Raw genomic sequence first — 144,179 nt, forward strand, 5'->3', positions numbered from 1 at the left:
GAAGAATTTTTCATTGCTTGTGTTTCACAGGAGTATTATCAAGCAAAATTAAACAAGGCTTATGGGAGATATTGGTATTGACCAAAAGCTTAGTCAAAGAGAGAGGTTCTACAGAGCAAGAGGCAAGTGAGAGATAAAGGTGTAAAGCTGCCTAGGGTCTGGGCAGTGGAAGGGATGTCAGCTAGAGCTGGAGTGATTAAAATGGGATCTCCAAATCGCAAGAATTGGAGGAGTACAGAAATCTCAGTGGGATTTTATGGGGAATCATGGGCAGGTTGGGTCTATACCCCCTGAAGTGTAGAAGAATGAGAGGGATTTCATTGAAATGTATAAGACTTTAAGGGACTTGACAACATAGATGCTGTGAGGATGTTTTTCCTCATGATGGAATCTAGAACCTGGTGGGTATAGTTTCAGAATTAGGGGACTGTCTGTTTTAGGTAGATGAGGAGGAAGTTCTTAGAAGGTTATGAATCTCTGGAATTCTCCACTGCAGACAGCTATGGAGGGTGAGTCATTGAATATATTCACCGCTGAGATAGATGGATTTTTGGACTAACAGGGGAGTCAAGGGCTATGGGGAGCTGAGACCAAGATCAGATCAGATCAGCCATAATCTTACTGAATGGCAGAGCAGTCTTGAAGAACCAGGTGGCCAGCTCCTGTTCCTACTTCTGAAGGATGTAGGGGTGGAGAAGGTTTCCATATGAATTTAGAATATGCATTATTTAATCATTTTCAGACCTTGGTGGTTCTTCTGAGGACGCCAAACCTATGTAGTGTAAGAACATAAGAAAAAGAAGCAGGAGTAAGCCATTCAGCCTTTTATGTCTCCTCTGCCATTCAATAGGATCATCGGAATCAGAATCAGGTTTATTATCACTGACATATGTCATGAAATTTGTGTTTTTGTGGCAGCAGTGCAGTGCAAAACACAAAAATTGCTATGAATTACAAAATAAGTAAATAGTGAAAAAAAAGGAATAATGAGGTAGTGTTCATGGACCGTTCAGAAATCTGATGATGGGAGGGGAAGAAGCTGTTTCTTTGTCACTGAGTGTGGGTCTTCAGGCTCCTGTACCTCCTCCCCGATGGTAGTAATGAGAAGAGGGCCTGTCCCAGGTGGTGAGGGTCCTTAGTGATGGATGCCACCTTCTTGAGGCACCGCCTCTTGAAGATGTCCTGGATGGTGGGGAGGGTTGTGCCTGTGATGGAGCTGGCTGATCTTTTACCCTGGTGTCACTTTTCCACACTAATTTCATATTCCTTGATTCCCTTTAAGATAAGATAAGATTTCTTTATTAGTTGCATGTACATCGAAACACACAGTGAAATGCATCTTTTGCGTAGAGTGTTCTGGGGGCAGCCCGCAAGTGTTGCCACGCTTCCGGCGCCAACATAGCATGCCCACAACTTCTTAACCCGTATGTTTTTGGAATGTGGGAGGAAACCGGAGCACCCGGAGGAAACTCATGCAGACACATGGGCAGAATGTACAAACTCCTTACAGACAGCGGTCGGAATTTAACCTGGATCACTGGCGCTGTAATAGCGTTACGCTAACCTCTACACTACTGTGCCTGCCCACATCTAAAAAATGGTCAACCTTGAATATATTCAGTGACTGAGCCTCCACAGCCCTCTTAAGCAGAGAATATAAACGATAATGGGGTAATGGCACATGGTACAAGTTGGGATATGGGGAGTTTAGGAAGACCTGTAAAATCATAGTGGGCAGAATAAGGGAGTCCAGCTAGGTGGGACTAGAATAGTCATGTCGGCAGGTAACATAGGCACTTTGGAGGGATTCAGCAGCTCGTGAGCTGATTCAGGTTGTAAGGCAGTCAGGCAATATTCCAGACCACAGCTTTTCATGAATAAGACCAAGTTCCTTCTTTAGCAGCTTAAGAGAAGTAATAAATTCAGCCCTTTCAGCTTCACCTGTAAATTGGGAACAAACGAGTTGTTGCCCAGTTCTAACAGAGGACTAAAATAACCCTGAACTATAATAACATCAAATTAAAACAGGATATGCCAGAAATACTCAACAGATCAGGCAGCATCTGTGATAAGAGAAACATGGTTAATATTCCTGATGAAAGTTCAACAGCCTAGAATTTCCCCTTCCATAAATGCTGACTGACCTACAGAGTATTTGCAGAATTATCTGCTTTACATCTGCAGTGCTTTGCTTTTAGATTATGATAAAACGTAGATCACTCTAATGATCATTTATTTATCCAGTGCCACAGGAATAAATGCTGTTAACTGCATTAGCTAATAGAAAGAGAAGAACAACTGCCTGTGGAACATGAGGAATATCATTCCGTGTTCCGGATTATGACCCCTGTCCAGTGACCTCAAAGTATATATGAAAAAGGAGCTGTGACTGCGTAGATTAACCCCGGTTTCTCCTGTTTCCTCCTGCATCCACAAGAGGTGCTGGTAGGTTAGTTGGCAATTGTAAATTACCCCTTTGTGTAGTTAAAGCCAAACCAATCAAACAGGAGTTGATAGGCATGTGTGAGAGAGAATAAGTTGTAGGGGTGCAGGGAACTGAGGAGATGGGGAATGGGACTGACAGAATTGGCATGGAACCAATGGTTCAGGTGGTGTTCTTCTGTGTTGTAGTAAGTGAAAGCAGGTTCACAAGAATGGTTCGGGGAATGAGGGATTTCAGCTCCGGGTTTAGACTGGAGAAGCTGGGGTTATTCTCCTTGAAGCAAAGAAACTTGAGGGGAGAATTCATGGAGGTGGACAAGATGATGCATGGTTTAGAGAGGGGGAACAGAGGGGAACTGTTGTAATTAACCGATGATTCAAAGACCAAGAGACACAAATTGACATTTTGGGCAAAGAGACATGAAATGTGAGGGAAAACCTTTTTAATCAGAGTGGTAATGATCCGGAACTCACCGCAAGTGGGATGTAGTGAAGAGGGAGCCCGCATCCAAGATGTCCTCCTCCTTCAGTAACCAGGGTTTCTCTTCCACCACCATCGATGCTGCCCTCACCCGCATCTCCTCCACTTCCCGCACGTCTGCCCTCACACCATCCCCACCCCTGACATAACAGGGACAGGGTTCCCCTTGTCCTCACCTCCCACCCCACGAGCCTCCGCATCCAACACATCCTTCTCCGCAATTTTCGCCACCTCCAACGGGATCCCACCACTAGGTACATCTTCCTCTTCCCCCCATAGGGATTTCTCTCTCTGTGACTCCCTTGTCAACTTGTCCCTCCCCACTGATGACCCTCCCAGCACTTATCCCTGCAACCGCACCAAGTGCTACACCTGTCCCTACACCTCCTCCCTCACCACCAGTCAGGGCCCCAGACAGTCCTTCCAGGTGAGGCAGCGCTTCACCCGCGAGTCCAAGGGTGTCATTTATTGCATCCGGTGCTCCCAGTGCAGCCTCCTCCGCATCAGTGAGACCCGACGCAGACTGGGTGACCGCTTCGTCGAGCACCTTTGCTCTGTCCGCCGCCACAGCCAGGATCTCCCAGTGGCCACCCACTTCAATTCCACATCCCGCTCCCATACCGACATGTCTATCCGTGGCCTCCTTTTCTGTCACGTTGAGGCCAGGCACAGGTTGGAGGAACAACACCTCACATTTTGTCTTGGGAGTCTCCAACCTGACGGCCTCCACATCGATTTCTCTAACTTTCGGTAACCCCTCCCCTCTTTTATCTTCTCCTTTGTCTTCCCTCATTCCTGACTCCCTCCTCCCTTCTCTTTCCCTTCCCCTGCCCTCACTACCTCCCCATCCCTTCCCCTCACCTCCCCTCATGACCTGCCCATCTATTCCCCACCTCCACCTCTATTTCCACGGTCCACTGCCCTCTCCGACCGGATTCCTTCTTCTTCAGCCCTTTGTCTCTTCTGCCCATCACCTCTCAGCTTCTTACTTCCTACCTTCACTGGAGTACAGAAGAATGAGAGGGGACCTCATAGAAACATTTAGAACGTTGAAGGGACTGGACAGAGTAGATGTGGTTAAGCTGTTTCCCTTGGTGGGTGAGTCCAGGACTAGAGGGCACAATCTTAGAATTAGAGGGTACTGGTTTAAAACGAAATGAGGAGAAATTTCTTTAGCCAGAGGGTAGTGAAATTATGGAATTCTTTGCCACGTTCAGCTGTGGAGGCCCGATCATTGGGGGCATTTAAGGAAGAGATTGATAGGTATCTAATTAGTCAAGGTATCAAGGGATATGGGGATAAGCCGGAAATTGGGGCTAGATAGGAATAGTTTTAGTTTAGCTCATGGAGCAGACTCGATGGGCCGAATGGCCTACTTCTGCTCCTTTGTCTTGTGATCTTGTGATCTTCCCTTCCCCCTCTTCTCTCACTCACCTCCCTCTTCCCCTTCTTATTCCCTCTTGCTCCTCCTCCCTTCCTCCCCTCTTACCTGGACTCACAGGTCACTTGGACTCACCCATCACCTGCCTGCGTGTGCTCCTTCCCCTCTCTTACCTTCTTATTCTGGCTTCTACCCTCTTCCTTCCCAGTCCTGATGAAGGGTCTCGGCCCGAAACGACGACTGTTTATTTCCCTCCATGGATGCTGCCTGACCTGCTGAGTTCCTCCAGCATTCCATGTGTGTTGCAGTGAAGAGGGGTCTGGAAATAGAGTCAGTTGGGGCTTTGAAAAGGGAATTGGAGAGGCACTTGAGAAAGAATAACTTGCAGGGCTATGGGGAAAAGAGCAAGGGGATGGGACTGATAGGATTGCTGCACAAGGAGCTGGCGTAGACTTGATGGGCTGAAAGGCCTACTCCCTTGCCATAAGCCTCCTGTGAAAGTTAAACCCCCGCCCAGATCTTTGCTTTAAGACTGTTTAAACATTTTTAGTCTCTACTATCCAGAATTTAAACCCCCTTCTCCAATTTCTGCTTCCAATCTTTTCTGTACTTAGGTTTAGTTTTAGGCTAATGCTCTCCAAAATCTGGTGCCATCGTTGCCATAACAACACAAATTAGGTGTCTTCATTTCATCTGATGCAGACAGACAAATGCGTTTTGAGAAAAATTTCAAGACCAACTCTCAGGAAGATGAAGGCAGAGATATTTCCTGGGAACAGCCTTGTCAGGAAATGCCCAGAAAAATGCTCTCTCTGTTGAGCACACAGCTGATAATCATCAGAAGTCAACGGATGTCCCTAAAGTCTAATTGGTGTAATAACCAGAAATGAGAATCCAGTTAAAACTTTGAAATTTGGATAACATCAGGGTACAAGTGTGTTTAACATTTTGACCTCTTCAGTCATGGCCAGTCCAGACTTTTAAATTGGTCACATCGGAATCAGGTTTATTATCACTGACACATGTCGTGAAATTTGTTGTTTTGTGGCAGCAGTACAGTGCAAGACATAAAAATTACCATAAGTTACAAAAATAAATAAATGGTGCAAAAGAGGAATAACGAGGTAGTGTTCATGGGTTCATGGACCGTTCAGAAATCTGATGGCGGAGGGGAAGAAGCTGTTCCTGAATCTTTGAGTGTGGGTCTTCAGGCTCCTGTACCTCCTCCCTGATGGTAGTAACAAGAATAGGGCTTGTGAGGGTCCTTAGTGATGGATGCCGCCTTCTTGAGGCACCGCCTCTTGAAGATGTCCTCGATGGTGCGGAGGGTTGTGCCTGTGATGGAGCTGGCTGAGTCTACAACCCTCTGCAGCCTTTCTTGATCCTGTGCATTGGAACCTCCACACCAGGCAGTGATGCAACCAGTCAGAATGCTCTCCACACCGAGGTACAGTGAAAAACTTTGTTTTGCATGCCATCCATACAGATCAGTTCATCACGTCAGTGCATTGAGATAGTACAGGGGAGAAGCAATAACAGAATGCAGAATAAAGTGTTACAGTTACAGAGAAAGTGCAGTGCAGGCAGATAATAGGGTGCATGGCCATACTGAGGTAGATTGTGAAGTCAAGGGTCCATCTTATCGTACTAGAGGACCATTCAATAGTCCTATAACAGTGGCCCTTGAACCTGGTGGTACGTGCTTTCAGGCTTTTGTACCTGCTGCCCGATGGAGGGGGAAGAAGAGAGAATGTCTGGGGTGGGAGGGGTCTTTGTTTATGTTGGCTGCTTTACCGAGGCAGCAGGAAGTGTAGACAGAGTCCATGGAGGGGAGGCTGGTTTCCATGATGGCTGAGCTGTATCCACAACTCTCTGTAGTTTCTTGTGGTCACGGGTAGAGCAGTTGCCATACCGAGCCGTGATGCTTCCGGATCGGATTCTTTCTATGGTGCATCGATAAAAATTGGTGAGGGTCAAATGGGACATGCCGAACTTCTTTAGCCTCTTGAGGAAGTAGAGGCTTTTGAACAATATGACAGAGAATTACACACAGAAAGAGGGCAATTTGGCCAAAATGGCCCATCATTCCATTTCATTAAGCCACATCAGCATATTCTCCTATATTGTTCTCAATCATATACTGATCTAGTGTCCTCTTCGATTCGTTGTAGAAAGTTACACATTTGAACCACTGGTGCTAAAATTCTGTCCAAGGCCCGTGTTGAATTTGTTAGTGACTGTCTTATGTTTATGGGCCCTAATTCTAGACTCTCCACAAACGGAATCATCTTCTCTCTGTCCAGTAGATCAAAGCCCACTCCGTAATCCAACAAAAAGTGAAACACCGCGAATGCTGGGAATCTGTCCTAAAAACAGAATGCTGGAAATGGCAGGTCAGGTTGTATCTGTGCAGAGAGGCACAGAGTTATTGGGCTGGAATGAGGCAGCTGTATCTGGTGGTTCCAAAGGGGATCTGCAGCTCTCTGAATTCTGTAGTTCAGCCAGTCTTGGACTTGTGCACACGTGTGGTCAGACGCAGAAGTTGGAGAAGAGCTGAGGGTTGGTTGCCAGCACAGGAGACATCCCACTCTGCTGTTGGATGCAACATTCAGCCTAGAAGTGGAATGTTGATGATCAAAGGCAAATCATTGGATGTTCTTCACATCCAGCCTCTCACCATTCTCTCAATCATGACCAGAGTTATAGGGAGAGGCTGGACAGGTTAGGACTTTATTCCTTGGAGTGTAGGAGACTGAGGGGTGACTATATAGAGGTGTATAGATTATGAGGGGCATAGACAGGGTGAATGCACATAGTCTTCTTCCCAGGGAAACGGAATCAAAAACTAGAGGGCATTGGTTTAAGGTGAGGGGAGAAATTTAAAAGGGACCTGAGGGGCAACTTCTTCACCCAGAGGGTGGTCCATATATGGAACGAGCTGCCAGAGGAAGTGGTTGAGGCAGGTACAATAACAACATTTAAAAAACACTTGGACAGGTACATGGATAGGAAAGGTTTAGAGGGATGTGGGCCAAAGGTGGGCAAATAGGAGTCAAAGCATGTTAGATGGGCATCTTTGTCAGCATGGACGAGTTGGACCAAAGGGCCTGTTTCTATGCTATGTGCTTCCAGCATTCTATGATGACACTCGTTTTGAATGAAGTCACCAACCCTAAGGAAAAGAAGTAATTAACTTAATTATTTGCTAGCATCTTAAGGAGTTGTTAATTAGAATCATAGAATCATGCTGTACAGCGCAGAAACAGGCCCTTCAGTCCATTATATCTGTACTATCAAGTGCCTGTCCATACTCATCCCATTTACCAGCACTTGGCCCCATGGAGTTTCAAGTGCTACATAAATTGTTTAAATATTTAAATGCTTTTATCAGAGGCATTTGAAAACAGTTCAGTAGACTTTGTGGATGGCAAGTTGTCAAAAGCCCATGGTTGGGGCTTCAGGATCTGATACCCCAGGCCTGTTTACAGCACAAACAACATTCCGCATCAATGGATGTGCTTCCGGTGTGGGACATCAGCTCTGGCTCCTTTAAATAAAGATCGGTTAGTCTGAGCAGGCGAGTGCCACCCATAGTTTGTCCAGTCACAAACTGGTCCATTGTTGAAGCAAGTTCGTTCTCTCTCCCCTGATGCTGTAGGATCGCCTTTCATAACCTGAAGGAGCTCCACTGGTCTCATTCACCTTTCCCCTTTCTAGAGAAAAGTGTTCCTCTGCCTTTGATATTTATAAACCACCTCATTCTGGTATTATCTTTGTAAATTCTTTTTGCACCTTCTACCTGTCTCTATAATCTTTCTGTAGCATCAAGAGGAGCACCGTGTACAGCACTCCAAGCGTGAACATATGGCCATGTATCAATAAAGTGAACTCAGCTATTTTTGATTAGCTTCAGCTACAAATAGGAGCTGGAGACATCCGTATGCACACTGTCTGCATGTATCAGCCAATGAAATATTTTTGAAGTGTGGTAACTATTGTAATCCAGGAATTACAGTGGCCAACTTGCACACAGCAAGATCCCAAAGCAGATGGTATACGATACTGCTGTGTGTTTTCCAGAATACTTTGGTTTTATTTCTGAACACAGAAAATGGTAGGGTCCTGGATAGTGCGTAACAGGTAAACAGGGTGGTGAAGAAGGCACTTGGCACACTTGCCTTGGTCAGTCAGGGCATTGAGTACAGGAGTTGGGACATCACATTACAACTGTACAAGTCGTTGGTGAGACCACACTTGGAGTACTGTGTGCAGTTCTGGTCGCCCAGCTATTGGATGTCATAAAGTTGGAAAGGGGTCAGGAAAGCTTCATAAGGATGTTACAGGGCCTGGAGGGTTTCAGTTATAAGGAGAGGCTGGACAGGCCAGGACTTTTGTCCCTGGAACGTAGGAGGTTGAGGGGTGATCTTGTAAAAGGTGGGTGGTCACGGTCTTTTTCCCAGGATAGGGGAGTCTAAAACTAGGGGGCAAAGGTTTAAAATGAGAGGGGAAAGATTTAAGAGGGACGTGAGTGGCAACATTTTCAGGCAGAGGGTGACTGCTATATGGAACTAGAAGCTGCAGAGGCGGATACAATTACAACGTTTAAAAGACATTTGGACAGGTACATGGATAGAAGAGGTCTAGAGGGATATGGGCCAAACAGAGACACATGGGACTAACTCAGAAAGACATCTTGGTCAGCATGGACAAGTTGGGCCTGTTTCCATGCTGTATGACTCTATTTAACTCCCACACCTTTCAGCTTCTGGGCACTTTGAGTCTTTCCCCCTTTGACATTGCAGCACCAAGGAGATTGGCATCCAGCTGGATGGAAATGTACTGGGTGCACTCAGGGAATGCAAATCTCCTTCTCAAAGGTTTTAGTTTGAAGGGGTCTCACCTTTGTTAAGCTCTCCTAGCAGGCCTCCCACACTTTTCTCCAAAACCAATCTCATGCAAAGCTCTGCTCCTCGAATCCTACCCTGCAGTGAGTCTCCCTCAGCCTTTAACCCTGAGCTGGTTGGCCCGAAACGCTTTGATGTAAAATCCTCATCCTTGAATTCAAATTCCTGCATGGTCTCCTCTGCCCTATCCCATAATCTTATAATCCAGGATCTCTGTACTCCTCTGATTCTGGTCTCTCGCATGTCACTGATTTTAGTTGCTCCATTATTAAAAGTCAAACCTTCAGCCCCAAGCTCTAGAATTCTACATAACCCTGCCTCTCTAGCTTTTGGTCCTTAAGGACAAAACCCTTGTAAACAAAGTTTTTGGCCACCTGCCCTAATGGCTCAATGTTAATCTTTGTTTTTATCACTATTAGAGAGTGCATTGGGACATTGTACTACATCAAAGCAGGTTGTTATGACTGAATGACATTCCTGCATGTGCACACACACAAACACACATACACACCCGCACACACATGCAAATAAGCACACACACACACACACACACATGTGCGCACACACACGCACGCACACACACACACACACACACACACACATATATAAATCAGACACAGTCAAGTATTTATTTTATTGTAGTCCAGTGATAATGACAGTACAGAATTCCCTTAGGGTCTGCAGAGATGGGTGGTTTTGACCTGTTTAAAATACAGTACAGTAATGGGAATGAATTCCTACACACATGCTTACACAAGTCACAGTACAATGAGGCAAGGACTGCATGTGACCGACTGCGTTCGCACGGAGAAAGGAAACAAAATAAATGTCTAGAAAAATCAAGTATTCCCAAATTCATGAGTTTTTGTTCTTTTCCTGGCCAGACTTCTCCATGTTGTCACTCCTTGTGCACCAACCAGCAATGAGTTAATTTGTGAGTTAGTGTCAAGGTCCCCGATTCAACCCCATGTGGTTAATTTAATTAATATAACAATTAACCAGATGGACTATATATTACACAGTGCGGGGATACTCAGTGGGAAACAAAAAGGAAGGAGGAGGAAGGATTTTGATGGCTGGATTCAGCTGTGTCTTAAGAGTTAATATTTTTTGCACAATGAATGCCACCTTGGAAAAGACTGTGCCATTAATGCCATTGTGAGCACGACCAGCTTCAACACAGCGAGACACTAAGTTGATAATCCTACATGCCTTCTCCTCTGCTGCTATAAATATGCAAGATTACATCGTATACTAAGAACGTACACTACACTGCTAGCTGGACACAGGTACGAGAACATCGCACAGTCACTTTCAGAAGGATGGACGAGCCCCAGTGTAGATCCCAACACGGAATGTTATCCTGAGATTAATCTTCATCTGTACCAGTTCCTGACCGTTCCTAAAAATGCAGTTAGACAAACAAAATAAATAAGTGCCAAGATAATCCTGGTAACTTTGTTGTTTCCAGCCCTCATTCCTTGGTGAAACCCTGCCACATTTTTAAACAGTGGCAATGTATTGATAAGTGATTTTGGTTGCTGCTCCAATGTCTGTGGATACTTTGCCTGATTGCCCACTTTTTACAAGTGGGCCCTGATGAGCATCAGCGGGCTACTCAACCATAGCTTATACTGTGCCAAGTCTGGCTCAGTTGGTAGCACTCTTGCCTCCGAGTCAGAGAAGTCCCACTCTAGAGACTGGAGCACAAGAATACAGGTTCATCAGTGCAGTACTGAGCGAGTGTTGCCATGGTACTAGTACCATTCTTTTGGATGAAATGTTAAATTGAGACCTAAACAATTAAAAATCCATTGGCTCTACCTCAAAGAAGAGCAGAAAGGCCATCTCTATGTCCTTGCCAAAATTTATCTCCCAGCCAACGTCAATGCGGCAGATTATCTGATCATTATTTTTCACCTACAAGCAGTTTTGTATTTCCAAAGTCTGTTATTACACATTGCAGCACACTTTCTATACAATCTTAAGAACTCATGTTAACCATAGCTGGTGAATTAAATGACAGGTAGATACATTACTCAAAGCCACAACCTTGAATACGTGAGGTCAACATGGAGGAGGTTAATGGCCACCCAATACTGGAGTTCCCCGTATCACTCTCTTAAACTCAACTTTGTATAATGGAAACTCTGCAATAACGGGCTCAGGTACTGGGTCCCACCTCATCCACTTCCTCCTCCGTGTCATCATCGCTTACAATAGGTTTGGACTTGGAGGCACGGCTAGAGCGTTTCCGCCCTTTCACGCGATCCTGGCTCTTCTCCTTCCGGCCCAGCTTAATCTTCACTTTCACTGATCGAGCTGCGAGAGGAGGAGAGAGGAAGAAATGGGATCTCAAAGGATTGTTCTTGACACAGCCATGATAAGCATGCAGCGAACGAAGCCAGAGCCTTTTCCCTAACCCTGTAACCTGGCGGAATCAAGGATATGTTCCCTTAGGCCTGTGTGTTCCCTTCACCTGAATATGCTCATTCCTTAATCTATAACTCAATGTCATAATGTGTTCTATCAATCCAACTCTATTCCCTTGACCCCAGTGTGTTCTCTTGATCTTGGATATTCTCATTCTCGAAGCTGTTCATCAGCCAGAATACCCTCCCTCAGCCTGTGAGTGTTCTCTCGACCTATTATTCCCCCGACATTGGATCAGTTCATTTCCTAATTGCTCTGTAAAGCAACAGCACTTGGGCGCAGAGATCATTGTCAGGATTTTCTTTTATCTTTCAGTCCTGTGAGCCTATCTCCAGCAGATAGAGCAGCTGGACACCAATCCCCATGGTCCAATTCATCAGCTCTGGCAGGCACGGTAGTGTAGCGGTTAGCGTAACGATGTTACAGCACCATCGACCCGGGTTCAATGCCGGCTGCTGTCTGTAAGGAGTTTGTACGTTCTCCCCGTATCTGTGTGGGTTTCCTCCGGGTGCTCTGGTTTCCTCCCATGTTCCAATCACGTATGGGTTAGGAAGTTGTGGGCGTGCTATGTTGGAGCCAGAAGCGTGGCGACACTTGCGGGCTGCCCCCAGAACACTCTACGCAAAAGATGCATTTCACTGTGTGTTTCCATGTACATGTGACTAACAAAGATATCTTATCTTATATTACTGCTGTCTAAGCCATGTCATTTCACCTCAAGCCACTCTCAGTTACCCTTCAGTTGAAGGGCTTTGTGTGGATGTGGAGGAGATAGTGTGCAAGGAACTGGGGACAGAAGATCTAACCAAAATCTCCCAAGACAAAGTGGTAACCAAACTCTTAACAGGTCTTACATTCTGACTCAGACCCCTCTTCCTCTTCCTCCTCTCCTTCCTCGCTATCGTCCTCGCTCTCCTCTTCCTTTTCAATTTTCTGCCGTACGCTGGTAAAAACGGATTGAAGCACAATGGAATCTTCATAGATCTAAGAGGGACAAAAAGGGGACATTATCAGCAGTGGATAACTGACAGGAGTCAATCAATCAGTAACATAGAAGGATAGAAACACTGAATGATAATTGGTAATTGGTTTATTATCGTCACGTACCGAGGTACAGTGAAAAACTTTGCATGCCATCCGTACAGATCATTTCATCACATCAGTACATCGAGGTACGACAAGGGAAAACAATAACAGAATGCAGAATAAAGTGTTACAGTTACAGAGAAAGTACAGTGCAGGTAGACAATAAGGTGCAAGGTCATAACGAGGTAGATTGTGAGGTGAATAGGAGGAGGCCGTTTGTTCCATCATATCCATGTTGGCGCTCTACCAGAGCAAATCTCTAGTTCCACCACCCAGCCTTTTCTCTGTAACTTTGCTTTTTTTTCTCCCCCTTGAAGGCCACACTGGAGCCTGCCTCCACCACGAAACGCATTACAGGTTCCAACCACACACTGCGTCAGAAAGTTCTTCCTCGTGTCTCTCTTCACTCTCTTCCCCTTTATGTTGTACCTTGTGACCTCCAGTCCTCAACCTCCAACAACGGAAATAACCTCCCATTAACCACTCAGTCCCCTGATCATTTTACATACATCTATCAGATCTCCCCCCTGTCCTTCCTTCCTCTGAAGAAAACAGTCCCAGCTTCTCTGATCTCTCCTTTTCTCTGTAGGATCTCATCCCAGGATCCATTCTCATTAAATCTTTGCCGGACATTCTCCAGTGCCTTCACAACCTTCCCATAATGAGGGGACCAGAATTGAACTCAATACTCCATGTGACGCTGCACTAGTGTCCCATAAAGATTCAGCTTGACTCTCCTGCTTTTATGACTCCGTTGATAAAGTCCAAAACTATGAATGCCTAATTGACCACTTTCTCAATCTGAAGGGCAAGTAGGGATTCTGGAGTTTTCTGAAAGTGAAAATAAAACTATAACGCTGGAAAAAAAACAGGAAATGCTGGTCCGTCAGTATCTGTGGAGAGAGAAACGGTTCAGATCAATGACTGGAGTTCTGGGGTTTTGCTGGGATTATTTTGGGCAATGGGAGGTTTTTAAATAAGCTTTGGCCTAGAGGTTTAATGAGGAAGTCAGGGTAACTTGTACAGGATCTGTGGATGTGATGAACAGCTTCAGATCATTCATGAGGATGTTACCGGGACTGGAGGCCTTGAGTTATAAAGGAGAGGCTGGAATGGCTAGGACCCTTTTCCCTGGAACGTAGGAGGCTGAGGGGTGACCTGAGGGGCACAGATAAGGTGAATGGTCACAATCTTTTTCTCAGGGTAGAGGAGTCTAAAAGTAGAGAGCACAGGTTTAAGGTGACAGGGGAGAGATTTAAAAGGGACGTGAGGGGCAACTTATTCACACAGAGGGTGGCGGGTATGTGGAACGAGCTGCCAGAGGAAGCAGTAGAAATAGGTACAATTACACTTAAAAAGACATTTAAACAGGTACATGGATAGGAAAAGTTTAGAGGGAAATGGGCCAAATGCAGGCAAATGGGACTAGCTCAGGTAGCCAACTTGGTCAGCATGGATGAGTTGGGCCGAAGGGCCTGTTTCTGTGCTGCTTAAGCTTTCATATGGTTTGAGTAGTTTTGTTTGTCTTCACTGTCTGGTATAATTTCTGTTTTATATGTTGTCTGTACCTGTGATGCTGCTGCAAGTTTTTCACTGTACCTGTACCTCACCGTACTGTGCACATGACAATAAACTCGACTTGACTTGAGTAGATGATCTTTACTAATATCTCCCTGGGGAAACAAGCTCGGATGTAGAATGGGACAAAATAGACACAAATCACTGCATAAACTTTGATAAACTAAGGCAAATGGAGTAAAGAAACAAAAAAAGTAAACCCCTACAAGTGACTGGTTAGGGTTCAACTGCAGTACTGTTTTTAATTCAGGCAACCACACTTTTGGAAGGATTTCAAGGCTGTGGAGATACTAGTGTAGTCCTAGAAAGGTCAGGTACGGAATTAAAGCCTGACTTAATCTGAGCCCAAGGACTGACAATTAGTTTTGTTACCCAATCCAAACAAACCTGCAAATGCAGAATGCTCTCGTTCAACCCAGCAGTCGTGGTGCTGGAGTTATATCTGGGTACCTTGCTACTTGAAGCCTCAACCCATGTTAAGCATGGTACAATACATCACCAATACATCACAGGCACATCCCTCCCCACCATCGGTATCTACAGGCGGCGCTGCCTCAAGAAGGCAACATCCATCATCAAAGATCCCCACCATCCGGGCCGTGCCATCTTCTCGCAGCTCCCATCGGGCAGGAGGTACAGAAGCCTGAAGTCCCACACCACCAGGTTCAGGAACAGCTACTTCCCTTCAACCATTCGGTTCTGGAACCAACCGGCACAACCCTAATCACTAGAGTTTAGCAACACTGTGACCATTTTGCACATGTCTTGTTCTAATTGTGTTCTTCCCTGTAAAAATTGTACTTGGTTTATGTTTAATTTATATTTTTCTTGTGAATGCTGCTTATCTGATGCTATGTGCCTGTGATGCTGCTGCAAGTAAGTTTCCCATTGCATCTGTGCACACATGGACTTGTGCGGATGACAATAGACTCAACTTTGACTTTGATGAGTGTGCTGAAGCACCAGTGGCTGCCAGCACAGATCGAGCCAACCCAGCCTGAAGACCAGAACTTATTTCCAAAGCCAACCTGAACTGAACATGACGCATATAGTCCAACCCCTCAGGCCCACGTCAAGAAGCCGGACTTGGAGTCGAGAGGGTTAAGAGGAGATGAAATAGAAGCGTTTAAAATTATGAGGAGTTTCGATAGGATGGGCAGGGGGGAACTGTTGCCAGTAGCAGGATGTTCATTCACCAGAGGAGAGACTTTGAAGGGAATTGGCAGTGAAGCCACTGGAGATGAGAAGCCCACCTTCATGCAGTAAGATGTTCTGATCTGAAATGCAATCCCTGTCAGGATGATGCAAATAACTTCAATAGTAATTGTAAAGGGAGAATTTGATAAATATGTAAAAAGGAAATATTTGTAGTGCGATCGGTGAAGAGCGGAGAGGGAGTGGAATTAATTTGCCAAGCTCATTGAAAGCAGGTACAAGCAGAATGGGCCAAACGTCCTTTCTGTTGCTTCTCTGTTACCCACCAGTGAACCCTCCAGGTTGTAGGTCTGTGCATTCTGACACAGCAGCATCACGTCTCTTTCCAGGTCATTGAGGCTGCGATACTTGTGGTTACGGATCCGCTCCTACTGAGAGAAAGGCAGCAGTCAGCTCATTCTCAGCGAATTCCACACATCTCAACCACCCTTCTAGGAATGTGCAGTGACCCCGCGTTATCCTGCACCTCATGCTGTAAGCTCAAAATGGTTTATAACTCACTCGTGTACTGGGTAAGGTTCACTGGTTCTCTGCTGGGTGAAACACACAGAGCTACTTTGCACAAGTGATCCAACTACCGCCAAAGGAAGGAAGAGCAGCCTGAACCAGTGCTGAGTGCACATCCCATCACCCAAGCATCAAATAAGACTCAAAGTAGCCGGAGAGGCTGGACCATGAGCAGTCCCAGGACGTCAAATGCCTGGTACACTATACGGGGAAAGGCAGATCCCATGCTACAATTGGGTTACACGTTAATGAAACATACCAATATACCCAGTGCATTAAACATTAATGAAATAAACCACTAAACTTTGGCATGTACCATAGACGTGTCATATATCGTAAAGTTTGCCATATTCTGTTGGTCTGTGCCATATATCAAGGGGATAGGGGGGATCAAGGAGAGAGGATCTTATAGAAACATATAAAATTATGAAAGGGCTAGATAAGATAGAGGCAGGAAAGTTGTTTCCACTGGTAGGTGAGACTAGAACTAGGGGACATAGCCTCAAGATCCAGGAGAGTAGATTTAGGCCGGAGATGAGGAGAAACTGCTTTTCCCAAAGAGTAGTGAATCTGTGGAATTCTCTGTCCAGGGAAGCAGTAGAGGCTACCTCATTAAATATATTTAAGACACAGTTAGACAGATTTTCGCATAGTAGGGGAATTAAGGGTTATGGGGGAAAGGCAGGTAGGTGGAGCTGAGTCCACGGCCAGATCAGCCATGATATTAAGTGGCAGAGCAGGCTCGACGGGCCAGATGGCTGACTCCTGCTCCTATTTCTTGTGTTCTTATCAATAGATTGGGACATGCACTATTTGCCTGCCCCGTATACCAATGGACTGGAGCATGTATTGGATTGCGTGCAATGGGGGTATACTGATAGCATCGGACTAGCACATATTTTCTTTAACTAGACAGAGGCTAATCCTGTCTCACTTCACATGGAGCATTGCCACAGGCCCCCAGTGCCTTATAGAGAGTGGGACAGTTTTGGAGACGCTCGTATATGTGGTGTATTCAGAGGCTCAGGTGACTGGCCAAATCCCAGGGCTTTGCGCACATTCAGAAAGACCGACATGAGGCGGCCTGGAGTGTACCTTGATTTTTCGGAAGTCAACAGGTTTGCGGATGAGTTCGTAATACTCAGGAAGCTCCTTGCGAGATGGAAGTTGAATAAAAACTTCACTGAGCTGTCGGCCAGTACTACTTTAAAAAAGAAAAAGAAGTGTCAATTATTAGCTGCTCACTGCACAGAAGGAGATAAAAAGATCTGGTGTCTGCTGGCACTACATAATTATAGCAGCTTTTAAGAGTGCAGTCCCACCCACAATACAACACATGCCGGCAGTCTTCAGCAGCAAGATGCAGAGTTATTTTGCTGTCTACTCTAATTACAAGTTGCAGTGAACCTGAATTCAGCTTTAACAAGATACAGCAGAGCAGAGAATCATTGAATGATACACAACAAAAAGAGGCCTATTGGCCCTTCACGGCTGTGCAAGCTCTTTTCCCTTGCCATGCAGTTTTCTCCACTTTGAGTATTTACCCATTTGGCTTTTGAAACTTGCTTAACATCTACATCTACTATTCACCTAATCTTTGCAATGCAGATCCAATAAAAGCAAATGGGCTTAAAAAAAAATCCCTTCACCTTACTGCCAGCTCTCATTGATCTTAACTCGACTGATGGAAGGAATTGGTTTGTGCTGCCTGGATCAGGGTTGGTGCCTGACCTGCACGTCGTACACACCCCACCCTGGGCAACACTGCTGCAGTTGCTGAGCCCAGTGCCAGCAAGTCTAAGGAGACAAGCAAGGGGAGAAGCTCTCAATTGGTAAATTGATTTATTATTGTCACATATACTGAGGTACAGTGAAAACTTTGTTTTGTACACCAACCATACAGATTATTTTATCACATCTGTACATTGAGGTACAAGGGAGAAGCAATAACAGAATGCAGAATAAAGTGTTACATTGCAGTGCAGGCAGACAATGAAGTCCAAGGTAGTGTAGTGGTTAGCGTAACGCTATTACAGCGCCAGGGACCCGGGTTCAATCCCAGCCACTGTCTGTAAGGAGTTTGTACGTTCTCCCCGTGTCTGCATGGGTTTCCTCCGGGTGCTCCGGTTTCCTCCCACATTCCAAAGACGTACAGGTTAGGAAGTTGTGGGCATGCTATGTTGGCTCTGGAAGCGTGGCGACACTTGCGGGCTGCCCCCAGAACACTCTACGCAAAAGATGCATTTCACTGTGTGTTTCGATGTACATGTGACTAATAAAGAAATCTTAAATCTTAAGGGCCATGATGAGGTAGATAAGAGTCCATTTTATTGTACAAGGGGACCATTCAATAGTCTTATAACAGCGGGATAGAAGCTGTGCTTGAGCCTGGTGGTACGTGCTTTCAGGCTTTTGAATCTTCTGCCCAATGGGAGGGGGGAGAAGAGAGAGTGTCCGGGGTCAGTGGGTGGTAGGGATACAGAGGCAGTTGCCTCTCTTCCTGATCCCTGTCCTGTGATCCCTGCTGAGAACGACAGTAGCATCAACTGTGCTTCCCGGCACAGTTGCGCAGGTAGTAGTGCTGCTGCCTCACAGCTCCAACAACCCCGGGTTCATTCCTGACCTCTGGTGCTGCCTGTGTGGAGTTTGCACGTTCTCCCTGTGAACGTGTGGGTTCCCCCCTGGGGTGCTCCGGTTTCCTCCCACATCCCAAAAGACGTGCGGGTTGGTAGGTTAATTGGCCGCTGTAAATTGCCACTAGCGTGTAGGTGAGTGTCAAAATCTGGGGGGAGTTGATGGGAATGTGAGGAGAGTATAATGGTAAAAAAATAGTACCTGATGGTAAGCATGGATTCAGTGGGCTGAAGGGCCTGTTTCCATCCTCTTATGACTCTTTTGATCAAATGTTCTCCTGGATAAAGGCTTAGACTTTGCACTAATGTTATGTTTAATTTGTCCTGTAAGTTACGTATAATTCATGTTAATTTAAGTTTATGTTAACTTATGTTTGTCATGTCTGTAACGTACTGAGCTGCTGCTGCAAAAGCTAATTTTCATGGCATTTATACCCTGTGTTGTATGCCTATGGCAATGAACTTGAACTTGAGAAATTCCGGTGTAACTGAAAGGACATGCGAGGTGATCCCCACAGCAGTTGGAGTGACACCCTCTCAACGGCGTAGATAGATTGCCTTCAATGGGCCAATCAGCTACTGGCTCCCTCACCCACCCCTTGCCCCCCGTGACCCTTCCAAAACCACCTCAGTGACCCTCTGATGGAAAGCCACGGTGATCCTCTCACTAACCACTCACGTGACTAACCGTGTGACTAACTCCCCGGAGGTTCTCTACATGACCACCCAACCATCTGTCCCCAACTTTCAGTGACCTGGCACCACCAAACCCCCGTCCCCTGAGGCCAATGCGCTTGCCCACCCACCCACAGGTGACCCTGTGTCCTCCATCCCTGATGCTGCCAGTTTCCCCGTCACTAACCCGTCCTTGTACTTGATAACAGCCTCCACAGTCTTCTTCATTTTTTTGGTGAGGTTTGGCGGGTTTGGTGACAGCTTCTCAGCCGGCGGCCGTCCTCGCTTCTTCTTCTTCTTCTCGTCGTCGTCCTTGTTCCCGGCTGCTGCGTGTGCTGGTGGTCGCCATGACTACCGGAGGGTCCACGTCCCGCTTCCGTTTGCGAGCCTTTTCTGGCGCACCTCCTCTTCGATCTCCTCCAGGTTGCCCTCTTCTATGGCCTGTTGGGAGAGAAAAAGATTACGAATGAAACCCATCCTTTGTGGTACCTTATTCAGCCGATGGACTAATGGGAGACGAGGGAGAGAGAGAGAGAGAGAGAGAGAGTGTGTGTGTGTGTGTGTGTGTGTGTGTGTGTGTGTGTGTGTGTGTGTGTGTGGGTGTGTGTGTGTGTGCGCGCGCGCACCTGCACAATCTGTGTGTGTGTGATTTGTATCTTCTATGTGTGTGTGTGTGTGTGTGCGCGCGCACCTGCACATCTGTGTGTGTGTGATTTGTATCTTCTGTGTGTGTGTGTGTGTGTGTGTGTGTGTGAGAGTGTGTGTGTACTTTTCTATATCTATGTTGCTCTGCAGCTGTTGCATCGATCTGCTGCTGTGGAGTTCTCCCACAGATACAGTCACTACCTCACTGTCTGACTCGCCTGGCTCTTGCTGTAACTGTACTCACCCTGGCTCTTGCTGTAACCGTACTCAGCCCATGCTGGCTCTGGCTTGGGTGGGGTGCATGTCTGGCTTGTGATCTACATGTGTACGTTGGCCTGATGAACAGGCTGCATTCCCACGCACCCACACTCCTACCTTGAGCCACTGTTTCTCGGTTAAAGAGTCGCTGTAGTCCACCTCCTTGCGCTGCCGCGATCCTCGACCGAACATCTTCTCCTCCTCCTCTTCACACGTCAGCCTCTCCACCTCAGCATCGTCCTTCAGGATCCAGTTCGGGAGCTCATCCTCCTCCATCAGCCGTGGCTTTCGCTTCGGGTTCCTGGCTTCTTCCCGGCGGCGGTCCAGGTCCATCCGCTGAGAGAGGGAGGGAGAGTGGGGGGGCAGAGAGAGAGAGAGGGAGGAGAGAGGAGAGAGAGAGAGAGAAGGGAGGGAGAGAGAGAGGGAGGCGGAGAGAGAGGGGGAGATGGAGAGGGAGAGAGGGGCAGAGAGAGGAGAGAGGAAGGGGAGAGAGATGGAGACAGAGTGGGGGAGAGAGAGGGGGAAAGAGGAGGGAGAAAGAGGGGAGGGAGAGAGAGGGAGAAAGGGAGAGAGAGAGAGGGAGAGAGAGAGGGAGGGAGGGAGAGGGAGAGAGGGAGGGAAAGAGGGAGAGGGAGAGAGAGGGAGGGAGAGAGGGAGGGGGAGGAGGGAGGGAGAGGGGAGGGAGAGAGAGAGAGTGATAAACAGAGATAGAGATAGAGAGAGACAGGAAAGAGAGAGAAGGATAACAAAGATAGAGAGAGGAGTGGCAGAGAAACAGACACAAAACACAGAGAGGCAGAGAGAGAGCATAAGAAAGAGTAAGGGGGGAAGGGAAAGACATAAAACAAAAGAGGAAGGGAGAGGTAGCCAAAGAAAGTGATTGAGAAAGGCAGAAGCAGAAAGGAAGCATTGACTGAATCACTCACTCACACCTGCTTTTGTTTCTGGGTCGATAGCCTCACATCCCAGCTGTCAGTCCCATCCCAGCAGTGTACAGCCCACTCTCACCCCAATCCATCCCACTGCCGGACTGCCCTACCCTTCCATGACCCCCCTTCTGAATCCAAGCGCAAGAGATGCCCATGTGGAAGAGCAGAAACTGTACTCCATGGAGAAAAGGACGTGCATTTATATAGCACCCAAGAAGGCCCAGAGCACTTTGCTGCTAATGAAATACTGTCATAATGTTGGTAAAATGGCAGACAATTTGCGCACGGCAAGCTCCCGCAAGTGGTAATAACCAGGTCATCTGTCTCAGTGACGCAGACTGCAGGGTACGTAATAGCCAGAACAAAGTGAAGATGTGACCGGCTTTTAATCCAAATGGTGCCCTGGGATTCCAGCATCCAGTGTAATCTGGGCTCAGGTGGCAGCACTCTTGCTCCTGCAACACTGGGTGAAGCACGGTAGAACAGTTTACATCAGAAGTAGATGGATTCTTGATAGGCAGGGTGGGGGTCAGGGAGTGGGGAAGTGAAAGCCAGCCCCACCCTCCCACCACCGAGGACATCTTCAGAGGAGGTGCCTCAAGAAGGCGGCATCCATCACCAAGGACCCTCACCATCCAGGACATGCCCTCTTCTCGTTACTACCATCAGGGAGGAGGTACAGGACCCTGAAGACCCACACTCAACGATTCAGGAACAGCTTCTTCCCCTCCGCCGTCACATTTCTGAACGGTCCATGAACCCACGAACATGACCTTGTTATTCCTTTTTTTTTGCACTATTTATTTATTTTTGTAATTATAGATTTTGATGCCTTTGCACTGTACCGCTGCCGTAAAACAACACATTTCAGGATCTTATGTCGGTGACATAAACCTGATTCTGATTCTGAGGTAGAGAGTGCAGTGAGCCCAGTTTGCAATAATATTGGCCCTGATCTTATTGAGCAGGAAGTGGCTTACACAGAGAGTGAGACAGCAGTGAGTGAACCATTCACACCAATCCGACGTTAATCCCACTTTTTTATTCTTTTGCACATTCTCATAAACTTCATTCATTGCAACGTAGGAGCATGAGGGGTGATCTTATAGAGGTGTGTAAAGTCATGAGAGGCATCGACAGGGTGAACGCACTGTGGTCTTTTTCGCAGGGTTGGGGAATCAAGAACTAGAGGATATAGGTTTAAAGTGAGAGGGTAGAGATTTAATAGGAGCCTGAGGGGTAACTTTTTTACCCAGAGGGTGGTCAGTATATGGAATGAGCTGCCAGAGGAAGTGGTTGAGGCAGGTAAATTAACAACATTTAAAAGGCATTTGGACAGGTCCATGGATAGGAAAGGTTTAGAGGGATATGGACCAGATGCGGGCAAATGGGACTAGCTTAGATGGGCATCTTGGTCAGCATGGACCAGTTGGGCCGAAGGGCCTGTTTCCATGCTGGATGACTCAATGACAATGACTCTCTAACTCCCTCCGAACTCTAGCACTCACCTACACACTAGGGGCAATTTACAGCAGCTGGTTAACCCACCAACCTGCACGTCTTTGGGATGTGGGAGGAAACCCACACAGTCACAGGGAGGCCCATGCAAACTCCACACAGACAGCAATTCTCACGTTACAAAAGGAACCAAACTTGATAAGTACTTCATTTTGTTGTAAAATGATTTGGGGAACGTGAAAGCCACAAAGCAGTACAAATCCTTCCTTTCTAATCTGAAAGGTGGCACCATCTACCCAGTCCCTCCAGCACTATGGTAATCCATCAGTGCTCGTAGAGTCAGTCTGGGTTACCTGTTGGAATCTCGCAACTTGGGACTTTCTGACAGGACTAGGTAGTTATCCACAATGCCAGGAATGACACGCGCTGATGGAGACAGAAACCACTACATCAGTAAACTATGTCGGCCTGAAAGTTCTGGGTTCAATCCTCTGCTCTTTTGCAGTCAGGTCACTGCTAGAACCCTGCATTAGAGAAGGTTGGGGGAGACAAATTAACCAGGGATCTCGATCACTACTCCCGACTCAGGAGGAAATGTAGGGACAAAGAGGACCCCGATAAGGTACTGAGGGCTTAAGGGCCAATGGGAATTGGCAAAGCTTTCAGTAGAAAAGTGTGGAAAAGCACAGCAGCAGTGTTAGATTAGGAGCCCCTGCCCCTCCCTGATGTGTACCCAGCACTTCTCACCATAAAGAGATCGAACTCCTCTTCGTGCCTGGCTATCATCTGGTTCACTGTCTCGTCGTCAGGAACCTCATCTTCCTCCTACAAGAAAGCGAGTTCAAGGTTAGAAGCTGGATGACAGTAGGAGGGGCGAGGACAGAGACACAATGCAGCTGACTCTCCCTGCCACTTCAACGCTCTGAACTGCACCCCTTTACCTGCAGTGAGGGGAGAGGGGACTTGGTATTTTTGTACCGTGCCAGAGGGTGCTTAGGTTGAGAGCTCAATGCCCTGCACCCCAGTGTGAGTCACCGGTCTCAGACTGGCCACCGAGAGGAGATTTGGGGAGCCGGGGACGAACCCTTCCCAGCCTTGGTAGGCGAGGAGTGGCACTGTCCATCTACAAGGGTGCAGAGAAAAGCCTCTTGGGTGGAGCGCACTTTGGACACAGGAAAGGAAAATGGGCAGCAACATTTAAAACAAGCTCCTTGGCACAGTTACTAACTACATTCACTGTGTGTTTCCCATGTCACAGTAAGTTGGTAACACCAGGAGTAGCCAAGTTATCAGACCAGCTAACAAGGCACAGGGTGGTTTGCTGGCCCCTCAGACCTAGTTTCTGGGCAGCAGTGTCTCATCACGCATTCAAAGACAATCCAGACAACACAAATATCCGATGAATAAATCAAAAACGTGTGATTCTGTGGCCCAGCCTTTCAACCAGTTGGCCAAAGAGGTGCCTGTATTCACCCACCCATATCCTCAGAGAAACCCTAATCTGGACCACACAGGAGACTATGGATTAAAACAAAGTCAAAGCAAACTGTAACCCCCCCACAAGAATGATCATTCAGACATGGAAGAGGGCAGCAGGGCACCATGCAGAACAGATGTTTAGTAAATTGCAGCCGTGACATTGACACGGAGCTAATATCACAAGGCACCCATTGCACACAAGGCTGGTTTCAAGCTCTCATTTCCGGTCTGACTTTGCATTAAATTACAGTCGGTGTTGCAGAGAACACAGTGATCACTGGGTTGACACTGTTGACCATTTTTGGGAATGTGCTTAATATTACAAGGAGATCCTTATGTGGGGCACTGGGTAATAGTTAACCAGGGAGCCTTAACACAAAGATATTACTGAGGTGTATCTGAGAGAGGACAACAACTGCAAAACTTAAGGCGAGGGTAGCAAGGGACAGGGTAACATAAAAAGTTCTCTTCAAGGCACAGGCTGAGGGTAGAGCGCATATCAAAGAGAGTGTTACAGCTGAGATACTGAGTGCAGGTTGAGGAAGACTTACTGGGAGTCGAGGAGTATCTAATGGGGGGCAAAGGGGGTGTCGGAGTTTCGGGTTGAGACCCTGCATCAGGACTGAGTGCGAAGAGGGAGGATAGCCCGCACGAAGAGGAGAAGGGGGAGCGGTGACGGGGGCCAGTGGTGATTGGTGGACCAAGGAGGGGTGAAGGGTGACGGTCAGATGAGGCAGGTGGGGGGAGGATGGAGTTGGGAAACAGAGGCAGGTGGATGATAGATGGAGGGAGACCAAGAAAAGGCAGATGGAGCCAGGTAGAGAAATGTCGACAGTTCCTTCCCCTCCCGCAGATGTTGCTCGACCTGCTGAATTCCTCCACCATCTGCAGCCTCTTGTGTCTCCGTTAATATCGGGAGTCTTATACTGAGGGTGAGGTTTCGATAGAGGAAGCTACATTGGAAGTTTCATAATAAAGGTGAGGTGTTCTGTATGTCTTCATGTTCCTGTGATCATTTAAGTAGTGAAACATTAGACGTACAGTCACAGAAATGAAAGGAATCTCATTATCAAGGAATCAATCAACAAAATCATTAGCACTCTTCATGGACTCTGCAGTTTCTCCATGGCTGAGGGACAGATGGGGACGGGATAGAGCAAGAAAACCCAGGGCCCTCCTGCTCATGGGGGCTGAGATTGGAATGGGGGGAGCTCTACCCCCAGGTGAATCACTGGCTGAGATAATGAGCCCCAGTCCTGAAAGTTCTCAGACCTGCTCCGGCACTCAGCGTAGTGAAGGTGCTACAGATGAGGAACCGTATTTATTCACCTCCTCGAGTCATTCAGCTGCCTGTATCTGATCTGCGTTGCCACCTACTCTTAAACACCTCCTATTCCTGAAAGTGGACCGTTGAGCAATTGTCCGGACTTTTCCCGCAACTGTTCCCAGAGCTGGCTACAGGGATCATTGCTGCCTAGTGGAGAAGACGCTGGACCTCTCCCCATCCTTGAGTCCAAATTCCGACACCTTCCACTCAATACAGCAAACCCCTAGTAATCCAGCATCCAACTGGTCGAAAATCCTGAGGGTCCGGCACTTGGTTCACTAATTAGACCGGAATGTGAGTGAGTGTCCAGCTTGGCCAGATCCCATTGTCCAGAGTTCAGACTTTGGACTGGGTGCATGGCTGGTTCAGGGTTTGGAGTTTGGATCAGGAATGTGGGTGGGTTTGCAGCACGGATGCCTTGTATCTTTCCCAATCCCTTTAAACTCACTGGGTTCACTGGAAATTTTATTATACTACTGCTAACATGTAAAAAAAATGAAATAAAAGTATTAACTGGAGTAACATCCAGTAGTCCGAAAGTCTGCTAGTCTGGCACCAAAGTCCCAAGGGTGCCGGATTATCAGAGTTTTACTGCTACACCGAACTACCATTTAACACTGTCAGTTCAGTAGCAGTCGGTTTGAAAGGAAGCAATAGTAATGTGTGAAATAGATTCTCCAGCACAGAAAGAGGTCGCTCACACCATCATACCCGAACGATTCCCCTGGTCTTTGGTCCAGTCTTGTGAAAACCCAATTCCCTTTTGAAAGTCACTTCTAAATCTGCTTCCACCTCACTCTTAAGCAGTGCATTCCAGATCACAAGTTCCTGCTTAAAAACACTCTCCTCATCTCACCCTCTTTCAAGTCCTCTGGAGTGTGACTAAGGGAAGGTTGGCAAGCGTGGGACGTGCCGATTCCTAACAGTTCCCCCAACTTGGATCCAAAAATAAGTGTAAAGTAGGCAATAAATATGTCCCGTCTGTGACAGGAGGCTCCTGGGTCTTTCAACCAGCACTTGTGAAAAATCTTTTGGCAAAAGTTCACATCGACAGAGAGTGCTAACATTATTCCTGCTCTTTAGTAATGTGATTCAGGCCCCAAGGGGATTAGTGACATTTTGCCAAAGATGCAGAAACGCGGAGTCCTCTGCCACACTCCGACAATGAGAAGATGTGCATACACAGGTCGGACTACAAACTAGTCTACTTACAGCATGTCCTTCCGATCCTTTCACCTCCGCTGCCACAACCTCAGACTACGTTTATTGGGGGGGGAAAGAAAACAACAAATATCCCATTACTTCATTTTTTTAGTCACCAATGATTACATGGAAAACTTAAAACAAAACCGTATTTATTAGAAGTCATCCCAGCTATAGCCAAGGCCAGTGGGATTTTGTGGCAATCTGTGGTGAATTTATGGTCGAATCTGAGGTGACTTCTGGTCAGGTTTGCTTTGTGGCGGGGGGGGGGGGGGGGGGGTAGGGGCGGGGTGGTGGGGAATGAGTGGGGGAGGGGGGTTGGTGACAGTTTTGGGATCATGTAGCTGTGTTTTATTTTTGGAACGAGATCAAAATTTAAAGTGCTGGGAATACTCAGCAGGTTAGTCAGCATCTGTGGAGAGAGAAACAGAGTTAACTGTTCCAAGGCGATGGCTTTTCAACAGAACCGGAAGAAGGGGCGATTTTGATTTTAAGCAAAATCAGAGAGGAACGAATAAAAGGGAAGGGGTGTGACAGAGTGGAAGTCAGGAGAGATTAAACTACAGAAGAAATGAACGTGCAAGGCAGGGAAGGAAATGGTAAAGAAGTATAAGATGGGACCAGAGGAGGTGTAAATGACAACAGCTGAACAATTACCGACAGCCGAAAAGAATTGGGGCAGTGGTTATGAACCCAATAATGAGTCCCGAAGGCTGTGACGTGCCTGTTGAACGAACTGCAGTTGCTCAAGATCAGTTTGCGTTTCATTAGGACAGCGGAGGAGATCCAGGGACCAGAGGTCATAACCTGTTATATCTCCAAATTTTCCCAGATCATTAGCCTTCTCTCTCCACAGATGCTGCCTAAACCACTGAATACTTCCAGCACTTTTGTCTACTTCAGATGTCCAGCATCCACACACTGTTTGTTTGGCCTCTGTAACAGAGTTTCATGTCTGAGAGTTTGATACCTACTGTAGAGACAGATTAATTATGAGGGAGGGGGAACTTGGTTGTTATTGATAGTGAAGGGTTATTTGAGAATGAAAATGGGTCATTATTTAGTTTATGAAATTAAAAAAGAAAATGCTTCAAACAAGCAGGACTGAAGTGAAGGACAAGTTAACTTTGACCAGGCTTTTGGTCACCTGTCCTTGAATATCCTTCTTGGCTTGCTGTCAGTTTTTTTTTAGTCTGATTACACTTGCATTTATATAGTGCCTGGGTCTGGGACACCCCTAAATACTTTTCTGATATTTACTTATTGTTGCAGTGTAGGAAACAAAGGAATCTGCACACTGCAAGTTCCCACCAACAGTAAGTGAGAATGACATGATGATGAACGATAAATTGTTGAGTAAAGTTGAATGCAGGATACTGTGCACAACTTCACTGTGCTTTGAAATAGCCTCATGTAGTTAATATCCATCTAAGAGGGGTGTTGGGGTTTACCCTAGTGCTGCACTAGAGGTTCTATTCCCTGGAGGGGATCTAACTCAGACGATGAGTTGTAGCCACCAAGCCATAATTCATGTCTTGGGACATTTTTACTCTGTTGAAAGGCACCATATAAAAGCAAGTTGTTTAACAATTGAGGTGCAGTCTTCATTTTGTTTAAACCCTGTACTCTTTACAGACCAGCTTTATTTCCAGTGTTATCTGTACTGTTTAAGTTTGGGTAGGGGACGGGGAGTCCATTGTCAATACATCAACACTACTACAGGCAACATGGAGAGCTCTAACTGGGAGAAGAAGGTGAAGATTCAATCTCATCCATTTTATCTTCTTGTTTTCCCATCTAGGTCTTTCTTCCTTGCTACATTTTGGGAGTTGAGCTTCCTGTCCTGCAAAAGAAGCAGCCACTTTTTTCCACTGACCACGGCTATGGAGCCGAGATGAAGCTACAAAGGGAGCTCAGAGGACGTCCAACAGCTCTGCACCTGAGGCTCAGAACAACCTACGGCACTGCTTCTCAAGCCACCCCCCGTTTCTGATCAACTGCCTGGTTACTCTGACAGCCCAGTCACCCAGCCAGGACTGAACACAGGAGATCAAAGGTGTGGTTCAACTGGCTAGTTTAAAATGATCAGAGGTTATATGGAAACTACTTCTTCTGGTGGTTTGCTGAGGGTGTTATCTGGAAGGGAACATATAATTAGAGTCACCTTATTCTGGACAGAAAGGGTTCTACCTTCCCTCCCCATGCACTCCACAATTCAATCACCTCACCACCCACCCCCCACCCCCAGAAAAAAACACTGAGGTTGTAGCCCATTGAAAATTCTAGATTATATTGTTAAGGGTTGCAGAACTGAGGTGGATAGATGGAGGTAAGATTTAGATCAGCAATGACCTGAATGGTGAAACAAGCTCAAGGGCTGAACTGCATCTCCTTCTGTTCATTACTGACGTGTTTCTCCTCTCCTCTGGACACTGCTAGTTACTTTGCCCAGTCCCTCATGACCAGCCTGCACTGTTGCACAGAGGAGCCCGATCCTCGCTGAGATCCACTCACTCTGTCTCACACTCACTGACTCACACACAATCAAACAGGAACAACATTTATGGAGCACCTTTGATGCAGCAAACTGCCTGACAGTGCTTCTCAGCAGTGTTATCAGACGCAATTTGACACCAAGCCACAAAAGTAGACAGGTGATCTATAGATTGGTCAAAGTGGTTAAGGAGACTGAGTGGTTTATGTCAGGAGATCCAAAGCAGTGGGTCCATGCAGCTGAAGGCGTGGCTAACGATAGTGGAGTGATTAAAATAAGGAATGTGCAAGAGGCCAGAACTGGGGAAGAACAGATATCTCAAGGATGTTGTGCGGCTGGAGGAAGAAACAGAGACAGGGAGGGATAAATCCAATGGAGCGATCTGAAAATGAGAATGATACCGTACATACATATGCATGCAGACACACATATGCATGTGCACACACACACAGCCACACACACACAGCCACACACACACAGCCACACACACACACACACACACACACACACACACAGGCATGCGTACACACAGTAAATTTTGCAGGAACGGGAAGCCAGGCAAATTTGGCTCAAATCAGAATTAACTCCTTGAGGACCTGAAGTGTAATTTCTAGCAATCCGTATATTTACTCTGCCAATTGAGGAATCACCAGTAACAAGCCCAACCATTACACTCAGAGTGACAAAACTTAGTTCCCTTTTACGATGGTGCTAAGTTTAAGCTGAGGTACAAGGAGACTTACCTTACAGCCAAGTTGTAACTGGCCTGTGTGACAGACTAGACTATGACATCTATGAATACTCAAGGTCAGCGTTTACTGTACAGAATTATGATCCTAATTCCCATGAGCAGACAATAAATAGTATGATTTTGAAATGTGTAGATGAGCAAAGGGATGTTACGATCCATGTATACAAAAGGCAGACCAAGTTGATAAGGTGGTTAAAAAGCGTATAGGTTCCCTGAGTTTATAAACAGAATATAAAAGCAGAGACCATTGCAGAACCCTATAAATCTCCGGAAAAGCCTCAGCTGGTTACTGAGGGGATTTCTCAGCATTGAAGATCAGGAAAGATGCGAAATCCTTGGACAGGCATCAAGAAGAGATTTACCATGACTTTACCAGCGATGAGGGACTTCAGTTAGGAGAGGTTGGAAAAGATTTCTGTCTCCTTGAAGCAAAAGAGGAATCCTGATAGAGGTTTCCAAGGCGAGTACATGGAGGATGCACACTTCATATGGAATATTTACATATCAGCACAATATTAAGAAATATTTCTTCTTAATATTCACACTTTTTATGATGAAGATCGACTCCCTCTGACTTACATCAATAACCAGGGGTCTTAGATTTAACCCTGTCGGCTAGTGATCTAGAGGGCAATGAGGAGGAATGGTTTCACCCAGAAAGCTGCAACACTCAACAGGAAAAGGTGAAAGCAGATTCACTGAACAAACATAAGAATTAAAGGTGGGCAGGTATGAAGGTGAGGAATATGGGGGAAAAAGGGCTTTTGGACTAAGTGCTACTGCTGTTTCCAATGAGATTACTTGGTGATAGTCTCTTTCTGTGCTGTAAGTTTCTGTGTTGCTTATGCTGTCTAGAATATTTTGTCACTAGAGTACTTCTTCATTAAGTCAATAGCTACTTGAATGATTAGTTCAGACAATGCATTTCAACTGGATGAACCATACAAGATACTGGATTTACAGAGAGTTACAGAGCTGCCAATGCTAAGATTCCTGATGTACACAAATCAGGTGACACTACGATGTCCCAAATCTGTCAAGCAACTCTGAATCTTTCAAAGTTCCTCCTCAGACAACACGCGAGCCTTCTTTTACCTGTGGCTGCTACTTCCTGAGTCACCCACAACCCACCTCACCCATCCCCGGCTCCTCATCTGCAGCACCTACTCTTGCACTGTGCTGGTGTGCCCCAGAGCGTCCTGAGTGCCTGGGAGCAGATTGCGAGGCTCCACATTGATCATTCGCACACTGTATGGAACATTCGCACCACTACATGGAATATTTGCACAATACATGGAAAATCTGAATGGTATATGGAAAATTCACATGTTACATGGAATACTTACACAATACATGGAGTATGCACACATTGTATGGAATATCTGCATATTTGCACGATATTAAGGGATATTTCTTCTTTATATTCACACATTTTATGGAATATTTACACGCATGGAATATTTCTCCGATGTATGCAATATTCGCATGATGCACTGAACATCCATATCCACATGCTTGGAATATTTGCATCTCAGATGGTATATCTGCACATTGTGTGCAATATTTTCACTGTTTATAATATATCCAGATCCTGTGTCAGTACTGAACAATATGCATGTAATATCATGAATTATGAAATAATTGCAGTTTGTATGAAAGGTTTGCACACCATGACAACAACACGCATTTAAATAATACATTTAACGAGGCAAAACATCCCAAACAACTTCATGGAGTGTTATCAAACAAAAACTGTTGCTAAGTCACATAAGGAGATGTTGGATCAGAAGACCATGAATGTTTAAAGGAGGATTTTAAAGAGATGTGGAGAGGTTTAGGGGGTTAATTGCTGGGCCCAGGCAGCTGAAGACACGACTGCCAATGGTAGAGCGGTTAAATTCAGCAAAAGGAGACCAGAATTAGAAGAGTGCAGAGATCTCCAGCGAGCTGCAGAGGGAGGTTGAGCATATGCAGTGGTTTGAAAACAAAGGCTAAAGGTTGAGGTTTTGCTTAATAGAGAGCCAGTAAAAGTCAGCAAGCTCAGGGGTGGTGGATGAACTGGATTTATTAAGAGTTAGGACACGGGCTGCAAGTTTGCAGACAGTAGAAAGAGGAAAGTTAGCCAGGAATATGCTGGCGCGTTTGCATTTTGTATGGAATATTTGCAATTTAAATGGAACATCTACATGAAATATGGTGTATTTGCACTTTGTATGGCGTGCTCACTTTGTATGGAATTATTTTCACATTGCATGGAAAAGTTGCATATTGTACAGAATATTTGCACGTTGCATTTTAAAGACAGATGATCACACAGCTACTCAGATTAGGCTCAGTTTTCTTAAACACTCACTTCATCCTGCTCCTCATGTTCCAGTATGGCCTGGAGAAAGGCTCGCCTCTCGTGGCTTGACGACTTCTGATCAAACATCCCAGCCTGGATGACCTTCTGGTCGACATTGAGCTTGTACTTGGCTGCTGCAAGGATCTTCTCCTCCACGCTGTTCACGGTGCAGAGCCGCAGCACGCGCACTTCATTCTGCTGCCCGATTCGGTGAGCGCGATCCTGGGCTTGTAGATCCTGAAACAAATTCAAGTTATGACCAGGGCAGAGTGACAGGAATTCTCTCCCCTTTCCGCCTCTGGGGAGTGGGAGGCAGCTGGCTCTCTTACCTGTGTCCGACTGGGATGGCTGCCAGTCGAGCTTTGGTCCAGTCTGGTGTATGTTTAGGTTAGGATGGTTTATTCTTTAGCAAAGGTCTACTCTTTCCGCTTTTCTGCAACCAATCCCCCCCCAGAATCATTTTTAGGGATTCATTAGAATTACCTAACGTGGCAATAGTTGGGTTAGAACATAGAATGCTACAGCAAAGTACAGGCCCTTCGGCCCACAATGTTGTGCCGACATCTTATCCTGCTCTAAGATCTAACCCTTCTTTCCCACATCGCACCCCCATTTCTCTATCATTCACATGGGTTGGGTGTCAAAAAAAATTATAATTCTTTGGGCTTGGGTTGGCCGTCATTGGGCTGGGTGTTGACTTTATATCTCTGTCCCCCACCTCTATCGTTGTTACTCCATAACTGACCAGCAGGAGGTGCAACACTGCACCCCAAGTGACTAGTCTGCAGGGATTGCCACTCTGTGCGCATCGTGGCTTGCGAGATTGTGAATAACAAACTCTGCGGGACATCCCAGCACTAGTGCACCAGCTCCATGTACTGTGCAGTCCCTGAAGACACCAACTCATGCTGGACTACATCCTTTCCCTGACACTGCCCCTCTCGTTTTCTCCAGTACTTTGCAGTACCCTACCAAAGAGGGCTTTCTTCATATAGGAAGAGCGGATTATTGGCCATTGATCAGAAGCAACCCTGCCTAACATTTTGCCAAAGAAAGCCACGGTTCCACCTTCATGGCAATCATACAACCACAGTGCAAACAAGGGTGGACATTTGCCCATTCCATCTGTACACGCTCTCTGTTACAGCTTCCCTGTTGGGTTCTACTACACTCCTCTGTCCCCATGGCTTTGAAATTTTTATTATCTAGGCAACCATGTCGTATCTGCCTCCACCAGCCTCTCAGGCAGTTTATTCTGGGTCAAAACAATCTACTGCATCAAGAAACATTCCCATCTCCCTCCAATTATCTTTTTACAACTCTCTTAAATCTGTGTGTCTCAGTGATCAACCCTCTTGTCAGATGAAACTTTATCCCTATTTATTGACCAGCCCTAGTAAATCACCCGGTAACATTCCCTGATTTAAGTTGAACAATCCCAGTTTTGCCGGCACTTCCACATGACTGAAGGACCCTCATCCTTTCTCCGTGCTTCATCCCAGCTCTCAGCACTGCCGTGGAGAACTGAAAGCTGACGGGTCCCAGTAGTTACGGCAAGTTTCCTGAGGAGGTTGCTCAAGAACCAACAGCCCAGGGAGAAGTGACTGCACCCAGAAAGCATCAGCCCAGCAATTCACTGCGGAGAAAGTTTATCATCAGTTAATGGACAACTAGTGCCGAGCAGATTGGGTCGGTTCATTCCTTCAACCTGTTTACACGAAGGGCCATAAAGCCATAAACAGATAGTGCAGTGAGGAAGGACAAAGGAGAACATCCTCTTGGTCTTAATTATATGGGGTGGGGTGGTCTGAAAGTTTACAAACTCCTGGTAATTTATAATTCTGGCCTGCCGCACCATGCTGCTGCCACGACAGAGGCGATTGGATTGTACGTCCCTGCCACAAACAACGTTGCAGGCTGCAGGACTACGTGCAGAGGGAAGCACTGAAGCTCGGTGCAGCCAATGCAAAGGACCACAAGTCCGGGCTCCTTCCACTGCTAGACATTGAGGAGCTGAATCTGGTGGGGGAAGCCCCTCAAACAACGAAAAGGTTTATCACCCAGGGGGCCAATGGCGCTATGTAAACAAAAGTGTCAACACCGCTGAATGTACCGACCAAATAACACTAAGAATGTAAAGAATTTTGCAGTTTTATTCTTTGCCTCCAGAACACTCTATGCAAAAAGGATGCATTTCACTGTGTGTTTCAATGTACATGTGACTATAAAGATATCTTATCTTATCTCTTTATTATAAATAAAAATTAATGTTTGAAATAAGAAACAACAAGCAGGCACTTGCATTGGTTATTATCTAGAACCAGGAACACACCGAGTTCAAAGCCTATCTCCCATACCTGTCATACACTGTGTACAGCAATAATGTGGTGCAACCCTAGGCTTCAGCCTCCTTTGAGTGGCTGCCTCCTGCCATTACAGGGACCACTCCTCAACCATTCACATTAGGGAACCCTAACTTCTGTCCCATGGGTTTATAACCTCACCAGCTGCCAATGAAGGAAGAATGTTCGCGTTACAGGTCCACCTCATTGTTCCATCACCAAATCCAGAAAGGGAATGGATTAGTTAATTCCTGGCAGCTGTAATTATAGAAATTGACAGCTGTGAAAGTGTTGCTGTGAAGTGTTCAGAGAACAATCACTTCCAACTGCAGACCTGTCACCTGTGGAGTTTTGGTTTCACCATCACACTTGAATACAAAGTGCAGCAGGTAGGGTTTGCTTTTTTTTTCCTGATGCCCTTGGAAAGGATCTGATTAGATTAACGGTGGCTGGGAGACCACGAGAAGATGGTTATTCCTCTTTTGTACTATTTATTTTCGTAACTTACAGTAATTTTTATGTCTTGCACTGTACTGCTGCCACAAAACAATAAATTTCATGACAGATGTCAGTGATAATAAACCTGACTCTGATGTCTACCCAGCCTTGTGTCCACCCTTTACAAGACCCCATCACATCAACTTAACACACCAGAGACTGCTCGTCACCCTGTCACAGAGCTTTCTCATTCACCTTTTCATCCTCCCCAGCTTGTCCTATCCCTGCCTTAGCAATAGGTTTGAAACTCTTTGTTGCAAACAGCTCCTGATCAAAGGTCATTGACTAGAACATCAAACGCTGCTCCTCTCCACAGAAGCCTACCAGGTTTTCAGTTTCTACTTAAGACAGATAACAGATGGGTTAATTCAAAGGGTACCATAGCATGGTGGTTAAATCACTGGCCAACATCCAGAGACCCATGCCACTGACTTGGACATGAGTTCGATTCCCATTATAGCTGCTGCAGGATTTAAATTCAAGTTTTTAAATAAATCTGGAACAAAAAACTGATGGGAAAATGCCAGATTGCCATTAAAAACCCATCTGGACTTACATCAGTAAGCCAGGGGAAGCAAATATGTTGTCCTTCCAGTCTATGTGATCCTAGATGCAATATAGAGTACAGGAAAGAGAGACTAGTGGCATAGTGTCAAGATAACAACCTCTCCCTCAATATCAGCAAAACAAAAGAGCTGGTCATTGACTTCAGGAAGGGTGGGGGGGGGGGGGGGGGGGGGGTGGGAAGTACATGCCCCTGTGGAGAGCTTCAAGTTCCTAGGTGTAAAATATTACCCACAACATTATCCAGCCATGTAGATGCCATGGCCAAGAAAGCACACCAATACCTCTGTTTTCTCAGAAGACTATAAGAAAATTCGGCATGTCCCTGATGACTCTCACCAATAGATGCACCATAGAAAATATCGTACCCAGATGCATCACAGCTTGGTATGGCAACTGCTCTGCCCGAGACCTCAAGAAATTGTGGAAAGATGTGAACACAGCCCAGTCCATCAAGCAAATCAGCCTCCCCCCCACTGACTCCGTCTACACTTCCCACTGCCTCGGGAAAGTAGACAACATAATCAAGGACCCCTCCCCCACCCCGGACATTCTCTCCTCCCCTCTCCCATCGGGCAGAAGATACAAAAGCTTGAGATACACGTACCACCAGGCTCAAGGACAGCTTCTATCCTGCTGTTATAAGACACTTGAATGGACCTCTTCTAAAGATGAACTCTTGATCTCCCAATCCCTTGCACTTTATTTGTCTACCTACACTGCACTTTCTCCATAACTGTAACACTACATTCTGTGTTGTTTTTTTTCCTTTGTTCTACCTCGATGTACTTATGCATGGAATGATCTGTCTGGACAGCATGCAAACAAAAGCTTTGCACTGTATCTCGGTACATGTGACAATAATAACCAATTACCAATTATCTATCTTAGCTGCACTGGACTGGTCAGCAATGCCACAACCCATGAACATACATTGCATTCAATTCTGGTCGCCCCATTATAGGAAGGACGTAGAAGCTATGGAGAAGGTGCAGAAAAGATTTGACAGGATGTTGTTTGGATTAGCGGGCAGGTGCTGTAAGGAGAGGTTGGACAAACTAGGGTTGTTTTCTCTGGAGCAGCAGAGGCTGAGGGGAGCCCTGATAGAAGTTTATAAAATTATGAAAGTCCTAGATAGAGTAGACAGTATCTTTTTCCCAGGGTTGAAATGTCTAGTACTGGAAGACATGCATTTAAGGTGAGAGGGGGTAAATTCAAATGAGAGGTACGGGGCAAGTTTTTTTACACAGAGAGTGGTGGGGGCCTGGAATGCGCTGCCAGGGGAGGTGGTGGAAGCAGATATGATAGGGGGGTTTAAGAGGTTCTTAGATGGGTACATGAATGTGCAGAGAATGGAGGAATATGGGCCACGTGCAGGCAGAAGGGACTAGGTGTGATTAGCTTAATTACTTCAGCACAAACATCGTGGGCAAAGGGCCTATTCCTCTGGTGTACTGCTCTCAACCTGAATGGGGAACAGGCTCATGGTGTTGAAGGGTCTCCTCTTGCTGTGGACCAGCCTCTCGGGTTCTGATGGCCAATTCTCCCCACAGCGGGAGGAGGACATGCGTTGGATTCCTGCAGAGCTCACCTGGTGTGGGTTCCAGTCGCTGTCGAAGATGACAACAGTGTCCGCGGCCTGGAGATTCAAACCCAGGCCTCCGGCCCGGGTGCTGAGCAGGAAGATGAAGTAATGGGAGTTGGGTTCGTTGAATGTCTTCAGGAGCATTCCACGGTCCTCGGATTTGGTGGTCCCTGGAAGAGGCGGAGAACAGTTTGTTAGACAGCACATGGGAGGAGTGAATCTTAGCCTTCCATCATCTTGGATAGGTCGCTACAGTGCAAACTCCTGGCTGAGCAATCTGCCTTTTGAACTTCAGGGGCCATGGGAAAACCCTGTGGTAACAAAGGGCTTCCACCTAAGCCAGTGATACTTATGTTGTCAGGTAACTTAGGTTACCAAAATACAAGCTGCTGGAGGAACCCAGCGGGTCAGGCAGCATCTGTGGAGGCAGAGGGATAGCTGACGTTTCACGTTGAGACCTTCCATCAGGACCATCAAGACCTTGATGAAGGATCTCGGCCCAAAACGTAGACCATTCTGACCATGTTTTTTGCTCCAGATTCCGGCATCTGCAGTCTCGCGTCTCCAGGTTAAGTTACCAACCGAGATTCAGGATACATAAGTTCAACTCCCACCTTGGCAGGTATGAGATTTTGAACCCTGTCTGAATATAAAAAGTTTGTGTGAGCTTAAAACTGACTGTTGTAAAAACCCCAACTGTTTACCCTTGCAGAAGGATTCCTGCCGTTTGCACCCAGCCTGGACCTACATATGCAGGGCTCTTAATTAACTTTGAATTTCAGGATGAAGCCACTCTCTCAGAAGGAGAAGGGATGGGCAGTTTAGCTGAGCCATGTTGACAAAGCTGAGATCTCGACGTGGTGATGTCCAGAACAAGGCAGAGGGCACCACCCAGTGGTAGGTTGGTTCTATGACAGGTGCAAAGGAGACATTGATACAGCACTGAAGACCATTCTACTCATTATGGCTGGGTTCTAAGGGGCCACCCACTGCCACCACCCATTTCAGCCCAAGGCTCCTTTGGCTGCCAAGGAGAACCACCCAACTCAAGTGGCCTGGACTTACAGGGGGTGTTGAATCTCTGGAATTCTCCGCAACCCTTGGGTTGTGGAGACCAGATCACTGGAGGCATCTAAAGAGGAGGTAGGTCAGGGAATTGAGAGCTATGGAGAACCGGGAAGGGAAGAGGTGGTGGGGCATATCAGCCATGATCACGATGAATGGCAGGGCAGGCTTGAGGGGCCGAATGGTCTACTCCTGCTCCTGTTTGAGTCCTTGCATGGCTGGGAGATTCCTCATGTAGGACGACCAACTCTATCGTAGTCCTGATGCTTGTTACATGACCTCGTTTTGCCAATTGTCCCAACAAGTCAGCAGCTTTCTCATCCAACCACCCCCCCCCCCCCCCCCCCCCCCATAAACCTCCAATATTTTTATCAATGAAAAGAAGACTCTGTTTTTAGGAATGTTTCTGCAACATTTGCCGTGGTGTTACTCATAAAACATCCAGGGAATAAACTGTGAGATTAGAGAAATCGTAGGGGGATCCTGGAGCTTTGGGGACTGATGATAGGCACAGGAACTGAACCCTGGACATCAGATGCAGAGTCCCCACACAATAAGCTGCAGAATTTTCAATGTGGATTTATTGCCATTTGAGGGTTAAATCTGTTTCCACCTTGGCCATGCTGTACGCCTTTATTGGTGTGGGTGGGTGGAAGAGGTGGGGTAGACGTTTAGGGAGGTATCTTTCACCTGTCCGCCTTCCCAATCCCTCGGTACTGGGGCTTCACACTTCAAAGTGGGGAGCAATTTTCTCCAGAAACCTGCCACTGCCACTCCCTTCCAGACTGGACACACATGTGCAAATGGAACGAAAATCCTTGTTGGGAACGCAAGACTGCGTTGCCACAGAGTGAGGGGTCTCTGTTGGTACAGTTTCCACCCCTAATGGGGCAATTATCCCCAGATCCCAGTGCCTCTGTAAAGCTGCTGACCCAGCTCAGCATCATCCTTGCATTATGCAATTAACCTCACCACCTCCACCCGCCCCCCCCCCAAGATTTGGGATGGGGTCAGAGTGAATGGAATCCCACCCCGCCCTGCTCCTGGAAGTGTAGCCAGGTGTTTCAGCTTCGAACTTTTTCTACAGACACAAGAGACTGCAGATGCCGGAATCTGGAGCAACAAACAATCTACTGGAAGAACTCAGCAGGTTTTGACCCGAAACATCGACAATTCCTTTCCTCCCACAGATGCTGCTTGACCTGCCGAGTTCCTCCAGCAGATTGCTTGCTGCTCTGAACTTCTAATTGAATTTTTGCACTAATGTCTTGTTTTGCAAGGTCTTTTTCTTCACTGCCTAATTTATGTATAATTTATATTCTGTGTGTTGTCTGTACCTAGGTTCCTGTGATGCTGCTACAAGCAACTTTTTCATTGTACCTGCTCCTCACCTGTGCCCATGACAGTAAACTTGACTCAACTTTACCACAGAGAAGCCTGGAGCTCCCTCTGCTGTCCACCTGAGAAAACAGCAGAGAGGGGGATAAATTCTGGCTCCAGCCCTTAACATTCACTTTAGACCAGTTAACCATCGCGGTCACAAAAATCAAGTCGAGTTTATTGTCATTTGCACAAGTCCATGTGTGCACAGATGCAATGGGAAAACCTACTTGCAGCAGCATCACAGGCACATAGCATTAGAGACACAACATTCACAAGAAAAACATAAATTAAGCATAAATTGTACAAAGTTATACAAGAATGAATACAATTATAACAAAGAAAACAAAGTTCTCTGTAGTGCAAAGTGGTCAATATGTTGTTATACTAGGGGAGCAATTATGGTTGTGCAGGTTGGTTCAAGAACAGAATGGTTGTAGGCAATGATCCTGGGAATGAAGGGCTTAACATACGAGGAGTGTTTGATGTCTCTGGGCCTGTACTCGACGGAGTTCAGAAGGATGAGGGGGGATCTCATCGAAACCTACCGAATACTGAAAGGCCTGGATAGTGTGGACGTGGAGAAGATGTTTCCATTAGCAGGAGAGTCTAAGATCCGAGGCACAGCCTCAGAATAAAGGGACGTCCCTTTAGAAACAGAGATGAGGAGGAATTTCTTTAGCCAGAGGGTGGTGAATCTGTGGAATTCACTGCCACAGAGGGCTGTGGAGACCAAGTCATTGGGTGTAGTTAAGGCAGAGATTGATGGGTTCTTGATTGGTAAGGGGGTTAAGGGTTACGGGGAGAAGGTGGGAGAATGGGGTTGAAAAAAGATTGAATGGCAGAGCAGTCTTAATGGGCCGAATGGCCTAATTTTACTCCAATATCTTATGGTCTTAGGGAGGTAGCTGTTCCTGAACCTGGTAGTGTGGGACTTCAGGCTTCTGTACCTCCTGCCCAATGGCAGCTGCAAGAAGATGGGATGTTTTTTCAGGGACTTCGCGACGGGGGGAGGAAATGAATGATAAAGGGGGCTGACTATGTCTGACATTCAGGCGGGTTAATTTCAAACAAACCAAGTCATCCATGGGACAACTTACCCCACTGGAGAGGAATTATTCAGGTGATTAATTGGCACTGTAACTGGCCCTATCAGTAGCGATCCTCTTGAATGAACTGTCACCATTGGAGGGTTGAGGAGTTGGTGTGAAATTACTTCTTCATGGTCGGAGGCAGAAGGGGAGTTTAGTTGGGATGGGAAGTGTTAAAGGGCCGCCCCAACCACTCACCATCCAACCGCAGGTACTTGAAGCTGCGGTATGCAAAGTAGTCTTCCATGATGGTCATCAGCGAGGTCATCTGACAGAAGAGCAGCACCCTGTGGTTTGGTTGCCCGGAGCTTGGGGAGAAATCCTGTCCAGCAGTTCGAACTTCCCTGAGGCTCGGTATAGATCAGCTCTGTCAGAGAACAACAAGATCCCCACTCAACACCATGCTGGCAGGCACAGCCACCACCACACACAGCGGCTTTCCAACCAAAACATTACTTCAATAACCATCATTATCTGCTCCTCCAGTAAACACAGAACATACTGGAAACACTCTGCAGGTTAGGCAGCATCTGTGGAAAGAGAAGTCTAAGATCCTTTGACAAACATTCTGATGAAGAGTCTTGGACCTGAAATTTTAACTCTGTTTCTCTCTCCACAGATGCTGTCTGACCTGCTGAGTGTTTCCAGCATTTTCTAGCTTTATTTTCAATTTCCAGCACCTACAAGTTTGTTTTGATAATTGTCTTATGACAGCGGGATAGAAGCTGTCCTTGAGCCTGGTGGTAGGTGCTTTCAGGCTTCTGTATCTTCTGCCCAATGGGAGGGGGGAGAAGAGAGAATGTCCGGAGTGGGTGGGGGTCTTATTATGTTGGCTGCTTTACCAAGACAGTGAGAAGTGTAGACAGAGTCCATGGAGGGGAGGCTGATGTCCGTGATGTGCTGAGCTGTGTCCACAACTCCCTGCAGTTTTAGGCAGAGCAGTTGCCATACCAAACTGTGGCATCTGGATAGGATGCTTTCTATGGTGCATATCTAAAAACTGGTGAGGGTCAAAGGAGACATTCTGAATTTCTTTAGCCTCCTGAGGAAGTAGAGGCACTGGTGTGCTCTTGACCTCACAATCTACCCTGTTATGGCCTTGCACCTTATTGTCTGCCTGCACTGCACTTTCTCTGTAACTGTAACATTTTATTCTGCATTCTGTTATTGTTTTCCCTTGTACTACCTCAATGCACTGATGTGATGAAATGATCTGTATGGATGGCATGCAAAACAAAGTTTATCACCTTAACTTGGTACACGTGACTATAATAACCAATTTACCAATTTACTAATTTTTTGTCTAGCAACAACTTGGAACATCCTCCATCCATCCAATCCTCCAGGGTATCTCTACTCTCCCAGTTCCCAGCTCTAAATCATCTCAGAATTTAATCAGTCCATCGCTGGCAGCTGTGACTTTAGCAGCTCTGGAATTCCTTCCACAACCCTTTCCAACTCTGCCCCCAGCCTCTTTTAAACTGCTCCTTAAAACCTGACCGAAACTTGATCACCTTTCCTGATGGTGCTTTCATATTTTTAACTTTCACATTTTCTGATGACATTCAGCCCAGTGAGTTCATGCTAGCCCACAAAGCAAGCCCACTTATTGCCCTGTAACCTATTCTCTCTCACTTGCCCATCAACACTTGGGGTAATTTACACTAACTGATTAACCTACATTAGAAGGTAATTTGCAATAGTTAATTAACCTACACTAGGGTAATTTACAGAGGCTAAGTAACCTACCGCCCAGGACAGCTTTGGGAAGAAACCAGAGCACCCGAGGGAAACCTGTGTAGTTGATGGGAGAGCGTGCAAATTCCACACACAGGACCCAAGGTCAGGATCGAACCTGTGCACTGGAGTTGCGAGTCAGCTGCAGCACTGAGCCGTCGTTTTATGTGCCTCAGTGACACGTTTCGTTCGGTAACACTTCTGTGATGACCTTGAGATGAGTGATGACATTAAGTGCACAACATAAGGGCAGGCTGTTGTTGAGTGCAGCCCTCTGTAGACATCCTGTGGTTCTCACTGTCATATCAAACCTACTTCTTTGGTAGTGCTAGTGTCTCTGGGTGTCTGCTTGGCTCAGAACCTTGGTCATTAATTCTGTGGCATGAGCCTTCACCGTCCAATAAGGTGGAGACACAAGAGAACGCAAATGCCGGAATCTGGAGCAACAAACAATCTGCTGGAAGAACTCAGCTGGTCGAGCAGCATCTGTGAGGAGGAAAGGAACTGTCGACGTTTCAGGTCGAGACCCTGCCTCAGAGGGTTTGATATAATTGCGAGCACCACAGGGTGTCTACAGTCAGAAGGTTACACCCAACAACAACCTGATCTTATGCACTTAATTTCATCAATCATCTCAAGGTACATCACAGGAGTGTTACCAATGTCCTAAAGCAGGGTCTCGACTTGAAATGTTGACTATTCCTTCACCCCCATAGATCCTGCTTGACCCACTGAGTTCCTCCAGCAGTTTGGTTTTTGCATCATCCAAGTAGATTTTGGACTTCCTTCACCTAAATCCTGCTGGCAGCCAGCATCACAATGTCCAGGCTCCCTAGCTCTAGGCCATTGCTTTCCATGACTATCAGAAAGTGAAACTTCTCTGTTGTTTGAAATACTGCTCAACCAGAGATCACCTGGCTCTCTGTAACAGAATCCCAGAACGGCTTGGCTTATGGGTAAGATTTTCTGCATCTCTCTAAAAGCCAGGGGAATTTCCGACTTCTGGTCAGAGTCATTCCGATAAATTCTTAGGGAAATAGATCAGCGGAGGATGAAGTTTTTATCTTCACAGGTTGGGGTGCTTGAATCCGTCTTTAACTAGGTCCTGCTGCCAGGTTACTAAACTCATGCACACTCAATTAGTGACTCAGTTGAAAACATTTTTCATGCTTCACACACACAATTGACATGCGAAATTTTAAGTCTGGTCTGGGGAGACTGGTTCCCACTTGACTGGTGAGTCACCTAATTCACTGATCATTCACCTCACTCAGGTCAGGTGGTCAAGTGTGTGGAGACGGGTCTGACTTACCCTTGTACATGCCTCCTGTAAATCCCAAGTGTTCCGAGAAAGATTCCTGATCAAAAAAAGACAAAGTGTCAAAAAATGAAATGGAAAGGACACAAGTAATCACTGGAATATCCTGAATTCCCGGAAAGATCCCAGTGGCCACTTAACCATGCAAGCAACATCACCTTTAGCCAATCACACACAGGGATTTCCATCACCTAGAGAAACTATGTCCTGAGGAAGGGTGCTGACCTGAAACATTGACTGCCTGCTTTTCTCCATGGATGCTGCCTGGCCTGCTGAGTTCCTCCAGCGTCATCGTGGTTTTCATCTGATTTCCATCAACTGATGTATGATTTTGATTTAAATAGCCAATCACATTAGAAGATTCCTCGACTCCAAATCAAGAGGATCATACATCACAGGGCATTCTGACAACTAAATCTAAGCTGACCCTTTTGTAAAGTGAGACACAAGAGACTGCTGGAAATCCGGAGCAACACACAAGATGCTGGAGGAACTCAGCGGGTCAGGCAGCATCTGTGGAGGGAAATGGACAGTCGACGTTTCAGATTGAGACCCTTCATCAGCCAGTCCAGATGAAAGGTCTCAACCCGAAACATCATCTTCCATTTCCTCCACAGATGCTGGCCTGACCCGCTGAGTTCCTCCAGCGTCTTGTGTGTTGCTCCTTTTGTAAAGTGAACTAGTTAGTCGCACAAACCCACTCTAACCTCATTCCCCTTCAAGTGTTTATCCAATTACCTTATAGAGGCAGTTTGGGAATCTGTTCCCACTGTGCTAGCAGGCACAGTGATTCGTGGGATTTATTTCTGGTGTGGGAATCCTTAGCATCCTCGTCTGGTTCCCTTTGAATTAGAACTGGCTGAGGAAAAACATTGGATTCCAACTAATGGCAAAGCACTGGTCAAAAGCTGTAAAGATGGGTCGTATTATTGCTACATAATATTCATAGTTTGACCTGCTCCTCCCCAATCATGAATGGGAAAGCGAGGTGGGGCTGTTCAGCTACCTCTTGCTCAAAGAGCAGAGTTGGAGAATGATTTTAATACAGAACACTCACATTCACAGGTTGGGTGTTTGAATCTGTCTTTAACTAGGTCCTGCTAACAGGTTACTAAACTCATGCACACTCAATTAGAGAATGGCTTGTTGGAAACCTCCGTAATCTAAGATCCCCGCAGGCACACTACTGCAATAGGTAAAGAGGTGCATGCCCTTAACAAAATAGACCAATTGCGCAAAATATCATCGCGTGGATCAGCACAGGAACAGGCCATTCGGTCCACCATTTCCATGCTAACCATCAAGTACCCATCTACACCATTCCTATTTACCAGCCCTTGGTCTATTGCTTTCAAACAGATTGTCTGTGGTCATTCTTGGCTTTAAACAAAACACAACACTGACAAAAATGAATACTGAGGAAACTGTCCTGCACTTCCCAGCTGAGAGAAGCCCCAATTTGGAATCAAACCCTCCACTAGCCCCTGCCCCCAAAGAGTTACTGCTACTGAACCACCAGAATCTCTGTGTGAGCAGCTTATTGACCTCAACTGCAGTCGTGCCAGTTACTGTATTACAACAACCTAGCGCACTTGTGCTGAGAGGGAGAAACCAGGGTAGTGTTGGGGGAAGGGGGTTGAATTCAGCCCGTTTCTAGTTACATCTCCTGCAGGTGTACATGGAGACTTTGGACAAGGCTGGCACTGTCCACGAAGCCTTCTGCAGTCCCCTAACCTGCTGATGTACAAATGAAGAAGAGACACTTGGTTTAGGTTTATTAATGTCTGCAGAACCACTCCCCCAGAAGACAAGAACAGGGAAAATTGGGACTCAATACAACCCTGACCTTGCCTCAACAGGTAGGGGGCAGATACACAATTATGGAATTAATGGCTCTGTGGCCAAGTTTGTGGATGATACAAAGATAGGTGGAGGGACAGGTAGTGTTGAGGAGGCAGGGAGTCTGCAGAAGGACTTGGACAGGTTGGGAGAATGGGCAAAGAAGATGTCTCTGGGCCTGTACTCACTAGAGTTTAGAAGGATGAAGGGGGATTTCATTGAAACCTACCGAATTCCTTAAGCTCAGGAATCACGGCTTCTCCCTTCTACCTGTGTACCTCCCCCACCTTCCCCCATCTCTGCTCTGTATCTCTCTGTGTGATGGTTCACCCGACTTCGGGAGAAACACACATTTAAACAGAACCTGTAAAGTGAGAGTAACCAGGTGGGGTGGAGGAGCTTTATAAGGCGTTGGTCAGGACTGCATTTGGAACATTGTAGGTAATTTTTTTGGGCTTCGGATCAAAGGAAAGATGTGCTGGCCCTGGAGTGGGGTCCAGAGGAGGTTCACAAGAATGATCCCGGGAATGAAAGGCTGAACATATGAGGAGCGTTTGATGACTCTGGGCCTGTACTTGATGTTCAGAAGGATGAGGGGGGATCTCATTGAAACCTACCAATACTGAAAGGCCTGGATATGGTGGACATAGACAGGACGTATCCATCAGCAGGAGAGTCGAGGATCCGAGGGCACAGCCTCAGAATAAAGGGACGTCCCTTTAGAACTGAGATGAGGAGGAATTTCTTCAGCCAGAGGGTGGTGAATCTGTGGAATTCGTTGCCACAGAGGGCGGTGGAGGCCAAGTCACTGGTGTATTTAAGGCAGGGATTGATAGGTTCTTGATTGGTTAAGGGGGGATAGGGAGAAGGCAAGAGAATAGGGTTGAGAAAAAAAATCAGCCATGATTGAAAGGCGGAGTAGGTTCGATGGGCCGAATGGCCCAATTCTGCTCCTATATCTTATGGTTTTATGGCTTAAGGAGAAGGTGCACTCCACTTTGGTGCACCCACACCCCCACCTCCCCCACACCCACCCACAATCATCCAGTGACACTGGACCTGGTCTGAGCTACCTACCTCGATGTGCTGGAACATGTAGGGGTGGTTGCAAATCTTCCTCAGCTGCATGATGGTGTTCATGAGAGTTTTCGTGCCACCTTTGCCCTGCAGAGAAGTTGGCAGAGAGTTAAACGGCGGAACCTGACCTCGGCAGAAACGGCTTGTGACGCAGAGCTAAGTCAAAGGAAAGGTGTTCCTCTTGGAGGTCGTGTCATCTGCCCAATTAAAGGCCAGAACTTTTGTCTCCCCAAAGTTAAAGTTTGCAAACAAGAGCATTGAACCTTCACCTTGACTCCACTCTATGTGGGACAGCCTCGTACAATTTCGTAAACAGACCAACATGCCATTCAGCCCATCTAGTTTACCCTCAGCAAGAGCAGTCTCCTAATCCCATGGCCAATCTTCTTGCATTTTCTTATTCCCTTTACCCTCAGCCGCTTAGCTCAGTTACCCATGTTCATTTACCTACATTGGTTCCCATTTGCCTCCTGCTCCAATTTTAAAATCTCATTTTTCTTTTCAGATCCCCCCCACAGCCTCTTCCCACCCCACCTTTCCAACCTCCTGCAGTCTTGCAAACCTCTGAGAATGCTGTAATTCTAGCCTCTTGTGCAGCCATGATTATCTTCACATTACCAACTGGCGGCTGTGTCTTCTGCTGCCCAGACCCCAAGCTCCTGAATCCCCTCCCTAAATCTCTCTGGCACTCTCCTACCTTCTTCTCCTTTAAGTCATCATAAAGCCCACTCACTTTAATCGAGCATTCATTCAACTGCCCTGTCTCTTACTAATGCTGTCAAATTATACTTGCCAACATTCCACGTGGAGTTTGTTCCCATGTTGTTACTGTTGGTCAATGATGTTGGCTTTGTTGTCATGTCATTCATTTCACAGTTCAGTGTTTAAAAGAGCTACTCTCCCCTCTCTCCCCGAAATCTCTAATTCTTATATCCCATTCTAGACTGCTTCAACCCTGCTTCCTTGCACCCTGCCCTAGTGTAACAGAATTTCACATCTCTCTATCGTTACGGGCCAAGATTGCAAAGCCACGAAGAGCTGGTGCAAACCTACACCAGATGGAAGTGACTCAACGAGAATTAGCTAGACATTTACCAAACAGATGGGCAGGCCCACACTGGGAGGTAAACTAAATGTACCACACTGAAGAGTAATCACAACTAACAACCACTGCCCCCATGAAGGAGACAGTATCAGCAGACAACAGGATGGTTCCCAAACCTTCTTGTCCTTCTCCGAGCCATCGGTCAGCAGCACTCCCTTGGCCTGCATGTGACGGTACAGCACCCTCTGCAGAGCTGACATGTCGCATTTAATGACGTACTCCACCTGTGGGGGAACAAAGCAGCACTTCAACCGGGGTAGCAGCACGATGCACGGAAGGCCCTCTTCTCAGATCCAGCTCCTCATACTCACCCCACCTCCCACCCCTCCAATGGTAATTGTCATGCAGGCTCTGAAAGTGAGTGCACCCACACAGCACAAGTGTATGCACACACAGTGCAGGTGCAACGCTCCGTATACAGGTCCTTATACGATGAGATGGACTCTGATCTCACAACCTACCTTGTTGTGACCTTGCACCTTATTGCACTGCACTTTCTCTGTAGCTGTGACACTTTACTCTGTATTGTTATTGTTTTTACCTGTACTACCTCAATGCACTCTGTACTAACTCAATGTAACTGCACTGAGTAATGAATTGACCTGTACGATCGATATGTAAGACAAGTTTTTCACTGTACCTCGGTACAAGTGACAATAAGAAACCAACACCAATAATGTGGGTATAAAGACATGTAAAGCTAGTACATAAAGTCATATGGCACAGAAACAGGCAGTTGGCCAATCTGGGACATGTCCTCTTTTCGTTACTACCATCAGGGAGGTGGTACAGGATCCTCAACGATTCAGGAACAGCTTCTTCCCCTCCGCCATCAGATTTCTGACAGTCCATGAACCCATGAATACTACCTCGTTATTCCTTTAATTTTGCACTATTTATTTTTGTAATTTATAGTAATTTTATGTCTTTGCACTGTACTGCCGCCACAAAACAATAAATTTCACGTCATCTAAGTCAGTGACAATAAATCTGATTCTGATCATGTCCATCAAACATGTCCACCTGTACTAATCCCACTGCTTTAGGGTTGGGGTGCAAGCATTCAGGTGAGACACTAACTCGTGGGCTCATCTACTCTCTCAGATAAGTGGAAAATGATCCAGTGACATTGCTTTGAAGAGCAGGGGATCCTTCCTGGCCTCCTGGCCAATATTTCTCTCACAACTAACACCAGGGAAAGCGATTATCTGACCTTGCTGCCGGTACGATTCAGATTCAGATTAATTATTGTCATGTACACCAGGGTGCAATGAAATTCCTTGCTTGTGTGAAGCTCACAGAGTAAACAGTGTACGTGGTAATGATAAATTCAACAATAAATACAGCGACGTGCAAAACAACAGAATGGTGCAGGAGTATAGTAGTGCAACCTGAAGTAGTGCAAAGAGAAATGCTGAAGTGACAATAACAGGATTACTGAGAGAGATGGAATTAAAAGTCCGATAACATGGCAGCACCACCGGGAAGGGGGTGTGAACGAGGTGGTTGGTTCAGGAGTCTGACAGCAGTGGGGAAGAAGCTGTTCTTGAGCCTGGTTGTCTGGGCTTTCAAGCTCTGGTACCTGTATCCTCATTCATTGCTGGGATATCAACACACCCCACACGTTATGGGTAGTAACACACACAATGCCAGTACACCCTGTGAGTGCCAGAGTCAACCCAAGAGTGGGTCAGTGTCCTGACTCATCGGAGACCAACCCACAATAAGATGTTGGGGTCAGGTGAGATCAGATGTTGGTCTTCCGGCATGTTACGAATACAACAGCTCAGGAGGTGACCCAGAGAAAAAAAGGCAAACCGTTGTTGCCTGCCTCTACAATCAGCCCATTCTGAGATCACTCTGCTCCCTCAGCTGCAATGTGGGACCTCATTCCCTGGAAGGGGGAGAGCTAACAAGCCATGATACTACTGCTGCTGCCTCACAGTTCTAGCAACCTGATCTCAAGTGCTGCCGGTGTGGAGTTTGCACGTTCTCCCTGTGACCATTTGGCTTCCACTGGGTGCTCCAGTTTCCACCCACATCCCAAAGACATGCTGGTAGGTTAAATGGCTACTGGAATTGCCTGCAGAATAGGTAAGTGGCAATAGACTCAAAGGGGAGTTAGTGAGCATGTGGAAGTTGTAGGGCAACAGGGAAATAAAGAGGGGTAATCAGAATGATGGGATTGCTCTGTTGGGTGCTGGCGTGGAATCGATGGGCTGAACGGTCTCCTTCTATGTCATAAGAAGTAAATAAGGCCCTCATGGAATTAATGACATTGGCAGCAGTGATGTGACAATTGATTCAAAGTTTGATCGCACTTTATAACTTGGTTGGACAGCTGTTGATAATACAGTGAGAATCCAGCTACAGTTCTGTGTATTTACAAGTAACTTTGGGCAGTTATTCAGCTCTAGATGGTGTTTGCAACTGTTGAAGACTCTGATAGGGATTTAAAAAAAATGTAATAGGTGTAACCAAGTAAGTCCAAAAGGCAAGAAGAGTTATACACTGACTGTAAAAGGTATGTCACATTGTGAAAATGGCTGTAGATGGATTGTATGAGGCTGATGGTGGCACACGACATTGAAGGTATTGCAGTGTGGTGGAGATTCACCACAATGAGTTGGTGTGAATAAACCCTTCAACATCTGTCTATCCTCCACTGGAACGGAAGGTGGTTAAGAGGAACTGTGAGGTGAACTCTATCACATCCACGTGAGGTTGCAGTGGCTCCCATAGAAAATGTTACATAGAGGTAAGGGGCGGAGAGGATTAATTAGGGAATATCACTGTTGGGTGGTGGTTACACGTTCTACAATGTACTATTCTAGATCTATCAATGGAATAAGTTGGTGTCCCAGGTAATCTGTTTGGAGTGTATTGGGTATTAGTTGTGTGGTAATCTTCCTCAGGTCAGACCGGCCATACTATCAATGTTGTGACTCCACTGACTGTGCCTGTGGTGGTGGTACATGCTTAAGTTACTGGGCCAGTATTCCAGGGACCAAAACTAACAATTCAGAGATCTGAGTTTAAATCCTACCATGACTGCTGGGGAATTTCAATTCAGTCAACGATCTAGAAATTTAGAAGAAAACCAGTGACGACTGCTGTCGAAACCCATCTTTAGGACAGAAAATCAGTCATCCTTCCTCAGCCAGGCCTATACGTGACTCCAGACCAAGCATTGTGGTGACTTTTTTTCTACTCTCTCTTCACTGTCTTGAATAATTTATGTATAATTTAAGTATAATATATTCCATATGTTATCTGTACCTATGTGTCTGTGGCACTTGTAGGCTCTTGAACCAACCTGCACAACCTTAATCATTACCTCAGTACAGAAACATTATGACCACTTTGCACTACAATGGACTTTTTTTTGTTCTAATTGTGTTTTCTTGTAAAAACTGTGTACAATTTGTTTAATTTATGTTTTTCTTGTGAATGTTGTGTATCTGATGCTATGTGCCTGTGATGCTGCTGCAAGTAAGTTTTTCATTTTACCTGTACCTCACCGTACTTGTGCACATGACAGTAAACTTGACTTGACTCTTAAACGCCCTCTGAAATGGACCAACAAGCAGTCAGTTCAAGGGCAATAAAGGATGGGCAATAAATGTGGGCGTTGTCAATGATGCCCACATCTTGAAAGGTGAATAAGTAAACGAAACATTGACAGTCATTTGAAACCCCAAGAAAACTGAGTTCATTTGCCCCTCCCTTCCCCCAAGACCCAATGTATATTCCCATCGGTCTTTAAACCACTTGTCCTTCACTTCACACTGCGGAAGAGCTCGTTACCTTCTCAGGAAGCTGTGCTTCCACTTCCTTTTTCAATCGCCTCAGCAGAAAGGGGCGCAGAACCTTGTGTAAGCGTCGGATGATCAGAATGGTTTCCTCCTCATTTAAATCCACCTGTGTGACACCAACAGATGTTAGACACAATGGATGTTGGACACAACAGATGTTAAACACGATGGAGGCAGCTCAACCAGCATTTGAAAAGGGATGCACATCTCTTTTTTTTTGTGCCAGATTCCAGCATCTGCAGTCTCTTTGGTCTTCTAAGGATTTGAAAGAGTTGGTTGACTACTCTTGCCCCACAACAAAGCAACTCATTCTCTCTCCAGTGTCTAACTCCCTTCTCAAAGCACCAATTGCTTCTGTTTCCACCACCCCTACATGCAGTGAGTTCCAGATAATCAATACTATCTGAATAGAAAAGTCTTCCTCACATTTTCCCTTGTATCTATTGTCCAGAATTGGCCCTTGAACCATCCACTCATGGGAGCAGTTTCCTCTTTTCCCCCCCTCTCCAAACCAGCCACGAACTTGTCCACCTCTGTCAAACCTCCTCTCAACCTTCTTTGCTCCAAGGAGAACAACCCCAGCTTCTTCATCCTAATTCTGGAGCTGAGATCCTTCTTCCCTGGAATTGTGTCAGTAAATCTCTTCTGGCCCTCGCCTCCTTCTTAAAGTGAGATGAACAGAAACGGATGCAAGTTTGACCAGATCCAGATCTGTGATCGCCTTGGGTGTGATGCTAACCCTGGCCTCATACCGCCTCCAACCACCCCAACCCCCTCACTGACATACCTTCTCCCCCGTCATGGCGAAGGGGGCATTGAACCACTGTTCAAACGTGTTGCAGCTTTTGAAAATGGTGGGCAGCAGGAAGTTGAGGAGCGCCCACAGCTCGGGGAGCTTGTTCTGCAGCGGGGTGCCAGTCAGTAGGAGGCGACGTGGAGCCACATAATGTGTGTTCAGCACCTGTGTCAGCTTACAGTGATGGTTCTTCATCCGGTGACCCTCGTCCACGATCATGTACTTCCAACGGATCTGAGGGAGGAGAAGAACCTTCCTGAAACACAGTAAAACTCCGATAATCCAGTGGTTTAGGTCTTAATTGGTGCTGGGAAGGCAAATATTCTAAACGGTTGGATGTTACTCCTTTTACTTGCCCAATACACTTCCAATTCATTATTTTTCTACTTGTTGCGCAATAGTATAATAAATTTTCTGGTGAACTTGGTGAGTTTAAAGGGAGCGTGGGAAATGGGGCCTCAGGGAGTTTAAAGGGAGCGTGGGAAACGGGGCCTCAGGGAATTTAAAAGGAGCTCAGGAAACAAGGCCCTGGTGAACCAGATGAGGAAACTCTGGAATTTCAGAATAACTCCATCGCAGGTTATTGTAGTTTTACTGTAGTCAGCAAAACGGCTTTGGTGAAATGGGGGGGATGACCAAGGAGAAAGCAGAGCAAACGACTCTAAAGAGGAACAGATCTTCAATGTACTGGCATAATTTCAATGTTTACAAGCTTGAAAATGTAGTAAGCAGCAAGGAGGATGTGAACAGGGCTCTCAAGGACAGAGACAGGCTGGTGAAATGAGCTGTCAGATTTGGCACACGATGTCTGTACTGAACACGATGCTAAATTAAACTAAATCTCTTCTGCCTGCACATGATCCAAGTCCTTCTATTCCCCGCATATTCATGTGTCCATCTAAAAGCCTCTTAAACACCACTATTGTATCTGCTTCCACCAACGTCCCTGGCAGCACGTTCCAGGCACCCACCACCCTCTGTGTGCAAAAAAACTTGCGCCACACATCTCATTCAAACTTTTCCTCCCTCACCTTAAATGCACGTCCTCTAGTATCTGACATTTCTACTTGGAAAAAAGAGTCTGACTGTTTATCTCTGCCTCTCATAATTTCATAAACCTCTATCAGGTCTCCCCTCAGCCTCTGGTGCTCCAGAGAAAACAGCCTAAGTTTTCCAACTTCTCCTGATAGCTCATACCCTCCAATCCAGACAGAATTCCAGTGAACCTTTTCTCTACCCTTTCCGAAGCCTCCACATCCTTCCTGCAATGGGATGACCAGAATTGTACACAATACTCCAAGTGCGGCCTCACCGAGGTTTTATACAGCTGTAACATGACTTCCTTGCTCTTATACTCAATGCTCCAACCAATGAAGGCAAGCATGCCATATACCTTCTTTACCACCCTATTTACTTGTGTGGCCACTTTCAGGGAGCTATGGACTTGGACTTCAAGATCCCTTGGTACATCATTGCTGTTAAGGATCCTGCCATTAATTGTATACTTTCCCTTTACATTTGATCCCCCAAGTGCAACACCATAATTGCCTGGATTTTTCGCTCCATCTGCCATTTCTCCGCCCATATCTGTAACTGATCTATATTCTACTATTCTATTGGTAATGGGTGGGGAGGGGCAGTGGGGTTGGGGAGTGGGTGGGGAGGGGGCAGTGGGTTGGGGAGTGGGTGGGGGAGGGGCAGTGGGTTGGGGACTGGGTGGGGAGGGGCAGTGTGACTCTGGAGGACACAGCTCACACACTAACAGGCAAATTGGCGGGAGGACGGGTGTGGAGATGCTCACTGAGTCCAGATCTCTGGCAGGAGGTGGAGGTGAATAAGTGAAGTCTTCAAGAAAAGAGAGGAAACTTTTACCTTGGCCAGAACGTGCTTGTCCTTGATTATGTACTCATAGGTGGTGAGTAAGACGTTGAACTTCCCACTTCTGAGCAGGGGAACAAAGGCCCTTCGAGCAGCGGGTGAACCCTGGGCGGAGGAAGAACAGGGAAAAACATCATCTCCTCTGCCCCCAATAATAACCAGCCTAGCTCAGAACACCCGCACACCGAGAGTCAGAGCTGAAGGTGGGATTACCTTGTAAGAGATCCGTGACACAGATGGTGCCCACTTATCGAACTCATAGGCCCAGTTTGAGAGCGTTCTGTAAACATAACCAGGGTCATGATTGGAGGTTTGCATCACTGTACAGAAAACATCGCCTCCTAATTGTGCAGCGTAATGGTTGTTATTACAGGGCAGGAACACATCCAGGGGTAAGGTTGGACCGTGCTGATAAATGCTGAAAGGTTTATATTAGGTCTAGCCAAGGCCAGAGATTAAATTGCAATCACTTCCTTCATTTCTGACTCATAAACCATGAGTTTGTTCCACATTTACTATGTAAAGAAATGAAATATTTTTCTCTGCAGCTCCCTGGGGTCCTGCTGTGCTCCTTCCCTTCTGCCTCAGAGTTCGTTCACATCTGCTCCATTAATGTGGTGCTTTTCACTCTCTCGGTTCATTCTAGCATGCTGTGCAGACAATGAGGTACTCTTCCAGCAGTAGTCCCCACGTAATGCAGGAAACACAACAGCCAAATTGTCTGCACAGCAAGACTGAACAAACACCAATGGGACAAAAGATAACTGTGACAGAGGTAGAGGGGTAGATGTTGACTGAGCCGCTGGGAAGAGTTGCCCTCTTCTTCTGACAGTACAATGTGATCTTTCTTAGTCCCTTGGCAGGGCACTCGATTTAAACACCTAAACCATACACTGTACGTACACAGTACAGGCACTGGGATCGTCGGCTAGGATTATGCGCTCAAGTTTCCAGACCTGAACCCACAACCTCTGACTCAGAGGTGAGGGAGCTTTGGAGTGGCCCATTTATAGCATTCCATCCCCAGTCTAAGCCTAACCTCCACTCTGTGCTTCTGCACAGCACTTATAACACAGCACCAACTCCTGTCTTTATATTGCCTACAGGTAAACCTACCCTACCCTGGCTGGTGATATGATGAAAGAAGGAAGGTTTCGACAGGGTGAAAGCAAAGGGTCTTTTTCCCAGGGAGGGGGTGCTAAAAACAAGAGGGCATAGATTTAAGATCAGAGGTGAGAGATTTAAAAGGGACATCAGGGGCAGCTTCTTCACACAAAGGGAGGTGCATATTTAGAATGAGCTGCCAGAAATAGTGGTTGAGGCGGGCGCATCAGCAACATTTAAAAGCCATCTATAAGTACATGGATAGGAGAGGTTTAGAGGGCAATGGGCCAAACTCGGGCAGATGGGACTAGCTCGCTGGCCAGCATGGTCAGCACAGACGAGTTGGGCCAAAGGGTCTGTTTCTGTGCTGTAAGACTATAACCCTATGATAACAGCAGGTGAACTTTATAAAGAGACCATTGTTTACAGCACTTACAAGGTGTACTGGAATAGTTGAACAAGGTGATAAACAGTCTCAAAGTTGGGCAGTCAGTTGCAATTTCCTGAAATTGACTGGATTAATAGGTTAACAGCAATGAATCAAAATGCACAGTATTTCATTCATACATCACCAGAAATATCTCAATGAGTTTCACAGACAACCATTCACTAAGAAGTAACTGTGGTTGTGTAGCAAGTGCAAGGGTCTTTACGTGCGCAGCAAGATCCCACTAACAGAAAATGCGACAAATGACCAGCTGTTGGAGCAAAGGTTGGGGGAGGAATGGAGACACAAGAGACTGAAGATGCTGGAATCTGGAGCAACACGCAAGTTCCTTCAGCATCTCTTGTGTTGAGGGAGGAATGTTGACAAAGGAAGGACTTTGGTTTAATACTTAAGCCAAGAACATCAGAGGAATTGGATTCTGTGGTCTTAGTTAAACATGTTCTAATATGTCAAATGGTTAACTTGTACCCACACACTCTCCAATTCTGGTACAGTGTTTAATACTCTTTATATGTGCTGGCTGTAGAGATAATATAACCTAACATGCTCATCAAGGAAATGAAGTGGTTTGGTGAAATCCCACAAAATTGTACTCTGTATCGGACAGCCCACTAATGAAGTGGTCCGGCTTTAATCTGTGGAAAACCCAAGAATCCTTTGGATAAACCACATCAGAAGGATGTGAAACATTTCTTTAAAAGGGAGCTGGATGGAAGCTGGGGGTTGTTGGGATTCTCCAGAATTCTGGTCAGCGTTCCTCCCTCAATCTCCAGGACACAGAGAGGGGAGCAGAGGTCTTCTTACGAGAGAGGTACTATGATGAGGAATGGTCCGTTGATGCGCTTGTGCTCCATGAGGTATGTGATGAGGGCGATGGTCTGGATGGTCTTTCCCAGACCCATTTCATCAGCGAGGATCCCATTCAGGTTGTTGTTGTATAGTGAGACGAGCCACTCCAGACCTTTGACCTGCGTAGCATTTAAGGAATTACATAGAATGCCAACGGTTTAGTATTGTCACATGTACCAAGGTACAGTGAGAAACTGCACCATCCATTCAGATCATTTCACAACATAAGTACATCAAGGCAGTACAGGGGAAAACAATAGCAGAATGCAGAATATAGTGTACAACATAGTAACAGGCCATTCAGCCCGACTGGTCTGTAATGGTGCTTAACCCTACCTCAGCAATGGAACACTACGGACCACCACGGACTTGTCTCTGATTGTCTTTTTTTTACACTAAGGTCTTGTTTTTGCACAGTATTTCTTTTTCTCTCTCTTCATTGTCTTGTATAATTTATGTATAATTTATATTGTGTGTTGTCTGTACCTACCTCCCTGTGATGCTGCTGCAAGCAAGTTTTTCATTGTACCTGTACCTCACCGTACTTGTGCACATGACAGTAAACCGGACTTGACTTGACTTAACCTTCCCACCATACCTCACCAGAACATACCAGCAATTCCTCTGTTATTCATTTGTTGGAAGGTGGACATCACTGGCAAGGCCAGCATTTATCGTCCGTTCCTAATCCCCTTTAAGACGTGTGTATTGAGCTGCCTTCATGAACCTCTGCTCTCCTGGTAGTGATGGGGAGCCAGTCGTAGGATTTAGACCCAGTCAGGATGGCGAGCGGCTTGGTGGGGAACCTAGAGGTTGTGGTGTTCCCATTCAGCTGCGGCCCTTGTCCTTCACTTTATTTCTTTCCCCCTTGTCTATTTATCCAGCATCATCTTGATAACTCCCATGCTTTTGCCCGAACTACTCCTTGTGGTATTGTTTTCCTTATTCCAATCATCTTCTGGACAAGACAGATTATCCAGACATCCGTGAGCTCACTGGTGAACGTCATACATTTATTAGCCCAGTTTTAGTCTCTACAACTAGGAGACATTTTCTCTGTCATTTAAAGGCCTCTAATTTAGAACAGAACCCCACCTACTCGCTCCCTCCTGCTTGTAACCTTTCATCCTCACAGAGTACAAGGCAGAGTATTGTGTGCAGTTCTGGTCACCTAACTATAGGAAGGATATCAGTAAGATTGAAAGAGTGCAGAGAAGATTTACTAGAATGTTGCTGGGTCTTCAGGAGTTGAGTTACAGGGAAAGATTGAACAGGTTAGGACTTTATTCCTTGGAGTGTAGAAGAATGAGAGGAGATTTGATAGAGGTTTACAAAATTATGAGGGGTATAGACAGAGTAAATGCGAGTAGGCTCTTTCCACCTAGATTAGGAGAGATAAGTACGAGAGGACATGGCTTTAGGGTGAAAGGGGAAAGGTTAAGGGGGAACTTCTTCACTCAGAGAGTGGTGTGAGTGTGGAACGAGCTGCCATCTGACGTGGTAAATGTGGGCTCACTCTTAAGTTTTAAGAATAAATTGGATAGATACATGGAGGGGGGAGGTCTGCAGGGATATGGACCGAGTGCAGGTCAATGGGACTAGCGGAATAAAGTTTTGGCACAGACTAGAAGGGCTGAATCGCCTGTTTTCTGTGCTGTAGTGTTCTATAGTTCTATAACTGAACGAGGAGATTTATTACTTGCGTGTCACGTTCTGAATGTGCAGCCTGAGAGTGTGATGGAAGCAGAGTCATCGTGGACTTTTAGAGGGAATTGGATAAATACATGAATGGGAAAAACTTGCAGGGCCATGAGGGAAATTCAGGGGGCAGAAACTAAGTTGATAGTTGTTTCAGGAAGCTAGAATGGGCATAGTGGGCCAAATGGCCTTCTGTGTTGTGATTCGAGGACCTTGTTTCAGAGTGTGTTTGTTGCTTCACCGGCTTTGCTTTCCACGGACACTTTACAATGGCAAGTTGGGTTGATGAGTTGACCGATAAGTCACTGAACAGTACGGACCACCTCTTGCACTACCATGGACTTGTCTCTGATTGTGACTAATTTTTTGCACTAATGTATTGTTTTATAGTCTTTCCTTTCTCTCCACTGTCTTGAATAATTTATGTGTAATTTATATTCTGTGTGTTGTCTGTACCCAGGTGCCTGTGATGCTGCTGCTAGCAAGGTTTTCGTCATACCTGTACCTCACCGTACTTGTGCACATGACAATAAACTCGACATTCTGAAGGGGAAATGCTCCTGACCTTAATTCCTCCTGGGACACCCATTCCTTGGCCAATTGCCCAGTGCCTGTCTGCAGCAGGGGATTCACTAGTGGGCGATTAAAGGTGACCCACCCACAGGGTGCAACGCACGGGAGAAACCAGCCATCTGCCGGCAAGTTAACTGAAGAGCTGTGCTGTCTGAAAGGAAATAGAAGAGTAGAAATACACCCCACCCTCTCCTTTACCTGATATTGTTTCAGTAAACCGTTCACAAGCAGCGTGGACTGAATATCCACCCTCTCGGTCACTGCGTGAGCCACTGCGTAATAGGACTGTAGACCACGTATACTAGACAGTGGTGCACTGTACTCATCATCCACGTCCTGCTTGGCATTCCTACAAGATGCAATTAGTCCCTGTCACAACACTGCATCTGATAAAGGAAAAACTCTCCACTCTCATCATCCATTCTGTTCCAGAGCAGATCCCACACATTCTGCTCCACAGAGCAGTTCCTTCCCTTTGAGCTGAAGAAAGGTTCTCTCTCATTATGCTCCCATAATTCTGTTCCTTTCCCTCAATTTAGCTCCAGAACACATACACCCTGTCCTGCTCTAGAATGAACCCCGTCCCATTGCACTCTAGAACACTTCTGCTCTAGAACAGAACGCTCATATTCTGCGCCAGTGATTCTTGCCCTTTCAGCTCCAGAACAGTCCCCACACATTGTGTTCCAGACCCCTGCCCCCATTCTGTTCTAGAATGGCATCCCTTCCGTTCTGATCTGGAACAGTTCCTTCCTGTTCTGCTCCAAAAAGATTGCCCACCCATTCAACTCCAGAACAGCTCCCATACAGCATGCTCCTGAGCCACAAGCCATAGTTCTGTTCTGGAGTAATTCCCAGCCATATTGTCCCAAACCAGTTGGTTCCTCACTCTGCCCGAGCCAGTTCCCACCCACTCTGCCTCAGACTAAGCCTGTGCCACACCCCACAGTGCTGCCCTTACTCTATGATCTGCCTGGCGTCCAGCTCAGACACCTCTTCACTGTCTGGATCCTGAATTTTCTTCTTCTCCTCCGGTGCAGAAGGTAGTGCTGATGTGGCTGCCTGCTCCTCCTCTTCCTCCTCCTGAAAACAAAGCAGAACCATCAATAGATCAGCACATTTACCTCACACAGGTACCTGTCTACCAGAAGCAACCACGTTCACATTTCCCATTTGAGCAGAGTTTTCAAGTAAGTGATTTATTCATTTTCAGGATAAGGCTACACCAGCAATTATTGTCCGTCCCTACTTACCCTTGGCAAACAGTGGTGAGTGATCTGCCATCTAGAATGACTGCAGTCCAGGGATGAGCCCACTCCCACACCGGTATTAGGGAGGGACCCCAAGACTGTGACCAGATGCTGAAGGAATGGCCGATATACGTCCAAGGCGCCAGGTCATGGAGTAGGTGCGGCAATGTGGCGTGTGGGAGTGGGGGCTGGCTTGGCAAAGAGTGAAGAAAGGACTGGTTTGGGAAGAAAGGGTGGGAAACTGTTCTAGAACAGAATCATGGAAGCATAATGTGTGGGAACTGTTCCAAAGCTGAATGGGCGCCGATCATCCTGGAACACAGCGGGAGGGAACTGCTTTAGAGCAGAATCGGTGAGAGGAGTGTCTCCAACCTGGTGGCATGAACACTGAATTCTCAGATTTCCAGTAACTGCTCTCCCTCTGTCCCTTTGCTCCTATTTTTCCTTTTTCTCTCTTCTCCTGATCCAACTGGCCCCTATTACCTCATCTCTTTCCCCTCCCTCTCCCTACCACCCACACACTCCTCCCACCAGTTCCCCTCCCCACCTGCCTCCCTTTAGTCCACGCTCCACCTTCCTCTCCTATCAGATTCTATCACACTCAGCCCTTTGTCACTTCCACCTATCACCTTCCAGCTTCTGACATTTCCCATTCTCCCCCCCTCCCTCGTTTGCCTATCACCCCCTCACTCACCTGGATCCACCCGCCAGCTCTTGCCCCAGCCCTTCCCTCCACCTCTTTATACTGGCGATCTCCGCTCTTTCTTTCCAGTCCAGATGAAAGGTCTCGACATGATACGTCAACTGTCCATTTCCCTCCACAGATGCTGCCTGACCTGCTGAGTTCCTCCAGTGCTTTGTGTGTTGTCCCAGAGCAGAAATGTGTGGGGACTATTCTCGGACAGGCACGGTGGTGTAGCGGTTAGCGTAACACTGCTACAGCGCCAGTGACCCGGGTTCAATTCCGGCCGCTGTCTGTAAGGAGGTTGTACGTTCTCCCCGTGTCTGCGTGGGTTTCCTCCGGGTGCTCCGATTTCCTCCCACATTCCAAAGACGTACAGGTTAGGAAGTTGTGGGCGTGCTGTGTTGGCTCTGGAAGCGTGGCGACACTTGCGGGCTGCACCCAGTACACTCTACGCAAAAGGTGCATTTCACTGTGTGTTTCGATGTACATGTGACTAATAAAGATATCTCATCTTATCTTAGGATGCAATGGGAGGGGCCGTTCTGGAATCGAATGGGAGGGAGCTGTTCTAGAACGGGAATATGAGTGCTTGGAGGTGGAATCTTGGATCCAGCTGTCCAGCTCACATGCAGCTTTGCACAATGGCTCACGTGAGCTTAATCACACAACACGATCCCACACTCTGCCCTCTGCTGGTTAAGCTCCCAGCCCTTACTACCGTTAGACCACTAAGCTGGGAAAGGGGAAACCAGTTTCCTACAAGCAGGTGCGACCGCTGCTGGAAAATGCTGCTTTGGGGATGGTGGACAGGTCTGACTGATCCACTGCTGCTCTCGCAGACTGGGCAGCCCATCGACACTCACTGCATCAGATCACAGGTGAAGAATCAAGGGCCGAGAGAGCACCTTGTGGCCATCCAGTCAAGGACGTGTTCCTTTCCTGAAGGATGGGACACTACAAAACAAACCCATTTTCTGAATGTATTCCTTCAGCACTACAGTGGGTTAATTAGAGTCACAGAATCACAAAACAAACAGGCCATTCAAGCCCATGAGGATCGTGCTATCCAATTAGTCCCACTCTTTCCACACAGCATTCCAAATTCCCTGGAGTACATATCCACTTCCTTTTGGAATACAGAATTTGTTGCCAGGCCCTTCGCATCCAGAAAGGCAATTTCAGATCATAACAATTTGACACAACTCGTGCCTGTATCGCCCCATTTTTGATGTCTGAGGAGAGGGGATGATGAGGCACCACAGGTTTAGACAATATGGGGACCATCTAGGGGTTTTGAGGGGAAAGTAAATGCAAGCTCCACACCCAGTCTACAGCAGGCGATGTTTGGTGAGTAACAGGAGCCGGCAGTAGAGCAACTGCCCATAAGTGGTACAGTGCACACACGGACGCCCCCTTGGATAAGTGACACAGGCCGCCAGACTGAGCCAATGAGTGGCTTTCAGGCAAGATTAAAACCCATAGCAGACTCCTCCTGTGCGAAATCGGGGTGACGCTCAGTCAGTGCTTAATGAAGTTCCAGACTCCACAGAACAAGGCAGACACCATGTCAGGCAGAAGAGCCCTTTACTTCATTTGCCTGCCTATTGTTTTTGTGCTCTTTGCAAAGAGCTGTGATTTGACCTCTCCGCAGCGGTGGGAGAAGAAGATTAAGTTCAGAAAGAACGTTGCAGATACGATAGTGGTGTTCAAGAGGCTTTTATATAGACCAATGAATATACAGGGAGTGGAGGGATATGGAGGATGTGCAGGCAGAAGGGATTGGTTTAATTTGGTGTTGCATTCAGCACAGACATGATGGGCCAAAGGGCCTGTTCCCATGCTGTGATGCCTTCAGCAAGTGAGCAGCAGCAGTCTACAGGGGGGTAGCAGACAGCCCACCGTTCTGGAAGAGGAGAAAGTACAGAGACGGGGACTGGGGAGGGACAGCCAGCCTTGGCACAATGAGCAACTCCCTGGGAGAACCATAGAACCATACAGCACAAAACAGGCCCTTCGGCCCAGGTGCAGCTTTTAAACAGACCAGCACACTCATTGAGCTGAGGGAGCAACGAGCTGGGAACCGAAGCCTTGGATTGAGACCCGAAACGTCAACTGTCCATTTCCCCCCCACAGATGCTGCCTGACCCACTGAGTTCCTCCAGCAGTTTGTTTGCTGCTCCAGATTCCAGCATCTGCAGTCTCCTGTGTCTCCGTGGGACCTGTAGGCTTCCTACCCTGAGCACAGCCAGTACAGCTGTGAGATGCCTCAGTTTGCCCTGGCAGCCAAGCCTCAGCTGAGCACCCACACTTGGTCCCCCACCACACCACATCACACCAGTTCGGTATAAGCTGGGGTCACAGACTACACTGTCAAGAAACATCTGTGACCATATTCTTATATGTCTCACAGGCACATCCCTCCCCACCATCGGTAATGTTTACATGTGGACCTGCCATCATCAAAGATCCCCACCATCCGGGTCATGCCACCTTCTCACAGATACCGTCCGGCAGGAGGTACAGAAGCCTGAAGTCCCACACCACCAGATTTAAGAACAGCTACTTCCATTCAACCATTCCATTCTTGAACCAACCTTAGTCACTAGAGTTTGGCAACACTATGACCACTTTGATCATTTTGCACTAAAATGGACTATTCTGTTTTGTTCTAATTGTGTTCTTTTTTGTAAAAACTGTTTAATTTATGTCTTTCTCCTGATGCTATGTGTCTGTGATGCTGCTGGAGGTAAGTTTTTCATTGCACCTGTGCACACATGTACTTGTGCATGTAACAATAAACTCAACTTTGACTTGCTCCCCCACCGCACAACATCACACCATTTCGGTATAAGCTGGGGTGAGAGATGACACTGCCAAGAAACATCTGTGACCATATTCTTAGATCCTTAACTCATTTCCTTTCCCAGTTTACTCACGTCCTTGAGGATGTGGACGTCATGGGAAATACTAGCAGTTATTCCCCAATCCCGATAGACCCTGAACTGAGGAAGTGGTTGACAGTCAACCACGTTAGTGGAGACACATGAGACTGCAGATGCTGGAACCTGGAGCAATGCTGGACACAAGACTGTCCACATTGGTGGGTCTGGAGTCACATATAAACCAGGTTGTGTAAGGACGGCAGACTTCCTCTGCTGAAGGACATTAGTGAACTCAGTAGGTGTTGTATTGATTTCATGGTCAGCATAACTGCGACTGGCTCCTTACTTATTAAATTCCAGGTTTATTTAACTACTTGAATTTAAATTCCCTATAGTCAGATTCAAACTCATGCTTCTGAATTGATGCTCCATGCCACTTACTAGTTAACCACTAAATTGAATCCACATATTTTAAACAAATTAGTAGCAGGGCTCAGATTAGCTTAGACACAGGAGAACAGATGATCAAGCCCCCAACTCCACATTTTATTGCACCATGTCAGCAACTTACAAATTCGCCGCTGTTAAGGAATAAACAGGTGAGTTCTTAAATAAGACACCAAATTAAGTCTATTGACAGTAGGTTTCAGCAGAAGTCTCCGGAAGTCTCACATATGGATAGGGATCACATTGAATAAAACATTTAGCCTTCCCACCTCTGCTGGTCAGCCTGTGCACGGACCACCTGGTGCGTTCATCTGGGAAGCAGCAATTGCAGAAAGAGAAACAGGGTTAACGTTTCAGTCAAAGACCCATTCTCAGAAGGATCTCTGATTTGAGGTGTTGACTCTGCTTTACTCTCTCCACAGATGCTGCCTGACTTGCTGAGTGTTCCCAGCATTTGCTGCTTTTTTTTCCAGAATTCCAGCATTTGCAGTTTTTTTGATTTTCACAATCCTGGAGATCTGAATTTCAGCCACTGCTCCTTGCCACATTACATTCATGGAGCAGATGCTGGCGTGAAACTGTCACCCATGAACATTCTTCCCTGGGTGTATGCTGGTTGAGATCAGGTCAGGTTTATAATCTGATGATTAAAATAGCATTCACTGATAATAGGCTTCACGAGCATAAATATTACACGTGGAGAGGATCTCACACAAAATAGAGATAGCTCTGTTCCTGACTCAAAGAAAAGCCATCCAGATGAGGCACCAGAGGCAGCACTTTCCTGAGCAAACAGAGGAGTACTAAAGGGTTTGGATGGGCTTACAATCCCTACTCTCCAGGGCAGAATCAGCCCACTCGTTCACAAGCAACGTGAAGACTCCCGGAACCCTTACACTTGTTCTAATGTGCTTACCAGCAGTCCCGAACGAGACCTGTCCTCCGACATGATTAGCGGCCTCCAGTCTGTCGTATCCTGACGTGATTTTAAAGACAGTTCATGAAATAAAAAAATAAAAGCACTGCATCCAAAAATCAACAGTTTGCAGTTGCTGGGCTCCAGCCAGCAACCCTCACCAACGGCACTGTCCATCTCCTCTTCTGCAGCATGTTAAAGGCACAGGACGTAAAGCTACCCTGGTGACTTTAAAATGTCGCTGAGATAGAACACTATAGATACGGTGTGAGATTATGACCACTGCTTTATTACTGTGCAGCTTAAAAAACATCAAGTGTTTTCTTTAAATAAACAAAGTCAAAAAACTGGAGGAAAAATCTGGCTTTGTGACTGGAGCAACTCCCGTTATAACGCTCCCTGTGGTCTATGTGCACAGGTCCACGAGGTGCGCGTTATAACGAGGGCTCCTGCTCACCAGGATCTAGACGGTTTGCATCTCTTTCTACTTTGCACTCACCTCTTCCTCTTCCTCGGAGCCAGTGTCTTCACTGTCGGAGCGTGGGGCCACCTCATACCTGCTCGGAAGAAACGAGGGCAGTAACGGAGAAGTGAGATGGGAGAGTCATAAGGACATAGGAAATAGGAGCAGGAGGAGGCCATCAGGCCCGTCGAGCCTGCTCCGCCTTTCAATAAGATCATGGCTGATTTGGCCATGGACTCAGATCCACCTACCTGCCTTTTTCCCATAACCCTTAATTCCTCTACTGTGCAAAAATCTATCTAACTGTGTCTTAAATATATTTAATGAGCTAGCCTCCACAGCTTCCTGGGCAGACAATTCCACAGATTCACTACTCTCTGAAAAAGCAGTTTCTACTCATCTCCATCCTACATCTATTCCCCCGAATCTTGAGGCTATGTCCCCTAGTTCTAGTCTCACCTACCGGTGGAAACAACCTTCCTGGTAAAATAATCTATCCTTATCATAATTTTATGTGTTTCTATAAGATCCCCTCTCATTCTTCTGAATTACAGTGAGTATAGTCCCAGGTGACTCGATCTCTCCTCATAGGCTAACACCTTCGTCTCTGGAATCAACCTGGTGAACCTCCTCTGTTACTTATTTCAGAGAAGCGATTATGAGATAATATACTGGGATGAATTGAGGTTTGGTTAATGGACAGAAAACAAAGAAAACTCTTATGGAACTTGAGGGTAGAAGGTGGACTTGATGTTTCTCCTGGCTGGGTGACTAGAACCAGTCTCAATCCACTCAAATCAGAAATGAGAAGAAACGTCTTCATCCAGGAAGACTGTGGAGTCTCCGTGTACCTTCAAGCCAGAGATTGGGACACAAGAGATTCTGCAGATGCTGGAAATCTGGAGCAACACACACAAAATGCTGGAGGAACTCAACAGGTCAGGCAGGGGAGTAGGTCATTCAGCCCATCAAGTCTACGCCAGCTCCTTGTGCAGCAATCCTATCAGTCCCATCCCCTTGCTCTTTTCCCCATAGCCCTGCAAGTTATTCTCCCTCAAGTGCCTCTCCAATTCCCTTTTCAAAGCCCCAACTGACTCTATTTCCAGACCCCTCTTCACTACAGCACACATGGAATGCTGGAGGAACTCAGCAGGTCAGGCAGCATCTATGGAGGGAAATAAACAGTCAACATTTCGGGTCGAGACCCTTCATCAGGACTGGAAGAGGGCAGAAGCCAGAATAAAAAGGTAGGGAAGGGGGAGGAGCACATGCAGGCAGGTGATAGGTGAGTCCAGGTGAGAGGGGGAAGGTAGGTGGGTGGGGGAGGGGGGATGTAAGGGAGTGATGTGAGAAGCTGAGGGGTGATAGGTTGAAGAAGCAAAGGGCTGAAGAAGGAGGAATCTGGTGGGAGAGGGCGGTAGACCGTGGAATAGAGGGAAGGAGGTGGGGAATAGGAGGGAGGTAGTGGGCAGGTCATGGTGGCGGGGGAGGGGATAGAGAAGGAGTGAGGGGGCCACGGGAATGAAGATAAACAAAAGGGGGTAAGGGGGGGGGGGAAGAGGGGAGGGGTTAATGGAAGTTAGAGAAATCAGTGCTGATGCCATCAGGTTGGAGACTACTGAGGCGGAACGTGAGGTGTTGTTCCTCCAACCTGCATCTGGCCTCAACGTGGCAGTACAGGAGGCTGCGGATAGAACCCTCTTTCCGTTTTCCCTCATTCCCGTGGACCCCTCGCCCTCTCTTTCCTCTCCCCCGCCATCACGACCTGCCCACTACCTCCCTCCTATTCCCCACCTCCTTCCTTCTATTCCATGGTCTACTGTCCTCTATTCCTTCTCCTTCAGCCCTTTGCCTCTTCTACCTATCACCCCTCAGCTTCTCACATCACTCCCTTTCACCACCCTCCCCCACCCACCTACCTTCCCCCTCTCACCTGGATTCACCTATCACCTGCCTGCGTGTGCTCCTCCCCCTACCCTTTTCATTCTGGCTTCTGCCCTCTTCCTTTCCAGTCCTGATGAAGGGTCTCAGCCTGAAACGTCGACTGTTCATTTCCCTCCATAGATGCTGCCTGACCTGCCGAGTTCCTCCAGCATTTTGCATGTACAAGCCAGAGACTGATGCATTTTCAGAGATTAAAGGAATCAAGGGATAGAGGTTAGTGCAGGCACCGACGTAGGTCAGACATGATCTTGTTGAATCGGCAAAGGAGCACCAAAGGCCCAATAGCCAACTCTTGTGTCCAATTTTTATGTTCTCACTTGCTGTGCATAAATTACTGTTGTGCTCACTGATATTACTCGCTCTGTAATATTACTCACTGATATTACACAGCGAGTTTATTTTTTAAGTAGTTCATTGGCCAGGAAGCACTTTGGGATATCCTGAGGTCATGGTAGGTGCTATAGAAATGCAAGCATTTTTGTATTGCCAGATTTTGGCACAGTGGTGTAGTATGAAAGGCCAGGGGTCAGATGACAGTGACAACACTACTGACCCCCATGGTCGGATGATAGCATTGCCCATCGGGTCGGAAGCTACACCACTGTCAATCAAGGGTTCGGCTCTGCCCCACCCATTAAGAGCACACCTAAGGATTGGCTTGGTAACACACTTTTGTTCTTGACCCTGAATCATTGGCTTGCTTGAATTACCTGAACGGGCTCCACCCAGTTTCAGCCCTATAAAAGATGGTACATGTGGGTAGCTCTTTCTCTTTTCTGACCACAGGTGAAAGGGTGCACTTCCACAGGGGTCTAGGAGCGTCTTACGTAGATTCCCAGTAGCGTAGAGCCATTGTTTGCCCAGATTCGGGGGTTCAGACAACGTACTTGTTCGTTCCCTAATCATTTGTACTAGTTTGTTGCGTGTGTGTGCGCACTTCACTCCTGTTGTGACTTCCCCCATGTCTCGCGATCACCCGAGTGCGAGTGTGCATTTGTTCCTTCACGTTCTGTTCCCGTGTCGGTCTTTGTAAATAAAATCCTCCTTTTTAAAGTACAAAGACTGTGTGTCCAGATACCTCTATCGTTAAGATCCAAAAGAACCTTTCTCATAACGAGTGGCTAGCAGTGTGTGTCCCTGAATACCGACTGGGGCAAGTGCAGCCTGCCACGGGCAAGGTCACTCAGTCACTGAGCAGCAATGCTCTCAAGGCCTTCTCAGCCCAGAGGACTAGAGGCAGGGAGATGGGACCGTTAGTCCAAGAAGTTGGGGGTGGGGGCGGGGGGAATAAAGAGAGGCTGGGAAAGCTGAGCTATTCCCCAAACCCTGGGGAAGTCACTGTGCTCTACTTGGGTCTGTATGTCTGTATTCCTTGGAGTTTAGAAGAATGAGGGGTGACCTTATTCAAACATATAAGATTCTAAGATGGCTTGACTGGGTCAATGTTGAGGTATTTTCACTCGAGGGAGAGTCACGAACAAGGGGATGTAACTACAATATAAGGGGTCGGTCTTTTAATTTCAGAGGGTGGTGAATCTCTGGAATTCCTTGCCTCGAGGGCAGATCATTAGATATATTTAAGGTGGAGATAGATAAATATTTGAAAGATCGAGGAACTGAGGGCTATGGAGAACTGGCAGGGAAGAGGAGTTGAAGCCAGTGTAGATCAGCCATGATCATACTGAATGGCAGGGCAGGCTTGAGGGGCCGAGTGGCCTACTCCTGCTCCCCATTGTGTTCTTGTGTACTCACCCAGGGTTCATCTCCAACCAGGCGTCCAGCTGTCCTGCCTTCGGCGCCTCAGCTCCAGACAGGATTCGGCCACTCTCCACGTGGATCACCTTCACCGGCAAGTCACTCATCTGGCTCGTCTCATCCAAGAGCTGAGGGCGAGGAACATTTCCCAATAAGTAAAGCTCACCATCTCACTGCACTCCACCCACACCATCGACCGACCCGCCCACTTCATCCCTTCGTCCCCTTCTCTCCCTTTCCCAAGGGATGTACTTGGCATAGAGGGAGCACGGCGAACGTTCACCAACATAGCTCCAGGGATGGTGGGTTCGTCATAAGATTGAGTAGACTACCTCTGTATGTCTGGAGTCAAGACCAATGACATCTCATTAAAACTTAAAATTCTTAAAGGGCTTGATGGGCTGGAGACAGGGAGATGGTTCTCCTGGCTGCTGTTTGAGAATAAGCAGTAGGCCATTTGGGACTGAGATGAGGAGAAACTTTTCAAGTTGGTGAACCTTTGGGACTCTCTACACTGGACGGCTGTCGGGGGGAGGCTTGGTCTTTGTCTGCTCAACACAAAGATCAATAGATTTCTGGGCATGAAGGGAATCGGGATATGGGGACAGTGCAGGAAAGTGTCGCAGAGGTAGACCAGCCATGACCTTGATGAACGACGGAGCTGGTTCCAAGGGCTGAATGGCCTAACTCCTTGCTCTTATTTCTTACGCTCCTATTGTTTCATAGGTGGAAGAGAGTGTTCGGTCCTGTGAGCCAGCCCTGCCGTTATTAGATCACAGCCTTCATCTTACGAATGTGCCGTTCAGTCTAGAACTATTTGAGTAATGGGTATTTTGGCGGAAGTCTTGCCCACGACATAGGACATCTTGCCTGATGCTTTATACAAAGCAGTAATGGATGCAGGATGCAGTGATCCAGGTCACGGATTAACAAGCTAAAAAGGCAATATTGATCACTGTCAAAGGACAACTCCGTCACTCCATCCCTTCTTAATCCTTGTTTCCAAGTATTAAGCAAGTCATTGCCATCTGCTCAGCAATTCTTCACATCTCTCCTCGAGAAGCATCGCTTTTTTACATTTATCCATTCACAAGATATGGGCATCACTGGGAAAGGCCAGAAATTATTACCCATCCCAAATTGTCATCGAGGAGGAGGGGGGTGAGCCACCCTCTTGAACCAACTGCACTCCCTCCGGTGACGGTGCTCCCTCAGTGCTGTTGGGGAGGGAAGTTCCAGAATTTAGACCCAGTGACGATGAAGGAGTGGCAGTACATGTCCAACTGTGGATGGTGTACGACAGAGGGGAATTTGAAAATAGTGAAGCTGTTAGTTTATATTTTCACCCCAGCTCTCAAACTAATCAAGTTAAATTTTACAGTCGCCATTGTGAGGCTTGAACTTCTGATCTCTGGGTTGCTGTCATCAGTAACTACCAATCCACATTTCCCCAGTCACTCACCTCACCATCAGGACCAACAGCAGAACCTAAGCCATCCACGTTTTCCTGCTTCTGTTTAACAAAAAAGGGTAAAGGTTAGAAAGAGAAGCAGTGAGAACACAAGCCATGAGAAATCACTTCAGGGGAACACAGTGTGTGCCTTGTGGCTCTGGTCTACAGGGGGCCTAGCTCATCTCAGTGGCGAGGAGACCACTTGAATCTCCTGACTCTGACTGAAAAGGATATGGAGTTGGGGGGAGAGGTGGCGGGGGAGAGGTTGGAAGAAACTGAAAGGGCAAAACACACAAAAGGAACTTACATTGGCAGAGATCCCACCACTGAAGGAACATAGACTCATCTCGCCAACAAAACAATTCTGGGGTCAAATATTCAAGCTCTTTCAATTTATTTAGAACTTTGAGACAAACTTGGCCTGGAGCTGGTCCTCAGTGAAGTAACTTTAGGTGTAGATTTTGCTCTACACACACATGCCTGATTAATTAACTTGTGGTGGACAGGATCACCCTCAGTAACAAAGTTGGGAACATGGGCAGATGTGATCAGCTCCTCTCAGATGTGAGTTGGTGGAAGAACTCTTACCCGTGAGTCAAAAGGCTATGAGTTCACATCCTAATTTGGTTGGGGATATGGAACAAGCTGCCAGAAAAAATGGTAGAGTGGATACAATTACAATGTTTAAAAGACATTTGGGCAGGTGCGTGGATAGGATAGAGGGATATGGGCCAAATGCAGGCAAATAGGACTAGCTTCGCTAGGCATCTTGGTCAGCATGGATGAGTTGGGCTGAACTCTATGACTACTCCACAGATTTGACCAAAAGCATCTAGCCAGTAATAAAGGAATGCTAAACAGGAATGAGATGTTAAACAGGACATTGGTCTGCACTCTCAGGTAGATGTGGGAGATGGTGCTAACTCAAAGAACAAGGGAATGAACCCCTGTGCCTTTTAACCAAGGAACTGGTTGTGGACTTCAGGAAGGGGAAGTTGGGAGAACACACACCACACCTTCTTCCCCTTCTGCCATCAGATTTCTGAACGATCCATGAACCCACGAACACTACCTCGTTATTCCTTTTCTCTTGCAAAAGTTTATTTATTTTTGCAATTTATAGATCTCTGTGCCTTTGCACTGAACTGTCGCAAAACAACAAATCTGATTCTGAACCAAAGCCTAAAACCTAATCATTTGGTCAATAACAGATCATTGTTTGTGGGATCTTAAAACCGTTTGTTGTATTTCATACATTGGACTGGTGACTATGATTTGAAAATAATTGGCTGTGAAGTGCTTTGGGACAACCGGTAGTTGTAAAGGAAGCAAAACATCCAAAGTCTTTCTTTGAGGTGAGGAGCTGCAGATGCTGCGTCCCCCCCTCCTGCTCACACTGGGGCACCTGTCGCACTGACCTTCTTCTTCTTTTTCTTCTTTTTCTCTTTCGCTGCCTGTGCTGCTTTGTGCTGTCGGACCAGCTCTGTCAGGTTGGCCACGTACTCGTCCGTCTGTTGCAGCAGGTAAGCCAAGCGCCGGTCCTTCTTCTGGTCGATCAGTTTCCGATAGCCTTCCTCATCTTCTGCCTGTGGAGGGGTGAGAGAGAGAGAGGGAAGGAGTGGAAAGAGTGTTGAGTGTGAGAGAGGGGGGGAGGGAGGGAGAAGGGGGGGGAGAGAGAGGGGGAGAAAGGGGGAGAGAGAAGGTGTGGAGAGAGAGTGTGTAAAGGGGAGAGAGAAGGGAGAGAGAGAGTGGAGAGTGAGAGAGAGAGACAGACAGAGACAGAAAATTGGAGAGACAAAGAGAAGAAAGAGAGGGGAAAAGATAGTGAGGCAGAAAGACATAGGCAAGGAAAGAAAGGAGAGAGACAGAGACAGAGAGATACAAGGGAGCTTTGAATAACCCAGTATCAACACTTTAATAGACAGCTGGCCCTAACATGGGCAACATTCCTGCCCCAATCAATCGCTCATGCCTCCTTTCCCCATTTATTCCCTCCTGCCCCTGTACAAAGCCGATTTGTGTGCAGGATTGGATGCAGCTCTGGTGGTTGACCATCACACAAAATTAGCAGCCATGTGGGACCTCAGAAGGCCAACGGAGGCATTTCCCTCAACCACAGCCAGTATCAAGCAGAGGAAGTGGTTGGGGGGTTGGTAGGATGGGAGGTGCTTGCTGCCACTCACCATTAGCCTCCTCATCCTCTCCTTCTCGATCCGCTCATTCTCCTTCTTCTGCTCGCGCTCGGTGTTGGCGTGATAGGTGGCCACGGCTTTGGTCAGTTTCTGCATCTTCCCCGTGACTGACCGGTGGTACTCCTTAAAGTCCTTTGCATGCTGCAGGATGCTGTTGAGGTACTCCTGGGTGCAAGAACGGGCAATGGGGGTCAGTGTGTCATTTTGTCACTTGGGAATGGATTACAAAAATAAGTGCAGGAGAGTGAGAAAGGATGAACAATATCGATCACTTACTGACACCTCCCATTGGATTGAATCTACCTTGCTCTAAAATGACCTTGTTATCAACTAATCTCATGTCACAGTTTGTTGGGGGTGTTCCCCATGGCATGCACTCCATAATATTACAATTCAGAACAAGTCTGAACAACTGCCTTTTGATGTTACAGAAAAGCCCACAGTTGCAGCATTAATTTAGCAACATTTTCAAGTTGTTCTGGGACCCCTCCAGATTCTGTCCCATTCCCTCAGTTCCCAGTGCCTTGTGACCTCTGTTTCTGTAACCCGTCAGCTCTAACAAAGCTCTAACAATCTTCTGAGATCTCTATGTCCCTGACCTCTTAAACATCCCTGAAGTTATTCCACTGCTGCCTGTTATGTCTTCAACTTGTGTCCTCTTATGACCTTGCACCTTATTGTCTCCCTGCACTCCTCTTTCTCTGTAACTGTAACACTTTATTCTGCATTCTGTTTTGTTTTACCTTGTACTGCCTCAAAACACTGCATAATGAATTGATCTGTACGAACGGTTTGCAAGGCAAGTTTTTCACTGTACCTCAGTACATGTGACAATAATAAACCAACCTATCAATTTACTAAACACTGTTCTCCTGAAACCTGTGCATCTCTCTCACCACCTTTAAGACTCTCCTTAAACTCCAAAGGCAAAATGATGAAATGTCATTAGTGTGAAATGTGAACTCTGCTTCCGTCCCCACAGATGCTGCCTGACCTGCTGAGGAAACTAGCATTTTCTGTCTTTTAAATCCTCTCTTTGGCTGAGCTTCTTCACCTGTTCTTGCAAGACTGCTGTAGAATGTCTTATAACACTCCTACAGAGACTCATTGGAAGTTTACAGTGTACTCCCACATTACGGTAGTTAGGGTAATGAAATTTACAAATCACTGCCAAAATAACTGAGACGTGGACTCTTATGGAAATTATGTGAGGAAAAAATAGTAAAATGCGAAGGAAACAACAAACGTCAATTTTTGTCAAAGGTTTGCTTTACAGAAAATCACAATATGGACTATTTTCTAGGAATGCAACTCCTCCGTAACGTGGGGTGTACTGTACTACGTTGAAGGCGGTCTATAAATACTGCAGAGACACAAGTGACTGCAGGTGCTGGGATCTGCAGCAATACACAAAAAGCTGGAGGAACTCAGCGGGTCAGACAGCATCTCTGGGGGGAATGGACAGCTGACATTTTGGGTCAAGACCCTTCAGCTGGACTGTGCTTTGATGTGTTAAGTTCCAGGGTCACATTCACCTGGTGTTTCTGCCTGCGCTTCCGTTCTTGCTCAATCTTCTGCTGCTTCTCCAGTTTCTCGGTGATCCGAGCCTCGCGGAGCGACTGCCGCTTGCTGCGCTTGTAGGCTTTGGCGTTCAGTGCCGTCTCCAGGGCCGTGTCCCTCCTCATGCACACCACCACTTCCTGACGGAGCTGAGAACAGAGAGGTGGCTCATCACAAGCACTCCGAGTGAAAGTGTCAGCCAGCGTTATACCTCATCTTAAATGACAGCTGGAAATTTGTTTAATTTACATTTTTAGATAAGACAAGGGCAGGCACGGTAGTGTAGCGGTTAGCGTAACGCTAGTACAGCACCAGTGACCCGGGTTCAATTCCGGCCGCTGTCTGTAAGGAGTTTGTACATCCTCCCCGTGTCTGCATGGGTTTCCTCCGGGTGCTCCGGTTTCCTCCCACATTCCAAAGACGTACGGGTTAGGAAGTTGTGGGCATGCTATGTTGGCACTGGAAACGAGGCGACACTTGCGGGCTGCTCCCAGAACACTCAACGCAAAAAGATGCATTTCACTGTGTGTTTCGATGTACATGTGACTAATAAAGATATCTTATCTCGAGTAACATCTTAAATGACAGCGGGAAATTTATGTATAATTTATGTCTAATTTACGTTTTTCTTGTGAATGCTGCTTATATGATGCTATACACCTATGATGATGCTGCAAGTTTTTCATTGCACCTGTGCACACATGGACTTGCGCATATGACAATAAACTCGACTTTGACTTTGAAAGAGATATTCCTTCCTAATGTTTGCCATGGTAACGTAAGGATGGAGGCAACAACCCAAATGGATGAGGGTAATGACCATGCCTACTGCCCCACTGGCTGCTGGGTAAAAACACTGCCCCAATGGCTGACGGTTATAGAGTCATAGAGAGATACAGCACAGAAACAGGCCCTACGGCCCTACGAATCCATGCCGGCCATCAACCGCCCATTTACACCTACTACATTAATCCCATTTTTTATTAGAACATAGAAAATAGAACAGTACAGCACAGGAACAGGCCCTTTGACCCATGATGTTGTGCCAATGACACCTAATCCCTTCTGCCTGCACATGATCCATATCCTATCTAAGAACCTCTTAAATATTATATCTGCCTCCACTACCACTCCAGCAACACATTCCAGGCACCCACTACTCTCTGTGTAAAAAAACCTATCTCCCCACATTCTCGTCAACTCCCCCCAAACTACCGCTGACCTACACACCAGGGACAATCTGCGACCGACAATTAACCTACCAACCTGCACGTCTGTGGGATATGGGAGGAAACCGGAGCACCTGGGGGGGAAACCTACCCAGTCACAGAGAGAACGTGCGAACTCCACGCAGACATCACCGGAGGTCAGGATTGAACCCGGGTCACTGGGGCTGTGAGGCAGCAGCTCTACTGGCTGCGCCACTGATGGATAAAGGCTCAGGGCACTGGACTGCAGTATAAAAGACAGTTGGACAGGTACATGGGTAGGAAAGGTTATGGGCCAAATGCAGGCAAATGGGACTAATTTCGATGGGGCATCTTTGGTCGGCATGGACCAGTTGGGCCGAAGGGCCTGTTTCCATGCTGTTGGCAGTGCCCCCAATCAATCAATTATAATGGAAACAGAAAGTGTTGGAAATACTCCAACTCAGGTGGCACATGTGGAGATTAATTGCTAATGTTTAGATCAATGACTGCTTCTCTTAGTAAGATGCTGCCTGACCTGCTGAGTATTCCTAGTATTTCCTGCTTCAGTTTCAGATATCCGGGGCAGCACAGGGGTGCAACAGATCCAGGTTCCATCTGGACCTCCTAAACTGCACGCACTCCCTGTGACTCGAGAGATTCTGCAGATGCTGGAATCTGGAGCAACACACACACAAGATGCTGGAGGAACTCAGCAGGTTAGGCAGCATCTACAGAGGGAAATAAACAGTCGACGTTTCGAGTCGAGACCCTTCATCAGGATGCGGTGACTGTGCGGGTTTCTCCAGGTGCTCCATTTTCTGTGGGGAGCTCTTAGGAACGCAGCGAGAATAACATACTGAAAATTAGCACTAGCTTGGGATTGCTCTCTGGGTCGGTATAAACTCGATGGGCTGGCTCCTATCTGGATGCAATTTTGGTTTTAATTCCATCAACGGGCAAGGCCAGCATTCATTGCCTGTCCTTAATTTTGTGGGATTATTTACTGCACTGGAACCAATCAAGATCATTATAAACATTCATAGAAGAAACAGACCCTAAGTAAGAGAATTCCTTCAGGAATTGATGGCATATTTGTTCCAGCCCTTAGAATGAGAACCAGTTTTCAGTGAGGAGCTAATCAATGAGCTGATCGTGCCTGGGTGTGGGGTTTGTTCCTGACTCCTGTCACACTCTCCGAGCTCCCCACTGACAACTCTCCTCCCAATGGCCCTGACCCCCATCTCACGACCCCCATGACAAAAGGGGATGCGGGTACGGACAAAGGAGCCAAAGGTGATGAAGAATTATTTACATATTGAGTTGAATGTTCTGGCTGGAAGGGAAACAGATTCAGCAGGGCAGTACAGTGCTGTGGCTAGCAGAGCTGCAGCCTCAGCTCCGGGGGCCTGGGTTCGATCCTGACCTCAGGTGCCATCTGTGTGGAGTTTGTGACCTTATGGGTTTTGCTTGGTGCTCTGGTTTCCTCCCACATCCTAAAGACTTGAGGGTAGGTTAACTGGCTGCAGTAAATAGCCCCAAGGGCGTAGACGAGAGGTGGAATATGAAGGGGTCTATGTGAATGTAGGGAGAATAGGTTAGCGCAATTAGGAATCGTCATGGATACAGTGGGCGAAGGGCCTGCTTCTGTGCTGTTTGACCTTGCCTCCACAGGGGCTTTCAAAGGGAATTGGTTAAATACTGAAAGGGGGATAGTGCAGGCAAAGTGCAGGGGAGTGGGAATATTCAGCCAGCGTGTCAATGAGATAGTTTACAAGCACAATGGACAAAATGGCCTCTAGCTCAAGGTTCCATGATTGGTACATAGAGGATGGGGCTGATGATGTTTCATTTTCTGTGTCTGGCACACACGGGATGCTCTACAGGCTCTCTCCCTCTCAATATATTTATCTTCTGGCACCGTGACGTCCAAACCTAGGAGTGTATTAGGATTTTAAATCTTTTTGTTATCCTAAATCCTGATAAAACAGCTTCACTGGAGTCAACCAATTGAGAGAAAGGCTCACGAAAGGTGAGCTCAACTCTGGGCTGATGGGAGGAAAAGAAAGTATGAAATGAAGTTAAAAGAAGGCTTGTGGGGCTTGTAATTTAATTGATAATTTTTAAAGATACATGGTTAGTTAGAAAGGAAAATTTCTGCTGGTCAGGGAGTTTAAGATGAAAGGGACATCGTCTAAAAATTACAGCAAGTGAAGTCTGGAAGCACTTCTGCAAATGGCAATGAACCTACAAGAGACTGCAGATGCTGGAATCTGGTGCAACACAAAATCTACTGGAGGAACTCAGCAGGTCAAGCAGCATGTGTGGGGGGGAAAGGAATTTAGTCAACCAACTGAGAGTCCTGATACAGGGTTTTTGACCCCAACAGATGCTGCTCAATCTACTGAGTTCCTCCAGCAGATTGTGTGTTGCTAGCAATTAAACTTGGTGTATTCATTTTAATTCTGAGACTGATAGACTTTTGTCAACCAAGATTATAAGGCAAAGACTGGTATAGAGAATTAAGATATACTTATGGTTTCACTGAATGATGGAATAGGTTTAAGGGGCTTCCACGAGTTTCTTTGTTCTCATGGAGTGTGTTTGCTGATCTGCAGAGCAAAAAGGGGAACATTGTTCTGCTGAGGGGGAGAGAGGGGGGAGAACACAGCAGCAGGGATGGAGAGTGAGAACGTGTCTTGTACAGGAAAAGGCGGCAATGAACAGAAACTCTGTGTGTGTGCGTGCAGCGGAGAGCCTGTTGTCATGGCAGTACTGCTGAGCATGTCTGAGAGTGGCAGGGCAGGGTTCAACCCACAGTGGGGAGCTGATAGCATGACCTCTAAACGGAGCTTGCTCACGGGATTCTGCTTTCAGATTGCATGCAGTTGCATTTATTAATTTTGTCACTTGCAGTCAGCGGGGTCACAGTTACGGGGCAGAGCCAGATGTGAGAGCAGAACTTCTCTGGTCCAATACAAACCTGCCTCTGAAAGTTAAGGAGCCGCAGGGCCTTGAGTTCAATGGTTGCTTTGGTGCGGAGGTCTCCCGCCAGTGAGCCGGGAAGGTTTTCCAGTTCCTGGATCCGATGGGAAATTCGTGCTTGTAACCTGCCGACATAATTGAATGTTAGCAGCGCGAGCCATAACCAGAAGATAACTATAGGAGCAGAATTAGGCCATTCGGCCCATCGAGTCTGCTCTGCCACTCAATCATGGCTGATTTTTTTTTTCAAGCCTGTTCTCCCGCCTTCTCTAGCTGAAAGCCCTGGGAGACAGAAGTTCAGTCAGGACTTGTCATGGGCATAATGTAGAATTCAGAACACATAATTGTAGTTTCTGAAGCGTGTCTTAATGGTAGGGCAACACAGACGGCAGCCTACAGCATAGAAGAGGAGTTGAGGCCAGCGTAGATCAACCACAATCACATTAAATGGTGGGGGCAGGCTTGAAGCTCCTATTTTCTTGTCTCTTTTTTCACTTGCTTCATTAAAGAGCAGAGAATGTCACACCGAAGCATCACTGGATCCCGACACGCTGCAGTGTTGTAATGCTGCCAGCAGAAGGAGCACTCGGGACAAGGAGGAGCCCCTGGTACTCAACAACAACAACATGTACAGAACACATTTTAACATCTCATCACTTCACAGGAACCTTATTAATTAAATGTGACCTGTCACAACACCCTAAAACATTGGCGCCACATTTAATCTGACAATCCTCCAATATCCTGGTCTATGAGGATCTGGGAGACCTTCAACTGATTGCTCAGAAAGTGGGCTTTGTTAAAGTGAAGGTTGGGAAGGGAATTCCAGAGGTTGGTTCCTGGAGATGAAAGCACAGGAGCAGCAAATAAAATGGGAGATGCACAATAGACTAGAGCTGCCCTCCCTTCCATTGACTACACTTCCCGCTGCCTCGGGAAAGCAGCCAACATAATCAAGGACTCCTCCCACCCCGGTCATTTATACATAGAACAGCACAGCACAGGAACAGGCCCTTCAGCCCACGATGTTGTGCTAAACTAATTAAGCTAATGACACCTAATCCCTTCTGCCTGCACATGGTCCATCTCCCTCCATTCCCTGCACATTCATCTGCCTACCTAAGAGCCTCTTAAACGCCTCTATCATACCTGCCTTCACCACCACCCCTGGCAGCCCATTCCAGGCACCCACCACTCTCTGCATAAAAAACTTGCCCCGCACATCTCCTTTGAACTTACCCCCTCTCACCTTAAATACATGCCCTCTGGTATTAGACATTTTGACCCTGGAAGAAAGATACCGACTCTATCGATGCATCTCGTAATTTTATAAACTTCTATCAGGTCTCCCCTCAGCCTCCGACACTCCAGAGAAAACAACCCTTGTATGTCTAACCTCTCCTTAGAGTACATGCCCTCTAATCTAGGCAGCATCCTGGTAAACCTCTTCTCCCCTCTCCCATCAGGCAGAACAAACAGAAGCTGGAGAACACATACCACCAGGCTCAAGGACAGCTTCTTTCCCACTGTTATAAAACTCCTGAATGGACCTCTTAAATGATAAAGGTAAACTCTTGATCTCTCATTCTACCTCATCATCGCCCTTGCACTTTGTTAGTCTGCCTGCACTGCACGTTCTCTGTAACTGTAACACTATACTCTGCATTCTGTTATTGCCTTCCCTTTTGTACTACCTCAATGTACATATGTACAGAATGATCTGGATGGCATGCAAACAAATGCTTTTCACTGTATCTCGGTACATGTGACAATAATAAACCAATTACCAATTATCTACCTTAGCTGTACTGGATTGGTCAGCAATGCCATAACCCATGAACAATCAGTACTAACCAGTTACTAACCTCGGGGAGCTCCAGGGCTGGAGGAAGTTACACAGGGAGAAGCAAGCAATGGATAAAGAAGAGAGGAATTTAAGACAAACCCTCATCAAACGGCAGGTGGTCTGAGTGCACTGTGCCAGTGCAGCCCATGAACATGCTCCTTACCGGTACTCGCGTTCCTGCAGCAGTTCGATTGGGTCCAGCCCTCGTGGTTTCTGAATGGGGGTGATCCGGTTCTGCTTCTGATGGTGCTGCACCATAGGAGGCGGCTGAGCTGGTTGCCCCGGCGACTGCGTCTGAGGGGGCATCACCGGGGAGGCAGTGGGGGGCACGGCCGGTGGTGCGGGGGAAGGTCGGCCAGTGGGCTGGGGGGGAGCAAGCTTCTGAGGGGCTGTGGCTGGAGCAGTGGCATTGACCATGGGAGCTGGAATAGACAGATCACAAGATCACCGTGAGGACTGCAAGAACTCTGAGGAGGTGCCGTCTAACTCCACTGATCATACCAGCTGATGGCCATTTCCCACCCAATACCGCTCCACTCTCCTTCTACTGAGGGTTGGATCAGGTCATCCCCAGCCTGACTTACGTACAGCCTGTACATGCGAACGAGCGCTTGGGAGACCGGCGGGATGGATTTGCCGGCTGCTGAGGGGGCACAGGTATCTTCTGCTGGGTGGGAACTCGGTTCGTGACCGCATTTCCGACTTGCGAATTGTCCGGGTTACGAACAGTTCACAGGAACGGAACCCTACAGTAACCTGGGCAATGACCTGTAGTGAGATCAGTCAGAACATAACGAAAGACCTTTCCTTTATATCCCACTTTCAACCTTCCGGGATGTCCCAAAGTATTTCACGGTCAATGAGGAAATTACAAAATGTAGCCATCGTTGCAATTTGGGAAGTATGACACCAAATTTGAGCACAGCAAGCTCTCACAAGAAGCCATGTGATAACGGCCAAATAACTTGTTTTCAGTGATGCTGGTTGAGGAAGAATTAACTTGTTGTTCTTCCCTCGTTCTCCTTTGCTGTCCACAGTGGTGCAGCTGATAGAGTCGCTGTCTCCCAGTGCCAGAGACCCAGGTTCAATTCTGACCTCTGACGCTCACTGTGTGGAGTTTGCATTCTCCCTGCGACTGCATGGGTTTCCTCTGGGTGCTCTGGTTTCCTCCCACACCCCAAATGCGCGCTGCTTGGTACGTTGAATGGCCTCTGTAAAGTTGCATCTAGGGTGGTAGAATCTGGGGAGAGCTGATTATAATGTAGGCAGGAAGAAAATGGGATTAGTGTAGGATGAGTGTAAATGGATGGTTGGTAGTGCAAATTCAATGGGCCTAAGGGCCTGTTCCCCTACTGTATCTTCCAAGACTCGATCTCATTCAAAGAAATTACATTCGATTGAGCAGCACTCCCTCAAGTATTGCACAGGACAGGAATAGCCAAGATTTTCTACTCCAGTCCTGGGAGTGGGATTGGACCCCAGAGGCAAGAGCACCAGCCATTGAGGCTGCCAGCTTCATGAAGATTATTAATGAAGCAGTGGAAATTTTCAGTTGATAGGTGAGCCAAGCTATTAGTGAATATTTTCCCTGTCTGCATGCTAGTTCCAGTGGCTACAATCTGTACTACAGATTCCATGGTTGTATTCCAAGAAGAACATGGTGTACTTCCTGTCTCCTTCACAGTACACCTCTCTTAATAAATCTCTCTCAAATGGGAGGGGAGCGGTGGTAAAAAGTGAACACATTTCTTCTTCCATCCAAAGGGACATAACCTCATCATTCTGAGATACCGTCAGGAGTAAAGCTCAGCTGTCATCAGATGTGTATTACCCGTGCTTTAGGGAAGGAAGCAATCAACCCCACAGATCATATCAGCAGCAGGATCGTTGGGAAATACTTCATAGCTCAAACGTCACGTGACTCCTTAGTGTTTTGTGGTGAGCTATGAAAACCACATCACACCATTTCCATCACAAGAAGGTAGAAACTACTTCTGACTTCTGCTTAAAGGCATTTTGGAAACTGTATCAGAATGGTGTTTATTCTCATTGGGTCTCACAAATTACAGAGGACATGTCCCTTGGTCTTTAACTAATTCAGATTCTCTGTCCAGCCCTCAACAATTGCAAGCTTTTTGTCACTTTTAAACCAACACTACCTTGATTAATGCTTATATTTGAGGACGAGCAGGTCATTCAGCCCCTTAAATCTATTCTACTATCTACAGATCACAGTTGGTCTTCAATTTGACTCCATTTTCCTGCTTTGCTTCCATGTCCCTCGACATCTTAAGGTAACAAGAACCTAAGTTCTGAAAGCTCCAGTTGCCTCACACCCTGGCCCCCGGCTCTTTGAGGGACAGATTTTCATATTTCTGCTACTCTTTGTGTGTAAAAGTTGCTCCCTGACTCCCCTTTCGAATGGCCCGCCATTAATTTTACTGCTCCCCTTTCCTTTCACAGGACCCATCCCTCTTGCCTGGGAACTGTGGCTTAATGTATTATTCCAGGGGGGCATTTAAGAGTCCATCACAAGTTACACACAGGCCAGAACAGAAAAGGTTAGATTTCCCTTGCTAAAGGACATCAATAAACCAAGCGGGTTTTTAATGTCAATTTGTAACTTTATGGTGGCCATTTAGAGTCAAAGAGTCTTACAGCAGGGAAACAGGCCCTTCGGCCCAGCTCATCCATGTTGACCAAGATGCCCACCCAAGCCAGTCCCATTTGCCTGGGTTTAGCTTTCTATATTTCTAACTGTTTTTAAACTCCAAATTTATTTACGTCATTGAATTTAATTTTTCCAGCTACTGAGATAGTGTTTGAACTCATGTCTCTGGTCCCAGGCATTACAGCTGATTCCTTCACTATGGGAAACAGTTTGTCGTTAGCTGTACAATCACATCCTTCTAAAGTCATTGGATTAGACCACCATTCAACCTTCAATGCCACGAATAAATAAGCCAGCTCAACCCTTCCAAAGTGCTCCTGTAACTTTTCCACTCTTGTTGCTCCACTTTAAAGCTTCTTCCCCTCACTATGTTGAAATCAAACTCACCGCACTTTCTCCACCTCACTCCTCAGGAAGAGGACAGCACTATGGCACATCTAGTAGATCCACTGCCTCACAGCACCAGAGACTCGGGTTCAATCCTAACCTCAGGTGTTGTCTGTGTGGAGTTTGCATGTTGTCCCTGTGACCACGGGGGTTTCCTCTGGGTGCTCTGGTTTCTTCCCAATTCTCAAAAATGTGGATTGGTTGGATAACTGGCCACTGTAAATTGTCCCTGGTGCATGGGTGAGTGGTAGAATCTGGGGGGAAGTCTTTGAGAGTGTAGGGAGAATAAAAAATGTAAGATTAGTGCAAATGGGTGATTGATGGTCAGCACAGACTCGATGGACTGAATGGCCTATTTCTGTGCTTTATGACTCTCTATCTAAAATCTAGATCTCCTCAGAGCCTTTGGTCCCATGATCCACCAGAATATAAGCCTGGGGATCTCACGCTCACTGCCCTATCACTGTTACCCTCTGGAAGGTCCTGTCCTGTGATCCTTGACCTTCCAGCTGGTTTTCCTGATTATCCCAAGGGCCTTACCTTCTGGCCAGGGTTTGGACGGGCCACCAGGAGGCTGGCATTGCATTCCCTGATTGACTCCAGCAGATCCAGGAGGCATCATGTTGGATGCTCCCATGCCTGTAACAAAGGAGCGAGGAGGAAAAAGACAAGAACATAAGAACATAAGAAACAGGTGCAGGAGACGGCCATCTGGCCCGTCAAGCCTGCTCTGCCATTCAATAAGATCATGGCTGATCTGGCCATGAACTCAGCTCCATCTACCTGTCTTTATCCCATAACCCTTAATTCCCCTACTATACAAAAATCTAACTTTGTCTTAAATATATTTAATGAGGCAGCCTCTACTGCTTCCCTGGACAGACAATTCCACAGATTCACTACTCTCTGGGAAAAGCAGTTCCTCCTCACCTCCTCCTAAATCTACTCCCCTGAATCTTGAGGCTATGTCCCCTAGTTCTAGTCTCACCTACCAGTGGAAACAACTTTTCTGCCTCTGTCTTATCTATCCCTTTCATAACTTTAAACGTTTCTGTAAGATCCCCTCTCATTCTTCCGAATTCCAGCGAGTATAGTCCCAGGCAACTCAATGAAGCAGAAGAAAGCCAAAATCAAAATGGGCGCAATGATATGGGTGAAATAAAGATAAAAAAATCAAGTTCTAGTGGGGGACTGAGATTTGGCAAGTGCTGAAATTAGGCTATTGCTCCTGCCAAGATATTCAAATAGTTCTCCCTTTTCCCATGGGTGCACAGCTAGTTCCAGGCTGCCAATGAATCAAACTCCTATTGGCTCTAACAAATTTGTGGTCCCCCTAATCTCCAGTGTCTTCATCCCTGCACAGACATGCACTTGGGAGTTCCTCACGACTCCAGAGGAACAGAGGTCTGATGGGGAAGTAAGGGTGTAGCGAAACCAGAGTGGGTTCCTCAATCCACTGCTCCTGCAGTGCTCTCTACACCAATTCACTAGTGGCCTACTATACTAGTGCCCCAGTGCAAGGTGTCCATACCCATTGCCATACACTGGTACCCATTGCTGCAATCCCCAGTGTCCCAGCACTGAGTACCCTAACCAATGGCTATGTGTTACCAAAGGTGCAAGCCTGTCAAGAAGCAAGAACAAGGTGGGAAGCGATAATCTAGCAATTTATACTCAAGGTTCCCAGCTCTGGGCAATTATATTTGAGCAATCTCAGTCTTAATGTTTATTCTACCCCACCCTCAGCAATTGAACACCCTTCGAGCTTCATTGAAAATATACCCTGAGGAACTCCACCAGAAGATTCCTCTTGATGTCTGGATGATAAATGGGGCTCTCTCTTTCATTTAAACAGGTTCATATGGTACAGAAGGCCATTCACCCCATTGCATTGGGGTCAGCACTTTGAACGAGATCTCCATTAGTCCCACTATCTGGCTTGTTCCAGCCCAGCAAACTTTTCTCTTCCAATATTTATCCAGTCCCTAAGCTATGATTGGATTTACTTCCACTGTTCTTTTAGACACTGCATACCAGATCTCAACAACTAACCACGTTAAATATATTCTCCTCAACTCCCTCTGGTTCTTTAGCCAATTATCCTAAATCTGTATCCTCCAGCTACTGACCCTCCTGCCAGTTTAAACAGTTTTTCCTTCCTTATTACATCAAAACCCTTCATTATTTTGTACTGCTACACATCTGTCTATGGGTCTAGTTAGATTTGCAGCAATCCTAATGATAAAGGATTTTGAGACATATGTTATGTATGTGTGGCATGCAGTGCCAAATATTGTAGATCATTAAATACTTGAGCTCAGATGAGGTCCTGGTGAGTTGGTGAGACAGGAGCACATTTGTCATCCTGTGCAATTGCAGGCAGGAGGCTGCCTGCTTTTCACTGGAACTTGGCCAGCATACCAATGCCAGCAGTCAATGTAAGTCAAGAGCGCGACCCGTCAAGAGATAAAAGAGTCAGGTACCGAGTGGCCTGTTGTAGTTCCCTGGTGTTGGGACAGAAGCTGCTCCAGTGGCAGGGGTAGAGGGTGGAGGTAGTGATGACATCTGCTGCTGCATGCCTGGCAGGGGTCTCTTCCCCTGGACAGCCAGCTGTAGATGGTCCGGGATGGGCTGGCCTCTTGCCAACATCTTGTACGCCATGATCTGCGCTCGCAGCTGATGCAGCTGTCCCTGGTTGAAAGGCGAGGGTCCTCGGCTTTGCTGTCCGACATTCTGGGGCTCTCCACCATCCATAGGAAGGCCACCTGGTCCAGGAGGCATGGGTGGTCCTGAAGGTGGGCCATTAGCAGGCACAGGGCTTGGGGCGTGCTCAGGACCTCCCAGTGGAGAAGGGTAACCTGAAATTGAAGACTTGTGGCAGGTTATATTTACACCTTCTGCTCCTTAAACAGCAACTACTTACATTTACATCACTACTATATTCATGACCAAGGCACTTCACAGAAATATTGCCAAGCAAGACTTCAAGCAACATGAGGCGCTATCAGGAGACTGGCAATCAATAGCTTAGTCAAATAGGTAGCTTTTAAAGGAGACCTGAAGATGCTTAGTGACTGATTTCTAGAGAAGTTATAGAGGGTTGTAGACTCAGCTAGCTCCATCGTGGGAACGACCCTCCCCACCATCGAGGACATCTTCAAGAGGCAGTGCCTCAAGAAGGTGGCATCCATCACCAAGACCTCTCACCATCTGGGACATGCCCTCTTCTCGTTACTACGATCAGGGAGGAGGTACAGGAGCCTGAAGACCCACACTCAACGTTTCAGGAACAGCTTTTTCCCCTCCACCATCAGATTTCTGAATGGTCTGTGAACCCATGAACACTACCTTGTTATTCCTTTTGTTTTGCACTATTTATTTATTTTGTAATTTATAGTAATTTTATGTCTTTGCACTGTACTGCAGCTGCAAGACAAGAAGTTTCACTTTGTATAAGTCAGTGATAATAAACCTAATTCTGATTCTGATTCTGAATTCTGATCCTGAGATTAAGATCCAGGCAGATAAAGCTATGTGGTAGTGCCAGGGGCAACTGGGAACATGGAAGAGGACAGGGGGATCATTGGGCAGGGGGAGGTTACAGAGACGGAGTGGAGCATGTGGGAAGATGGAAGTAATCAGGACACATATTCGCGGGGCGAGAATGTTAAAAGTTGTCAGATTGCCTGATTCTAAGTCAGACAGGTCAGCGAACACACGCGTTGGAGACCCAAGAGACTGCAGATGCTGGAATCTGGAACAACAAACAATCTGCTGGAGGAACTCAGCAGGTTGAGCAGCATCTGTGGGGGGGAAAGGAACTGTCTACAGGAAAGTCCCGATGCAGGGTTTCGACCTGAAATGTCGACAATTCCTTTACCCCCCACCCCCACCCCCCACAGATGCTGCTTGACCTGTTGAGTTCCTCCAGCAGATTGTGTGTTGAATGCAGCAAAATGGTGGGTACGTGGAACTTGGCACGTTAATAAAAGGGCATTGGAGTTTTCAGTACGGGAAACAAACGCCATTGAATCGGGTGGAGTCCAATTCCAGCAGCAGTCACTGCAAGACCCCAGGGGTAGGTTAAATGGACAGTGTGAAGTGGAAGCTCAAAAGATAAAGAACAAAATAGTTTTATCCAGGGAAATGATGTGTTGCTTTAAATATTAAGCAAACGAGAAGAGTAGTACTGCACAGAAGCAGATGCTGTACCTTGAGAATGCTGGTCCATTGGGCTGGGTGGTGGTCCCATGCCACTGTGTCCACTTGACCTCATGCCGATGCTTTTCATCTGACTGTAGCGTGGGTCATCAGGCATCACCTTCTCGTGCATTGATTCCATAGCCTGCAAAGAAACAAGACGTTGGAGGCAGCGTCCCCTTCAACTAGCAGGGAGCTGCAGTTACACAGCCCCTACCAGCGACTGTGCAATCCATTAATGTCACAGCCTTCTGGTGCTCTGTGGAGCTGGGCTCCCGAGGAAACAGATGCAACGGGACTGGGGAGTTGTGTGTGGGGGTGGTGAAGGCAAGCTTCAGCTGCTGTTAACCCAGCAATCCCAAACCCAGGCTGCAGTGGGAACCTCGAAGGTCTCTGCTGTGTAAGCAGCCGGTACAAATGGCAAAGTGCACGCACGTGAGAGGTAACGCAAAGGGAGGCTTGGAGAGAAGGCGAGAAGGAGCAACTGATATGCTTCCTACTGAAGCAGCCTTCCACCAGCCTGCAGACGCTGATTAGCACAATGAATTCTGCTTACCGCACGTGTTGCAGCTGAAATGTCAAAGTCACCCTTTCAGCCAACAGTGACACCGAGTTACGGAGTGATAAGCAGAGGAACACAGCCAGAACTTAACTGTTTAACATCAATAAACAACAAGAAATGCTTGAAGTATCCCTGAAGCAGATATTAGGAGTCAGGCCAAACAAATAAACTGGCATAACAGGAGAGGGAATAAAGAGAGAGCTATGGTATATCAAAGTGCATTAGGAGATCAGTAGCAGATATGGGTGGTACACAGAGCAAAATGGTACAACAGGGCTTTAAGCATAATCAAGGTTATGGTATTTCAAAGTGGCAAGGAGGGGTGTAGTATATTGGGGTGTTATACCAAACAGTATGGTTAATCAGGGTGTTACACAAAAAAATGATAGCTAAGGTGCTTTACTAAGAGGTATCATAGATTAGGATATTATACAGAGACAATATTTATGGGCAAGAATGCAGCAGAAGTTTATGGTATCCAGGGAGATTATGCAAAGTGACATGGCACAAGAATGTGAGTATATACAGGTCGAAAGTAGCTTGTCAGAGGTTATAAAGCATAGGAATTCACAAACAGGATATAGGGATAAAAATGTAGATTCATTTTAACATGCACAAAGAGGCAACACGTTCAGATTATTATACTGTAATGTCCTGTACCAGAGATTACTAATGGCAGATAAAACTTTATGCAGAAGACTTCAACAGAAGACTTTATGCAAAATATTGATTACAATTTCAAAAAATATAAAATGAAACACAATTAATTCATAGAATCTTGCAGGTATGAAGGAAGCATTTGTCCCACTGTGCATGTCCCAGTGTTTTGAAAGAACTATCCAATTAGTCATGTTCTTCTGTCCTTATTTCCATATCCCTGAACTGTTTTCCTTTTCAAGAACTCATTCAACTTCCTTTGCAAAGTTCCCCTCAGTTCTGCTTCTGCTGAACTTTCCGTCAGTACATTCCTAATCAGAACAGTCGGGAGCTTAAAACATTTAAAAAAGTCATCTTCTTGCTGTTTTTTTTAGCTATTAGGGCCCCACCACTTCTGGAACCTGAGTAGCAGCCAAAACACCCCTGCAGTGGTCACGGCGTCAACTGTAATCTTGAAAACTTCTTCCCCTCACCACAGATGTTTGGAAAGCCACTTTAAATCCACGTTAGAAAAGTTTGGGCACCTGTGTTCACATAGAGGGAGCCTATCTCGTTACCAAGGAAAATATTTTCTGAAGAAACCGTAGAAACAGTTTAGAAACCTTGGGCATGGTTGGAAAAGTGGAAGAGCATCAGAATTACTTACAGGCTGGTGGTTAGATGTAGGCAGCAATAGTTCTAAAGATGCTTTTTGCAGAGAAGGAGGATGAGAGGTGAGTTGATAGAGGTGCACAAGATGATAAAAGGCATAGATCAAGTGGACAGTCAGAGACTTTTTCCCAGGGCAACAATGGCTAACATGAGGGGGCATAATTTTAAGGTGATTGGATGAAGGTATAAGAGGGACATCAAAGGTAAGTTTTTTTTACACAGAGAGTGGTGGGTGTGTGGAATGCACTGCCTGCAGAGATGTGGGGGCAGCTACATTAGGGACATTTAAGAGACTCTTAGATAGACACATGAATGATAGAGAAAATTTGAGGGAAGGGTAGGATAGATCTTAGAGCAGGATAAAATGTCAGCCCGACATTGTGGGCCGAAGGGCCTGTACTGTGCTGTAGTGTTCTATGTTCTATGCTGTGGGCTGTGGTAGGCGGACTGAGGGAGATGCAGTAATGCAGACTTTGGCATGATGAGGTAGGACGGAAGGAGAAGACTCCAAGGGAAGTGAAGAAGATGCATCCTTTTGAGGAAGAATCTAGATATAAGGGGTTGCCCACAGTGTTAATTTTTACTCTCACAGTGTCGTGAGTCTTTGGAACCCTTCTCAGATGGCTGTGGAAGGTCTTTGAATGTGTTCAAGGCAGAGAGAGATGGATGATCAATAAGCAAGAGAGTGAAAGGTCACCAGGGGTAGCCTGGAGTGAGCTTACAATCAGATTAGCCATGGTCTTATTAAAGGACAGAGCAGATTTGAGGGGCCGAGTGGCCTACTCCTGTTCCTCACACGTATGAATGGAGAGCTGACAGAGGTTCAGGATGGACAACCAAAGCAAGCGATGATTGTGTCCATTAAAGAGAGGATTTGAGGAATCAGATAAAAACAAAACATTCAACAGGCTGTGGGGCATGAACGGTGTGTGACGAACTGGATTTCAAAGAGCTGGGGCAGGTACAATGGGCTGAATAGCCTCCTATGCTGTAAGATTCCATGGACATCTGAACAGGAACACTGGCGTTGGTGCCCGACCAACATCAGCGGAAACCAGGAGACACAAGAGACGGCAGATGCTGGAATCTGGAGTAACACACAGAATGCTGGAGGCACTCAGCAGGTCAGGCAGCATCTCTCGAGGGGAATGGGGAGTCAACGATGGATGGGCTGGTGAAGATGAAGGGTCCATATGAAGGGTCTCGATCCGAAACGTCAACTCTCCATTTCCCTCCACAGATGCTGCACGACCTGCCGAACTCCTCCAGCGTTCCGTGTGTTTCAGCAAAAACCACCCGTCAGACTTCATGAGTGTCCTTTTACAATTCTAAAGTGCTTTCAGGTTATTTCTCATACACTCGTCACACTTGCGTCACAAGATTAAAGATTTTCGCACAAACTTCTGCCTGGTTACCTTATGAAGTTGATGGATGCTCTCTGCTGGGTAACCTCCAGGTCCCTGAGGATTCATGGAATGACCTGCAGATGGGGGGCCTGGACTAGGTCCCATCATGCTGTGTGCCGAGCCGGGTGAAGGGCCAGGACTGGGGCCCAGCATTGATCCAGGCGAGGGTCCAGGTCCTGGGGAGGGGCCTGGCCGAGGTGTGCCTCCCATTGGAGGATCAGGAGTTGACATCTTTCAGCAGCGCTCTTTGACAAATCGCCGCCTGCCTTTGAAAAGAAAGATAGGGTTTACCCACAGCATCCCCATCAGCTGTGCTGTGACACGGGTATCGGAGTGTCATAGAGTCATAGAACACTTAAACAGGCCCTTCAGCCCAACCGGTCCATGCCAACCAAGATGCCCATCCAAGGTGGTCCCATTAGCTTGTGTGTTGCCTATAACCTTCTATACCTTTCCTATCCATGGACCTGTCCAAGTGCCTTTTAAGAGTTGTTATTGTACCTGCCTCAACCACTTCCTCTGGCAGCTCGTTCCATATACGTAGCTCCCTCCGTTTAAAAAAGTTGCCCTTCAAGTTCCTATTAAATCTTTCCCCTCTCACCTTAAAACTATACCCTCTAGTTCTTGATTCCCCAGCCCTTGATTGCATTCACCCTATCTATGCCCCTCATGGTTTTATACACCTCTATAAGATCACCACTCGTTTTCCTACGCTCCAAGGAAAAAATGTCCTAGCCTGTCCAACTCTCCCTATAACTCAGTCCCTCAAGTCCTGGCAACATCTTTGTTTAATATCCTCCTTCTTTCCAGTTTAATAACATCTTTCCTATAGCAGGGTGAGCAAAACTGAACACAATACTCTGAGTGCAGCCTCATCAGCATTTTGTACAACCTCAACATAACGTCCCAACTCTTATACTCAGTGTCCTGACTGACAAAGGCCAGCGTGCCAAAAGCCTTTTTCAGTGCTTGAAGACTGTGAATTCTAACAGCGGAATTCTTACTCAGAGTAACAAAACCAAGAGATTGGCAGTGATGTGTAAAATCAGGAGGGATCTAGACAGAGTAAATAAAGAAAAATTGTTTTCAGTGGCTCAAAGTTCAATAAAAAGAGCTCATAGGTTTAAGATAAGTGAAAATGAAATGAGAAAAACCTTTTTTATGCAAAGAGTTACGGTTTGGAATTCACTGGCTCGTGGAGTGATGCATACACAATAGATAGCTGCCTTGCAAGGGAAATTGGATAAGGCATAGTCTAACCATCTTGCCAATGACATTCAACAGCATTACTAACACCAGATCCCCACCATTTACATCTACGATCACCAAAGACCAGAAACCGAAGTGGATCAGCCATGTAAATATGTGGCCACAAGATCACATCAGAGCCTGGGTGCTCTGTGGTATGTGACTCACCAATTGACACCCAAAGCCTTATTATCACCTGCACAACCCCATCAAATCCTCCTTCTTGACTTTTTTTGCCATTAACCTATGCCAAGGGAAAATTTACAATGGCCAATTAGCCTTTAGGATGTCTTTGGGACGTGGGAGGGAACACCAGGAGGACTTGCAAACTCTGCACGGACAGCACCCGAAGTCAGAATTGGACCTGAGTCCCTGGAGCTGTGAGAAGCCACCATGTTGCCCACACCTTTCTGATCACCCACAAGGCAAGTGTGATGGAATACTCTCACTTGCCTGAACGTGTACACCTCCAGCAATGCAAGTAGCTCACCACCATCTAGGCCATACTAAACACTCACTTCTTCCTCGACCCACACCATGCCTGCAGGTAAAGCATCTGCAGTACCACCATGAACTCTTCAAGGCTTGTTCAACGGCCCCTTCCCAAAAGTGCGATCTCTGATGCCTAGAAGGACAAAGCCAGTGGGAACGTCACCACCTGAAGTTCCCTTCAAGTTAAACACCATCCTGACTTGAAAATACATTAATGTTCCTTTGTTGTCACTACGTCTAAACCCTGGAACTCTTCTACCCAACAACTCAGTGGGAGCAGTTCACTACATGGACTGCTGTGGTTCAGGAAGTAAATTCTCAAGGGCCTCTTCAGGAGGCCAATTAAAGATACTTACTAAATGCTGGCCTTGCCCCTGACACCACATTCTGTGGATGGATAAAGACAACAACATGAAGGAGAAAAAGAATTCAGGAAAATGGGAAAGGGTGGGTTTGTGGAAGGGGACTAATTAGATTGTTCTTCAATCCAGCTGAGCCTTAGTGAGCTAAGTATGCTGTACCAGAAGTGATGATCCTGGAATGAAAGGGCTTACCTATGATGAGCGTTTGTCGGCTCTTGGACTGTACTCACTGGAGTACAGAAGAATGAGAGGGGACCTCATAGAAACATTTAGAATGTTGAAAGGACTGGACAGAGTAGATGTGGTTAAGTTGTTCCCCCTGGTGGGTGAGTCCAGGACTAGAAGGCACAATCTTAAAATTAGAGGGTACCGGTTTAAAACAGAAATGAGGAGAAATTTTTTTAGCCAGAGGGTAGTGAAATTATGGAATTCTTTGCCACATACAGCTGTGGAGGCCCGATCATTGGGGGCGTTTGAGGAGCAGATTGATTGGTATCTAATTAGTCAAGGTATCAAGCGATATGGGGATAAGGCCGGAAATTGGGGCTAGATAGGAATAGTATTAGTTTAGCTCATGGAGCAGACTCGATGGGCCAAATGGCCTACTTCTGCTCCTTTGTCTTGTGATCGTGTGATCCATCTTGGCTCCCTCCCGAGATCCTCACCATGACCACCCAGTATCAAGTCAAGGAATTGTCGACGATTTGGATTGAAACCCTGCATCAGGACCCATGCTAATCCGATTCCTTTCCTCCCACAGATGCTGTTCAACCCACTGAGTTCTTCCAGCAGACTGTTTGTTGCTCCAGATTCCAGCATCTGTAGTCTCTTGTGTCTCCTATTCACTCCCTATTTCATCAAGAATTGACTGAGAGCACTGGATACAGCAAAGACTATGGCCGGACAACATCCCGGCCATGCTACTGAAGAATTGCACTCCAGAAATATTCATGACTCTAGCCAAGTTATTCCGCACAATTACTACACTGGCATCTACCCAACAATATGGAAAACTGCCCAGGTATGCTTCATTCACAAATTCAATCTGCTCAAACAGAATTCTCTCAATCATCAGCAAAGGATGGATATTGCCAGTGCCTATCAAGCCACATTTCCTCATCGATGCCCAAATTATGCAAGTGTTGCCAGGACTATTCAGCTCCGGAACCCATCACAGTCCTTGTCCAGAACAAAGACCCGAGCAGAATTCCCAAGGTGAGGTGGGAGTGACTGCCCTTTACATCCAGACGGGAGTTGACCGAGTGTTGCTTCAAGAAGCCTTGGCTAAACTGAAGTCAAAATCATCCCATCCCTAGGACACCTGCGCAGGTGTTCCCCCAATGCAGTGTCCAGGGCAAACTATCTTCAACTGCTTCATCAAAGACCTTCCTTATGTCATGAGGTCAGAAGTGGAGATGCTTGCTGAAAATCACACAATGTGCAATTCCATTTGCAAATCAACATAAAAACTAGAAGCAAGAATGGGCACCTGATTCCTCCTGCCTGCTTTGCTACACATAAGATCACAACTGACCTTTTAGCTCCACACTACATTTCTGCCCTAACTTCATTTCGATGGCAAGAAATATCCAAAAATCCATTAGAGTCATAGAGATATGCAGCACGGAAACAGGCCCTTCAGCCCAACTCATCCATGCTGACCAAAGCGCAGATCTGAGCTAGTCCCATTTGCTTGTGTTTGGCCCATATCCCTCTAAACATTTCCTATCTATGTACCTGTCCAAGTGCCTTTTAAACTTTGTAATTGAATTCTGACTTGAGTATATTCCATGAGTGAACCTCCACGTCCTCTTGGGCAGAGAATTCCAAAGGTTCACTATCCTCAGGGAGAAGAAATTTCTTCTCTTCTTAGTCCTAAATGGCCTATTCCTCATCTTGCATGTGTGGCCTCTAGTTTTAGACAACTCAGCCAAGAGAAACATCAACCCTGCGTCCACATCTCTAGTCCCATAAGAATTTCAATGAGATCACCTCTCATTCTTCTAAACTCTAGATAGTATAGGCCCAATCTACTTAACCTCTCCTCACGGGACAAATCTCAGGAACAGGTCTGGTGAATCTTTGCTTATTCTCTCTGTTGCAAGCATATCCTTCCTTAAGCGGCACGACCAGACCTGTACATCATGTTCCAGTGCAGTCTCCCCAGGGCCCTTTGTAATTACAGTAAGACATCTTTACACATACTCAAATCCTCTTGTAATAAAGGCCAACACACTGTTTCCCTTCCTAAATACTTGTTTTACCTTCATATTCACTTTCAGTGATTTATGCTCAAGGACACCCAGGTCTCTCTGAACACCACCACCTTTCAATTATTATTTTTAAAAAATAATCCACTTTTTGACACCATGTTTTCCCACATTACATTTCATCTACCACATCCTCCCCCATTTCACCTAGCCTTGCTATATCTCCCTGAAGCCACTCCGCATCCTCACAACTCAACTTTGTATCATCAGCAACCTTAGATGTATTACCCTCAATCCCCTCATCCAAATCCAAATGTGAACAGTTGGGACCTCAGCACTGATCATTGTGGTACCCCAATGGTCATACCTTCCCAAGCCAAAGATTACTCACTCTTTCCTACTCTCTGCTTTCTACCCAGTAACCAATCCTAGTACATTACCTTCATCTCATTTGCTCCGATTTTGTTTAAAAACTTCTTGTGTGGCATCTTATCAGAGGTTTCGGAAAGTTCAAATACACCAAATCAACTGGTTTGCAAGTTACAACCTCAAAATACTCCAACAGATTTGTCAAACGTGACTTCCTGATCATAAATCCATGTTGATTCTGCCCAAACTTATTATTATTTTCTAAAAGTCCCATTATCACTTCCTTTATGATGGATTCTAGCAGTTGCCCTACTCCTGATATCAGGCTAACTACTTTGTTGTTTCATTTCTCACTCCCAACTTTCTGAAATACCGGAGTTACATTCGCTACCTTCCACCCTGCAGGAACTGTTCCAAGTCCCGTGGACTTTTGGAAGATGGTGACCAGTGCACCCACTGTCTTTGTGGCACTTTGAGTATTGGCTTTCAATCCCATGAATATATTATTTTGCTAATGCTATTTTTTTCAGCTCCTCATTCTCCTTAGACCAATTTTCCAAAATTTCCTAGAGGTTTCTGTGTCTTCTTCCTTGAAAACAGGCACAAAATATTTGTTTAATTCCCTTGCAATTTCCTTATTCTTCAACATACTCATGACTGCGTGGCCAGATTCTGCTCTAACTCCATCTACAATCTTAAATAACGAGTCGGAGTACAGGAAGCAGATAGAAAGCCTAGTGGCATGGTGTCATGACAACAACCTTGAGGGAAATATCAGCAAAATGAAAGAGCTGGTCATTGACTTCAGGAAGGGGGGAGGTGCACATGCTCCTGTTTACATCAATGGTACTGAGGTCGAGAGGGCTGAGAGCTTCAAGTTCCTAGGAGTGAACATCACCAATAGCCTGTCCTGGTCCAACCACGTAGATGCCATGGCCAAGAAAATGCAGCAGCGCCTCTACTTCCTCAGGTGGCTAAAGAAATTTGGCACGTCCCCATTGACCCTCACCAAATTTTATAGATGCACCAAAGAAAGCATCCTATTCGGATGCATCACGGCTTGGTGTGGAAACCAGCCTCCTCTCCATAGACTCCATCCATACTTCTTGCTGCCTCGGTAAAGCAGCCAACATAATCAAAGGCCACACCCACTCTGGACATTCTCTCTTGAAGACACAAAACCCTGAAAACATGTAACACCAGGCTCAAGGACAGCTTCTATCCCGCTTTTACAGACTATTGAACAGTCTATCCACACTATATTGTTCCTGTATTGACAGACCTGTATGATAAGATGGACTCTTGACCTCACAATCTACCTCATCATGGCCTTGTACCTTATTGTTTGCCATGCACTGCACTTTCTCTGTAAGTGTAACACTTTATTCTGCATTGTTATTGCTTTTCCCTTGTACTACCTCGATGTACTGATGTAATGAAATGATCTGTATGGATGGCGTGCAAAACAACGTTTTTCACTGTATCTCGGTACATGTGACAATAATAAACCAATTTATAATTCCTCCTGTCTATCTGAAAAGAACCCACATTAACTTTTGCAAATCTTTTCACTTTTATACACCTACAGAATTTCTTGTTTGTTTTTCACTGGATTATACTTGCTACTTATGTTTTCCTTATCAAATTCTTAGTGCTTCTTTGCTGAATTTTGAACTTATTCCAATCCTTAGCTTTAGTATAACATTGGAGTCAGTCCAAAGGAGATTCACCAGACTAATTCCAGGAATGAGAGGGCTGTCCTATCAAAAGAGTTTGTGCCTGGCTCCTTGGAACTTAGAAGGATGAGGAGTGATCTTATTCAAAGATTCTAAGGGTGCTTGACAGAGTAGGTGTTGAGATGTTTTCACTTCTGGAAGAGTCATGAACAGGAGGACGTGGTTACAAAATAAAGGGCTGTTCATATAAAACTGAGGTGCATAAAAATGTCTTGTCTCTGAGGGTAGTGAATCTCTTGAATTCTCTGCCCCTAAGGGTATCATTAGATAGATTTAAGGTGGAGATAGATAACTATTTGAAAGATCGAGGAATTGAAGGTTGTAGGGAACTGGCACAGAAGAGGAGTTGAGGCCAGCATAGATCAGCCAGGATCATATTGAAAGGCAGGGCAGGCTCGAGGTGCCTGGTGGCCAACTCCTGCTCCTGTTTTCTTGTGTTCAATTGTAGAACTTTTCCTTTGGTCTAATACCGTCTTTAAATTCTCTTATTAGTAATGGCTGGACTGCTTTTCTTGTTGCATTTTTGTGCCTTAAAGGGGATTTATTGGCATACCTGTTAATGCAGTTTCCCAGTCTATCACAACCACTGATGCCTCATATCTTCATAGTTTGCTTTGATTAGATATAAGACCCTGGTTTCAGATTGAATTAAATCCCTTTCAATCCTGACATAAAATACTATCATATTATGATCCCAAAGGCCCCTTAACTACCAGAATATTAACTAACCCTATCTTTATGCACAATACTGATATAAAATAGCTAGTTCCCTTGTTGACTCTTTAACATACTGATCTAGAAATCCATCTCTTATACACTCCACGAATTCGTCCTCCACACTATTACAGCAAATTTGATTTGCTCAGTGTTTACATAGATTAAAGTTCTCCATGGTTATTGCATTACTTTTGTTACATATACCTATAATTTGATGATTTATATAGTCCCCAGCATCACCACCACTGTTGGGGGACTTTGAGACAACTCCCACCAATGTTTTCTGCCCCATTCTGTTTCTAAACTCCATCCAAATTGACTCTGCTTCTTGAATTTCCAATTTTATGTCTACTGCCTTTACCCTGTCCTTTGTTATCAAAACTAGACCTTCTCCTTTTTCATTTGGCCCATGTTAAACATCTTGTAATGTTTAATTACTAACCTTGGTCACATTGCAACCACATCTCAATAATGGCAATTAGATTGTACATATCTATTTCCATTTGTGCCATGTATCTTGTTATGAATGCTGCAAGCATTTAGATATTCAATATTTTTTTACCATTTTCAGAGCAGAGTCTAATTGGAGGAATACTTGTGATGTTTAGTTGCTCTGTCCCATCCTAACAGACTCTGGTTATCATTACCCAACTCACTACCTTGCATTATTGCCTTGTCCTTTCTCTTGAACTTTCTAAATTTCCCTTCACCAGAAACTTCCTCCAGATGATTCAGTTTAGGGCTTATCTACAACCGTAATTATTCGACTTACAAGGATATTAATTCAAATGAAACCCGTAATGGAATAACTCCCTCTTTCTCCACTACTAGATCCAGTGCCTAATGAATTGAAACCCACTTCTCCCACATCAATCGTTGAGGCACACATTCAACTCTTTAACAGAACACAGAACAGTACAGCAGAGGAACAGACCCTTCGGCCCACAATGTCTGTGTTGAACACAATGCCAAATTAAACTAAATCTTTTCTGCTTGCACATGATCCACATCCCTCCATTCCCTGCATATTCATGTGTCTCCCTAACAGCCTCTTAAATGCTACTATCATATCTGCTTCCACCACCACCCCTGGCAGCCCGTTCCAGGCACCCACCACTTTCTGTGTAAAAAAAACTTGCCCCGCACATCTCCTTTAAACTTTCCCCCTCTCACCTTAAATGCATGTCCTCTTGCATTTGAGTATCTTATTGACTACGTCAATTTGCATGTGGCTCAGGTAGTAATCCAGAAATTATTATCTTTGTGGTTCTGCTTTTTAATTGACATATAGATGCATTAACAAATAAATTAGGTAGCAGTAGTGGCTCACTGCGCCTATTGAGCTGATCTGCCTTTCAAAAAGATCGTGACTGATCCATCTGTAACCTCAACTGCACATTCCCAACCAGCCCCAGTAAAATTTCACCCCCTTGCTCAGCAAGACCAAAGCTGGGAGCTGAATATTCAAGAATATTAATATTTGGGAAGGACAAGCAGAAAGAAAAAGGAGGTGGTTTAGTGTGATTCGTAAGAGTTGATGACAGGACAGCAGTGAGAAAAGATCTTGGCTTGGCAGATCATGATGTAGAATTGGAATCAGTTTGGGTTGAGCTTAGAAACAGCAAAGGGCAGAAAGCATTTGTGACACAGTGGCGTAACTGTTAGCACTGCTGCCTCACAACTCGGGTTCCATTTTGACCTCTGGCGCTGTGTGTGGAGTTTGCACGTTCTCCCCGTGTCTGCGTGGGTTTCCTCCGGGTGCTCCAGTTTCCTCCCACATTCCAAAGACATATGGGTTAGGAAGTTGTGGGCATGGTATGTTGGCGCTGGAAGCATGGCGACACTTGCGGGCTGCCCCCAGAACACTCTACGCAAAAGATGCATTTCACTGCGTGTTTTGATGTACACGTGACTAATAAAGGTATCTCATCTCATCAGCTTTCACATGGATCACAACCAGATCTTTCCCCTGCCATTCCCTCTGTACCCCTGAGGTGTTCTTAATCTGGTATCTGGGTTCATCCCCTAGGCTGCAGAGAGCAGCAACCATCACCCTAACTAAACCGACCCCTATCACCACAATGTTCCCATTCATCCCCACATGTTCAATAGTCCCCTGTGCCACAGTTTGTTCATCCTCCCTGCAGCCCATGTACTTGCCCACAAGCTGCTAGAACTCTGTACCTTGCAAGGCCTGAGGTCTTCTGGGTCCCCATACCTGCCTCACTTGTTGTCACACCCTTTTGACTGATCTACAACACTTAATCTAAGGTATGTTGCTGCCTCCTGGAATAAAGAGTCTAGGTAACTTTCCCCCTCCCTGATGTATCACAGTGTCTGAATCACCGACTCCAGCTCATCAACTCATCATCTACAGCTTCAGATACTTACTTATGATCAACTTGGATCACTGTGGGTTTTCATTGTCTCTCAAACTGCACTGCCAAATTCACTTGAATAATGGGCAGCTAGTACAGCTGCTGCCTCACAGTGTCAGAGACCTAGGTTCAATCCTGACCTCGGATGCTGTCTGTGTGGAGTTTGCATGTTCTCCCGGTGACTGCATGGATTTCCCCTGGGTGATCTGATTTCCTCCCATGTCCCAAAGACCTGTGGGTCGGTAGGTTAATTGGCTGCTGCAAATTGCCCCTGGTGTGTAGGTGAGGGGTAGAATCTGGGGGGGGGAGTTGATGACAATGTGGGGAGAAAAAAAATGGGATAAATATAGGATTAATATAAATGGGTCACTGATGGTTGGCACAGACCTTGTGGGCTGAAGGGCCTGTTTCCATGCTGTGTCTATGAATCTATGACTCTAATGTAATTAATACACCATTGCCCCTTCCTTAAATCAGCCCTTTACTTACCGAAGTCCATAGACTCTCCACTTATGTACTTTATGTTCTCAGCTGACATCAGTTATCATGTTCTGGCTCCTGGCAAGTTAATGGCTAATTTTTTACCATTTTATGCCAGTTACCATCGCAGATGGAAATTACAAGGTTAAGAGAGCCGAACGATGAAACTAAATCACTCCCTTACTCAACAAAGTGCACACTCAGCAAGTGCTGCACTCAGTGGGCACAGCATGCTGAGCTAAAACATGCTGTGCCTTGTGCGGCAAAGCAACGGGTTGACAAGTAACATCTGCTCCACACCAGACAATGACCTCCTCCAACAAATGAGGAGAGTAACCACCTACCCTTGACGTTCAATGGTACCACCATTGCCTAGTCCCCCACCACCAACATCAAGGAGGTCACCAATGTCCAGTAAGTAGCCACATAAATACTAATGGCTAAAAAGCAGTACAAAGGGTGGATATCCAGGGGGAAGTGTTACGAGCCAGGTTGCTACTTGGTGAGTGTCCCTTTAAGGCACCTGGACGGTAGTGTAGTTGTGTGTGGCTTTATCTGACCACTGGGAGTGAACTGTAACTGGAGCGTTCTGGCAGCTGCATGGAGAGATGAAGTGAGAGAGGGGGAGAGGGGAGAGAGGGAGCGGAGGAGTGAGGGAGAGGGGGAGAGAGGGAGGGGGAGAGGGGCGAGAGGGAGAGGGGAGAGAGGGAGGGGGTGAGAGAGGGAGAGGGGGAGAGAGGGAGGGGAGAGAGGGAGGCGGAGAGGGAGGGGAGGGAGAGAGAGAGAGAGGGGAGAGAGAGAGAGGGAGGCGGAGAGGTAGGGGAGGGAGAGGGGGAGAGAGGGAGGGGAGAGAGAGGGGGGGGGGAGGGGAGAGAGGGGGAGGGGAGAGAGGGGGAGGGGAGAGAGGGGGGGAGAGAGGGGGTGGGGAGAGAGGGGGTGGGGAGAGAGGGGGTGGGGAGGGGAGAGGGGGAGGGGGAGAGAGGGGGGAGAGAGGGAGAGGGGCAGAGAGAGAGGTGGAGAGAGAGAGGGGGAGAGAGAGAGGGGGGAGAGAGAGAGGGGGAGAGAGAGAGGGGGAGAGAGTGGGGGAGAGAGAGAGGGCAGAGAGAGTGGGGGAGAGAGAGGGGGAGAGAGAGAGGGGAGAGAGAGAGGGGGAGAGAGAGAGAGGGGAGAGAGAGGGAGGGGAGAGAGGGGGTGGGGAGAGAGGGGGTGGGGAGAGAGGGGAGGGGGAGGGGGAGAGGGGGAGAGAGAGAGGGGGAGGGAGGGAGAGAGCGAGAGATATGGTCTCTGTATCTATGGATGAAGAACAATCGTTGTGACTGCCACTATACAATCCATGTATGGATTTTTGGAGCAAAAAGTGGAGTCCACTTTGTCGTTAACCTGTACCGGGAAGCAGGTATATCTGTGGGCGGCCACGTATCGAGTGCCCTCGGTGTGGCAGATACTTCGGAACAAAGCAATGGAGATCTTTGGTGATTGAGGTGTCGTAGGGGTTCCATCATGGAACTTGTGGATTTCGTAAATTCTCTCTACATTCTCTATATTCTACTGTGGTTTTCAGAAGCCTTTGCTCATTGTATTGCTTCATGACTTGCTGAACTGAACTCTGAGAACTGTTCCTAGACTTGGGGGTTTGGGAACTTGCCACACACACACACTTTGGGTTTAATTTGCGGTCAATGTTTAATATCTAACGTTTTTGTTTCTATTATTACAAGTAGTAATTAATAAATAGATTGTAACATTTATATATGGCTTGTTGTGTTTCTATTGTTGCTGGTACATAACAGAAGTTACATGCTTCTTTACACCCTTAAGTCTTTATAATATCTACAAGACAAAAGCCATAAGTGGGATAGAATACTCACAACTTGCATGGATAAGTGGAACTTTAACCACGCTCAAAAAGCTGAACACCATCCAGGACTTGCTTGATTGGCATCCCATCCACCACAATAAACATTCATTTCCTTCACCAATCGTGCATGTGGCTGCTGTATGCACCATCTACAAACGCACTGCAGATATCTGCCTAGACAACTCGAACAGCACCTCTCAAATCCACGAACACTACCACCATGAAGGACAAGGGCCAGCAGACCTGTGGCAACACCACTGCCCATGAAAGGTCAATGACCAGAAAAGATAACTCTGTTCTTCTCTCCACGGATTCTGCCTGATCTGTGCAGTATCCGCAGCATTTTCTGCTTTTATATGACCACATGCAGGTTCCTTTCCAAGTGATACAGCGGTGGCACGGTAGTGTAGTGGTTAGTGTGACCCTATTAACAGCGCCAGTGACCTGGGTTCAATTTCCACCACTGTCTGTAAGGAGTTTGTACGTTCTCCCCGTGTCTGTGTGGGTTTCCTCTGTGTGCTCCGGTTTCCTCTCACATTCCAAAGACGCACAGGTTAGGAGCTGTGGGCATGCTATGTTGGGGCCGGAAGAGTGGCGACACTTGCGGGCTGCCCCCAGCACATTCTTAGTAACGCAAAAAGGGTTGAACCCAGGTCGCTGGTGCTGTTAATAGGGTTGCACTAACCACTACACTATCACAGAGTTATCTTTTCTGGTCAATGACCTTTCATGGGCAGTGGTGTTGCCACAGGTCTGCTGGCCCTTGTATTTCACTGTGTATTTTGATATCTTATATCATCCCGACTTGGAAATATAGCACTGTTCTTTCATCATCACTGAGTCTAAATCTTAAATCTCCATTTCCAACCGTGATGTGGGAGCACCTTCACCAGATAGAGTTTAACAGTTCAAGGTGGAAGCTCAGCACCATTTTCTCACGGGGTAATTTGATAAAGGTAATAAGTACCTTGCAAGTGACACCCATACCCTGAAAACGATTAATTAGATAAATAAGATTAGGATTCAGAAAACCTAAGTTTCTAACTTGGTCACTGTCACACTGCAGTTTGTGAGACCTTGCTGTGTGAAAATTGGCTGCTGAGTTTCCTACAGTAAAACACTGCCCACACACACATTGGGTTTGGGATTTCATTAAGGTGTGAAAGGTAACACACAGATTCAAACTCTTCTTAAACCTATTTGATCAGCGGACCGTTGTGAAATCATACATTGAACATTATTTGCAGCTGGCCGCTCTACAAAGCCTCATGTGATCCATGGCATTTCTGCTTTGCAGGAAGGAACGTAGCACTAGTTAAAGAAACAGGAATAGGCTGTGCAGACTTTCAAACCTGCTCAGCCACTCGGTGAGATCTTGGCTGATCTGATTTTAGCTTCAACTCCATCTTCCTACCTGTTTTCCCATAAACCTTGTTTACTCTATAATCCAAAAATCTTTTACATCGTGTTGACTATCTGCTGTCAAGTCATGCCATCCATAAATAACTCCATATTCAGAGGCTGGATAGTTGAACAACCACCAATGGAAGATTGAAACCTTTTCAGTGCTAAGAAGCAGAAGGGGAAAGCACTCTCATGTGGACCTAACTTCACATTCTATTCTCTTGCTATTTTTGTTTTGTTGGTGACAGACCCTCATGGTTGAATGGCCACTGTTCCAAATGGCACACAACCAATCAAGTAAGATAGCAGAGTGAGCAACCATGCACCCGTGGAGGCTTGACAATAGGGGAGCTGTACATGAGTACACATTCTCCCTTGTGTCATCCAGGAGATTATATAGCATTGTTAAAGCAGCAGAGTGTTCTAGGAATGTAATCAGACAGAGAGCCTGGAGAGATGACGAGATGGGGCAGGGAAAGAGGGAGGTTTTAAATGGTCAAATGTGACAGAAACTACCTGCATTGTGGAAGGACTGTCAACACTTCCGAAGATTTCAATTATTTAACCATATACGCAATTATTTATCCTCAATAGAATACATTACTGTGGAACATTGGATTCTAATTCTATGACTGTTAGGAGAGGTTAGACAGGCTACTGATTATACTCAGCACAGTGAAAGCATGTGGTAATTGGGGAGGAGCATTGTTCAGGGAATCAGGACGTGTGATAGGACCTGAGTTGGAAGTGATTTATTGTGCTGGAATTCTACATAATGGGAGAGAATGGGAAATGATTTGGTAGATTGGAATTCGGTGATTAGATTAGGTGCGCACTGATGTGGAGTCAGCTGCACGCTGCTCGGCTTGGATTGGAACTGACATGTAGGCTACCAGGGCAATACACTTCAGGCAGCATTTGTGTCTAGTTGACAGTCATTGTCCATTGGAGGGCAAGGCAGAGAATCACAGGAACGCGCTCTCTCTCTCTCCATCTCTCTTTCTCCCTCTCTATCTCTCTCTCTCTCTTCCCTCTTTCTATCTCTCTATTTCTTTCTCTCCCTCTATATATCTCTCTCCCCCTCTCTCTCTCCACCCCCCATCTCTTCCCACCCCCCCCCCCCCCGCACAACTACTCCAATGCAGACCAAACAAACTCAAGTTACCTAACACGGTGAGCTAGGATCTGACAAGGACTCCCTTCCTGCAGGAAAACGGAGCCCCTTGCCCTCTATAAACGCTAACCTTGGGAAGGAGAGCCAGGGTGGTAGAAGTGGACACTGGCTTTGTGCAGGATGGGAGGAGGGAACAAAAATGAGCTTCAGTGTCATGGTCTAAGGAGAGGCAACAAAAATTACATTCTCATTCCTGATCGCTCTCCCATTAATTCTGTTAGAAACTGCTGATGTGTATAAATGGTACAAGAATAATAATATGAGAAGGGGAAGTGGTTATTTTGTTAACCTCAGTGGTATTTTATTTCTTGAATCCCAATTGTTACTTTTATTCAGATCTATCTGTATCCTTATTTCCAAAGTAAGAGGCTGGTCATGGCAGGATCAGGCTGAGCTGTGATGCCTCCCATGCTTAATAGTCTGTGTCTAGGCTCATAAATAATGAGCACCCAAGAATCTCCATGAAAAACACGATGATGCTGGAGGAACTCAGCAGGCCAGGCAGCATCTGTGGAGAAAAGCAGGCGGTCAACGTTTTGGGTCAGGACCCTTCTTCAGGACTGAAGATAGGGAAAAGGGAAGCCCAATATATAGGAGGGAAAAGCAGAGCGGTGATAGGTGGACAAAAGAGGGGAGGCGGGGTGGGCACAGGGTGGTGATAGGTAGATGCAGGTAAGAGATAGTGATAGGCAGGTGCGAGGAGGAGGGGAGAGCAGATCCACCGGGGGATGGGTCAAAGGTAAGGAGGATAAAAGGGGGGGGGGGTAGAAAAAAGAGAGATAGGCTATGATAGGGAAGAAAAGAAGAGGCGTGGTGGGTGTGGAGAAGGTGGGGATTACTTAAAGTGGGAGAATTCAATGTTCATGCCTTTAGGCTGCAAGGTTCCAAGAAAAATGAGGTGCTGTTCCTCCAGTTTGCGCTTGGAATTCTCCTGGCAGTGGAGGAAGCTGAGGACTGACATATCAGTGATAGTGTGGGAGGGGGAGTTGAAGTGACTGGCAACGGGGAGGTGCAGATCGTGGTTACGGACGGAGCGCAGGTGTTCTGCGAAACGGTCACCTAGTCTGCGTTTGGTCTCACCATGTAGAGGAGGCCACACTTGGAGCACCAATGCAGTAGATGATATTAAGGGAGGTGCAGGTGAATCTCTGTCTCACCTGAAAGGACTCTTTGTCCCTGGATGGAGGTGATGGAGGTGATGTAGGGGCAGGTGTTGCACCTATGGCGGGGGCAGTGGAAAGTTCCCGGGGTGGGAGTAGGATGGGTGGACAAGGGGGACCCTATCCCTGTTGGGCCTGGGAGGGGTGGGGGTGAGAGCAGACGTGTAGGAAATGGCAGAGATGCGGATGCAAGCTCTCTTGTCCACAATAGGGGGAAGCCATGGTTAGTAAAGAAGTTGGACATCTCGGATGTCCTGGTGTGGAAAGCCTTATCATGGGTGCAGATGCAGCGGAGGCAGAGAAATTGAGAAAAAGGGATAGCGTCCTTGCAAGAGAAAGGGTGGGAGGAGCTGTAATCGAGGTAGCTGTGGGTGTCAGTAGAAGATGTTGGTGGATAAGGAATCTCCTGAGATGGAGACAGAAACATCGAGGAAGGAGAGAGAGAGGTGACAGAGATAGTCCAAGTGAATTGGAGAGCTGGGTGAAAATTAGTGGTGAAATTTATGAAACTGTTGAGTTGAGGAATGGGGCCGGAGTAGGCTTGGAACAGAGACTGTTCAAGGTAGCCAACGAAAAGGCAGGCATAGCTGGGGCCCATGCAAGTGCCCATGGCTACGCCCTTGTTCCTCTTAAGTCTTTCCCCTCTCACCTTAAACCGATGTCCTCTAGTTCTTGATACTCCAACTCTGGGAAAAGACTGAGTGCATTCACACTATCTCTGCCCCTCATGATTTTATACACTGCTATTAGATCACCTCTCAGTCTCCTATGCTCCAAGGAATAAAGTCTTAGCCTGTCCAACCTCTCCCTATAACTCACTCCCTCAAGTCCTGGCACATCCTTGTAAATCTTTTCTGCAGTTTAATAGATGCTGTGGAAATTTCCCAGAGTTGGGATCGCTGTAGAAGATCTTCTGTCTCCATGGGACACATTGATCGGGTCAGTAACGGTGGGGATTTCCTACAGCGGGAATGCTGGCAGCAGGTACCAGGACAGTAAAGCAGGACAAGCAGAAACATAAGCCTGAGGAAGAGGACATTATTGAATGGTGTGAAGATCTATTGAAGCCGTTTTTATTTAAGGGCTTACATCGACATGCATATTTTATAAAGCCATTTGCTTGCACCAGCAGTAGACTAATCCTGGCTCATTATATTGTTTCGCTCTTAGTGAGGGAGCAATACACACATTGAGTAAAGTGCAACTGTGGCTCAGTTAGCAGCACTGTTGTCTTGGAGTCTGAAGGCTACAGGTTCAAATCTCACTTGAGGATCGCAGGTTAGAATCCATGCAGTATTACAAGAATCCTCTGTCATTGAATAAAAATGTCTTTCAGAAAAGATATTAATCTGGGCCCTAGCCTGTCCATTGACCCTGCTGGAAAGAAAACTCAGGCCTCTGTTCCTCTCTCAGCTATTACCAAATTGGGGAACAGCCTATTCATGCAGCAAATTCTGAGCAATGCTACCGTGTGGGATCATAAGATGATCATACCTGGTTACCAAGAAATTGCAGAGAGTTGTGAACGCAGCCCAGTCCATCACACAAACCAGCCTCCCCTCCATTGACTCCGTCTACACTTCCTGCCGCCTTAGGAAAGCAGGCAACATCATCAAAGACCCCTCCTACCCCAGTCATTTTCTCTTATCCCTCTCCCATTGGCCAGAAGACACAAAAGCTTGAGAGCACGTACCTGAGTGCTTCTATCCTGCTGTTAGCAGACTCTTGAATGGACCTTTCATACCTAAAAGATGAAATCTTGATCTTCCAACTTACCTAATCACGGCCCTTGCACCTTATTTCTCTGCCTGCACTGCACTTTCTCTGTAACTGCAACACTATATTCTGCATTCTATTTTCCTTTTTACTACCTCGATGTACTTATGTATGGAATGATCTGTCTGGATGGCACGCACACAAAAGCTTTTCATTGTATCTCAGTACATGTGACAATAATAAACCAATACCAAAAGCAATGCTGTGTGGTCTTTCAACATCATTTATTGTACACAAAGTCCTTCGAGAGATTCTTGGTCCTACATGCAAGGGATGAGGAGTGGCAAGGAATGTAACTCCCTCACCATGTTTCTTTGTAGCTGCCCCAGGAAGGAAGCAGTGGTGACGGGAATCTTGTGGTTAGATATGGGACTGGAGTCACGTGAAGGTTGGACTGGGTTGGTGCGGATCCCTTTTCTAAGAGGCATCGATGAATCAGTTGGCTTTTTAATGACAATCTAATAGCCCAGTAATAGAGTCACATCACCATCATGGAAGGTTGTTCAAAGATGTCCTTGAGATATGTCAGAGGATATATTCAAAGCTTGTTTATATAATTACAAACAAGGAGCTGAACACAGAGCAGTCAAAACCTCTACTCACCCATCATAAGCATAGAACATAAAACATAGAAAAGTACAGCACAGAAACAGGCCCTTCAGCCCATGAGGTCTGTGCTGACCATGACGCCAGTTTAAGTAAATGCCATCTGCCTGCACATGGTCTATATCCCTCCAACCCCTGGCTGTTCATGTGCCTGTGTAAATGCCCCTTAAATGTTGGTATTGTACCTGCTTCCACCACCTCTCCTGGCAGTGCAATCCAGGCACCTACAACTCTCTGTGTAAAAAAAGCCTGCCTTGCAAATCTCCTTTAAACTTTCCCCCTCCCACTTTAAATCTGAGCCCTCTAGTATTTGGCATTTCCACGCTGGGGAAAAGACTCCAACTGTCTACTCTATCTATGCCTCTCATAATTTTATAAACCTCTATCAGGTTGCCCCTCAGCCTCCGACACTCCTGAGAAAACAATATCCAAGTTTGTCCAACCTGTCCTGATAGATAATAATCTCTAATCCAGGCAACGAGCCTCTACCCTTCACCAGCAGGGCTCAGGGGAAACTCTCTGCAAACATTCTTCCCCCGACCACCAAATTAGAGTCAGAGAACAATACTGCATGGAAACAGGCCCTTCAGCCCACCTAGACTGTGCTGACTATTAAGCATCCACTTTATACCAATGCTACCATTTTATCCTCCCCACATTCCCATCAACTCCCCGCACCTTCAGCTAAATGTCAGGGGTAATTTACAGTGGCCAATTAATCTACCAATCCACACATTTTGGGATGTGAGAGGAAACCAGAGCACCCAGGGAAAACCCATGCTGTTGCAGGACAAACTTGCGCCACTTGAGGTCAGGATGAAATCCAGATCACTGGAACTGCTAGGGAAGAAGTGTCCCAAGGGCCTCGTGTTCTGCAACCACTCTCCCGCAGGGTTTATCAACACCAGCTTCAAACAGGACACAAGAGATTGAGAAATAGAAGCAGGAGTAAGCCATCCAGCCCCTCTACTATCGAATAAGGTCATGGCTGATCTTTTCCCCTGGACTAACACCATATCCCTTGATTCCCTCAATACCCAAAATTCCATCAGCCTCTGTCTTGAATATACTCGGTGACCAAGCCTCTGAAGTACAGAATTCCAAAAGTTCACTGCCGTCTGGGTGAAGAGATCTCATCTGGGTCCCAAATGGCTGACGCCTTATTTTGAGATGGTGATCCCCTAGTCCTAAACCAGAGACACAAGAGACTGCAGATGCTGGAATTTGAAGCAAAAAATGAACTGCTGGAGGAACTCAGAGGGTCAGGCAGCATCTGTGGAGGGAAATAGACAGTCGACGTTTTGGGTCCAGACCCTTCATCTGGACTCCACGGTAGAGTAGTAAAATAGAGACACAAGAGGCTGCAGATGCTGGAATCTGGAGCAAAAAATGAGCAGCAGGAGGAACTCTGTGGGTCAGGCAGCATCCGTGGAGGCAAATGGTCAGTCGACGTTACAGATCGAGACTCTTCATCTGGAGACATCAGTCACGATGAAGGGTCTCAACCCGAAATGTCGACTGTCCATTTCCCTCCGCTGATGCTGCCTGACCCGCCGAGTTCCTCCAGCAGCTTGTTTTTCGCTTCCTCAGCCAGAGAGCTGTTCTGTGTGGCTGACCCCTTTGACATCCTGACCCTTCATTCTCAACATCACAACTGAGGAAAACGTCAACTCTGCATCTACCCTGTCATGTATGGTTTCTGTGCCTTTCAGTAAGATGATGGGGCTGATAAGCTCCCCAGCCAGCTATGCACTGTGGGCTGACCAAGAGTACTGTCACCACAGCAAAGAGCCTTCCTTATCCCCACTCTAGCCCCCATGCCACTGGTCCCAGCTTTCCCACTCCATTGTTAAATAAATGAAGACTTTCTGTTCAATTAGTAAGTTTTACAGCTGAAACATTCTCTTCTGTATGTCCTTCTCTCAGGATATTCTTAGCTGTATTCCCGGCTGCAGATTACTAATTTCAAAAAGGGCACCGTGTCACAGCAACTGCAGCAGATCGATTCAAAAGATAATTAAGCCCTTTCTTCCCTTGAAAAAAAAATGCGCTGCTGTGCAAACCATAGCTGGCGGGGAGTTAGTTAACCAGTTTTCTCTTTTTTTTAAAAAAACTAATTGTTTCACCAATCCAATCACGCAGCAAACATCTCCAGCTGTCACAGGAAGTGTGGGCTGAGTGTAGTTTAGCTAGTGTGGGCTGACCGAGCTTTGCACTTTCCCAACGGGTGCTAAAAATAACCAGATTATTTTACTGGCTGTGCTTTGTAACGAGCTGCCGTCAGGCAAGAGAATAAATGGGACCCAGAGAGGAGAATTTGCCTGTTGAACACAAATTGTTCGGATGGAAATTTTAATTAAATGAACCCCAGATTTCACATCAGTTGGGCTGTTCACCTTCCTCCAGCTGCTTCTTATTTTTATCTCGCTTATTAAAAGTTATCCTTGCCCATCTTTGCTCCATTTCTAACAAAGCTCACTCATGGGGAGGGGAGGGGAGGGGAGGGGAAGGGGGGAAACAAGACCAGGCTTCAGTTCCCCCACAAAGCACACTGTAAGTTTGTCAGCCAGGCTGGGTCACACTTATACCAGTGAAGAAGACTTTCAGCATAAAAATCCAGGCTGGCGATCCAATGGAGTACCAAGGTTGGGCTGTGGGAGGCACTGTGCTTCAGATAAGACATTAAACCAGGCGATGCAAAAGATCAGAAGAGTAATCCTGGATATCCTGGGCCAATAGATGTACCTCAATTACATCTCAAAAGTCTTCAGGTTATTTGATGATCATTGCATGGCTCTCTATGGGAGCACATTCCCTAACCAACAGTGATTACATAGAACAGTACAGCACAGGAACAGGCCCTTTGGCCCACAATGTTGTGTCAAACCAATTACATTAGCTATAAAATGCCCAACTAAACTAATCCCTTCTGCTGACACAATGTCCGTATCCTACCATTTCCCTCACATTCATGGGCCTACTTAAGAGCTTCTTGAATGCCTCTATCGTATCTGCCTCCACCACCACCCCAGGCAGCACTTTCCAGGCACCCACCACTATGTGCAAAAAAAACTTGCCCCGCACGTCTCCTTTGAATTTACCCTCTCTCACCTTAAATGCATGCCCTCTGGTATTAGACATTTCAACACTGGAGAAAAGATATGGCTGTCTACTCTATCTATGCCTCTCATAATCTTATAAACCTCTGTCAGATCTCCCCTCAGCCTCCGCTGCTCCAGGGAAAATAACCCAAGTTTGTCCAACCTCTCCTCATAGCACATGCCCTCTAATCCAGGCAACATCTTGGTAAACCTCTTCTGCACCCTCTCCAAAGCCTCGACATCCTTCCTATAATGGGGCGACCAGAACTGAATGCAATACACCAGATGCAGCCTAACTAAAGTTTTTTAAAGCTGTAGCATAACTTCCTGACTCTTGAACTCCCCACCTGGGGAGGATTTCCTGCGCTAAAATTCGTGCCACTGTGCCGGCACTACAGTCTCTTGTTGGGGAAGCCTCTACCCACCTGGTGAAGTGATCCATGATCACCAGGCAGTAGCTTTTCCCCCGACTCTTTGGCAGGGGCCCCATGAAGTCCATCCAGATGTTTTCACAGGGCCCCCTCTCTTCAAGACTACTTCATTGGCTATAATATACAGCTGTTCTGAACTCACAAGAGAATTGAAAGTTCTTTTTTGCTACCACTGAACTGCAGCCAAATGAACGTGGGTTTATTGGGTTTGAACTCTGCAAAAGATGAGATGAGAAGTATAAACTTCTGTGTTTCATTCTTCAGTCTGGTCAGATCAAACTGCTCATTAAGATCCAGATAGTGCTGCCCATTACAGGATCTAACCACATCCCTTACGCTGTCACAGCGGAAAAGTGAGGGAGATTGGGGTGTAGTCCCTGAAACAGGATGTTTGGATGTGTTCTGCTTGGTGAGACTTTGAAAATCCCATGTTAATATTCCAAAAAGTTGCATCTTATGCAAACCCCACCAATAAACAGATTAGTTTGCAACTTGCCTGATCTTGTGATCTTGTACATAATATAGATACCGCAATTGCCAACATAACTTCAGAACTTCCACTCAACTTCTAACTAACTCACCTAACCTGTAGAGTTTTAAGAGAGGGTTCTGGGAAACAGCTTGGCACCGTCTCAACACAAGCCTGTCCTTCCAAGCAGACAGAAAAAGGGAAGAAAGTTTCCACAATTATTGCCTTGATGATCTGGGAGAGCTGGTAATGAGTGGGAGTTAACAGGCACAAGAGAGAATGGGTGACATCATAGTGTGGACAGACATGGTGCAATGTGGCCAAACCACAGCATTCTGACTCATGTGAACCTTCATAAGGGAATTCACCCATGCACTCGAGGCTACTTCAGATGACCCACTGCATACTTATAAGAAATGAATGGGCAGAATTTTCACTGGGGAAACGTTGGTGAAAGGTTGTCAGAGAACTGCTGTAAGCAGCCGTTTACACCACTTCGTCAGCCTTCCGCCAATCTTGCAATGGTTGCAGCAGGAGATTGAGACACAACCCTCCTCCTCCCAGAAATTCTCCCCACAGCTTCCACCACTGGAGACATATTTGTGAAGAGATATTTAGAGTAACATCTGCTATGTGGAAAAGGCGGGGATGTTGATGGCTTATACTAACATCTCCAAAATTAAATACTATAATCAGAGATATTTTCAGAATTAACTAAAATGTGATGTCTGCAATAAAAGATAGGATTGACGGTAATTTAAGCAAACAGACATTTTTTGAGCAAAAGGATCCAAGCTCTAACCAACGGATGTGTAGTGTTGGTTGAGGAAGGAATGTTGGTCAGGACACTCGAGAGAGCTTCCCACTCTTCTGAAGGGGCTTGTGTTTAACTCAATGGAGTCATAGAGACGTGGAGCACAGAAACAGGCCCTTTGGCCCAGCAAGTCTATGCCAACCATCTCCCACCTGCTTACACCAGTCCTACATTAATCCCATTTCCCTTTACTTATTCTCATTAACTCCCACCTTCGCCCTCCCCCACCCGCCCCAGATTCTACCACTCACACTAGGGGTGATCTACAGTGGCCGACAGCACCCTAGGTCAGGATTGAACCCAGGTCTCTTTCTCTGTGAGGAAGCAGCTCTACCAGCTGTGCTATGGTGCTGCCCACTAATGGAAGCAGTGTTAAAATTCTGAACAGAAATCCAAAACCATGCTTCAACTGACGGTAATTAATCGGGACAGATGAACTAAACTAGGATGTTATAAGTGGGGAGTTAACACTTTGTGATGCAGTATAGTTACTTATAATAGGGTTGTGACTCCAGTGCCCTTAACAATTAATTCAATGTGGATCTCTGAACTAAATGTGTTCTTACAGCTTCATATCCACGTCTAGCTTCCCAAAACGCAACCTGTTTGCCTGGAGGCCTGTTTGTCTCGGCTTCTCATTCCAACACCTGTTAGGTGTTAATCACAATCTAGTTGGAAAGGTGTGGCCATGCTGAGAGAAAAGAGCTTCAACCTTTCTCATCCTCTGAACCTCTGGCACTTCAAAGCCAAAGAATTACTTTCAAATTAGGGTCACTGCTTTTATTTGCACCTAGAATGCCAAGGGAACTACCTGATCTTGTGTAGATTGTGACCAAATGTCAGTAGCATCCAACGGAGGCCTTAATACAACATCTCACGTGAAAGACACCTTCAACAGTGCAACATTCCTTTTTTTAAAATTAATTTATAAACCATGGGCCGACATTCACTATCCATCCCTATTTACTCTCGATGATGCTGATAAACCACCTTCATATGGGAAAAGGATCATTTCAGAAATGAGTTCACCACATCATCTCAACCACATTGCCATGGGCCTGAAGTCACATGTAGACTGGATTAAGTAAGGACAGCAAATTTCTTTCCCTGAAGGGCGTTTGTGAAGCAGAATGCAGAGAGTTGTGGATGCAGCCCAGTCCATCACGAACATCAGCCTCTCCTCCACTGACTCGTCTACACTTCCTGCTGCCTCAGGAAAGCAGCCAATGTACCCAAGGACCCCTTCCACCCCGGTCATTCTCCCTTCTCCCCCCTTCCATCAGGCAGAAGATACCAAAGTTTGAGAACATATACCACCAGGCTCAAAGGCAGCTTCTATCCTGCTGTTGAACGGATCTCTTACACATAAAGATGAACTTTTGATCTCTCAATCTACCTCGTAATGGCCCTTGCACCTTATTTGTCTACTTGTACTGCACTGCCTCTGTAACTATAACACTATATTCTATATTCAGTTTATTTTCCTTTTGTACTACCTCCATGTACTTACGTACGGAATGATCTGTCCGGATGGCACGCAAACAAAAGCTTTTGACTGTATCTCGGCACAATAATAAACCAATTACCAGGTGGATGTTTAATAACAATAACATGGTTTCATCACTATTAGTGATACCAGATTATATTTTATATATTAATTGAATTTAACTTCTCCATTTTAGTTGGCATGGACCAGCTGGGCCGAAGGGCCCGTTTCCGTGCTGTATGACTCTGTGACACTCTATAACTATTAGGGTGGGATTTGAACTCATGTCTCTATATCATCAGTCTGTGAGTTTAGATGTCAGTACCAACTATGCTACCGTTACCTTAAATATTTGCTCAAGTCTCAAGTCTTGGCCTTCAATGCAAAACCCTCTGATCAGAGGCAAACAGGTTAGTGTGCACTAGGAGACTACCATACTTGGCCAGAAGCCCACTGTTTACCAAGAGACTCCAAATGCATTCCCTTCAACCTGCCTTTAAATGAGGGTTTAGCCAGGTTCCAGTTTTCCAGTTTCTGTAATGCTGGTACCTCACAGCAAACTTGCCAGATTCACTAAGGCTGGCCCACACCCTGTCCCATTAGCAAATGCCTGGAGTACACTGACCCAGATAGCACACAGAATGAACAGCAAGTTCCAGAAGATAAGAACTCTTCATCTGGAAATGTGGTTCGGACAATGTGAATAACCGAGCACTGGAACTGAGCCCAAACTATAATAGAACACTCATGCAAACTGGAGCAGAGATTTATGCTGCACCTGAATTTTCCAGATGGCGAAATGTGTGAAGGTGTTTTCTGGGTTTAGTGCCGAGGGTTTTTATATGTACACCAGATAAGAGGGTTAGTGGCGAGTCCAGCAGTCAACGCACTTTCCTAAGTGTCCTGAAATCTGGTAAAATGTTGCAGTGCACTTTGTAGATGGTGTACACTGTAGCTACCACGTACCAAAGGTGGAGGCAGTAAAAGGTGTTCAAGGTAGCAATCAAGTGGTCTGCTTGTCTTGGATGGTGTTGAGCCTCTTGGTAGTTGCTTGAGCTGCACTCATCCAGTTGAGTAGAAAGTATTTTATCACAATCCTAATGTGTGTTGTAGGTGTTGATAAGGCTTTGGCTGGTCAAGTGAGTCCCTCATCGCAGAACACCCAGTCAGTGACCTGATTGTACCCACAACATCCCTCTGTTCAGTAGGTGTCAGATTAGGGGCACATTCTCCTCATGACTATGATAGTTCTGTGTGGGAGACAGGGTTGGTCTGGGCAGTGTTGATTTACTGTTGAACAAGTTCTGATATCCAGTTGGGTTGGTTCTATGAGATGGACCAGCAACTGTGGCACCTGTGAGGTTCAGGGAGCTGTGCTGCAGCAGGAGTGTGCAGTGCAAGGGTGGAAGGCAGCGAAATGAATACTACACGTGAAAACTGATGCCGGAAGACCAGCTTCACTGAGCAACGGTGAAAATTAATGTTTTAACCTTGCGCAGATGGGAATAGAATGATGTTGATTGGCTCTTTTGTCGTGGGCCTCTGGAATACATTGTCAGCTGGTACAGTGACTGCCATCTCTCTTCAAAAGGGAGTTGGCCTTGTCTCGATGAAACAAAAACACAAAATGGTTTCAGTACTGAAGGAAGCCATTTGGCCCATTGAGACCAAACTGGCTCCATGCAAGAGCAATCCAATAGATCCAATGCCTTCTCTTCTGTCCGACAATTTCTTTCCTTTCAGATACTTATCCAGGCCCATTTTGGATATTACAATTGAATCTGCATCCAGCACCACCCCTGTCTGTGCACTCCAGCCACTCGCTGTGTCAGAACAAATATTTCCCAGATCACTTTTGATTCCTTTGTCATTGCCTTTATTCTATGTCCATTAGTACTTGACCCCTCTGCCCATGGGAACAATTTCTGGCTATACCCCTCACAATTTTAACTACCTCCATCAACTACTCTTTGCAACTTCCTCTACTCCACGGTGAACACCTCCAGTCCCTCATCCTTGGAATGATTTTAGTAGATCTCTTCAGCACCTTCTAAGTCTTCACATCCTTTCTAAAGTGTGGCACCCAGAACTGTACACAATATTCTAGCTGTGGCTGAACCAGTGTCTTATAACAGTTCATCATGACTTCCTTGTTCTTATTCTTCTCAGAATGCCCTGCCATCTTCAATGAACTACGTGCATACAGTCCCAGATCTCTCTGGCCTTGTGCCCAATACTTTATGTTGTCTCTTCATCTCAAAATGTAACACTTCACATTTCTCTGTGGTACGTTTCACCTATCACATATCCGCCCTTTCCACTAGTCTGTCTTATCTCTTTGAAGTCTATTACTATTGCCTTACAATTCACAAGAAACGGGAAGAGGAGAGGGTCATTTGGCCACTGGAGCCTGTTCCACTATTCATGACTTATCTTTGACCAAACACCATCTCTTCACTCTATCTGCCCACCTTTGTCCATTTCCCATGGTACATCCTCAACCAGTAGAAATCAGATCCCATTATAGATTAACACAGTACACTCATACCATGTACAAAACTTTGGTTAGGCTGCACTTGGAGTATTGCACGCAGTTCTGGCCACCCACAACAGGGAGGATGTGGAGGCTTTGGAGAGGGTTCAGAGAGGTTTACCAGGATGCTGGCTGGATTAGTGGGTATGAGCTACAAGGAGAGGTTGGACAAACTTGGATTGTTTTCTCTGAAGCGTTAGAGGCTGAGCAGAGACCTGACAGGTATACAAAATTATGAGATGCATAGATAGGGTAGACAGCCAGAATCTTTTACCCAGGGTAGAAATATCGAATACTAGAGGGCATAGCTTTGTGAGAGGGGGAAAGTTTAAAGGGGGTGTGTAGGGCAAGCTTTTGACACAGGGAGTGGTGGGTGCCTGGAACACGCTGCCAAGGGTGGTGGTGGAGGCAGGTACGATAGTGGTGTTCAAGAGGCTTTTAGATAGGTACATGAATACGCAGGAAATAGAAGGATATGGATCACATGCAGGCAGAAGGGATTAGTTTAATTCGGCATCACACTCGGCACAGACGTCGTGGGCCGAAGGGCCTGTTCCTGTGCTATGTTCAATGTTAGCATTTAAATTACTTTCTTGTTCTGACATGTGGTTGCTGCACGCAGGTCAATATGAGATAGGGGTATCTCATCCCTGAAGGTATGAAACTCTCTCCAGCTCTCTGCACCAGCCTACACCCTCTGCCGCTCTAACTGTTGATCATGCTAATGGATGATTAGGTCTCACACTGCAGACCAATAGGTAAGTGGTTTCATGATGAACTATTGGTCAATGTGATGTCCTGGGCTAGGTTTGATCACCCAGAGGACATGACAGAGGAACTTTCCAGTGTCCCTCCCTACTACTGGACCTGGGTTCTGTTAAGTTTTATATCTCCCAGAAGACTGCAGTTGCATTGGGGATGTGGGGAAGTGGGTGTGGATGGAAGAGTTATTTTATCCTATTCTTTTAAATGATACAGCAGGAGGTCATTCAGCCAATCAAATCCATGCCAGCGTCCAGGGGAACAATCCCATTAGTCCCATTTCCCCTCTCCTTATTCAGGATCCTCAGCCCATCCAACACTGCTGGTCTCCATATCATAACATGGACTTAAGAAGGTGCAAAGTAAGGGGAAAGATTTAATAGGCACTTGAGGAGCAACTTTTTTTGTTACACAAAGGCTGGTATCTATATGGAACGAGCTGCCAGAGAGTGGTTGAGGCAGGTACAATAACAACTTTTAAAAGACAGTTGGACAGATACATGGATCGGAAAGGTCATGGGCCAAACGCTGGCAAATGGGACTAACTTGGATGGGGCATCTTGGTCGGCATGGACCAGTTGGGCCGAAAGGCCCGTTTCCCTGCTGTATAACTCTATGACTCTAAACATGCAAGGTTAATATCTGAACTGAGTCCCACCCACAGCCTGGGGCTCTTTACTCTCAGAAAACAAGTCAGGAAAGTGTGGACTAAGATACATTTCCATAAGTAATAATAAATCTGACAGGAAACTCAGAGGAAAATTATTTACACAGGGACTGATGAAAATGTGGCTCTTACCCTGCAGAATGGCTCAGGCAAATAGCCTAGATGTATTCAAGAGATGTAATAGCCTAGATGTATTCAAGAGGAGGCAGGTTAAGTACTTCAGGGAGAAATAATGGAAGGGGTTAGAATAATCCTTGGAAACTGGTTTATTATTGTCACATGTACCAAGATACAGTGAAAAACGTTTGTTTTGCATGCCATCTATAAAGATCATTTCATCACATCAGTGCATCGAGGTAGTACAAGGGAAAAGCAATAACAGAATGCAGAATAAAGTGTTACAGTGACAGCAAAAGTGCAGTGCAGGCAGACAATAAGGTGCAAGGCCAAACCTTCCCCATTTGCCAAAATGGGCCACTATCGAGCTCTCAGTATATTTGGTGGGCTGCATCCACACCACTTGCTTCCTGTGCATCCATTAGAACGTTTTGAAAGGATGTCCTGCAGGCTGCAGTGACTCACACATGGCCCGTGGTTTGCGAACCACTGGGTTAGACGAAGAAGAATGGGAGGAGACTTGAGTGGAGCACAGAAAGCAGACACTGGCCTGCTTTTTAAACTCTAAACACTTGGCAATTGTTAATTTAAATATATGTTCTTGAATGCTCCAGCAAGCATACCAAGCAGCACTCCAATGTACTGATCAATCTAACAGCTTTGATTTATGAATGTGTTCAGCTTATTAGAAATACAGCAAGACCTTTTTTTCCTGAGGATTTTTACTACTGGCACACACTTAAGAATAAGCAGACATATACTTGGAAGTTTACGTATCAGTCAGCAATCTCTAGGGATACAGCTCCCCAATGGTTAAACAAATTGGATACACCATGCAAGTGGGATTTTGCCCAGGGCAGTTATCTTCCACCAGACCCTTCCTCTACACAGCATTGTTTCTTTGCAAATTATTAGTTCATTCGCATTATCTTTTATCATCATTAATGATGATATTGAAATATTAGCAGACTCTGCTCGGGAAGAGACAGCTGCTGTGATGTACGTGGGGAATGAGAGTCTTTTCTCCACCCAAATATAGGGCTTGAAACTTCATTTATTATTCCCACCACAACAGGATGGCTAATTATCCTGGCATCAAACTGAAACAGGTTCAATCAGCTTGAGCTTAGAAACAATGATCCAGTAACTCTTCATCACAATAACAGAGCGAGAGAGACCGAGAGACACAGGAGGAGAAAGAATGAGTAGGGGAGGGAGAAAGAGAGAGAAAGAATGAGAGGGGGAGGGAGGGTGAGAAAGAATGAGAGGGGGAGGGACGGAGAGAAAGAATGAGAGGGGGAGGGACGGAGAGAAAGAATGAGAGGGGGAGGGACGGAGAGAAAGAATGAGAGGGGGAGGGACGGAGAGAAAGAATGAGAGGGGGAGGGACGGAGAGAAAGAATGAGAGGGGGAGTGGGATGAATCAGAAAGAGAAAGCAAGAGAGAGGCAGAGGGAGATAGTTGTTTGGTTGTTAGTAAAGTGGGCTGGAGGTAGAATTAGGGGGCAGGGTAGAAGATGCAGAGCAAGGATGAGGAAGAAGTGACAAGGGAAGAGGGAAGTTAGAAGGGGGAGGGTAGGGTGAGGACTGGAGGGCTGTGAGGGAGGAGGGAGGGAGGGGTGGGTGGAATGGGGGGGAGGGAGAACGGGGAGGATGGGACGAGATGGCTGGGCAGTGGTTGGGTCAGAGAGCTGGGGAACAAACAGGGAGTCAAAGTCATAAAGGCACACAGCACTGAAGCAGGCCCTTTGGCCCACTGAATCAATGCTAACCAAAGCACCCACTTACACCAATCCTACTCTAATACCATTTTATTCTCCCCACATCCCTCTCAACACTCCCAGATCTTACCACTCAACTACACACCTGGGGCAATTTACAGCAGCCAATTCACCTACCAATCCAGACATCTTAGGGATGTGGGAGGAAACCGGGGAAAGCTGGGTAGTTATAGGGGGAACGTGCAAACTCCACACAGACAGCGCCCGAGCTCAGGATCGAGCCCACGATGCTGGAGCTGTGAGGCAGCGGCTCTCTGTATTGCTCCAAGAAGTGGATGGAGAGGTAGTACAGAGGAAACAAGAAAGAAGAGGGGACTGAGGGGGGGAAGGAGATTGAAGGGAGAGAGGGAGGAAAGTGGAGGGTTTAGAGTAGGAATTATGGGAGGGTGGGATTGGGAGGACAAGAGGGAGGACAGACAGTAGCAGAGTCAAGGGAAGAAGGTGGAGGGGTTACAGAGCCATAGAGTCTTACAGCACAGAAACATGCCCTTCAGCCCAACTCGTCCGTACCAACCAAGATACCCATCTAAACTAATCCCATTTGCCTGCATTTGACCCACATCCCTCTAAACCTTTCCTATCCATGTACCTGTTCAAATGCCTTTTAACTGTTAGTGTGCCTGCCTCAACCACTTTCTCTGGTAGCTCGTTCCACATACAGACCACCCTCTGGGTGAAGAAGTTGCCCCTCAGGTTCTTGTTAAATCTCTCCCCTCTCACCTTAAACCTATGCCCTCTTGTTCTTGAATCCCCAACCCCAGAAAGACAGTGACCATTCATCCCATCTATGCCCCTCATGGTTTTAAACACCTCTATAAGGTCACCTATGCTCCAAGGAATAAAAGTCCAACCTCTCCCTTTGTTGGCTTGTTTTGGAGAGAGAGAGAGGGAAGGATGCGACGGGCAGGGGCGAGATGGTGAGGGAGGTGAGGGGACACAAGAGGCAGGGAGGAGAGAAAACACTTGAGGCAGGAGTGGGAATAGGCTAAGGAGAGACTGGTAAACGAAGTCAGGGAAGTGAGGAGGGGGTACACCGAGGCAGGAGGAGGAGGAGGTGAGGGGGAGTAATAGGTAGTAGAAATAAGATAAGATGAGATTTCTTTATTAGTCACATGTACATCGAAACACACAGTGAAATGCATCTTTTGTGTAGTGTTCTGGGGGCAGCCTGCAAGTGTCGCCACATTTCCGGTGCCAACATAGCATGCCCACAACTTCCTAACCCGTACGTCTTTGGAATGTGGGAGGAAACCAGAGCACCCGGAGGAAACCCACGCAGACACGGGGAGAACGTACAAACTCTTTACAGACAGCGGCCGGATTTGAACCCGGGTCGCTAGCGCTGTAAAGTGTTATGCTAACCGCTACACTAGGGTGCACAGAGGTGAGGTGGGAAATCTAAATCGAACAGCTGGATGAAGTGAGGGAGGGGAGAGTTAGCAGAGGAGGGTGGGGATGTCAAGAACTGGAGGGGAGTAGGGAAGAGTGAGGTGGGGAGGAGGGAGTGAGGGAGGCCTAGAGCATGAGACGAGGTAGGGAGTGGGTGAAGCAGTCAGAGGGAAGAGGTGGAGGGTGGTGAGAGTGGGCGGGGCAAGAGCAGACGAGGAAAGGTGGGGCGAGGAGCGAAGCAGAAATTGGGAGAAGTGAGGCGAGGAGGAGCACGGGAGGAGAAAAGAAGGCGGGGCAAACAGAGAGAGAGGGTGAGGGGAAGGAGTCACGGAGAGGAAAGGAAGGGGGTGACGCTGAAGGGAAGGGCAAGGAACTGGGTGATGGCGTTGAACTGGGCCTGAAGGGAACAGAAAGGGTTGCAGTCAATTTTATCTGGTCTACTAATTCGACACGCCACCAGACATCGTCTGATAATGCTCCCTGAACCATTGGAGGCACTATACAAATGTAGACACATTGGCTAAACACTCAAATGTAAAATCCTACAGAACAGCAACGTGCTACATTCCTGTGCTGCAAGCACGAGATCACCACAAATCAAGGCACAACCTCCCTCCACAGATGTTGCCCCCCCCACCCTCCTCCCGGAAAGGGTAAACAGGGAGGTAACAGCACAATACGTCCTCCACAGCATCTAATCCCTCTGGAGTGGGAGTGTTGTTCTGTGGAGCAGGAAGGGGCTAAGCAAAGGTCATTGCGTCTTCCCGTGGGCAGGGAGGAGAGTTGTATCTGAGCATTGCCTGTCTCTGCTGAATGATGTGCTGCAGGACAGGTCAGGTCGAATGGAAAAGGATGATAACAACTATCAGTACGGGGTGGGAGTGGGAAGGGAGAACCGTGTATCTACTGTAGTCCCTTTGAGAATTAGCAAGTTGAATAATTCAGAAACAGTTTCTTCCCTTTGAGTCTCCCCCTCCAATTAGTGGTCCATCTGCCAACAAGATAAAATTCACGCTAAGAGGCTGGCTGATCCGAGAGACGGACTGCTCCGAGGATTGACCTACGTGACCTCTGTACTGTGCTCTCCCCAGTGCATAACCGGGCTGGTCCTAACCGAACCTACCACTGAAATAAAGAAAAGCAAGCGGGCAACAGCTTCCTCAGCTTTTTAACCATTAGCTACAGAAATGATTGCTTTTCAAAATCTCTGCCTGGGCTTCACTCTCAGAACAACTGAACGTGATATTAGCTGTCCGTGATCTCAACTCTGAGCCAAGCTGGATTCTTAAAAATGCTCCCTGGATGATTTACAATCCATCCAATACCGACTTCCCACAGCATCACTATCGGTATTGCTGCACTCTGTGTCCTTTTCAGATTAAGTTTACATGTAACACTTTTAAAATAGAATCCACATCTATTGAGAACTTCTGTGGACAAATGGCACATGAGGTACAGTTGGATCACAGCAGGGAGTTCAGTGGTTGGATCGTGGCTAGTGCAGAGCTGGCAGACGTTGAGCAAACCATCAAAGGACCTTGGTGTTCTGTTACAGGGGAGTTGGTCTTGGTTCCCATTTGTGAGCTCTATCGCCTCTCCTCTAGTTCCAACTCTGGCTATGAATGTGCTTTTGTTAACCTCCCCCACCCCAGCCTCCGTGTTCTGATGAAGTGTCTTTAACGTGAAACTACTTTAACTAATTATTTCCTCTCTCCTCAGATGCTGTCCGACATGCTGAGCACATCCAGCTTCTGTGCTACTTTCAGCATGTGAGAAGACTGTGCTGGCTCAATGGTGATTCCTGCCCCAGTTAAACAACAATCATCTCTCACAGAAGAGATGTCTACATCTAAAAAAAGTTCACAACTTCAGCAGAAAAATAAACAAATAACTATTCCCGACTTTCTCATCACTTCCATGGGAAAGGGAGCAGATCACAGCTGGAACCACTGCATCCATCAATGCCCTGCAGGAGCACCCAACAGGAGACAAGTGTTGTAGAGCAAGATCTGCCTTCCAACCCACTTCCCCCAGAGTCAAGGGGTGGGGGCAGGAGGAACTTGGTGGGGGTGGGAGTCAGACCATTTGGTGAGCCGAGTCATTAAAAACCTCTCAATGGTGGGAATGGACACCTTCTTAGATGAATGAGAAGTGGTAAATCAACTGTCCTTAAGCAATGTTTTAGACAACTTTAAATATTTTGCAAGGTCAAAACTACCAAGTGTATTTATCTCAGCAGGAGGGCAGGGTTTTTTCTTGGAGGGAGATGGGGGGGGGGGGGGGAGTAGAAATACAAATGTTTTAAGCAGGGAATTGATTTTAAAACAATTTCATATAAAACCTTTGATGCCTTGTTTCCAAACACCCCCATCACTGAAATACAATAAATCCCAGCATCACTGAAACCACAAATGATAAACAAAACAGCCCTGACCTCCGAAGTCACAGGAACATTTGTGAAAGATTTAAAAGAAACCAACAATCTGTCATATCTTATTTACAGCCGACTACAGTGCTAGCATCACAACAAAACTTCTAAACAACTATTTGTGTCTCACACCAGGGAACAGAAAATACAGAAACTATATGCGATGCACATGATTTTTGATATACAACTCACACACACAAAAAAATCAATCTCCTGTGAAATGTTAAATTATATTCCATCACATAGAAAAAAATAGTTAAAGATAATGCAAATACAGTAAAAAAAAACTTTTCTATTCCTTTTAAATTGCAAAATGCACATCTGTGTGCAGACAGCAGTGTCCAATGCTTTGTTCAGCGGTGACCCAGGCAGACAGCCCCGTAAGTCAGCGCCACAGAATAATACAGCTGATGCCACCAGCACAATGCAGCCCGCCATCCGACCCGGCTAAACAATATATTTTGAATTAATCGCAATATAAACTAATTAATTTTAGTCCGAATGCGCCACCATATCGGGCGGCGGGGCCTGCGGCGCGCACCCGGCTCCGAACAATGAGGCGAAGCCGGGCGGGCGGAGCGGGAGCCGGGGGGACCGGCGCCCCCGCCGCCGCCACCGGAGCCGGCCCGCCGCCCGTCCCGGCCACCGGCCAGCGCGAGGAGAGGCGGCGCGGGCTTTACCTGCGGGAGGAGGCGCCGCTCGCCGCGTTAATGGAACAAAGAGCCGCCGGTAACTGGGAGAGAGCGGGGACGGCGGGGGCAGGGCGCATGCGCGGCCCCGGGACTGCGGGAGTGGGGGAGGGGCGGGGAGTGGAGGGGAGTGAGGGAGGGGAGTGGAGGGGAGTGAGGGGGGGGAGTGAGGGGAGGGAGTGGAGGGGAGGGAGTGGAGGGGAGGGAGTGAGGGGGGGAGTGGAGGGGAGGGAGTGAGGGGGGAGTGGAGGGGAGGGAGTGAGGGGGGGAGTGAGGGAGGGGAGGGAGTGAGGGAGGGGAGGGAGTGAGGGGGGAGTGAGGGAGGGGAGTGGGGGGGGAGTGAGGGAGGGGAGGGAGGGGGGGAGTGAGGGAGGGGAGGGAGGGGAGTGTGGCAGGGAGGGGGGGGAGGGAGTGTGGCAGGGAGGGAGGGGAGGGAGTGAGGTAGGGAGGGAGGGGAGGGAGTGAGGGAGGGGAGGGAGTGAGGGGGGGAGTGAGGGAGGGGAGGGAGTGAGGGAGGGGAGGGAGTGAGGGGGGGAGTGAGGGAGGGGAGTGGGAGGGGAGTGAGGGAGGGGAGGGAGGGGGGGAGTGAGGGAGGGGAGGGAGGGGGGGAGTGAGGGAGGGGAGGGAGGGGGGGAGGGAGGGGAGGGAGGAGGGGAGGGAGGGGGGGAGGGAGGGGAGGGAGGGAGGGGAGGGGGGGGGAGGGGAGGGAGGGAGGGAGGGGAGGGGGGGGGAGGGGAGGGAGGGAGGGAGGGGAGTGAGGGGAGGGGAGTGAGGGGAGGAGTGGAGGGGAGGGAGGGGAGGGGAGGGAGTGAGGGAGGGGAGGGGAGGGAGGGGAGTGAGGGAGGGGAGGGAGGGGAGTGAGGGGGGGAGGGGGGGGAGGGAGGGGGGGGAGGGAAGGGGGGAGGGGGGGAGGGAGGGGGGGAGGGAGGGGGGAGGGGAGGGAGGGGGGGGAGGGGAGGGAGGGGGGGGAGGGGAGGGAGGGAGGGAGTGAGGGGGGGGAGTGAGGGAGTGAGGGGAGGGAGGGGGGGGAGGGGAGGGAGGGAGGAGGGGAGGGGAGGGAGGGGAGGGGGGAGGGGAGGGAGGGGGGGAGGGGCGGGGAGTGAGGGGAGGGAGGGGGGGAGGGGGGGGGAGGGGAGGGAGGGAGGAGGGGAGGGGAGGGAGGGGAGGGGGGAGGGGAGGGAGGGGGGGAGGGGCGGGGGAGTGAGGGGGGGAGGGGAGGGAGGAGGGGAGGGAGGGGGGGAGGGGAGGGGCGGGGAGTGGAGGGGAGGAGGGGAGTGAGTGAGGGGAGGAGGGGAGTGAGGGAGGGGAGTGAGTGAGGGGAGGAGGGGAGTGAGGGGAGGAGGGGAGTGAGTGAGGGGAGGAGGGGAGTGAGGGAGGGGAGTGAGTGAGGGGAGGAGGGGAGTGAGTGAGGGGAGGAGGGGAGTGAGGGAGAGGAGGGGAGTGAGGGAGGGGAGGGGAGGAGGGGAGGGGAGGAGGGGAGTGAGGGAGGGGAGGGGAGGAGGGGAGTGAGGGAGGGGAGGTGAGTGAGGGAGGGGAGTGAGTGAGGGGAGGAGGGGAGTGAGGGAGGGGAGGAGGGGAGTGAGGGAGGGGAGTGAGTGAGGGGAGGAGGGGAGTGAGGGAGGGGAGTGAGTGAGGGGAGGAGGGGAGTGAGGGAGGGGAGTGAGTGAGGGGAGGAGGGGAGTGAGGGAGGGGAGTGAGGGAGGGGAGTGAGTGAGGGGAGGAGGGGAGTGAGGGAGGGGAGTGAGTGAGGGGAGGAGGGGAGTGAGGGAGGGGAGTGAGTGAGGGGAGGAGGGGAGTGAGTGAGGGGAGGAGGGGAGTGAGGGGAGGAGGGGAGTGAGGGAGGGGAGGGGAGGAGGGGAGTGAGGGAGGGGAGGGGAGGGAGGAGGGGAGTGAGGGAGGGGAGGGAGGAGGGGAGGGAGGGGAGGGGAGGAGGGGAGTGAGGGAGGGGAGGGAGGAGGGGAGTGAGGGAGGGGAGGAGGGGAGTGAGGGAGGGGAGGGAGGAGGGGAGTGAGGGAGGGGAGGAGGGGAGTGAGGGAGGGGAGGAGGGGAGGGAGGGGGGAGGAGGGGAGGGAGGGGGGGAGGGGGGGGGGAGAGGGGGAGGGGGGGGGGAGGGGGGAGGGGAGGAGGGGGGAGGAGGGGGGGAGGGGAGGGAGGGGGGGGAGGGGGGGGGAGGGGGGGGGGAGGAGGGGGGAGGAGGGGGGGAGGGGAGGGAGGGAGTGAGGGAGGGGAGTGAGGGGAGTGAGGGAGGAGAGTGAGGGAGGTGAGGGAGGGGAGTGAGGGAGGGGAGGGAGGGGAGTGAGGGAGGGAAGGGGTGAGGGAGGGGAGGGAGGGGAGTGAGGGAGGGGAGGGAGGGGAGGGGGGGAGGGGGGGGGAGGGGAGTGAGGGAGGGGAGTAGGGGAGGGAGTGAGGGGGGAGGGGGAGGGGGGGGAGGGGGGAGGGAGGGGAGGGGGGAGTGAGGGGAGAGGGGAGTAAGGGAGGGGAGGGAGGGAGTGCGGGAGGGAGGGGAGGGGGGAGTGCGGGAGGGAGGGGGGGGAGGGAGTGCGGGAGGGAGGGGAGGGAGGGAGTGCGGGAGGGAGGGGGGGGAGGGAGTGGGGGAGGGAGGGGAGGGAGGGAGTGCGGGAGGGAGGGGAGGGAGGGGAGGGGAGGAGGGGAGTGAGGGAGGGGAGGAGGGGGAGGGGAGGAGGGGAGGAGGGGGAGGAGGGGAGTGAGGGAGGGGGAGGGGGGGAGGGGAGTGGGGGGGAGGGGGAGGGGGGGAGGGGAGTAGGGGAGGGGGGGGAGTGAGGAGGGGAGTGAGGGAGGGAGTGGGGAGGGGGGAGGGGAGGGAGTGGGGGAGGGAGGGAGTGGGGAAGGGGAGGGAGGGAGTGGGGGAGGGGAGGGGGGAGGGGGGGAGTGAGGGAGGGAGTGGAGGAGGGAGGGAGTGGAGGGGGGAGGGAGGGAGTGGAGGGGGGAGGGAGGGAGGGGAGGGTGGAATGGGGGGGAGGGAGAACGGGGAGGATGGGACGAGATGGCTGGGCAGTGGTTGGGTCAGAGAGCTGGGGAACAAACAGGGAGTCAAAGTCATAAAGGCACACAGCACTGAAGCAGGCCCTTTGGCCCACTGAATCAATGCTAACCAAAGCACCCACTTACACCAATCCTACTCTAATACCATTTTATTCTCCCCACATCCCTCTCAACACTCCCAGATCTTACCACTCAACTACACAGTTGAGGGAGGGAGGGGGGAGTGAGGGGAGGGAGGGAGGGAGGGGAGGGGGGAGGGAGGGAGGGGAGGGGGGAGTGAGGGCGAGGGAGGGAGGTGGAGGGGGGAGGATGTGGGGAGGGGGAGGATGTGGGGAGTGGGAGGATGGGGGGGTGGGGGGAGAGGGGGGAGGGTGGGGGAGGGGGGAGGTGGAGGGGGAGGATGGGGAGGGAGGAGTGGAGGTGGGGTGGGGGAGGGAGGAGGGAGGGGAGGTGGGGGAGGGAGGGGAGGGAAAGAGGGAGAAGGGGAGGGGGTAGGGGGGTGAGGGGTAGGAGGAGGGGAGGGGGTAGCAGGGGGGTGGGGGGAAGGGGGTGGGAGTGGAGGGAGGTGACGGGGAGGGAAGGGGAGGTGAGGTGGGAGGGAAGGGGGAGGTGGGATGGCAAGGGAGTGGTGGGGTAGGAGAGAGGAGGGGAGGTAGGAGGGGGAGGGGGTCAAGGGAGATAGGGGGAGGGGGGTGAGAGTTGTGGGGGAGGGGGAGGGAAGGGGTGAGAGGTGGGGTGGAAGGGGGGTAGGGGGAGGGAGGTGACAGGGAAGGGGAGGTGGGGTAGGAGGTGGGAGGGAGGATGGGGGAGGGGAGGGGAAGTGGAGGGAGAGGGAGGTGGGGAGAGGTGGAGGGGAAAGGGGGAAGGGGAGGGAGGTGAAAGGTTGAGGGGAGGGAGGGGAGTGGTTGGTGGGAGTGGGGGGAGGGGGGTGGTTGGTGGGAGTGGGGGGAGAGGGAGGAGGGAGGGGAGTGGGGGGTGAGAGGGAGGGCAGAAGGGAGGAGGATGAAGAGGGGAGGAGTGGGGAGGGGCATGGGGGAGGTGGGAGTGGGGTGAGAGGGAGGGAAGTAGGAGGGAGGGGTGGTGGGGTGAGAGGGAGGGAAGTAGGAGGGAGGGGTGGTGAGGTGAGAGGGAGGGGAGTAGGAGGGAGGGGTGGTGAGGGGAGAGTGAGGGGAGGGGGAGAGGTGAGGAGGGGGAGGTGAGTGGGGGAAGGGCTGAGTAGGGGATGGGAGAGAGGGAGGGGAGTGTGAGGGGAGGACAGGAGGGAGTGAGGGGAGGGGGGAAGGAGGGGGAGGGAGGGAGGTGAAAGGGGGAGAGGGAGAGGGGAGGATGGTGGGAGGAGAGGGAGAGGGGGGATGGTGGGAGGGGAGTGGGGGAGGAGGGAGTTGGGGAGAGGGAGGAAGGAGGGAAGAGGGAGGGGAGTAGGAGGGAGGGGAGAAGAGGGGAGGAGTGGGGGAGGGGAGGATTGAGGGGAGGGATTGGAGGGGAGTGAGGGGGAGGGGAGAGGGAGTGAGTGAAGACTGAAGGAAGAGGGAGTGAGAGATGGGGTGAGATGAGTGGAGGGAGGGGTTGAGGGGAGCAGGCAGGTGGGGGAGGGGGAGAGGTGAGGAGGGGGGAGGGGCTGAGGGAGTAGGGGATGGGCGAGGGTGAGGGAGGGGATGAGGGGAGGGAGGAGGGGAGGGGGTGAGGGAGAAGTGAGGGGAGGGAGGGGGTGAGGGAAGGGGTAGAGTGGTTGCTGCGTGTGAGGGGTGGGGTAGGGGGAGGAGGATGAGGTTTCTTAAAGACTATGACTCTTGGTTCTTCAGCCAGGGGACACAGCAACTCCACATCTGCGCGATCAAGAGAACTTTGTTTTCATAAATTCACCTCTTTCTTATAAACTCATGAGTACAGAGTTTGTCTATTTACCACCTCCTCATACAACAGAGCTGTCATTCCCAGGATTCAATCTGGTGAATCTATGCTAAGATCCTCGCACCTGTGTATACTTTCTTTGGTTGGACTCCAGTTCAGTTTTACCTACCCCTACAGATGCTGCTGGACCTGCTGAGTTCCTCTAGCAGATCATTTGTTGCTCCATTATATCAGATCGCTTTTCGACTCCCTTGAGCATGCCTTGTTTTTTTTAATGTATAAGTTCTTCCAAATCTAATGATATTATGATTGCTGTTCCCCAAATTGCACTGGAACACGACTATTGCAAGCTGCTTTTGTTACTTAGCAAGAATGCAATCCTGTGCTGCAGCTTCACCAATTGACACTGGTGCTGCTCCCAGCATGCCTTTCTACAGTCTTTGTTGAACCAAGAATAATAGAAAGAGGGATACACTGGACCTGAAAGACCCTGAAAGAGCTTTCTCTTCTATATTAACATCAATATCTCTTCTGAGTCCTGTACTGCTGGAGTTTGAGAGGCAGTTTCACCCATTCCTCACCTGTATACACTCTATACCCTTGCAGAGAGTTGTGGACACAGTCCAGCACATCACGGAAATCAGCCTCCCCTCCATGGACTCTGTTTATACCTCTCACTGCCTTGGTGAAGCAGCCGGCATAATCAAAGACACCACCTGGGTCATTCTCTTTTCTCCGCTCTCCCATCAGGCAGAAGATACAGGAGCCTGAGGGCACATACCACCAGGCTCAAAGACAGCTTCTACCCCACTGTGACAAGACTATTGAACAGTTCCCTTATATGATGAGATGGACTCTTGACCTCACAATCTACCTTGTTATGACCTTGCACCTTATTGTCTACCTGCAATGCACTTCCCTGTAGCTGTGACACTTTACTCTGTATTATGTTATTGTTTTTACCCTGTACTATCTCAATGCACTGTATAATGAATTGATCTATATGAATGGTATGCAAGACAATTTTTTTCACTGTACCTCGGTACAAGTGACAATAATAAATCAATTCCAATACCAATTTTTCATTATGGACTTCACCGTTTTGGGCAATGGACTTTTTCCTGGCATTCTGTTTACAATTATACTGCTTCACCCCAGAAACTGCAGTCATCAGTTAGGTTGCCATTGGCAATATGTCCCAGCTGATATTGTCCTCCAATCTCTTCCTTCTGTTGTTTCTGGAATATCCAGGTTCACCTGTTCACAGACCATAAACTTCCACCTGTCTTTCCCCAGCATCTTTCCATGCCATTGCAGCACCCAACCATCCATCTGCATCCATACTACAGTCCAGAGATGGAACACTTGCTCTGTTTCCCATCATATGTTATGTGACCTATTGAGCCTGATTTCCCATTACAATATCATGGATAACCTTCTACCTTCACTTTCTCATTTATCCTTATTGCTTTAATCCAAAAATCTACTAAACTAATGTAGATAATCCCAATATGCACAATGGCTGAGCATCTACCTTTCTCTGGAGAAGATTATTTTGTAGATTTTAGCACTTAGAGACATGGAGAAACTTAATTCTACCTTAAATGACTGATTCTTATCTGAGAATATGATTGTCCAGCCAGGGGAGACAGACTCTCTACGTGGTTAACCCCAAGAAATAATTTTATGTTTCAAGAATTGATGCCATTCTTCTTAGCTCGAGAGAGCACAACTCCCTTTTAATCAATCAATTCCTAAGGCCAGTCCCTTCATCCGGGAATCAATGTACATTCCACCCAGTTTCAGGCAGGTGTTTCCTCCTGTGAGTTGACCAAAATTGTACACCTTATTCCAAGCTTATATTGAGCTAGCAGTTTGATTGCAATTGTGTTAATCTGGTATGCTGTGTTTGTGCTGGTGGTGGACTCTAGGCTCAGTAACTTCTCTGTGGATTATCTTCTTACTGAACACATCCATTCTGACTGGATGTATCCCTGATCTCCAGGTGACTCACCATTTCAGTCTCTCCCTTCCTGCTCCTCAGAGACCTCTTGACCTCTTGTGCACAATGCAAGTTTTAGGATCTTCAAGAGCTGCTAGGGATGAACAATAGAGTGGTGCCATCCAAAAGAGGAACTAAAAATATCCCAGCTTTCTGCTCAACCCTTTGGACTGAATAATGGCTTGGGATATTTCATATTGTGAAATAAAGTATACGTATAAATGAAAGTTGTTTTTGCTGTTGACATGTTACTGTTTTGGGTGTGGATCCTTGACCAGAGGGAAGACTGGTCTGTACCATGGTATTGACGTTATATTTTGTTCTTGTCGCCTTTCTAAAGATTCTTTACACCTCCCAGTTGTTTCTCCTTTTGATCACTGTATTTGATCTGGCTGCACCCTGCAGCAAAAGCCATCAAAGTTCGTTTCTCCTGTCAAAGAACACTATTTAAAGATCATCCTAAAGCATAAAAACAAACTTCAGTGTCTTTTCTCTACAACTAACCACCTCCTTAAATCTCTTCCTCCCCACCCCTATCACAGCATTTAAAGGGAGATCATAGATTACTTTGGCAATGAGATCATGTTGATCTAACTTGCTCTGCTGCTCCTCTGTCCAGTGGGGTGTACAGGAAATTGTTTTCATTCACATGAATATGCACATCCTCCTCAAACATAGTGAGGAGAATGGGAGAGTTTTCATAACTTTGTTCCTTTTAGATTATTCGGGGTCCTTGCCCATGCTTTACCCTTCCCCACAATACTAAGCCCTTTATAGAAGTGCCATTCTCAGAAGGTTTGACCGCAAGACCTGCTTCCTGCTCTTTCGATCCTAATTCACAAAAAATTTTGACCATGAAACCTTCTTTGCTGTCTCCATGCCAGTAACAATACAAGTGGCTCCCCTCCTTGGGGCTCTGGCCTTTTCCTTTTCAGAAATGACATCTTCATTTCTAAATCACTAAGAAATATCATCCTTGATGAACTACCAGCTATGTCCAGATGAAGGTCTCGACCTCAAACATCGACTGCCCACTTCCCTCCCCAGATGCCTCCTGACCCACTGAATTCCACCAGCAGTTTTTTCTGCTTCAGCTTCCATCATCTATAGACTCTTGTGTCTACCAGCTGTGTCCTGTCATTCCAAAGTTCTTCAGATAAGCTGCACCTATCTTTCTCGTAATTCTAAGTTTGAACCTCCCCTTTTCAGGTTTCTGCTCTACAATGGTTTTGAAACAGATCTAGTAAATGTTCCATGTTTTCTTCCCCCATTCTCTTCCTTTTGATGTAGTGAGCCACATGATTATCCAGTGCCTCTCCTGTGTTGATCAGTCCTTATTGAATAGAAGCCAAGTCTCTCCAGTGATGGCTTGGATTAGGTGACCACTTTGTGAAGCACTTGCGTTCAGTCTGCACGGGAGACCCTGAGCTTCCTGTTGCCCATCATAGTCTGACCTGTCTGGGGCATCCTGCACTGTTACAATGCAAGCTTGAGGAACAGCATCTTTTCTTCCAGCTGGATGTGTTGCAGCCTTCTCTGGACTGAATATTAAATTCTGCAGCTCGGGGTATCCCACCACCTCTGTGTCAGAACTGACCAGTTTAGCTGGAAATCATCCATCTGTAATATTGGCTCAGTTTTTCTCTCCATTAGCAATGACTGACCTAGTCCCATACCCTACATTTCACAGCCTCTAATGACTGCCATTAATGCACTGAGCAGAGGACATCAACAACTTATCCCCACTGCAACTTTGGCATCATCCTATTGCAGATATTCCCTTTGTCCTATCCACCCCCACCCTCTCTGCAAATTAAAAGTAACGTTTTTCTCTCTTTCCCATTCTGATGATTTGTCTTTGAAATATTAACTCTGTTTCTCTGTCCACAGCTGCTGCCTGACCTGCTGAATCTTTATGGCACTTTCTGTTTTTACTTAAGATTTCCAGTAGCTGCGGGATTTTGATTTTGGCTCCTTTCCTCATACCTACATTATTGCTTCCCGAAGACCACCAGTGGATTTATTCTCTCCCCTGCTCCCCCCCCCCCCGCCAAACTACATGTCCCCCTGAGTGACGTCACCAGCTGCTGTCTGTACATCGACAACCATCTCTGTTGCCATTAGTTTTGTTTTGACCCCCTTCATCTTTGTGCTGATGTGTCCTGGATGAGCAAGAATTTCCTTCACACATGGACTAGAAGTTGGAATATTGCACCCTCAGCTTTGCACCCGTTTCTATCTTCCCACGTAACCTTTTACTCCCATTCTTATTGAGAATTATCTACCTCTGCTTTTAAAATATTCACAAGCACAAGCTTCCACTGCCCTTTGAGGAAGAGAGTCTCAAAGACCTGCAACCCTCTTGAGAGAGAAATTTTCATCTCATTTGTCTTATACCGGCTTTTTTTTTTGGAGAGTGACTCTCTAGTTCTAGATTCTCTCACAAGAGGAAATATCCTTTCCAAATTCACCCTGTCAAAACCTCTCCAGATCCTTTGTTTCAATCGTCCCCGCTTGCTTCTAATCTCTAGCCCGTCCAACCTTTCCTCGTAAAACAACCAGTCTATTCCAGATATTGATACAGCAACCTCTGACCTCCTTCCAGTACATTAAAATCCTTCCTTAACTAACACCAAAACTGCACTATTCCAGATGTGGTCTCACCAATGTCCTATATAACTGAAGCATATCCTCCCTACGTTTGCATTCAATTCCCCTCGAGTGTTATCGATAATTAATTGCTGTTAGCTTTCCTAATTACTTGCTGTGCCTATGTACTAGCCTTTTGTGAATCTCTCACTACTTAGATAATTGTTTTAAAAATTTTCCTTCAGTTGTTAGGAAGACAAATGTCTGGTGTTGTTTTCCATCCCTTGCACAGCTCCATTTGCCGCCAATGTTATCGCCACAATCTGTTTGAACCAAAATGTCTGGATTTTCAGCTTCATTGAGCTTCTGACCCCATTACCACTTCTGTCACCTACCTCCACCTCATTTTTGCTGAAACTCTCCTCTAGGACATTATCAGCTACTATCTACTGCTCACCTGGCTGGTTCCCCATCCTTCCCTCTTTAATAAACTTTGGCTTAGCCAAGCATCTGTTGCCTCTGTCCCTACGTCAAATGGCTCTTGTCTGTCTATTCTACCCTCCCATCTTCATTCTCAGACTCATTTTTAAATCCCTTAATGGGTTTTCTTTTTCTATAACCTCCTCCAGGATGGCAATCCCAAAGTCAAAGTCGAGATTATTGTCATCTGCACAGGTACATGTGTGCACAGGTGCAATGGGAAACTTACTTGCAGCAGCATCACAGGCACATAGCATCAGATAAGCAGCATTCACAAGAAAGCCATAAATTAAATATAAATTATACACAATTTCTATAAGAAAGAATGCAATTAGAACAAAAAAAGATTCATTTTAGTGCAGTGTTGTCATAGTGTTGCTAAATTGTAGTGACTAGGGTTGTACCAGTTGCTTCAAGAATAGAATGGTTAAAGGGAAGTAGCTGTTCCTGAACCTGGTGGTGTGGGACTTCAGGCTACTGTACCTTCTGCCTGATGGTAGCTGCGAGAAGATGCAATGGCCTGGATGGTGGGGATCTTTGATGATGGATGTTGCCTTCTTGAGGCAGCACCTCTTGTAAATACTACCGATGGTGGGGAGGGATGTGCCCATGATGTATTGGGCTGGGTCCATTACTCCCTGTAGCTTCTTGTGTTTCTGTGCATTCCTGCCCACCATGTCCATTCCTTTTACTCTCTATTGACAGCTGTGCCATCAACCAATAGTCCCCTAAATCTGTCTGCCTCTTGTATTTGTTTTTCCGTTAAAACATTCCTTAAAGCTGGTAAAACTTTAACATAGAACACTACAGCACAGTACAGGCCCTTCGGCCCACAATATTGTGCCAACATTTTATCCTGCTCTAAGATCTATCTAACCCTTCCCTCCCACATAGCCCCCTATTTTTCTATTATTCATGTGTCTATCTAAGAGTTTCTTAAATGTCCCTAATGTATCTGCCCCCACAACCTCTGCTGGCAGTGCGTTCCACGCACCCACTACTCTTATGTGTAAAAAAAACTTACCCTTGACATCCCCCTTATACCTTCCTCCAATCACTTTAAAATTATGTCCCCTCGCATTAGCCATTGTTGCACTGGGGAAAAGTCTCTGACTGCCCACTCGATCTATGCCTCTTATCATCTTGTACACCTCTATTAAGTCACCTCTCATCCTCCTCCTGTCCAAAGAGAAAAGCCCTAGTTCGCTCAACCTATCCTCATAAGACATACTCCCCAATCCAGGCAACATCCTGGCAAATCTCCTCTGCACCCTCTCTAAAGCTTCCACATCCTTTCTATAATGAGGCAACCAGAACTGAACACAATACTCCAAGTGTGGTCTGACCAGAATTCTATAGAGCTGCAACATCACCTTGCAGTTCTTAAACTCAATACCCAGACTAATGAAGGCCAACACTCCGTACACCTTCTTAACAACCCTATAGACCTGTGTGGCAACCCTCTGTTCCTCCACACTGCTAAGAGTCCTGCCATTAACCTTGTATTCTGCCTTCAAATTTGATCTCCCGAAGTGTATCACTTCACACTTAACCGGGTTGAACTCCGTCTGCCACCTCAGCCCAGCTCTGCATTCTATCAATATCCTGTTGTAATCTACAGCAACCTTCTACACTATCCACACCACCACCAACCTTTGTATCATCAGCAAACTTACTAACCCACCATTCCACATCCTCATTCAAGTCATTTATGAAAAATCACAAAGAGCAGGAGTCCCAGAACAGATCCCTGCGGAACACCACTGGTCACCGACCTGCAAGCAGAATACGCTCCATCTACCACCACCCTCTGTCTTCCATGGGCGAGCCAGTTCTGAATCCACACTGCCAAGTTTCCCTGGATCCCATGCCTCCTGACTTTGTTGGTTGCCTGTTTTAACTTACTTGGCTTGTGATTCATTTTATTCGTAACATTTACTACATTAAAGATTATGTGAAAATTGAATATTTCGTATAATCTCACTAAAAGACTTTATCTTTTAATTTTCAGTTCGGTTGTGTGTCTAATGGATAAAGTATTTTTTTTCATTTTGCAGTTCCTATTTCCAATATTTTTGTTAGCTTTAATTTCAGCTTTCCATCGGCTGATGAGCACCCATGGTTTCTATTGTTCACCTGTGTTGTCTGCTTACTGATGAGAAATTCCTTCTGTCTTCTTTCACTTAAGCCAAATTTCAATACAATTTGGATTTGATGAGAAAATCAGTTTGTACGAATCCACTATAAAAATCTGGTGATGATCAGCTAATGTCAATGGGTCAAATCCTGCTGGGCCAGCCATTAGTATGAATATTTTCCTGCACCAGTCTGTTTGTTACTGTTCTGCACTCCAAGTGTGAGTTGATAATAATCTAGGGTGAGGGCAGTGGGACCTCTGTGACTGTGGGAACAATAGTACGTCACCTTAATCAGTGAGATTTGGAAACTGCAAAAGGAATGACTGAGAAGGAAATATATATATTTTGCCAGTAAATTGGTTTATTATTGTCACACGTACTGAGGTACAGTGAAAAGCTTTGTTTTGCATGCCACCCATACAGATCATTTCATCACATCAGTACGTCGAGGTAGTACAAGAGAAAACAATAACAGAATGCAGAATATAGTGTTACAATTACAGAGAAAGTGCAGTGCAGGCAGACAATAAGGTGCGAGGTCATAACGAGGTAGATTGTGAGGTCAAGAGTCCATTTTACTGTACTAGGGGACGGTTCAATAATAATGAATTAGAGTTAAACTGGATACAGGATGCGAAGTAGACAGGCATTTGGATATTGAACAAAAAGAGGAGGGAATGTGACAGATTTTTAAAAAATATTTGTATCTTGAAGAACAATTCACTATCATTTAAACAGTTCCCTTGGCTTGAGAAGTTCATTAACAGTGCAATAACAATGATCACATCGTTAAAAAGGCTACTTGCTAATTACCTGAATTAAATTTCTGTGGTGAGTTTAATGGGCAATTAATGTGCAAATCTGGGAAATGGGTCTAGAGCCAGATATGGGTAAGGCAGAGAGGAGCAGCGTAAATTGACCAGTATTGCACAGAGCAGTCATGACCATATTGATTGGCGGAACAAGCTTGAGGGGCCGAGTGACCTACTCCTGCTATTTCAGAGTCCAGATGAAGGGTCTTGACCCTCCATGGATGCTGGCTGACCCACTGAGCTCCTCCAACAGTTTGTTTGTTGCTCCAGATTCCAGCATCTGCAGTCTCTTGTGTCTCCATATCCTACTTTCTTGTGTTCAAAGACTGGCATTTCACAATCTACCACTGAACCCCTTAATTTCCTTGCCAACTTTCAGTTTAATAGAAATAGGCATTGTTAATATCCTATTAGATTTGGCCTTTTATAGTCAAAGGAGATGGTCCATTGACTCTTCCTTGCGCAGCGATAAATAACGATATGGTGGGGTAGAGAGGGTGTTGATTTCCCCCAAAATGAAATTACATATAGTAATTAACAAGAGAGATGACATGACAGCCCATGTGGATTCGGTAATAGACCAGGTGTATAGAATATTCTCTCTCGATGATATACTGTTGAAATAGGGAGAAATAAAAAATTCATAGTCACCAAATGGAAAGGAAGATTGCAATATGGAGAGAAAGAAATGCTGATGATACAGCTATATCTGGGCCAATTTACGTGTAATATTGAATTAGAGCCATAGAATCATACAGCAGAGAAACAGGCCCTACTGTTCAACTCGTCCATGCTGATCAAGATGCCCATCTGAACTTGCCCATGTTTGACCCATATCTCTCTAAACCTTTCCTATCCATCTACTTGTCCAAATGTCTTTTAAGTGTTGTTATTGTTCCCTCCTTAACCACTTCCTCTGGCAGCTTGTTCCATATACTGTGTGTGAAAAAGTTGCCCCTCAGATTCCTATTAAATCTCTCCCCTCTCATCTTAAACCTATGCTGTAGTTCTTGATTCCCCAACCCTGGGAAAAAGACTGTGCGCATTCACGCTATCTATGTCCCTCATGATTTCATACGCCTCTATGAGATCACCTCTCAGTCTCCTATGCTCCAAGGAATAAAGTCCTAGCCTGCCCAATCTCTCCCTATAACTCAGGCCCTCGAGTCCTAGTAACATTCTTGTAAATCTCCTCTGCACTCCAGCTTAATGGCATCTTTCCTGTAGCTGGGTGACCAAAACTGAACACAATACTCCAAATGCAGCCTCACCAACATCTTATACAACTGCAACATAAACATCCCAACTTCTCTACTCTGTTCCCTGACTGATGAAGGCCAGTGTGCCAAAAACCGCCTTCACCCTGTCTACCTGTGATGCCACTTTCAGGGAACCATGTACATGTACTCCTAGGTCCCTCTGTTCAACATTCCCCCCAGGGCCCCACAGTTCACTATGAAAGTCCTACCCTCATTTGTCTTCCCAAAATGCAACACCTCGCACTTATCCAAATTAAACTCCATCTGCCATTCCTTGGCCCACTTACCAGCTGATCCATCTTCACTATCAATGACACCACATATTGTAGTGTCATCTGCAAACTTACTAAGCATGCCTTGTACATTCTCATCCAAATCATTGATATAGATGACAAATCATTGATATAGATGACAAATCATTGTACTGCAGAAAAGGAAAGGCAAAAAAAAAAGACTTTTGGGAAAGTTATATGTGAACAGATGCTTTTGAATAGGACTCCACTGCATGAGAAGAGAACGAAAGAATTCTATGAAAACATGGTCAATGAATTCCTATGACAGATGTAGTGTCATTAAGTCCTCCTCGGAATTGAATTAGCTCTCACTCTCAAGCTCTTGGATTGTGGTTCAATGGAACAAGTAATTGTATTTCAATACCTTTCATTGATAACCAACAGTTTAAAGCACTAAGGTGGCAAAAATAAGTAAAGGAAGTTGTGTGACAGAGTGGAAGGCAGGAGCAATTGGTAATAAATGGTGTGGGACAAAAAGTAATGGCAATAGAATACACAGCAGGATGAGATGGATCTATGGACCTCGTAAATGGTAACGGTGGAATCATCACCTACAGCTTGTGTCTGAAAAGATGGGGCCAATTTTTATGATCTGAAATTGTTGAATTTCATATTGAGCCCAAATGGCTGGAAAGTTGCTGCCTGAAAGAAATATCCTGATGCGTAAACTTGTACAGAGCATTGTAGGAAGGTGGTAGAGGGTTCGGAATGGAGAATAACAGCGATAGATGTCTGGAAGACTCAGGTCATGCTTTCAGTTAAGCAAAGGCATCCTAAAAGTTACCTGAGTCCTAATGCAGGATTTAGAGACGAAACATCGACAATTCCCGATACAGATGCTGCTCGACCTGCTGAGTTCCTCCAGCAGATTGTTTGTGGCTCCAGGTTCCAGCATCTGCTCCACAGTCTCTTGTGTCTCCGTATTCTACAAGTTATTTGGTCACTTGGTCTTCAGTGTGGAGGACAGTTAACACAGGACTGAATTGAAAGAGGTACAAGTACTGTTCCATCTGAAAGGAGTGTTTGGGGCCCTGAATGGTATAAAGGGAAAAAGCAAAACAGTGCATGTTGCTTCTGGGAAGGTGAGAGGGTGTTCAGGCATGATTTAAAGAGAGAGACTAATGTGTTGAAGAAATGACATGGGTGGGAACTATGGTTTTAGTGGTGGTGTACATGGCTGAATATGGATACTGGGAAAGCCCGGTGTTATTCTGGGAGACGAGCAAAGGAGAGAGTAGAAGGGCAAGAAAATAGATGGACATATGCAAAAATCAGGGTGGATAGGAAAAGGAAGACTTGTCAGAGGTATTGGTATGGGTAGTGATATCTCTGGAAAAGATACCCCAGATATAGAGAAACTGGGAGAAAAGAATAGCTTTGCTGCAGACAGTGGGTGGGGGAGAGGGGCAGGATGCAGCACTGTGAGCCAGTGGACTCAGTTAACAGCCTTTCTGGGAAAGAGAGAGGGAAAAGCTGAGGATTGTTGGGAGGTGCCAGAGGTGGACTGTGTGAAAGGATGGTGGTAGAAGATGGAAGTGAATTCTCTTCTGCAGATGACATTTGACACAAGGTCAATTGTTAATTTCAAATCTATAGGTTAAATAAAACCTAAGGTATTAAGAATAAAGTGGGAGGAGAGGTGTATCTAGACTTAAGTAACAGATTGCCCACGATGTTAACGGTGGGCCAAACTCGAGGGACTAAAGCCTACTCCTGCTCACGTAAAATTGGAAACAGTCAATGACATTTTCGGGTTCAAAATGAGAGCTCGAGGTAGCAAAGACAGAGTTGTCAGTGTTCTGGGGAACCCTTTCCTGAGGATTAAGATGCATGGTGATGGGGTCAAGGTTCAGGCAAGATTGGTTGGAGATAGGTGGGTTGAGAGGGGAGATGGCGGTGAGAAGAGGGAGCTGTCATTGTTGGCTGTCAGCCTTTGATAGCAACGTGACTGTTAAACAATAGGACACTCCTTGTTAACAGGTTTATTGATGATGAAAGTGAGACACAATAGAATGAGCATAGAGTCATACAGCATGGTAACAGGCCCTTCGGCCCAACTGGTCCATGCTGACCAAGATTGTCCAAGCTAGTCCCATTTGCCAGTGTTTGACCCATAACCTTCTAAACCTTTCCTATCCACTGATGAAGGCCAGTGTGCCAAAAGCCACCTTCACCAACCTGTCTATTGTGACTCCACTTTCAGGGAACCATCAACTTGTACTCCAAGGTCCCTCTGTTCTACAACACTCCCCAGGGCCGTACCATTCACTGTGAAAGTCCTACCTTCATTTGACTTTTCAAAATGCAACACCTCACACTTACCCGAATCAAACTCCATTTGCCATTCCTCGGCCCACTCAGCTGATCAAGATCCCCCTGTAATTTTGATGACCTGATTCCCCCTACAAACAGAGATTAGAACTGGTTGATGTTATCTTTCACTTCTAAACTTCACATGCTTCTAGACTCAGTATCCAGTTTAATAATAGTCACTGTCTCCAAGTTGGTAATAATTTGGCTTTTGTTTCCAGATCCATCTGTTTCTTTCCCTTTTGTCATTTAATCTCTTGTGCCTTCCACCCTATCAAAGGTTTTATTTAATCCTTCTGTTTTTTTTCCCCATCCTCTATTTGAAATCTTTTAGATTTCTAACCATTTTCCAGTTTGGAGGATCTGAAATGTCAATTGTTCCTCTCTCCGCAGAAACCGCCACACCTGAAGAATATTGAAAAAGTGAGTAAGGGTGAAACAGGGATTGAATTGTTGAGGTATGCAGGAAGATTAGGGAGAAATGTCTCATTCTTATCTCCCTCACTGCCTGAACTATCTGAAACCACAAGGAAGCCTTAGCTTCATCGTTTAATCCTGCAAAGAATTACACTGAGGGAAAATTGCTCATTTGAGATCTCCTATTTAGAAGCCTTGGTCTCCAAGGGATGCATTCTGTGTCCAGGATTCAAAACAGGACATGTCTTCAAGTCCAATCAGAATTAATTAAAAGAAATACAGTGTTGGATATCTACGTGAGAGAAAATGATGACCAGAGTTTTAGCAGCGTACAATTGGCAACTGGGCTAATCAATACTGTGCTTCCCTAGTGCAGTCTCTCCCCTCTCTGCTGATCCAAGGGCATGAGGAGAATAATGAAGATGGATTCCAGTGTCTCATTAACCAATTGACACTCGCTTTGCTGTTTGCATACAGATCAGATTCTGTCACAAACAGCCTCAAACATTACAGGCAAAGCAACAACAGGAGGGGGTGAAGCTGCATTTAAATCCTAGCAGTTTAATACTTCTGATTGAACAATACATTTTATATGCTGAGAAGCCTGGAAAAATGGAGCTACATTTTCTTTTGGTTTATTCTGATTTGACTTGAAGGCATTTCCAGTTTTGAATCCCAAATGTATTCCTTGCAGACCCAAGCTCCCAAATAGGAGGTCTTTAACAAGCAATTTTCCCTATGTGTAATTCTTAAAAGATGAATCTAAGGCTTCCTTGTGGCTTCAGCTAACAATTACTCAGCTTCTCGAGTCCAGGCCAATCCCATGCTAATCCTGGGCAGGGTTCTTCTCATGTCCAGTCTGTAAAGGCTGTGGGTTGGCTGTGGAAGATCCTGACCTGTGCATGGGACAAGGTATTAACAGAGTGAGACAGACACTTGCTTGTTAAATTGGAGATCCTGTTTTGAAACCTTGATTTCCAAGTAACCTATTCAACTTTCCAGAATCAGAGGCAACAGCACCATCTCTCAGTGGTTGTATCTCCAGTGGCAGTGCCCAGGGGTATATTACTTCTCTCACTTTATTCCAGTTCTTGACTCGATTTGTCCATCTGCATCTTTCTGTGCATCCCACACACCCTTATCTCTACCTGTGCCAGTGCCTCTCGTGAATCGGTACTCCATATACTTGTACATTTCTTTTCATATTGCAGCCCATTTATGTATTTCTTGTACGTAATTCCGCTTAATGTCAATCAGCCCCAAATAATGGCATAGATAAGGTAGATGGGCTTTTTCCCAGGGTGG

General features: G+C 46.9%; 1 protein-coding gene across 1 annotated transcript; it reads right to left on the bottom strand.

Annotated features, from left to right (window-relative positions):
* Nucleotides 1-9,844: 9,844 nt before the first annotated feature.
* On the bottom strand, nucleotides 9,845-91,350 carry LOC127584887 (transcription activator BRG1-like). Its single transcript, XM_052041857.1, is given in 38 exon segments — nucleotides 9,845-10,610; nucleotides 11,391-11,530; nucleotides 12,496-12,625; nucleotides 15,787-15,888; nucleotides 17,123-17,231; nucleotides 19,523-19,653; nucleotides 19,655-19,722; nucleotides 19,725-19,776; nucleotides 20,356-20,574; nucleotides 23,373-23,450; nucleotides 32,233-32,460; nucleotides 37,219-37,382; nucleotides 40,947-41,043; nucleotides 41,045-41,065; nucleotides 41,067-41,115; nucleotides 43,794-43,843; nucleotides 46,720-46,806; nucleotides 47,941-48,048; nucleotides 51,632-51,745; nucleotides 52,427-52,669; nucleotides 54,308-54,418; nucleotides 54,527-54,593; nucleotides 56,670-56,833; nucleotides 59,184-59,334; nucleotides 59,947-60,068; nucleotides 65,166-65,225; nucleotides 65,665-65,722; nucleotides 69,325-69,455; nucleotides 70,790-70,840; nucleotides 72,199-72,366; nucleotides 72,964-73,137; nucleotides 74,508-74,681; nucleotides 78,703-78,829; nucleotides 80,714-80,972; nucleotides 84,149-84,247; nucleotides 86,092-86,466; nucleotides 87,821-87,953; nucleotides 91,094-91,350. Coding segments are annotated over 38 exon segments (4,869 nt in total). The 5' UTR covers nucleotides 91,316-91,350; the 3' UTR covers nucleotides 9,845-10,577.
* Nucleotides 91,351-144,179: the final 52,829 nt, after the last annotated feature.

The sequence above is a fragment of the Pristis pectinata genome, chromosome 31 (genome assembly GCF_009764475.1).
Source record: "Pristis pectinata isolate sPriPec2 chromosome 31, sPriPec2.1.pri, whole genome shotgun sequence".
NCBI classification, from domain to species: domain Eukaryota; kingdom Metazoa; phylum Chordata; class Chondrichthyes; order Rhinopristiformes; family Pristidae; genus Pristis; species Pristis pectinata.